At 47.9% G+C, this 136,214-nt stretch overlaps 4 protein-coding genes across 4 annotated transcripts; 1 reads left to right on the top strand and 3 right to left on the bottom strand.

Annotated features, from left to right (window-relative positions):
- Positions 1-2,074: 2,074 nt before the first annotated feature.
- LOC144149795 (uncharacterized) lies at positions 2,075-15,277 on the top strand. The gene is made up of 4 exons (XM_077681438.1): positions 2,075-2,171; positions 10,206-10,271; positions 14,149-14,199; positions 15,080-15,277. The coding sequence occupies exons 1-4, from the start codon at positions 2,105-2,107 to the stop codon at positions 15,211-15,213; spliced, it is 318 nt and encodes a 105-aa protein (XP_077537564.1). The 5' UTR covers positions 2,075-2,104; the 3' UTR covers positions 15,214-15,277.
- Positions 15,278-47,554: 32,277 nt separating this feature from the next.
- Positions 47,555-55,085, bottom strand: LOC144149369 (uncharacterized). The gene is made up of 4 exons (XM_077680936.1): positions 55,011-55,085; positions 53,816-53,888; positions 52,325-52,378; positions 47,555-47,745 (listed from the first exon to the last, which is right to left on the bottom strand). Exons 2-4 carry the CDS (start codon positions 53,856-53,858, stop codon positions 47,597-47,599), a joined length of 246 nt encoding a protein of 81 aa, XP_077537062.1. The 5' UTR covers positions 53,859-53,888; positions 55,011-55,085; the 3' UTR covers positions 47,555-47,596.
- Positions 55,086-69,561: 14,476 nt separating this feature from the next.
- LOC144148976 (retinol dehydrogenase 12-like) lies at positions 69,562-94,727 on the bottom strand. The gene is made up of 7 exons (XM_077680497.1): positions 94,533-94,727; positions 83,082-83,305; positions 79,400-79,639; positions 77,145-77,237; positions 74,461-74,664; positions 71,802-71,911; positions 69,562-70,095 (listed from the first exon to the last, which is right to left on the bottom strand). The coding sequence occupies exons 1-7, from the start codon at positions 94,556-94,558 to the stop codon at positions 69,889-69,891; spliced, it is 1,104 nt and encodes a 367-aa protein (XP_077536623.1). The 5' UTR covers positions 94,559-94,727; the 3' UTR covers positions 69,562-69,888.
- Positions 94,728-97,923: 3,196 nt separating this feature from the next.
- On the bottom strand, positions 97,924-132,491 carry LOC144148938 (retinol dehydrogenase 11-like). Its single transcript, XM_077680465.1, has 7 exons — positions 131,007-132,491; positions 118,140-118,353; positions 115,627-115,863; positions 108,860-108,952; positions 107,471-107,656; positions 106,929-107,038; positions 97,924-105,336 (listed from the first exon to the last, which is right to left on the bottom strand). Exons 1-7 carry the CDS (start codon positions 131,079-131,081, stop codon positions 105,157-105,159), a joined length of 1,095 nt encoding a protein of 364 aa, XP_077536591.1. The 5' UTR covers positions 131,082-132,491; the 3' UTR covers positions 97,924-105,156.
- Between the last annotated feature and the right edge of the window lie 3,723 nt (positions 132,492-136,214).

Here is a 136,214-nt window from a genome sequence, read left to right as displayed (position 1 = left end):
CTTGATGTACTGCCAGACTCTCAGCGACAAGAACTAAAGATGCTCTCTTTAATTAAAAATATGAAACCCTCACACGACGAGGGCCACCGACAAGCACAGGCTCAAGTGCTCAACACCACCCTCTGTGGGGATCATGCATTTATCTACACAGACGCCTCTCAACATGCAGGGCAGCAGTACGCCATCATCGTGGCTACCTCCAAAACCAACCTTCTTGCTTGTGCCTCCCTCAAGACCCACGAAATGACGGCAGCAGAAGAGGCAGCCATCGCCTTGGCTCTCACTCAACCAGGGGTTCGGAAGGTAGTCACCGGTTACCACCAAGACTACCGGCATTACCAGCCGTGTTGGGTGTCCCGACCGGCATTGCGCGTGCTAAAAAACCAGTACCAAAACGTTTCCCTTCAACTCATCTGGACACCCGCTCACGCTTCCATGGAGGGCAACGAATACGGCCACCACCAAGCCTGCGCTCTTACACCCCGTGCTATGGAGCTGCACGAGGACAGTCACTCTCTTGTCACGTTCAGGGAGATAACCCAGCATTATCGCCTTCAGAGACGGACCCTACCTTCGCCTTACCCTGACCTTTCAAGAGAACAACAAAACTACCCTACGGCTCATATAATCCGGCCCCTCCCCCCCCCCCCCCGCCCGTCTTCAACTGCCTAATGCAGCCGAATCGCTACGACGCTGCATGTAAATTTTGCTCAGAAGTAGGAACACTCTGCCACATAATCGGGGTGTGCGACTTTAGCCCAGAGCAACCTGCTCTCTTTCAGTCAACTACCGATCAAGAGCGATGGGAGATGCTGCTTCCCAGCCCCACTCTGCCAACCCAGCTTCAGCTGGTGGACAGAGCACAGGTGGCGCGGAGTGAATACGGGCCACAGTGATTAAGGAACCACTCCGCTGGGCCGCGCTCTGTGCCGTTCGGAAATCTGAGTAGAAGTATTTTCTCCTTTGCGCCTCCTCCTCCTACTCCTGCTGCTCCACCGTCTCTGCAGCCGAACTCGTCGCCTCCGTCCGCGACGGCAGAGACGGAGAAGTGAGATCGTCTTACACCGGATTTGAGGTTTTATTTTCTAAAAAAAAGTTTCCACTCATGTGCTACACCAATAAAACTCAACCAACCACCATTCATGCATCAGGCATTAATTCAACCTTACCAAGAATATCTGTTTAGAGTAATAGAGGGTGTGGTTAAGTGCATTTCACTCCTCTCTGGTTTCACTATAGGTAGAGTGACGTGAGTGAATTATGTGACGTCGCATTGGCAATCGTTGTGGGTGCCGTTTATAGCTTTGCTTTCAGAACACATTCACAAAGTGAATTAGCGCTAATTTTTTTTTTTTGGCATGTGACTCTAGAATACTTACAGGATAGCAAATATCATGTTTGGCATGTTTATGTTTATATCCCATCTCAGGTCCAGGTTGAAACTTTTGTTCCTTGCTCAGCTCAGAAACATGCGTACTACATTGAATTATTGGAATTACACAACCACTAAAGGGGACGGTACACATTACCATAACTAGTTTTCTTTCAAGTAATGGGTGACTTGGTAATTATTCTAAATTAGTTTTTGAACTCTTGAGTTATCTCAGATTGAAAGTGTTCTTTATTCTCGATAATGCCTGCCAATCTCCTTACCGAGTGGTTCAGATAGGAACTTTGGTAGCATGCAATTTTTAGTGCTTTCATTTTTGTCCGTGCAAGTCTCGCATAGAATTTTAAAGCCGCCCCAACAGTACTTTTTGATTTTGCTTTAAAGAGGAAAGCATCGATTTTGTCTTTCGAATACTGATGTACCTGATTCTGCAACAGAACGTATTTCCCCGCAAAGAGATAAATCATCCCTTCTTATAAAAAAACAAATATGCTTGCTTCTTGTTTACGTAGACGGTACTTACAAACATGAGTGTGTTGCAAGCTCGTACCTTGCCTTTGCGAGTACGTGCGATTAAGGTATGAGGCGAAAACCGCTGCGCAGTAACCTCGTCGCCTAAATGCCTTTTTCTGCCGACTTTGCGTCGCCTTCACGTTCCAAACGGGATGTTTTTTCGGTGGCGTCAGCCGGTAATCCTGCTATAAATGAAGGCCCATGGGGCTTACGCTGATAAAGCCTGCAAGTTGTTCAAAACTCTACTACATCTTCGGCTGCAAGTGGCGTAAGTGAAAAGCAGATATTTTTTGGACGACCCTCGGGCACAACCAAACTGCGCATGTTGAATAGGTGGAGTAAAAGATAAAGATTATTTTAGAAAATATGGGGGAAATTGAGGGTAGTAGAAAGAATAGAAGATTAGAAGAAGAATAGAAGAAGTCAAGTGCTCCTGATTCAGCAGCACCCTGCGTTGCCTTTCGCAGCAAATCTAACTGGTCCTCTAAAACTGAATTGGCCAGAGCCACCTTCCTCGCTTCTAAAAGAGTAATATGATTTGGGTTGTTCCCCTGTGGCCATGTGGTCGTGCGCTGTCTGGTTGTGTGCAAAAGCGTGCAGGTTCATCCCCATAGCTCGGAGACAGCGTTGGGGGATACTTGAGGGAATTTAGCCGGTTAGATAGGAGCCGGTGTCCCACACACTCTCGACTACTGTGGAATTGGTTAAGTTGCCTGCTTCCTTTCGGAACACCCTGCTTGACTGCTACAAGAACGCACAGCGCTGGAATGAGCACGTGGCTAAGGGCTGAAACTTGCAGCGGTTATGGGGAGAGGGGAAGTGATTTTCTGGAAATCGACCTTTTGTGGATGAGAGGGACAGTGGAGGGGTTAGGGCGGGGGAAGCTAAGCAGGATGGCCTTAAAATACTTTCGAACCTACAAAAAGTTAAGTTAAAGGAAAAAAAAATTACCTTAACTTCGCACTAGAGCACCGAATACTGTGCAAACAGCGAAGCTTATTCTTGGCTCGGTTAAATTTCTGCCTGGTTACGCTTGGAGACACGGAGGAGTTTTGTGCGTCTTTATGACTTGATACACTGCGAGTTTTCTGCATGGCGATGTCGTAAGCCCCGGAAAGAGCAATAGACACTCGGTCATCAGAGTATGTACAATCTGCCCGTTCCAACCGGCTTTGCGGTGAAGCTCCAAGAGTGGCGGACGGCGCAGCAAGGCGAGCGTTTGCTCAAGAATTTGGAATTTGTTCGGGAGGCATCGGTCGGGTTGCGAGAGGTGGCGTGTGGGGTGATAAATAAGAAGTTGGTCAACGTTGTCGCTATAATTTTTTTTTTCTTTTTGAACCGTCAAAACTGCACCACTTGTCGAAACAAGCTGTAGAGCGAGTCACCTCACGGCGAGTTTCCAAACTTAGGCTTGATTGATTGATTGATTGATTGATTGATTGATTGATTGATTGATTGATTGATTGATTGATTGATTGATTGATTGATTGATTGATTGATTGATTGATTGATTGATTGATTGATTGATTGATTGCTAGTGGTATCCCCTTTGAGAGGGTGTGATGACGTATCATCTTACCAAGAAAAATAAATATATCTATATTTATGTTTTATACTTTTCGTGTATTACTAGCGCTGCTCTGAGGGCAGGCAAATTTTTTTTTTTCTGTTTCAGGTGGTAGCGGTCCTAGGCGGTATTACCCTGTCTGCTTTTCGTTCACCAGCATTGTAATCTTCTTTTAATTGCCTCGGCAGCCTTGAAGTAAACTCCCTTTGTACTACCTTTAAATCCAAGAGCTTCTGGAAGCCGTATATTTCCCTCTTGAAAATTTCGATGGATATAGTCAAAGTCTGACACTATAGTGTCTGACACTTCTACATAAAGTCTGACACTTCTACATAGTTTCACTTTCTTTTGCGCAGACCACGCATGCCCCGTCATTTCATTCATACTTCTCCAAGAAGCCCTTCCCTCTCAGACAACCTGCTCTAGCCTCAAAAAGAAAACCACTTTCCTGGGATATATTGTAGAAATTTTCAATTCTGATGTCCAATTTCTCTGCCTGTACATCTCTGACGACGTTTCAGCTTCCATTTTTTGCCTTCATTTATTCGTTTCTATCTGATTTGAATCTTTCTTGGTTGCCTTGGCTGTCTGTTATTCTAAACTGCTCTGTCCGTATTTCATCGCTAGAATTCTCGTTTCCCTAACCACTGATTACCCAAGCTATTCATGTATAGAAACCTAAAATATTAAGCTGCCATCCTACGTTGATTCATTGCTCTCAAGCTGCCTCTGAGTATATTTTATTCCAAGCCTCTCGAACATCAAACGACGCCCACCCCATATCTTTTCCTGCACTGATTCGTTAGCTGTTTTAACATGTGTTCCTAGGGCCAAATGGCCTACCGTTCTACTGTTCACTTCAAGGCATGAAAGAGCGTTTGATTTTAAGCAAAGTACTTCATTCGCAAATGTGAGGCCCAGAACCATTACTCCTTTGCACATTCCTCACACTACTTCATATTTGTTATACCCCCACAGATCTTTATCCTTCATTATAGCTGCGTTGAACTTTCCTTTATAGTTAAGTTGCTCCTCGTGAGTTCTTAAGTAGTTGTCCCCTTCGCTTATTCACTCCCCCAAATATTTATATTCCTTGACTCTGCGTAATTCGCCATGCTGAATAGCCACTGAGTAAGGGCTGGTGTCATTGAAAGCCATTATCCCCGATTTTTCAGGGCTAAAACTTAACCCGAGGTCTGTGGCTTCCTCCCATTAATATTTATAAGGCGCTGCCCATCGTCCTGGTTATCAGCTAAATGAAAAATGTCGTCTACGTATAACAGTAACGGAGTACGCTGTAGTACCACTTCGCCTTGCCACATATGCTCTAAGTTGAACCCTAATTTACTTTCTTCCAGTTTCTTTTCTAACACTACCATGTAAACCATAAGCAGTACTGGGCTCAAAACGCATCCCTGTTTCAGTCCTCGATGGGTGTTGACCTGCTGGGCGCATTTCTGCACTTCCCATGTCAGGTTCACTCTATTAGCTTGATATATTGTTATAAGAAAATTTATTAACTCTTCATCTAAGCCCTGGAGTTTGAGTACCTCCACAGCAGTACTCTGTTTACGTTGTCATAGGTCCCCTTAATGTTTTACAACGTAATCTATAATGGTCTATTCTGTGCTTTCTCAGTATCAAGGCACTGTGTGATAACAAATTGTCATCCAAGCGTCTGTCTCGACTAAATTCGTTCTGCATTCCCCAATGATTTCATTTTCTTCCACTCATACTCGAGCTTCTGATTTTATCGCCTGCAATACGAATCTATACACCACTGCTGTTACTGTGAGTGGTGTATATGAATACTGGCGTTATTCCCTCTGCCTTTATATATTAAAATTCATCCTGCTTTCTGGCCAATCCTCCGGCATTTTCTTGAGCTATAACACCTTATCTATTTCCCTCTTAAACGATGCCTTACTTGTCGGTCCAAGCAGGTTTATCAGATGCATTGGTATTCCGTCCGGGCCCACTGATGTTTAGGGGAAACTTTTGGGATGCTTTTTTCCAATCAAAGTTGCTCAAACTTATTTCCTTTTCCATAGCCTTCTGTGGCGCTGATGTTTCCGAAGCAGGCCTCCCTAGCTCTATTTTCCTAAACTTCTTACTAATCACTCCATAAATAAGAGCCAACGCCTACTCCCCTTCTAAATGTTTCCCCTCCCCATCAATCAAAAATTTTGGATGAATGTCGTACCTCATGCTTAGCAAGTTTACATGGTTCCAAAACTTCTTGGATGCGATTTCGTCCTTCTTCCGTATTTCGGCCATCTATAATTCGCTTTTTTTTTATCTTTTCTTAACTGCACTTCTAATTTTTTTCTCTCAGTAACTATACCATTTTTCCTTCACTACCTCCGGTTCCATACCAGTTCTCTTTGCCTCTACGTAATCTAGACGCCTTTTTCGCTGGTCAATAGCCTCTTTTATTTCCTTATTTATTCAGCTTCTCGGCTTTCTCTTCCCTTTCCATCGGTTTCGTTGCTTGTCGTCATCTATGTTCTGCTTTATCAACCCGATAATTTCGTCGTAGTCCCAGTTTTTCCAAGGTACCTGTAGATTTCGTCTACCATCATATCGGCGGTAATATTTAACTGTTCAATGCTCAGGTTAGTTCATTCGGCTGTACCGATTTCTAAATTTGTCCGGGTTGCTCCTCCAAAGTTCAAGGGTAAGCCGATTGTGGTCGCTTCCTAAGCTGTCTGATCCATTTTCATCTATCCTCATTTCCCTCCATCTTTCGTATACTGTTTCCGAGACTAGATTGTAGTCAAGCTGAGCACGAGGTTGCGAGTTCGATTCCTGGCCGCGGCCGCCGCTTTTCTGATGGAGGCGAAAAGCAAAAACTCGCGTTTGCGCGAGATTACGGCGCATGTTAAAGATCCCCTGGTGGTCAAAATTAATCCGGAGCCCTCCACTAGGGCGCGCCACGTCGCCGGCGTTGCGTCGGCGGGTTAAACCGTACAATCAATCAATTACACTGTAGTCAATGCTGGACTGTCACTCACCGCATTCCCCTGTTTTAGTGGCAAAGATCCCGAGGGGCTGGGGGTGTTGGCGTCTTCTGTTGCCGTCGTCCTCGTAATTGTCGTCGTAATCGTCGTATCTTGTAGTCCCGGTACTAAAACACCGGGACACACTTCTACGCCTCGCGATAAAGAGCTTCGTGCTTCAAAGCGCAGAAACTTTTACAGCAAAGCTGTATACGTCTATCCTACCAGTTTATTCTCCATTGGGCAAAACGCCGAGGCGCCAAGAATACCCATATGCAATGGTTGCTTCGCCCCTCCCCATGTTTCACATTTGTGGAGATGGAGCACGATTATTTCGTTTTGTCTTTATAATATGGGAGCGCAGTGGTCTGGAGCATTATGCACACAAAATTAACGTGGAAGTTTGAATCGCCGCCTGTGTCTTGTTTTTTGCGTATCAGTTCTTTAACTTTCCTTTTTGCGCGATTTCACAGGCGGCCACCATTGCAGCAAAAAACTTCGTCAAGCCGTTACTTTTGCCGCGAAGAACCAGATCAATCCAAATACTTTCTACGTTTACTAATACTAGCCGGTTTACCTGACGTAGGTCCAGCATTAGAGAACCATTATGATCTATGTATTCATCCAAATCGTCCATGTGGGCATTGATATCTCAAACTAATCTTATTTCACCCTAATCTTTGAAGTTGTTTTTTTGTCTTGTAAGGCAGTTTACTATTTCCTCATTTTCCTCCCTAGCTCTGGTGCCCAGCCACAGATACACAACTTCTAACCATGTATTTTCCCCCGCTATGGCGCCTTTAACCTATACGTGCTCTTCACATCTTCCGTGCACTCTCTGCCAGTCGGTCCCTCGTTTAATAAGTATGCAAACGCCTACCCCTATCCTCATTTCTGCGATGATGTTGCATCCGTCACAGACGTAATTATCTATGACAGGTGGGGCTTCTAGGTCTCGGAAGTGAGTCTCGGCTAAGGCGTGCACGTTGATTTCTTCCCGTTCAAGTTGGTTATGAATTTTCGCCCACTTACCAGGTTTCCTACCTCCCTGCTTACTTATGAAGCTGATTAGATAGATAGATAAATGTAACTTTATTTGTAAATGGGCTGGGTCAGAGGCCTATAAGGATGGCAGCGAGGAAAAGATGGGTAAAATTAGTTATGATGTAGCTGATTAAATATAAATTGCAATTGTTTCTCCGTTTAGCTTTCCACTTAAGGGGTTTTGTGTCTTTTATTTAATTGTTCCCTCTTTTGTTTCCACGTATATCGCCTTCGTCTAACTTCTCAGCTATGAATACAGGTTCTCCGGTCAGCTGTACCCTGTCTGCTACTCAGCGTTGAGCGTGTATACGTCCCTCAATTCCAATTTGTCGCCTAGTTTGCCTTCATTAGCTTTGCGGGCCCCATTAAAAAGCCACCGCCCTGCCACCTCGTTTTGTATCCCGGGGCTGAAGTGAAACCTGCCCAACTCAAAAGCTTGCCTATGTCCAATGCTGGCCACTACCCTGTTTACGTCTATTACTTCAAACCTAAGTCCCCAGCCGCGCCTCTAGATCTCGCTGTTAGCAGCGAGCACTGCCCGTTCGGTGTGCACGCCCTGCTTTGTCACCTCCGGCATGGTGCAGACTGCAATCAGCACATTTGAGGTCGTTGCCCGCAGGTCGTTTGGCCCTTTCGCTATCTGCTGGCCAACGCTACGGAAACCAGCGAAAGAGGACGCAAAACACGAGGAGCGACGAGACAACCCAACGCTGCACTAGCACCTCTATTTGCTCTGGACTAGTCGCTAGTCCAGCGTTGTGTTGTCTCGACTCTCCTCGTGTCTTCCGTCATTTTTCGCTGGTTTCCGTTCCATCGATATGTACCAACAAGCCCAGCAAGCTGCACTCCTTGCCACGTGTTCCCTCCTCACCCTTGAGATCATCGTTAAGCCCCCCGTAATCACCACAAGATTTCTTGCTTTACTGGAGAAGGCTGGCTGCCCTTACGCTTTTGTCATCACATTCTGCATCATTTGACCTGGGAAACACTGGACATTCACCCCTATCCCCCTCTACTCTTCCCATCATGGCAACGCTGCTTTTCTTGATATTCGAATTTCCCGCAATGATTTCAACGCTATCTTCTGCCAAGTGCTGTTCTTTATTGTCACACCGCTTTCGGACTTAATTGGCTTGCCTATCTTTCAGCACGTGTGAGTAGCTGTCGCCTTTCTTATCTTCCGTCCCATGTGTCACCTCGGTGCATGCCTGTGCTCCGCAGCATGGGCCGAGGTGTTCTTCATTTGTTAGCGAAATGCCGCTCCTTTCTAGATTCCTCTCACCTGCTTCTAACTTTCCCTCAACGGCCCTTTGTTCGTCGCGTTCGTTACTTAGCTCTGCCTCCAGTCCTGCAACCCGCTTAGCAAAAGGCGAGTGATTCACTTCCACGCGTTTTACGCACGACATCACTAAGCATAGACGACACTTATCGGCCCCTTCGTCTGCCTGGGCTCCATTCCGCCGAAACTCCTCCGCGTCTACATGCCACAGACAGCTACCACACTGTGCCAGCTTTCTACCAGCGTTCATTTCCTCGTCTTAAAACCCGAGACAGCGAGAAAGAATCGTGCAGGTAAATACTTAGCCTCGGGTGTCCTCCGCTTCGCGGTCGTTCCGCTTTCCTTCACTGCAGTACATGCCGTTTGTCAGAGCATAAAAAAGCACGACCGCACAGGTGGGCTGCAGTGACTGACTTGTACCAGTTGCATCGCGCCCCCGACAGGTAGCGACACGAGTTCCACCCGAGCGCGGTGAGGTAAATCTGCTGTGAAGCTTTGGTGCCGGTGCAGACGATGACGTAATCGCTAAGCGAGGTTTTCCTGAGCACGTTTGCTAGACCAACCACCAGCTAAAACCTCATCGCTGTTAATAAAATCGACAGTTTTGAGCTCCGGATCTCCGCCCAGGTAATGGAGCGCTTCGGTTGAATAGACTTTGGATTTATTTAGGCCATGCTGATTAAAGTAACGCGTACTTGGTGTAGTGTACAAAGCCGTATATGAAAGTCCCCTCAGTCAGAAAGCCGGCGGGACAACGGTATTACGAAACACAAAGCTGCCTGTGGAACAGCATGCAAACTGACATAGGTATTATTCAATTGCGCATCGTCACTTTATGGGTGACGGCAGCAGTACGATTGAAGGTGACTGGTCCCAGAGAACAACATAGTTTAGAAACAAATGAAAGGGTAATTTTTTGATGAATGCAGTGAAATGAAGGAGAGCGTGGCGCCCTAGTACGTCCGCACGCTGACTAATTGAAGTGGTGTGAGCTATGGCAGGGGTGGAAACATGTCTGCATTAGGAAAGTAAGGTCATCCTAAATAGAATATATATGCGACAGCGAATGACCATTTGCTTTGAAGAGCACTTTCAGTTTAGAAAATCACTGAGAAATACTTCGCAGTGTGGCGTGGAGGCCTACAAAAGTACAAAACAGAAAGAAAAGTTGACGTCAGAGTTGTGCTTCTGTTTGTCGGATCGTATGGGTAAGCACGCTAAGTTCCGCTTTCGGCATGTAAAATTCCGAGGATAAGAAACGGCCCCATAGATTGCTTTAGCGGTTGCTGCTTAGGTTACGCATACTTCACAAAGATTCAGATGATCCGCATGCACCGTACGGAAGCTCATGACCCACAATGAATATTAGCGATTGCTGCATTGCCGTTTTTTCCTCCTGTTCGCCTTTTTCAGAAGCAAGTTCCCAATTCGTCAAGATGAGGCTTCTTCTGGTGTCCGTTGTCCTCGCTGTTCTTGCAGGTAATAACTCTTTTTTTATCGTACAGATAATCCTTTGAACTTCCCGTATTTTGAGCCACCGCGATCGCTATAGAGTCCAAAGCTAATACAAGCAAGGTAAAGCGCTAGTGTTTTTTTTGAGTACTGTTTAGTAATATTGCGCTTTCGCGCTGAAATTGCTAATCCTAGAATCCCACAAAAAACTTGACATCCAGCAGTCATCTCCATAAAATACCTCTCCCTACTCCGCTAAAGTATGCCGCGACGACATAAGACTACCAAGTATTCTGTGATAGCTGACTGAATTTCGCGATGTCAGCCATAGCTTTCATTCAGGTTCTCTCTCTCCATGCCCATGCTATTTATAAATGAAAATATACAGTCGGCGACCGTTTACTCGGACGCCGAAAATTCTGACGCGCTTGTTTATTCGGACAGTTTCGTGGCGCGGCCACTTGTCCCATTGAAGTACATGGTATATCCACGACCGATAGTCCGGACGCTGCAAAGCACTCTATTCGATTTTTCGGACTCCGCCTTCGGTGCTCTTAGAATTTTTGCGGCCGAATACCAACAGTGAACCAAGGAGTCATCAAGAACGTGAAGCTACACTACCAATCGCGCCTTCGGAATCGTGTGCTGTTGTGTGTGGACAGGGACAAAACCTGCGTTGTGGATGTACTGTCGGCTATCGGCATCCTGTCTGATGCTTCGAGGGCAATGACGCAGGACGCGATCCGCAGCTGAGATGCCGCCTGCCGCAGCATCCGACATTTTTTATGACCTCCGGGCAGTCGATGTCGATGTTGGAGCGGCTACATTTGAAGATTTCACCAATATCGACAGGGTCATCCTGCCGTGCGCCGAGTAGGATGACGACGAAATCCTATGCCGGGTTCTCGAACCGGCGCAGTTTGAGAGCGACTCCGATGGTGACGTGCCACCAACGCGAGATGCATCAAATACTGATCTTGCGGGAGCCCTTACATTGCTATTGTCTGGCTACGGTGACGGAGCAGTTAGTTGCGCGTAAGCGTGATTGTGTGCAAACGCGCTTACGTACGTTTTTCCAGGCGTTGGGCCAATGAAAGATTTTTTTTTTTCAGTGAATCCTTTGTTTCGGAGTCCCGGGTATTCAGACTTATCGGCGGTTCCCGTCGAGTCCGAAAAAGCGGTCAGCCACATTAGTTTTAAGAATTTGACTGTTCTGTTTCAAAATAACCTACACCATAATTTCAGCGACTTTGAAGTGCACAATTAAATGCGCGAATTGACTAGCTACACACCACGTTTAACCGAAAGAGCGGAGAGGTGTAGTGTTCTGTTTTTGTTTCTTCATATCTTCTTTCCTCTGCATTGAACTGGACACGGCAAATTATCTTTCTTACCAATGCGCTGCCGCCCTGACTTATAAGAAGGTGGGAGAGAGGGGAATTCAACACTGAGGTACGCTGGAATATTGGCAACCTGCCTGGTCATGTTAATCGGAAGTCTCGTAAATCTATGGGCCTATTTCGCAGTTTACAAGTGTAAAGATTCTTTACTGTCCTTCACATGATTTCTGCACCGAGTACCAGAAGAGGTTTGCTTCTTTTACAATAAACAGCCACAAACCTAATGAGGGCAATAAGCCGTTTACTATGAGACCTGCCGACCGAGTGTGTGAAGTCGAGGTGCAAAAGCAGCAACCCGACCGAAATGATGAGTAAAGTGGGAATGAGGGGCATTATCTGTGATGGCATCTCGGAGGGGCAGGGGCGGGCACGCCCTGTAAGCGTAGGAGGGCTGGTTCCAAAGTACCAGTTTTTGGAGGCATGACTTTGATTTTAGGATTGAGAATCACTGCCCAAACATCATTCATATTGGAATTCCGTACAAAGAAAATGCGGTTTTCTCTCTCAGAAGTTCGAAGACCATTAAGGATATACAAAAACTCGCTGTACCGGAATTTCCAGCTCAATGAAAAAAACTGGGCTCAGAGAGATAGCATTGATTTCTTATGCAGTGATTTCTGTTTTCCCGCTGATCACTCGACCTCTACAGGTCAAAAATGGCCCCTTAAATAAAACATTACTACATTACTAACACGCGTTGTTAGTAAACTGATTGATTGATTGTGGTGCTTAACGCTCCGACGCAACACAGGCGATGACGCGCGCCGTAGTGGAGGGCTCCGGAATAATTTTTACCACCTGAGGATCTTTTTTTTTTTGGTAACAATAACTTTATTTACAAATATATACAGAGCCGTATGCAGTGATTACAGTGGTTTCCGAGCACATCAGAACATGGCTTTACTTAAACATAAAAAGAAGGCGATCGGCTATCATGCGAGGAGAGGGTCAGAATGCTTGGCCAAGTAACTGTAAGCCAACCGAGGAGTATTGCCCGCGAAGTCACAGATCGTTTGTGAAACTTAAGCAAGAGAGATTGCCCACAGGGCTACTGTGTCATTGCACAAAGTTTGAAGTGAACGGGATAGAGGGAAGGGAGAAAATAGAGCTCTTGGGTAAAGCCATTTCTTGGTATAACTGGGCACCAGCGTTACCCGGGGCTAGCCCTCAAATTGCGTCCCATTTTCTCTGCTGTTGTGACTTGAAATCCATGAGAGCTCGCGTTCTCCAATCCAGTGCGTCGCGTAGCTTGAAGTCTGCCTCATCCCCGTCGAGGGCGGCAATTGCCCATTGTGCCTTTTGGACAAAGTGCCGCCACGCCGGTCGGGGGCGTTTAGTACATTCGACGGCGTCGACTCTCGCCCTCCATAGCGAGTGGAGCCCTATTACGTGGACACAGTCGCGAAGGAGCGGGCGTTCCGAGGCCGCGTCTAGGAACTTCAGATTTGTCCAAGTGATTTTCTAGCGCGTGTTGAAGGAGCACTGCAGCTCATCCCAGAAGTAGAACGCCATGTTACAGTCCATGAATACGTGCTCGGACGTTTCCCTTCCTCCGCACAGCAGACAGTTGGCCCCTCCCGGCAGAAAAAAAAACCGCGTTTTTTTCTTTAACGTGCTCCGAAATCTCGTACACACGGGCGTTTTTGCTTTTCGCCTACACCAGAAAAGCGGCTGCCGCGGCCGGGAATCGAACCCGCGACCTTTTGCTCAGCAGCGTAACGCCTTAGGCACGGAGTCACCGCTGCGGGTGTTAGCAAAATGCATGTACAGGGCCGTCAACTTTAAGTGCGAACACGGCGCAGCGTGGCCGCGTTCCGCGGAGCGCCAGCGCACAGGCCGCGGCCACGCATCGAAACTAAGTGGCGCAGGCGCACGCAGAAACTACACAACGGGTCGCAAAGAGGAAAGTGCCCTTTCCCTCAACTCAGTCGCGGCGTTCCAAGACGCTACAAGCATGCCGAGAGTTAGTCATGCTTCACTGCAAAGAAAGCTGGCCGCGCTCCCGCGCTAGCAGACGACACGAAGCCCCGCCTCGAAGCCCCTATGCGCCTGCGCCACTTAGCTTCGATGCGCGGCCGCGGCCTGTGCGCCGGCTCCCCGCGGAACGCAGCCACTTTGCGCGGTGTTCGCACCTAAAGTGGGTGGCCCTGTATGCCTACATCTATGCCTACATCTCATATGCCTACATCTCAAATATTTTTACTAGCGAAGAGCACTGATGTCTAAACTAAAGGTACGACTCAAATCCCACACGTTGCTATGTCGGTGGCGTGCACCTGAACGATGAAATGAATGCAGTGCAGTATGAGAACACGTTGCTATTTTGTTACTATGTTGAACCGTAATCAAACTTGTAGAATTCCGTTCTGTGTTGTGTTCTTGGTCAGCAAGTGCAATTGCGTATACTTTGTAAGAACTCCTTGCTTATGTAATACCCTATTAGGGATATTAAGGCTGAATAAATCAAGATCATGATCACGATGATGATACCGTTGTGCATGCAGCGCAACTCCAAGGATCGAGCGGTCAGAATAATCCAGGTGACAATTCTGAGCGTAAGTACACCATTTATACGTTTCTGGGACAGTACGGGTAGATTGAACGGTGGCCACTAATAAAAATGCAATAGCAATTTGTTGAAATTCGGACATGACAAATTTTAGCTTGAATATACCTGTGGTCTAAAAACTTGTGCATTCGTTCTGATGCTTGCGAGCAGAATATTTAACTACCTCGGAAATAGTAGCGCCTAACAGCACCACAAGTGTTGCGGTAGCTTTTTGCTGTGTAATAATGACTGCAGAACTAACCAACAAAAAAAAACTGCAGCACAATTGCACTCTCATGCTAATAGCAATGATAAAACGACATCTGTTGAAAATATTTGACAATATTTACCAGAACAAGTACACGCCTTCTTTCCACATCCACTACTGAAATACTGCATGGGAACCAAAAATCACTGCGCGTGAAGGAAGAATACGAATTCACCGTCCTTATATTCTTTCACACGCCTCACCACAGTGTCGCTGCCATGGCCTTAGCACAGTAGTGTTTTTTTCTGAAATGTTTGCGTGTGTTATTCGCTGAAGCTACACCTGGGCTACGGAGCACATCCCACTGGGGTGGGGGGGGGGGGGGGGGTGCCTGGATCACTTTTTACCGCTGCGGATATTTAACATGTTGCTACATTTCAACAAGAGCGTTTTTTTGTAATTTTTGGGAAGTTTTCGTGTCGGTAAGCTCCGCAGTTGTGGCATCAAAGCGTGAAGGAAAATAACACCAAGCTCGGGCATTTGCGTTGTGTACACACGTCGGAATATTTGCCTGGGAAAGAGGACGCTGAAAATACGCTCGTGATTTCATTCCGATATCACTTGTAGCCGACCGTCCTCCTAGATACGTATCATGCATTCTTATGTCTTCTATCTGCAGCTCTGGGCCACGGCTGTCCTTCGAACCCAGACATGTGCAGGCAGTACTGCTTCAGCAAGGGAGCACTGTCGGGCGTCTGCACTGATCCTTATAGGGAAACCTGCTGGTGCCAATATTTAATCCCTCACTTTTGAAGTGGATACCTTGTAGAATGAGGCGTTACTGAAAGAATAAACGTGACGAGATGTACTTGTGAAATACTCCTCATCCGTCTCACGTGCACATTAGAAACATAGCTGCAGCACTGACTACGGCTTAATTATACGAGCTAGGCTCGAATTTTTAAACCTTCAGCGGTTTTTCAGCATTTTTTTGGGAAACTGAGCTACAGAGTACAGCTATCCTACTCGCAACGAACGCAGGAACCAAAAAGTAGAATTCTCAAAACAGCGTACAATGCTGTATGTTTAGTGGGTGAAAGACGTCATGTACGACGTAACATTATAATGCGAAACGTCGTGTATAGGGAAGACTGACCGCGGCCATTATGACCAGTTGAAGTAGCCCCCATAAAATTTAAAATATGTTGATGAGGACCCTTCTTCCTTCCTCTGCTAAAAATGCACTCATGAGCAGATGTTCTGCCAATCCAAAATTCTAGGCAGAAGACTGGACTAAACAGAAGCTGGATAACTTTGGAAGGTCTACCAGATGAAGCAAAAAGGAACGGATTGTGCCAGAGAGAGGTCCATCTTTCTTAACGAGTGTGAAATGAGATGGTTTGATACCGGCCGTCTATATCCTCAGAAGTGGTCTGGTTACGTTATACGCAGATCCAGTGTGCGCATTACTGTCGTATATATGTCGTGTCCCCACATCGTAATCAATTGTTTGATAATAGAACTGAAGCGGTTTCCTTTCAACCGCCTGCCTTTTTGGCACCTAAACCACGTCGTGAAGTACAATCAACAGGTTGAGAACGCTGTCCAGTGATGCACATCCACCCAGAGGAGATACCCTGTTAAATATTACACTATGGAGATGTTTCTACAGCCACATCTGCTTGTGAAAATGTGCTTGCGGTGAGCGTACCATGCAGGCGGTGTTATCAATAATATCGCAGGCAAGACTTTCCGCCAATGGCACAAGTGGAAGAAGCTCGATACCCACGTCTGGCACATTATTTTAAACATAGTAGGGCAAAAACTTTCCCGCCTCCTCAGCGGTATTACTCGAGATACCAAGAAGTGTACACAAAAGAAAGCTGCTAAAGACCTCCTCTGCTCCGACCTACGTGGAACCACATTTATAAAACCGCCCTATTCGGGCACTGTTCGACAGCGAGGTCGAACAAGTAAAAGCAGTGAAACAGTGCAGAAAGTGGCAAAGCTGTAAATTGGAACAAACTCAAAGACCACAGTCCCACCTATTTATACAAAAGAGGAAATGTGAATGAATTTAACTGTGGAACAGCCTCAGATAAGCCAATTATAGATGCGGCTAATCTTACAAAGATCAGCCCGGCGACACGGCTCGCTCTCTGTGATGGTGAGGGTTGAGATAAGGGCATGTCAGCTATTCAAAGGGTCCTGACAGATACCTTGAACGTAGCAAATAAACGTGGGCAATCACTGCGCCATGAATCTCTTGAGACCTGTTCAAACTGTAACTATAAGCAGCGGAGCTCTTTAACTTTGTGTTCCATCCGTGTCTGGGCATCACTTCAAACTGGGCGCCGCAAAGTGGAGAGGGTAATATGCTATGCTAATGAGCGAGAGGTGAATTTGAATGGAGGCAAGGAGCCGATGAGCAGGTGTGGTGAGTCCGCACCTCAGGAAAAAGCGATTCCCGTGTCGGAATCGGACCTTGATTCCCTTGCGTTATCAAACCGGAATCTATCAGATAGCAGGATCATTGCATTCGGAGCACTCAGAAGTGTGTGTGTGTGGGGGGGGGGGGGGGTTATTTAGCGGGAGCTAGCTTTGCATTTGGCTGAGTTGAAGTGGACCGGTTCGGAATTTGGCAGTTTGGATTTTGGATTTGAGATAAGCGGATTGTGCACTTTGATTTGACTAAATTTGCGTAGAGGATGCTTCGAATTTGCGAGCGGAGCTTTTTAAGCTTGAGCTCCAACAGACCCTGGCGTCGTTAAAAACTGGACGCAGCAAACTTAAGAGGAGGAAAATGCTACACCAAGAATAGAGTAGAATATAATTTTATTTCATGTTCTTTATAAGACATGACGGGGCGAGAAAAAAAGCTGCTGTGGACAGCTTGACGAGCTCTCGCCCCGTACCGGTGTATGGGCAGTAGGTGGCGCCTGACGGTATACATACTAGAGGGCTTGCGTGTAATTGATACAATGCAATTTCAACAAGACACTGTTTTTTTGTAAAATTCAGTAAACTACTACTAAAGAAAATGTTGTTACAACAAATGTCGTTAAATAAACAGAAATTAGAAAAGAAACAAGTTTATACAATGTCTAGCGGAAGATAGCTTGCATACGTAGCCAGAACTGGCACTCTTCGTGAGAAAAAAGAGAAAAAAAAGAGAAATTATTTTTGCAGGTACATACGTAAAAGCTCAGAAATCCTTAAAGAATGAAAGTTAACGCCACGTTTAATGAATTGATTTAGAAGTTTGGGGGCAGTGTGGTACAACATTTGATTACCATAGTTAGTTCTGCAACAGCGGACCGTGCAATGTTCAGTATGTCGGGTGTTGTACACAGGTACATTGAGAATTAATTGCGCAAAACTAGTAAGGAATTTCTCACTACGCTTTGCCTTGCTTGTTAAAGTAGTGCTTAGGTGGAAGTCATAAAAATTGTCTGCACTAATCAGGTTGAGTTTTTTAAGGGGAGGACCAGTTGAAGTGTCGAAGGGGGAATTTGAAATTATGCGAACTGTTTTAGTTTGAAGACGTGCGAGTTTGGTGATGTTTGAAGAGGTTGTGGTGCCCCATACGACAAAGCAATAACGTATGTAAGACAAGAACAGCGAATTATATAATAGATGTCTGGTTTTCGTAGAAAGCAAGTCCCGAGTTCGATAGAAAATTCCAGCGGTACGGGCTAGCTTTGTCATTACATTCTCAATCTGAAAATCCCAAAGCATGTGTTCAGAGAAAATTATACCCAGCGTTTTGATCCTGTCTACTACTTCGATTCTAGTCCCGTTCATAAAGAGCGCGTCGGGTGTTATGCCCTTGCCTTTCGCTCTAAAAATTACCGCTTTTGTTTTTTCTGTATTTATACTTAGGCTATTTCCTAAGGACCACGCAGCTAATTTTACCAAAATTTCGTTTCCGCGCTCAAAACGTTTTTTGCAGTCACTATCACTGAGAAATAAGCTGGTGTTGTCTGCGTACATAACAAATTTTACTGACTGATCGATTCGCACTATATCATTATATATACGTTAAATAGATGAGGGGCAAGTATGCTTCCCATAGGGACCCCATAAAGTACCGGTTTAGTTATAGATGCATGGTTATTGATTGATACATATTGGTTACGTTGAGCAAAATATTTTGTCATGATTTGAAGTGCTGTTCCACGGATTCCGTCATATTGTAATTTTTATAAGAGCAACGTTCTGTTAAGTAAATAAAACGCCTTTGAGTAGTCGATGAAGATTCCCAGCACAAACGTTTTTGATTTCAATGTTCTCCAGTATAAATTCTTTTTCGTCTATAAGAGCGATTTCGGTGGAACGACTTTTTGGGAATCCATATTGACATTCTGTTAATAAATTGTGTTTGTCGGTACAAGCTGTAAAACGCGTGTGAATGAGCTTTTCAAGAGATTTAGAAAAAATGCGCAATATTGAAATGGGCCTATATTTGGATAGGCATTGCGGTCCCCCTTTTTGTATATGACACTCACTTTAGCTGTTTGTAACTCAGTTGGGAAGCTTCCATTGACAATACAGAGATTAAATACGTGGGTTAGTGGCGGTGTTATAACATCAGCAACAAATTTCACGGGATGAACCTTAAAATGGAAAACGTCAAAGCAATGACTATTTTTCAAGAGCATAAGGATCGAGAACACTTCATACTCCGAAACAAGACCTAAATAGATGGTGACAGCGGAAGTTGTTTCCAAGTATTTTTGATAGTCCCCCGTGAGAGAGGGAGGGTGCAAATTTACGAGGAACTCATTAAAGGCATTAGACAATTCAGTGCCCCCAACTTTATTGCCATTAATTGTGAGCCCTTTAATTGTACTAGTAGTCTTTTGGGTGCCAATAACAGAGATAATCTTTTTCCAAATGACGGCTGTGTTGGACGATTCTGTGAAGACGCTATGAAAATATCTTGTTTTGGCTTGGTATATTTCCTTATTTAGACGATTACGAAAGATTTTAAATTCTCTCAGTAAGTTGGGGTCAGGCTGGGAAAGAATTTTCTGGTACATAGTGTTTTTTGTTTGAATTTTGTTTAGTACGTATTGCGTAATCCATGGCTTTGTGATTTTTAGAGGCTGTTTGAGTAGTTTGAACGGGAAGCTGTTGTTGTAAATTGACTTAAACTGGCTAATAAAAGCATTAACTGCTCCATTTGCATCATTGTTATCGAATACTTCTGTCCAAGGGTGATGCCAAAAGCTCGTCACGAAAACGCTGCAAGTTATTAGTACTAATATTGCGAACTAAGATACTAGGCTTAGGTTGTTTTTGATGGTGCCGGAGGGCAACATATGTGGAAAGATGGTCGCTTAAGTCATCGGGTATTACTCCTGTCTTTACGTTCTTAATATTGGTGCTGACGAGAAAAAAATCAATAAGCGTTGAAGAGCTAGTAGTTATTCTTGTTGGCAGATCGATAACGTTGCTTGGACCGAAACTTTCATACAACCAGACGAGCTCATTCCGAGCAGATGTTTTAGTGAGAAGATCTATATTGTAATCCCCACCGCAGACTACGTGAAGTTTGTTTTTATTGCAGTAGAGGAAAAACTTTTCAAGGTAATCAAGGAAGGTATGACAGTTTCCGTTCGGAGGGCGGTATACTAGCGAAATGGCATTGTTGAAAAGTTTCAAGGTTAGTATTTCAAAATCAGTGTTTACAGAACAATAATCATGTAGCAATTAACACTGGTACGTATTTTTTACTAAGATAGACACTCGACCTCCGCGGCGATATAGGCGATTTTGTTGCGGGACATTTTGAAAACATTTTCATCTGTGAACGAGGTTTCTGATAGCATTATCAGATCAAATTCGAACGCAAAGTTACTAAAGAACACGTCCAAAGTTGCATGTTTGTTTTTCGCGGATTGGGCATTTAGGTGACAGATTTTTAATCCGGACAGATACTCGTTTCCTAGGTGCAGTCGCAAATCATTCGATGTGCTGTACATAGCTTGTAAGCATGCAAGGTCTTAGTAAGCAGCAACAGTTAGGCAAGCGCTGCGATGTCAACTTTGAACTTGATGACGATAGCATCCTCGCCTTCTTGTCGTCTGACTAGAACCTTTCCTTTCCTGAGCCAAACAAAGCGGAAGTGGAAGAAACGTGAGGGAACGGGGTGAGGAGGCAAGGAGCCGACGATCACGTGTTGGGAGTGCGCGTCGGGACGCAGATGTCCGGATGCGTCGGGCACTGGCTGCATCTAGTGATGACGGGAGCTCTTACGTGCAGGCGTTCTCCTATTTGGGAGAGACGGCGTGTGTTCGGTGATATCGCTGTGCGACGTACCGATAAATTAGGCAGATCTAAGGTGACAAAGTTATAGCTAGTTAAAACCACCAGCTCCCCCGTATCCTAAGCCTTCGCATCTGGATGGCGAAGGTGGCTGAATTTTTTTTACGTACAACGAAAGGTCCCAGTCGCATTCGCTTATATACCGTATACACCAAGCATCAATCTGTCATGCTATCGTGTCACACAATGTAGACTCCTGGTTTTAAAGGCATTTTGTGCAGTTTTAGGGGGGGGGGGCAAAAGCGTCACCCTACCTGTCACGTGCTCACCATAAACAGACTCCTTCGACGCCGGAAGTGCTGGATGTGTAGAAGCTTGTTGGTGCGTTCTTTTAATAATTTTGACTGTTTTAGCATTGCTGTTTCAGGCGAAGATGTCATCCTAATTATGACACCCAGCATAACTAGAACCGAGGCTATAGCGATGGCCTTAGTCCTACGTAATTAGGAAGGAGGGTATGGTCGAATGGACACAGAAATAAAGCCCATTCATGCATGTATACTCGGAGTCAACAGTTGCATATATTTTACGAGGACGTCACACAACAACGCGGCCTGCTGCGCATGGGCACAAAATTCAGGTTTTCCCTGTACCTTACATTGAATTAAAAATACTGGGCTCATGAATTCGCACCGTGGGTAACTACAATTATTCTAAAGGAAAACATTTAACTTGGGGATAGTTCTGAAATTCGCATTATGCTCATTTTATGTCGTTTGTCCCTTACGTGGTTGCTTCGTCGCCTGAAAGAACCAGCTGCCGGAAAAGCACTGTCATCGCTACTCAGCTTCCTCGGTGTCACACGCGCTGTCTTCTGAGAGGGCGTCTTTGACGATGTCGTACCACACGATAGAAGCTCTTCGCCCTCATTTTCAGCCACGTGTTGCAAACATGCAACACGCGGTTGTCACTACCGATATCAGCCGAAACGCATTGAAAGCCGAACATATAGTTTTAAAGGGAGCTCGCAACACTTTTATCTTTTTAAAAATCTAAAATAATTTCAGAAGGTTGTCCAAAAAGGCATCAAGGGCTTGATATATGGGTACACCCTGAATTTCTGCCAAATATCACTGGTGTACGCACTTCAGATTATATAGTAACTTTCTTAAAATAGTTCTGGCTTTTATGTAGGCTTAGCCTTGCTTCCAAGTTCTAATGACGCCATGCCATGTACAAAAATCGAAACAGAAGCAAAGAAGAAACTGTGAGGCGTATCTGTTGCGGGGAGCAAATCCCAAACAGCCGCTCTGAGCTCGAGACAACTGCAGCTATCGCAGTTATTTCCAAGTACGACGGAAAAAGGGACAGCGTTCAGCGGCAGTGTTGCACGGTCCCTTTAACATTCCCACCCGCTCCTAGCAGGTATACGACACGGGAATAGCTCATTCAACGGTATTGTAGGGCTGTGAGCACTCTAGTTTTTTTAATAAAAGGACCGGCGTGTGCAGTGTCAGCCGGGAAGCCACAATAGGTACCTTTCACGCAGGTTGGAGTTCAAAGTTTGTCGCTGGAGGAGCCTAAACTGTTGAGTATGAAGGCAGACGGGCTTTTTCTCTTATGTTTTGTTGTCTGAAAAAGCGTGGAACACAAAAACAGAATCAAAGACCCTTATTTGAGAAGCAGGTCTAGGTTTGCTTATGAAAATAAGCTTTGTGCCACCATTAACACACCGTATGCTACTAGGTTTCGTTATGCATAAAACACTGTGTTGACAATTGAAGGGAGCCCTACAGTACTCTGTTACTTGCTTGTTTAAAGCATAGGTAATGCAAGCTGGGATGAACACTATTTTGTAAGTGACCACGTTTGAAACCCATAAGAGCGGCGCGATTGAAGTGCCAACCTTACCAACTTTAAATAAATCATTTTGCTTGTGTCTCAAATGCTAAGTGCATAGAATGCCTGTATTTTAAAATTTTCAACTTCAGTTTATTCAGAATTTTTACAACACTCTGAATGCTAGGACTGCAATAAAAAATAGCTCGAAGGATTTCGAGGCCCACAATTGGCGATGGATATAGAAATGAAGCAATGGTAGATAAAAAGAAAAGGTATACTTAAAGAAGTTTGACACGAAATTGGAATGCTAAGATTACTTTATAAATAACTCCTTCTGCGTCTGGAGGAATATTTTCGGAGTTCCAACCATCACGATTAAGCCTGAAGTTCCCTAGCGTTTGCACAACCACCGTCGTTGTTGTGCGGTACACACAAAAGGTCGCCCCTTCAAGGCGTAAATGAAAAAAAAAACTGCAACAGCTTGCACTAGTGTTGCAAGGATGGAGAAGCAGCAAAGCGGGCATCCCTAAACGCGCGTCAGTGACCTGGTCGTTGCACATTCCATGAATTCCTAATTTGCCGCTGAACGTTCTCCGTGACTGGCCGGCCCGGATGATGTTGCCCGCACCCTTTCACATCTCCCCCAGCGCGGACCGCTTTAGCCCGCACTAGAACCGGCGGAAACCGGCTTTTATAACACGGAGTCTGTAGAGCGAATTCGGGGTGTGCGTTCCCCTCTTCTGTCGCGAACGCACGTTAATTGGCGAGGAGAACAGAACGTGAGAGATCACACGACAAACGCTGGGCAGAAGTTTCCTCGGAAATCGTGCGCTGGCCGACGCCGGCCGCTCCTCACGAGGCGCACGCTTACGTGCACTCGGTACTTTTAGGTGCGGAGTACCTGAGGACCGCACAATGTCCGTCCGCGTCCGTGCGCATAGCATTTACACTCGCAAAAAATCACACAGGCTCTGGCGGGATTCGAGCCTGTGTCAGGTACACGAGACAGAGTTAGTGTCAGTTGGCTTACCCATTTAGCTACGACCATGAGTTAGTACCCGAGATTCAAACGGCTTAATCCCTCCCCTGTAACAGTCCGGAGTACCTTAAGACGTCCAAATGTCAGTCCGCGTCCATCCGTGCGCACACTATCATAAAGCGAAAATCTAGCGAAATTCGATTTGAGCCGTGAGTTGCAGTTTCATTTAGGGAATAACCAAGGTGCAACGCACTTCTAAAATCGAATGACGGTCGGGGCGCAAATAGAATGTCACTCGGGGAGCAACTTGGATGTCGTTTCGAGTCCCCGTACCCCGCATCCTCGGCAGCGTCCACGGAGTGCAGATGGTGCCATTTTTTTTGTATTTTTTTTTTCTGGCAGGTATCTGCGGCGGAACTGAAAGCCCAAAAATCTCTGCTGGTTAAAACATGCTTGGGTTCCTATGTAATTGAACCTGGGTCTCCCAGCTCTGACACGAATAGGCAGTTATGGCTGGCCGACAGGGCGAGGACGGCGGGTAAAACTACAGTATTCTAGTGCACTGTACGTTGAACCAACGTAGTCCTGTACTAAGGACCCCGCCAAACTGCCAGCTATAGTCCGTCGAATAAAGTTTTAAGTGCAGAGCACTTTATTAGCTGGCCCTGTTGTCGTAGCTCGCTCACTGGACCCATGTCACGCGGCGTTCCGTCGTAGCGGCTGTCATCGCGATGTTACCCAGAGGCTTCGAAAGCGAAGCCGTTTATATAGTTATAAGCGTTCGAAACTCGTGAACCGCTGGCGCTTGCCATACATCTCCCCATTGTTTAGTGCAAATAAAACTGTAGGTGCATTTGAGGCAAATATACGTAATTAACCGGCAGCGCCCGCGTTCATTTAGTTAGAAACGCTCGTTGGGTTGGTTTTTATGATAGTAAGAAAAAAAAGGTGGCAGTGCAACGCCGGTACGTGCGGGAGGAAAAGCAAGCACAAAAGAACAGAACTCCCGCTGGCGCTGTTACACGGAGGGGTCGCGCGAGCTCTGCGGAGATGGGAAACTTGAATTGCTTTTGGGGGGTAGCAGTCAGAGGATAACGGCGCTACAGCACATTATGGTGAACCACTTTCTCTGCACTTTCATCAGTTTTCGCGTTGAGGGTAACGGCATTCATTTTTTGCTAAAAGATTGAGCTATTACGTTTTCGTTGAGCTGCCGAGTCCACCGTGTTGCCGTGCTGGTACCGTCTAGTGCTTTCATTCAATGTTCGAATTACTTTTGATGTTGTCAGGACACGTCGAAATTAATCCAGGCCATGTTCCTCAGGATGTTGTTGTTATTAGGAGGTGACGTGGAAACCAAGCCAGATCCTGGTCTCACCAAAATTTTAGATCTAAATAAGGAAATCGCTGACGACATCAAAGCAACCGAAGAAGATCTTTTGGCGGATATTGAAAATAAGTTGGATGCTCTATGAAAGCTTCAAACTGACCTCCTCTCACGTTGTCAAAAGGAGGTTCCTATCACGCATCACGTAATAGAAATACTGGAAAAGAAAGTCAATGAACTTGAAAACGAAACCAGAAGATAAAACCTAATTGTTTATGGGCTACCAGAGGTTAGAGATTAAACAACCGAAACACTTGTGAAAATTGTGAACAAAAAGAGTTGAAAAGAGACGCTTCAGTTAGACCGAGTCAAGTTGGAATGAATCCATCATCTAGGCAGAACAACTTTCGACAAAACGCGGCCGGTCATCTCCACACTTCAGAATTCGCGACAAGAAGCTGCAATTTTAAAGCAATGTAATAAGCCCAAAGGCACCAGGCACTACATCGGAGAATATTGCTCGCGCAAAGTTTGGGTAGTAAGAGAAAAGCTTCTGTACATCACAAAAGCAAACAGAGATAAAAAAGCAACAGTGTGAAATGAAAGTTACGTCATTAAAGCGGTGCAGCGGCTATTGACAGGCTTTCCTTCAGTTGCATGAAAGAACGCATTTGCTGACCACTATGAAAAGAAAGCAAGAAAAGCAAAGCACAAACGGTATTCGTATCCGCTGCGACCAGCTAATCACGCTGTACCGCTCCGTGCTGGCAGCAGAGCTTTCGCAGTGTTCCAGACGCGAAGGAAAGAGTGAAAGCGTTTAACGAAAGTGTTGAAGAGCCTCTTTAAAGGGACACTGAACGGAATTTGTCAAGCTCCCGTTTTTGCTTGCACTGCGTAGACTGGCTCAAATTAGCACACTTTTCATCGTTTATCCGGTTGACAAATCGGTAATTATTTTAGAAAGCGCGAAAGAAGAAAAACTACCATGCGTGGTTTGCGGCGGCCGCACCAACTAAGGCTGTGACGTTGAGAGGAGGGGGCACCGTGATTGGACGATGCCCAAGGATAGCAATCAAACAAGTTTCGGTTTCGGTTCTGTAAAACACAACCAATGGCGTTGTTGGATGGGCATTCTCAATATCTCAGTAATCATCGTACCGCGCTTCTGCCATGTTGTAGGCTTTAAAATGCATAAGATAAGCCTCCCAGGACGGCTTGGAATCGTAGCATTCACTAGCCGAGGCCTACGCAGTGCATGAACGCCATCCGCGTCCCCGAGACGCTCAAATGCCATGCGCTTTTCCCCTATATTTGGAGCTTCCCTCACTCATGCCTGTATCGAAAAAAGCGTGTTCGCACCAGGCCAAGGGTCTGTTGATTCTGGCCTCTGCCCACTGCCCGCAAGCAGTCGGTGCTTATGGCAACAGCACGCCAACGAGAACTCGCTAGCGCGCCAGTGCCAGCCCGCGCGCGTTCTGTGAACTAGTTCGTGGAGCAATGAAGGTTGCGGCCCAAAAAAAAGGTGAACCCAGTATAGAAAACATCGGCGGTAAACGAAAAAAGAAAAAAAAAATCACGTACCCGCGGGGACTCGAACTTGTGACTTGCAAAACACTTGCGCTGACACACCTCGCGCTCCAAACTACTCGGCCACGGACGCACGCTGCCGACCTTGGAAATATAAGGTATATGATGTATAACCAGTTTATACTTTTATTTAGTTTTAGCATTCCAAGCAGCTTATGTGACTATTTGTTGTTTTGCGCTCGTGCAGTAAGCATCCCCCAAGTTTCCACAATATCTCACGTCTAGCAATTGCATTTCTTAGACGGACAAGCGTTCGCAGATGCGTAGTCGGGCTGCTGGCCGCTGTGCTTGTTCGCCCAGCGCAAAAAAATGCTTCCCGCACCCTAGTTTTACGCTGTACGGTAAAAATATCAGTTGATTTTATTTCCTTAGTACCTATATTGACTTCGCTCACTCTTCTCCCGCCTTCAAGAGGCCTTATATTTTCCTACTGGCGCAGCGCTTGTGTGAAGCGACCTTGACTTGGAGCTAGATACAGTGTACAAACAACCAAGTAAAGAAAGGCACATTCTTCCATTCACAAACGTGTCCTGGCTTCGTTTCAACTGAGCAAACGAATTGTGACGACCCGTCGGCGGCCGGCGGACGAAACGCTGGGCCGACTGACTCTGTCTGAAGGCCGGGGAGCCGTGCAGTAGCGCAGCCAATTGCGAGCTCGGCTCCTCCCGACATCACACGAAAACGCCACAGAAAATGGGCGAGCGTAAAGAGAGGATGACAGCATTTTCGAATTCATTTTTCTACTAAATAAAATCGCGTAAACGCGCCCAGAGTGGTCCAAACATGGCCTGGGGACTCCGGACTACAGTTTGCTCTAGTAATCCGGCAATGTTTACATATCACTTCAGTGTCCCTTTAACTGCACAATCCACCGACAAGTGTTCTCTATGGGAGGTCAACGATTACAACACGAAGTGAAGCGAAATAAAACGTTTGTAGGGACACTGCGTACGTGCGTGAATGTGAAAGCATTGCTGTTTATGGTCGCAACTTTACTTATATTAATTTAGCTTAGTTAATTTTTATATTTCAATTTGATTTCATTGTTCGCTAAAATACCCGCAGTTTCACAGCCCGCGGTTGTTTTCTAGAAGAAACAACATAAAAATGGCTGATGATTACGGTATTCGCTAATGCGAAATTTTAGTGCAGCGCGAACTGCAGTTTTCTAGGAGGCGGCGCATAGGTACTGCGTATCAGGTAGTGATCGTGTCATCAGTGAACACACGACGGCCCGCTCTATATTCTGGCGTAAACCGTAGCGCGTCGCCACCGAGGCCTCGGCATACCACCCTCCCCGTCACACTTTGGCCATACTTTCATCCTGCGCTTTCCTGCTCCCGCTATCTTCGGTGGTGTTTTCGTTCTCTAGGTTACAACGAGGCCGATGCTGAGGGACTACGCGAAATACAGGAGCGGGCACTAAAGAGCTGCGCTCTAAAGAATGGCTCTACTTAGCCGCCGACGTGCCGCCTTGGGATCCACTCCCCTCTCCGACCAGTGACGGGTCGCATCGCATCTCCAAATAAGGCATCGTCACCGCAGTCTTCCGGAAGGCAAGCATGTAGCATCCTAGCCTCATGGCCGATGGGCAGCGCCAGGGTGCCTCCAACGCCACCCCACGCCTTCCCTTCGTTACAGCCTCGCCGGAAGTTTCTGGTGATGGGCAGCCCCCCTGCAGGTTGCCCAATGCCTCGTCTCTGACGACCGGCAAGTGAACCATAGTTTTTGGTACCGTCGCATGTCGCCGTGGTGCGGGTTGCGACCTTCACTGGCCGCCTCGTAACGGGACGCCCCTCGGTTCCAAATCACGAATCATGGCAGCACTCTTCTGGCTGGTAGGCAGGTAGCCAGTTATAATTTACTGACAAGTGAGCAGCCTCTTTGGCGGGCAGGCCACTTCTCTAGGAAGCAGATAGCTTGCGCGCTGGCCCTCCATTTTGGTACGGCCAAATGGCTACGCGCGCACGTACGCGCGCACGCACGCGCGCACGCACACGTATTTCCAGAGAATAAGGCAAAAATTGCGCATTGAAAACAAATTGGTTGGTCTGCAACGCTTTTAATGTGGCTCTAGGTACAATGGCGGTTCAACTTTAACACGAGATCATTAGCAGTGCTAGAAACCGAAAACTGTCCAGCGTCGGCGGCAGCCTCCTGAGCCAGGTGGCGTTTGGAGCCATTTCATTCTGTACACCTTCGGTCGGCTAACAGACAGGCTCGAAGGAAGGAACGGCTATAATCGCTAATTGAATATAGGGAAACAACGGGCACAGCAACTTGGTAATCACACTTTAGCGACAGGCTGTCAGCGATTAGATTATAGGCTAGATAATTGCTTAGTGAAGTCACAGGCAGCGGTAATGGCCGCGGGGGTAGATGGAGAGAGAGAGAGAGAGAGAGAGAGAGAGAGAGAGAGAGAGAGAGAGAGATGAGAGAGAGAGAATAAACTTTAACTAAATCAAGGAAAAGCGTCAGAGAGGTGTCCTCTCCTCATTCCAGGAAGCCTTGAGCTCGGGACGAGTCGATGTCCTTTCGAATTAGGCCGCAGCTGTCCACTATCTGTGTGACGGTCTTAGGTTCTCCACAGAAGCAGAAAAGTGGAGATAATTGTGCCCAATCAAAGGGGCTAAGTATTGTGGGGTTTGGAAGGGGATAACTTGCAGTGCGCAGAATTATCTCCGCTGGGTAATCAGTAGCGATTTGTGCTGGGAGGAATACGTTCTATGGGAGAGCCTATAGTTCCGCGTAATTTGGTGCTATGTGGCTACAGGAAGCATTCGCTCGGCTGGGCTTCACCAGCGCTAGCTCGGCGGGTCAAATCTCAAGCCACGAGGTTGGCGATCTCGTTGTCGGAGAGGCCACGATGAGCTGGCGCCCTTACATTCCTGACTGGTCTCGGTGGCGGCCTCTGATTGTATAGTTGAATTGTTGTAACATGCAATCGACCATGGGCAAAGTTGTGGGACGCCAGCTTAGAGTTTTGTATGGTAATTTTAGTGTTGCTTCCGCTAAGCGCGTAGCCGCAATTGGATAAGTTCTATCGCGGCCTCCTTCGCTTGGAGGGGCTGTGTCTGGGGATTGAGAGTTGCACCTGTCGAAGGCTGCGGAACGGTAGCACAAATGGAGAGAAGGTATTGAAGAATGCTCTGTGATGCCTTTCGTATCAAAACAGGTGATTGCTCCTGATTATTTTTTAAAATTTCAGCTTCATTGCTTCATACAGTGTTTATCTCATATAGAGGGTGTCACAACTATCACACACTAACATTTCAAAACAGAACAATGGCGTTACTCGAAGAAAACCTAGGGCATAATATTTCAAGTACAGTGGAGTAGCGGCCACTAGTTTTTTTTTTTTTTTTTTTGGTAATAAGGTTTATTGAATTACTTGTACTTGTGTTCTAACTCTAGATGCACTGCCGTTATCATGAACGTGTCAATGTGCCCTTGTAGGCACCTACGGAAGGCATCTAACTGCGCTATTTTAAGCGATTCGCTAATTGCGTACCCGTTTATTCTGACTCATAAAGAAACCTCGCGAAATAGGAAAAATACCACGTGAGGGCGCTCCCACCCACATGAAAAACGAGCGCCCTGAAATAAGCTGATTGATAGCAACTGCTTTGCCTGTCACACGCCCGATAATGGCATGGAAGGAGCAGGAACAGCAAATTTCGCAGGGCGCGCGTTCTAGATCATAGAGTGTCTTAGTAAGTAAACTATAAAGAAAACTGCGCCTGGGAATCTCCAAAACCAAAACTGGCGGACGTTTTGCGACCAACTGAGCGGATCCCTCACAACAAAGAAAGCATGGAATATATTTCGGCACTTGTTGGGCAATACGCCATCCAAAACCGCCACTACTGACCACATCACCCGCCTCATTCACAATCACTCTCAACCCCTGGACCAGCTGCTTTCCTCTCTTCAAAAGAAGCTTTTTGGCTCCTTGCTAACTCTGTCGTCTGCTTCCCACCCTAATTACCGAGGGTCTCCCAACCCCAACCTTGACGAGCCATACACACGCGAGGAACTCTTACAAGCACTCGAAAGGTTAACACGCAATTCGGCGCCGGGGCACGACCAAATTACATAAAAGCTGCTTCGGAACCTGAACGACGAGCATTTGAATTCCCTCCTTGACGGCTACAACCGGCACTGGAAAGAAGGAACACTACCCTCGCAGTGGCGACACGCTGATGTTACCTTACTGCCAAAACCAAACAAGTCCATGGGGTTCGACAACCTACGACCCATTTCCTTAACCTCATGTGTGGGTAAACTATACGAACATTTGGTCGCTCGACGCCTTACAGAACTCCTAGAAGATACTGGCCGCTTTCCCCACACCATGTTCGGCTTCCGGGCACATCTGTCTGCTCAAGACGTACACCTACAATTGAAAGAAACAATCATTGACCACCTCAGCAAAACGAACCCAAGCTGCATCGTAGCCCTGGACATACAAGGGGCTTTCGACAACGTAACCCACACCGCCATCCTACAACAACTCCAAACCACGGGATGTGGAAAGGCAACTTACAACTTTGTCCGCGCCTTTCTCACAAACCGGACGGCTACCTTACACCTCGGACCATACAAGACAGAGAAATTCCACATCCCCGGCCGGGGAACGCCCCAAGGATCAGTAATCTCCCATTTGCTATTTAACATCTCCCAATTAGGCCTTCCGGAATAACTTGCACAGATACCTGACCTACATCACGCTCTATATGCTGATGATCTCACGCTCTGGACCAACACAGGCTCCGCAGGTTACCAGCAAGACAATTTACAGCAAGCAGTCGACGTCATCTCTAATTACCTCCGTACGTGCGGTCTCTCATGTGCCCCATCTAAATCTGCCCTCCTCGTTCTCCGAAACAGGACCCGAGGACGACCACCATACCCGACACCCGACCACACAATGTACATCGGCAGCCAACTGATCCCCACTGTCAAGACCCTGCGCATTCTGGGGGTTCACTACCACCACGACGGCTCCGGAGCTGCATATCTCCCCAGACTACAAACTACTGTGTCACAACTAACGCACCTGATTCGACGAACCTGTTCGAGAAGACACGATCTCAGAGAAGCCGACACCTGCCGCATTCTCCAAGCAATGCTAACCAGTCGGATCACATACGGAGCTCCATACCTTCTCCTCAAACCGCGAGAACAGGCCAAAATTGACATTCTAATTCGGAAATCCTACAAGACGGCGCTTGGCTTGCCCGTGTACACATCGACCGAACGGCTACTGCAACTCGGTCTCCATAATACTCTCACCGAATTGATGGAAGCCCACATAAACAACCAATTGCAACGACTGCAGCTCACCCCAACGGGCCGACACCTGCTGCATAAGCTCGGTCGACATGTAGAGCAGACTCCCGATACCCCCCAGTGAATATCCACTGCTCAACGCGCGAACATACGGGTGCTTCCCATCCCACGCCATATGCACCCCACGTACAACATCGGACGACGACAGCATCGGACCCGCCTCCTTCTTCGAAAGTACGGCAGTGATTCAACTGCCCTTTACGCCGACGCCACTCCCTACCCCGGACAACGAGCACACGTAGCTGCCGTAGTGCGCTCCGACGCCACCACCCTCGTTGCTTCCAGCCTGCAGACAGCATCAACGAGCACGGCAGAAGAAGCCCCTATAGCCTTCGCCATCGCTCACGCTACCAGCTGTCACGGTGCTCACGGACTCTCAAGCTGTCCGCCGCCGCTACGCTCAAGGCAGAGTTTCCACCCTGGCACTCCACATCCTGTCCCAACGCCACACTCTACCGTTAACCCGCATCGTGTGGACACCGAGCCACACATCCCTCCCTGGGAACGAAGTGGCTCACGCCACGGCCCGCGATCTTCTTACCCGGGCCCTTCCAGACGAGGCCTGCCACCCCAACCTAGACCATGGTCCCCCTGCTCTGACCCCTCTCCAATAAACCTACACCGACATCCTGTACCACTACAGGGCCTCTCGATGCACTTATCCCCCTCCTCACCCTTCGCTCTCCGTTCCCGACGCCCGCATCTGGCGAAGACTTCAAACTCACACATACCACAACCACGTGGCCCTCCACCTCATCTCCCCCCCCTGCTATGCACCCAACTGTTCACGCTGCGACACTCCCAACACGACCCTGCACCTTGTCTGGATGTGCCCACTGAACCCCCAACCACCCGATCCCCCTTCTGTAGAGCGATGGGAGAGCGCGTTGCGCAGTTGCCAGAAGCCCTGATCTCTCGGGCGAAGGCGGCGGCGACCCTGCGCAGCCTACCGGAATAGGATGGCCACCCACCGCTCCTAGCTCTTTCTCTCCCTCTCCCCTCTCCCTTTTTCTGAATAAACGTTTTCCTCCTCCTCCTGGGAATCCCTGTCGGCGGGGGTGGGGAGGGGGGGGTTAATAGCGTTATGGGAAGACCACAGCTGGTGGCTTGAAATATCTATCGGATTTTTAAGCGTCCTCTTAGGGTTGCATTATTTAATATGCATTGTCACCTCTACGAGGTAGCTGCTCCGGCTCCGGTAGAAATGGCCGAAACTGGCCTCGCTCGGAAACTCAAAATTCGCTCCATTAGTTCATGCTAAGACAGCTGTGCTTTATTATAAGCAAGTGGGAGTAGTGCCGTCGAGCGACCATCAGTACATATTTACTTAAGTACAATTCCAGAATGTAGACATTTCAGTTCGTGGTAACGAGAGTGCGCTTCCCGGTTCTCTTTTGTTGTAGCAGTGCACATGTTAATAGCACTCGGACATGTTGACTGAGCGGGTAATTGGCCGCTGCGAAACTTATAGCAGACGGTTTGTTGATAAAACACGAACGAAAGCACCGCGAAGGCGATGTGCTCGTTTTCACAGGTACGCGCATAAAACCTTTCTCAGCTTTTCAAACAATTTGTTATTTGCACTGCTTGCAAAATAACAGTCTCTAATGAGTTTCTCCGCAAAACATATATATATATATATATATTTATATATATATATATATATATATATATATATATATATATATATATATATATATATATATATATATATATATATGTGTGTGTGTGTGTGTGTGTGTGTGTGTGTGTGTGTGTGTGTGTGTGTGTGTGTGTGTGTGTGCGTGTGTGTGCGTGCGTGCGTGCGTGTGTGTGTGTGTGTGTGTGTGCGTGTGTGTGTGTGTGTGTGTGTGTGTGTGTGTGTGTGTGTGTGTGTGTGTGTGTGTGTGTCCATCAGGTCCATCAGAAACTATATGTTTATCAGATAGGACCAGTTTTTCGCCTAGGTACTTTGTGTGTTTGACTACGCTCTGAAACCATTTACGTTTATAAAGAAGTTGAAAAAAATGTTTCAGAGTCCTTTTTGGTTGGCCAAGACAAAACATTTGCCAAAGAAACCTACACTATGAATTTGTTTTTATAGGGATGTGACCAAGAAACTATAACCGAGCGCAAAACATTAAACACAAAAACGCTCCTGCTTTTTTTTTTCGCCGAACCCATTGTCACCGTTTTGAACTGGTTCCAACCGGAAGGGAATGTTGCTCCGGAACCAATCATGGAACCGAACCAGAAAGGCTTCAATCCGAACTCGAAAACATGTCGTTTCAAAGCGTTGCTTGCGACTGCACCCCGCACTTACTCGAAAGCTGTGCCAGACTCCTATCACAAATTGGCCAGCCGTTGGGCTCACCTAACAATAACAGCCACCCCCTACCGATGATGCTGAGTTCAGGATTGGTTTAATCACCCACTCGATAATAAAAAGGCCCACGATTTGCCCCTAGACCGCCACATTCATTCGTAAACTGTTGACACTCGCCTTTATAACGTTTGGGCGGAATACCAGGGCCTGCAGAGACGATAGCGTCGACAAAGGTACAATCGTCGTCTTTGACTACAGCTGGATGACTTCCGCACTACCATTTAGAACTATGCGGCTGAGCTGGCTAGTGCGCTGTAGGGTCAGTTCTGCGACAGCATGCGTGGCAGCCCTATGCAGCGCTCCTGGGCCATTCTTCACCACATGATTCATCCTTCTCATTCAAAATCAACCAGCCGAAATTGTCTTACCACCCTCTTACATAAATTTGCCGGTACTAACGATAATCTTCTCAGTCGTATCAGGGAGCTTTGCCTTTCCCAAGGCCCGCAGGAACCCCTTTTACCATACACTGGTCAGTCCAGTGAAACAATGGACATACATAACCACGGCTGAGGTCAGCGCAGCCCTTCTCAAAATCCCCTTAACTCAGCGCCGGCAGAAGATGGCGCGACCAACAAGCTCCTTCGAACGTTCGACGTCCTAACAAACTATTATAACACACAGTAGGAGTCTGGGGAGCTCCTCCACGGGTGGAAGCATGCTAAAATTTCTTTCATCCCCAATCCGGGTAGACCGCTCGCTCTCGAACCTCTTAGGCCCATTCTCCTCACCTGGTGTGCAGTTAAGGTGCTCGAACAAATCGCACATGGCCGTCTGACCCAATATCAAAAGCGTAAGTAGCATTACCCGCACACGATGTTTGGATTTCAAGCCGGCCTTTCCACCCAGGTTGTCTTACTACAGCTCAAGCATAACCTAGTTCTTGCTCATCCTGGTGGCGACTTGCCAACTGTCCTTATACCAGATATCCAAAATGCCTTTGACCCGGTCTACCCCATGCCATCCTGCGCCACTTGGCCGCTAAGCCTCCTGGACCCCGGGCCTACCACTACATACAGGCTTTTCTGGCTGATCGCATGGCCGTCGTTCAGTTTAATGATCTGCTCCCCGACGTAATTCTGCTCTCCTCCATAGGTACCCCACAAGGAGCAGTTCCCTCCCGACTACTCTCCAATATCGCTATTAATAATATACCTCCCCCGTGTTCTTGCTGGTATCCCTTCGCTTCGCCACAGTTTGCTAGCTGACGACGCCACACTATGGCTTTCAGGCGGCAATTACGCGCACATTAAAACCATCCTCCAGCAGGGGGAAGATTGTGTGGGTGCCTATGCTCATAATGTTGGTGTTACTTACTCCCGTGAGAAGGCAGAGCTTTTTCTTTTTTTGCCCAACAGCCACAAATGCTCCTATTACCATCCGACTGGACGACTACTCTGTTCCCCGAGTGCCATTCATTAAAGTCCTAGGCCTCAATATCCAACAGAACCCTGCCAATACCACTTTCCTCCCGCACCTCACTTCCCCAGTTAACCAGGCCATCAACCTCCTCCGCCGCATCACCACGCGCCACGAAGGGCTCAAAGAGGCAGAGCGATTGCGGCTGATACAAGCTTTCCTCATAAGTCCCATGCTTACTCCCTTCCTTATCCAGTACCCTCCTATAAGCAACGCAGTATGATGAATTGTTTAATTCTTAAGGTGTACAAGACGGCGCTGAGGCCCCCGCAGAGCACTGCCGCCGCTCGTGTAGAATCGCTTGGCGCCTACAACACCGCATCTGAGTTCGTCGAAGATCATCTCGTTACTTCATACGCCCGCCTGGCAACCACCACAGCAGGTAAATCTCTCCTCTGGCAACTTCCAGTCAACTTCCGTTTCGCTACAGAACCCTCTGCTCCCATCCCTAGCAATCTCCATGACCTACTCATCATCCACCCCATCACCTGCAACGAGCAGACGACTCACTATCGATCCCGCCGGGAGGAGCGTGCGCGGGCCCTCGCGAAGCGATACCCGGAAAACCGGCAACTGTTAATGTTGACGCGGACAGCTAGGGGCACCACAACACCTACTCGGTTACAATAATTAACGGTATGAACCGCTCCCCTCTTAGTCCGTTCACCCATCGCACTTCTCCCCCGCGACTGTGGACGAGGCAGCTATTGCTCTTGCTTAACACTCCGGCCTTTCCCTGCGATCACAATCTCCGTTACGAAGACAGCCATTGGAAATTTCGCCCGGGGTCGCATTTCGCACCCAAAACTCGAAATCCTTCTTCAAATGCCTCTGCCGCCCCCCCCCCCCCCCCTTGAGCTGGTGCGGACCCCAGCCCACACGGGTGTAAAAGGAAAACAAGGCAGCACTCAGTCGCTCAGGAGTTTAGCTTCCGAGCGGGTCTTAGCTTTGATCCCTTCCACGGAGCCCTGTCAGCTCGAGATCGCCACCGTTCCTTTCATGACATTACATTGCATTACCGCCTCTCCCTCAGTCTGCTCCCATGCACACTCGGCGCTCTCATGCTGACGACCGCCGATGGCGCTTGGTGCAGACGTACACTCTTCATGTCTCCCCCGCCTGCCCCGCATGTACCCCGCTCTGTACTCCTCACCCTAATGCCTCGTTTGTGGGGCGGTCCAAACCATTGACCACAACCTCTGGCAATAATCACACACCCACGTTTACTCTTCCATCACTACCGATACGGTGAGCACGCCGCGAGGGACTTGGCAGCTCGGATTCGGTGGTGCTAGAAGCCATCGTCGCTCGAGCAGCCAAAGTCACAGGCAACCTTCCCCTCTCGATCCCCACCCCTCCCCTGAATTACCCTTCGCGCAATAAAAGTTTTGTTCCTCTCTCTCAATGTACCTGCCACAATGTCTGTCATTGGAGATTCCTTCTTTTCTAAATACCGGAAGTAATGGATATTAGAAACGAGTACGTCAGAACAAATTGTTCACTTTTGTTTTACGTGAACATGTCACGGCCACCCTAGTTGTAACAGTGTCGGCGTGGCGGCGGTAACACCACCGCTATGTGCGCACAGTGCTCTTGTGACCAGAATCCAACGTACGCTGTGCTTCGTACACGGCTGCTGCAGCAATACGGTAATTCCTCCCCAACAGCTCGATAAACATAACGTAGATTATCAAAAGATCAGAAAGAAAGGCCATGACAAGTAAAAATGACAGCGGAATTTCCCGATACCTATGGTGTTTTTTTTCCCTGGAAGTCAACTAGTCAATAGATTATGACCCTACTAGCTTATTAGTGCACCCTGTCCGCACTATCCGGTTCCGTACGTGGGGCGGGAGATGACAACATCAGCTTTTAACCCCTACTCTCTTGCCTCTATGCAAATTTACAACGGTTGAAAAACACGTCGTCCTGTATATGGTTTAATGACACGTTGCAGCTATATGCCAGAGTTCGTGAATTTGTGTCTGTGTATTTGCGTTGCGGCGGAAGTAACCTTTGTTCACGGAACCTTGCACCATGCCAAAAGAAAGGAACCCTTAAAAAGTGACGACCAAGGGATGACCGCGAGACAAACCAGGATGGACAGGAATTTGCGCAGATGAAACACGATATTTTCCCAAGCGTACCTGGCAACTGATTTAGTCGCCGCCAACCACCGGTTCCAATGCTGGTGGACCAAAAAAAACCGCCAGCGAATGCAATGAGAAGCCAATCGTCTCCCGCTGGTTCCGGCAATGTGATTTTTATGGTAGAAAATACGCATATTTTCTAGACTGTTGTGAACATTTTCATCAATATTGTGAAGCGCCTCCAAGTTGTCCACAGTCATGCCCGAGAGATCGCCCTCCGGGAGGGGGCGATGACGAGCAGTCGCATCTCACAACGCCTCCGCGTCTAATTAACTCCCAGCGGCATTTACCTACCTGTATCACGCCAAAACCACTCGATCGTCTTCCGCAAGTCTTCCGCTACCCGGCCAGGTGATTTTTATTACGGTGAGCAGCCTTAGTTGAGCGTACTCAGCAGTGTGACCGCCGGCGAGGCGGCCGTCCTGGCCGCCGCGGCTACGTGAAACCGCTCGCAGAACTCCATCGTCTGAAGCAGCCGCCGTCATGCCGACGGTCGAGGTCGAGGGTGAGTCGATCTAACCTGAAGATTGTAATAACTCTGCGGGTTGGATCGAAACCTACCGCCGCCGAAGCCACTGTGAGCTGGCCCAGCTAACCCTAACGTCACCGAACAAAGGCCAACATGGCGCCGGCTACCTCGTCGATGCTGGAAGAGGCAGGCAAGATGGCCTCCCTCGTTCCCAGTCTCGCGGCCACCGTAAAGAGCGTCGAGCTCCGGAACATCCGACCGACGTGAAAATCATTCTCCGCCGGAAGAGTAATCTCGACTTCCAACGATGCAGCCCCGCCGCGCTCCACGACAGCATCCGCCATGCAGCGGGTGTAAATCTGGAAGACGCGCTGGCTGACACCTTACGCATTAACAACCTCCGCAACGTCATCGTCGTCAGCACACCTAGCTTGACCAGAGCAACTCTATACAGACGCATCGACTCGCTTCGTCTCGAGGATTGTACTCATGCAGTGAGCGCCTACACGGTCCCGCCCGAAGGTACGGCGAAGGGCGTCATACACAATATTCCGGTATTCCGGATACTGATGACGCCGACGCCATCACCCGCAGTCTCATCAACAACCGCAACCCTACCATCCTGCAAGCCGGACGCCTCGGCACGTCCCGCTCAGAGATTATTGCTTTAGAGGGTGGCACCGATCCCTACTACGCCTATTACCGTGGGACTGAATACAAATGCCATCTACATAAGAAAAGCACGAAGTTTGTGAGCGATGCGCAGCGTATGGACATCGTATCGACGTCTGCCCCAAACCCGACAACCTTACCCTCGAAGTCTGCCCGGTCTGTGGTCTTCGCAATCCAACTCCTGTCCACCCTGGCACCTCATGGTGTGCCATCTGTGGGCTGGACCACAATACGGGCGACAGAACTTGCAAACAGTGGTATCGCATCCCCTACCTATTGCAACGACGCCGCTGGTATCAAGAACGACACCGAAGGCACACTCCCGGACGGTCATTTCACAGTAAGGACCGGGATACCCCAGGCACCCACGGGACCGTTCGACCTCCTTCCCGCTTCTCACGCTCACGGGCTCCGGCGCATCCCAAGCGGCTCAGCACCCCTCCCGCTTCAAGGGAAGATCTGCAAACAAGGGGGCCTCGTCTCGCTCGGACGCTCTCCGACGCCAAATTCTAGTGGACGCCAACGCAGCCCCACTCCAAAACAGCGACAGAGTCTGTCTACCACTCGCCATCCCAGCTCTTCTTCAGCTCTCCAGCGGAGCCACTCCGGACGAGCCAGTTCCGGTCTCCGGCATCAGGCGCTACAAGCTCCGGTGCGCCCTCCAAGGTGAGCTGTGCAGAATTGGCCTCCCAGTCCACACAGCACGCACATAACGCAGACCCGGTACAGCAAGAATTAGCTAAGCTCAGGCAAATGAAAGAACTCGTAGCGGAAGAGAACACTCAGTTACGTACACAACTCGCCCGACAGGCGGCAGGACAGCTCTCGTCCCAGGAGAACATGGACACCACCACTACACTTCCTTCCGAGTCAGACCGGCCCACCCCATCTGAAATTGCACGCAGTGAGCTCCCCAGAGACATATTCACACCAGCAAACTCGGAGCCCGACGTCGCCTCTATACAGTCTTCCAAACGTCATAAGGGAGGTGATTCTAAACCCAAGGATGCTCAGTTTATAACTGAGCAAGTTGTGGTCGCGAAGCTGCAGCAATTCGAACAGAAAACCGAACGCGCAATGAACGACCGTCTGGAGGAGCTCAAAGGCATGATCACAAAACTCACTGATAGCATCGCGAAAGAATTGTCAGCTATGAAGGTCCGAATCTCAGTTCTCTAAAACACGCAGAGCCAGACGGTCTCCGGGGGCGGCGGCCCAATTAAGCACAAGCCGTACACGCGTCCCACCCCTGAGCCCAACACAAGCACATTCCTAGAGAACATTGCATTACCTAAGAATAATCTCGGGGACTAACATGGGACAAGATAACCAGCGACCCTATAGCAGCACAATTATCTGGCAATGGAACTGTAGATGCTACCGAAAGAAGCGCGACGTCCTTCAACAGCACCTAAATACTGTGGGGAACGACGCTGTACCAGATATTATTGCATTACAAGAGACATATGGCCCCTCCAAACTCGCAGGCTACCGTGGCTTTGCACCGTCGGATACTGTCCCTGCCAGCCGCTCCCACCACCTGGTCACCGCGCTGGTCCGTCCAATATCCCGGTAATACAACATGCCACGGGAGTCGAGGGGGCCGATCATGTGCTGGTGGAACTGGTTTTCACCACGGGCCAGCGCAAGAGCTGCGTCTTCATACTTAACGGCAGCGCCCGGCAGGCTCATCGTTTTTCCAAACTTTTCCGACGTGCGGCCGATCTGGCAGGCCATCTATCCCCGCTCCTTATCGTGGGGGACTTCAACGCCCCGCACGCAGCATGGGGCTACGGACGGAACACAGCGAACGGCCCCCGCTTATGGCTTGGTGCACAACAAGAGCGCCTTACGCTCTTGACCGATCCTATGCAACCCACAAGGCGGGGTACGAGTACCACACAGGACAACATGGACCCCCGACCTCACCTTTATTCGAAATCATCACCGTTCCGGTACTTGGACCAACACAAGGGTCGACCTGGGTAGTGATCACTACATTGTAAGCATTCACTTAGAGACGCCTCTGTACAGACCTCGTGCTAGCGTTACTCAGCAACTCGTTGACTGGCCGGAGTTCTGCAAGGCGCGACTGCAGGGCACCAAACTCACTCAGCTGATAGAGAATATCTCGGAATGGGTGGCCCAACTACGGCAGGACGTTCAACAACGCACCCGCACAATACCGCAGGAAGCTCAGATCCAACAGGTGGGCTAAAAGTCAAATTGGGCTAAAATTGGGTTAACAGTCAAAGTGATGCCGCTAGGGCTTCAGGTATCAAATTAAAGGTCTCGATGAGGGTAGTCACGTGGGACAAATTAAATATTGCTTCCTGGTTATAGGCATGAGATAGTCTCGTGAGTCATAGATTAGGTTAAAAGTCAAAGTGATGCCCTAGAGCTTTTTATCGCCCGTCCTAATGTAAAAGAAAGTTACACATGCGAGAAAGAGGCTGATTACGTGTTGAGAAATTGTTAAATTGATTTCTTATGATGTCGCGTGACTCCTACGGATGATTAATCAGTCACGAGACTTACCATGACGATTTTTTTTCGCGAGTAATAGCATCATGGGTATCAAATGATCGCCATTGATTTGCTTGTTTGCGGTAAGGGCAAAAAAATTGTCATGGCAAACATTATTCCCAAAGATGTCGCATGATTTCCATGCATCATGATTTAGTCACGTGACACCATGAGGTTAATTACATCACGAGTATTGGCATCATGGGTATGAAAAGAACCCTGTTGAATCGCTTGTTTACGTGTTGCGCAAGAACATCTTGTCATAGTGAACATGTTTCCTTTTGATGTCGCATGACTCCAATGAATCATGAATTGTTCACGTGACATACTCTGAGGTTTATGACACGAGTATTGGCCTCATGGGTGTCAAATAAACGCTGTTGAATTCCTTGTATTTGAGATGTGTACGAGAATCTTGTCATGGTGAATATGATTCTTTATGATGACGCATGACTCCAATGGATCATGAATTAGTCACGTGACTTTCTATGCGGTGTATTACATCAGGAGTATTGAAGTTTGAAGTTTGTTTATTTGAGCCTTCCTAATACACAGAAATGCAGGGAAACAGGGACAAAAAGCTTGTCATGCGACAGCTTGACGAGGTCCCAGTACCCATGGCATACAGCAATGGCAAAAATTTTGTGTGCACATGAAAAACAACTCAACTAACATAGATAATATTTTTTGCCGATTGACTAATCTAAACCAGAAAAAAAACACATAAAACGTACAACTGTTTTATCTCCTAGGTAACAAAAAAAGCCATTCATGTGATTTACAGAATGAATGAAAACGACGCGTATAAAACGATAGAGATGCTTATCTCCTCATCATTAAGAATTTATGACAGCAATGAATCAGTCAATACTAAAGTACATCAGTCAATACTAAAGGAATTCACAACGTGTCAGATTAAGTCAAAAACATGAAAAACGTCTCAATGATGCCACACTACCACAGTACACAGTATCAAGAATTTAATCTTACACAAACAATTCAACTCACAAGAAAGAACACTAATAAATATAATGCATGCACAGAGATATCATGAGGGGTCCCCGTGGTTTGAATACTGCATTTTAATACTTACATATTGCCTTCATAACTTCAAGTACCAGAATCCTATTGATGGCGTATCTGTAATTCTAATTGTAGGGCTGAATTACTAATGGTCAAGATAATTACTTTTTTAATGTATATTCATTCAGTAACATGCTCATACTGTTTTCAACACTGTTTAACCCTTGGTTTGTCCTGGATGGCATCATGGGTGTCAAATAAACGCTGTTGAATTGCTTGTTTTTGTGATGTGCGGAAAATTCCTGTTATTGTGAACATGTTACCTTAGAAGTCGCATCACACCTGTTGATCATGAATTATTTATGCGAGTTTTAAGGTTTATTAGACCACGAGTAATCACATCATAGATATGAAATAAATGCTGTTGAAGTGCTGCTTACGTGATGGCAAAAATTTTTTTCCTGTTCTGCACATGATTACGTATGATATGGCATGACTCCTAATTATCATAAATATGTAATGTGACATACCATGAGGCGTATGATGTCACGCGTAATGTCGGCTCCCATCTGCTACGGTTGTAGGAAGCCAAATCTAGCCTCCAACGACGGTACCGTGCCCGACCGGGTAGCAGGGCGCTCCGCTGTAGAATCGTACGACTTCAATTCTAGATAGAGAAACACGCTGCCTACGTAACGGCACAGCAATGCTGCTCATTCTGCCAACACCTGGGATCTAATATGAGTGCCTTACGCACTTGGCGTATACTCCGTCCCCTCATTGACGGCACCAAGACCAGAACATCCCAACGACAGGAACGTCTCAAACTCCTGCACCAATACCCAGACGACCCCCAGCAACTCCTTGCAGCGCTCCAAGCCCCCCCCATCGGTTGCACGCACATATCACGGCACAGCCAATCCGACGCTTGATGCACCGTACACAGAGTCTGACACCAGCAGGGCCATGGCTCAACTCCATACGCAATCGGCGCCTGTATCCGACGGGGTCACCAATAATACGCTGCGGAACTTGGCTGACGCCTCCGTCACGGCACTCACAGCCTACTTCAACAAATGCTGGACAGACGGGGTGGTCCCGGATTACTGGAAAAGTGTCATCATGGCATTCATTCTAAAACCAGGAAAGACGCTGAAAATCGAGAATCTTCGTTCCATCTTGTTAACTTCATGCTTAGATAAGTTCGAGAATATGGTTCTCCACCGTCTTACTGCATAGGGGGTAACACACCAATTACTCCCCGAAACCATGTACGGCTTCCGCCAGGGACGCTCCACGCATGCATATTGAGCATATTGATACAGCTACACCATGACATCATACTGGGCACAGGAGCCTCGCCACGGGGCGCCCGGGCCGTCCTTAGTTTGGATCTCAAAAGCGCCTTCGACAATGTAGCCCATGACGCTATCCTACGCGGCCTCACGTACATGAACGTCGGCCCAAAAGCCTATAACTACATACAGGATTTTCTATCTCACCGTACGGCACGCCTTGCAATCGGGGACCTCAAAACCGATACCATCCTGCTGGTCGATGTGGGGACTCCCCAAGGATCAGTGCTCTCGCCCCTCCTACTTAACGGGGAGATGCGGCATCTCCCGCCAGCCCTAGACCAGATACCTAATCTCCGACACAGTTTATACGCGGACGATATTACTCTATGGATAGTCGGGGGTAGAGACGGCGACATCCAGGACGCCCTTCAAGCCGGCATCTGAACAGGGGAATGCTACGCCAACAGCAAGGGGCTACAGTGCTCTCCACAGAAATCCCAGTTGTTAGTTATCTACCCAGGTCGTCACACCCCTCCACCCCACCAGAGCATTCAGTTATGCTCTATCAGGGGAACGCCCATACCTCAGGTTCCCGTTATTCGGATATTGGGGATGCACATTCAAGCAAACGGTCTCAACTCAGAAACCATCCGCCGCCTCGATGTTCATGCCACCCAGGGTGGGCGCACGCTCACTCGGGTAGCTAATGGGCGGCAGGGAATACCCGAACACACTCTACTTCACCTCGTACAAGCCTTCATACTCTCCAAGATAACTTGTGCCACCCCCTATCTTCTGCTGCTGACTCGACTCGAAACATTAAAACTCAATATAATTCTACGCCGTACCTACAATCAGGTGCTAGGCATTCCCGGAACGGCCCCTACCTACCGCCTCCTGGAGCTCGGCATCCATATTACAGCTGATGAGCTCATCGAGGCTCAACGCACTTCCCACATTCACCGCCTCGCACGCACGCACGCCCACAGGTAGAAAAATCCTACAATGGCTAGGCCGCACGGTCCCATTTGAACACCCTTCTGCACAACCCATGCCTGCATTTTTACAAGCCGTGATACAAGCGCCCCCTCTTCCCAAGAACATGCAGGCGGGCTCCCAGGATGGTCGGCGCCGGGCACGAACGAGGTATCTTGCCCGCCTCCTCAAACCCATTCATATGTTTGGTATATAGACGCCTTCCCATATAAAGGGCGCCCCGCCCTTTGCGCTGCCATATCTAACTTTCCCAATAACCAGGAAGTCGCATGCACTTTGCCCCAAGGTGACATAAAAGACGCAGAAGAGGCAGCCATCGCCTTTGCGGTTGTACAAATCGCTCGCAATGCCTCGCTTGGAATCATCGTAACTGACTCCCAGACCGCCCTGAGAAACATTACCAACGGCAAGTGCAGTCCCCCAGCTGCTCGCATTCTACGCACCATCCCCGAGACTCCGCACTTACCTCTATACGTCTCCTTTGGACCCCCGCCCATTCGGGCCTGGAGGGGAACGAGCTGGCCTGCGAGCTCACCAACCAGGCGTCAGATCATCCGGCCACTACTCTGGTCTCAGCACCTCTCCTTATTTTTCAAGATGTCCTAACTTGCTAAAAGGACGCCAGACGCATTTACCCACACCCGCAGGCCTCACTCACTCGATACCAAGCGACCACACTACGTCAAATCCAGATGAACACCCTCCCTTCCCCAGCGCTGTACAGCAGAATACACCTTAGCTTATACAGCCCGTTCTGTCCATCCTGCGGAGTCTGGGCCAACATGCAACACATGTTTTGGCATTGCCCCACTATGCAGACCGACAATTTTATTCAGAGCGAATCAGACTGGGAGGCCGCACTGCTTAGCCCCAATAAGGAGATCCAGAAGGCGCTTGTGGCTCTAGCTATCCGTGCAGGACCTCCAGTGCTTCAGCGAGATCCGCCACAGCAATCACCCCCATGAACGGCCCGGCCACAGGGGGCCGCCGTCGGGTCCAAGCTGGGCTCGACCGCTGACCATCTGAACAATATCGGGCCACTAAATAAAGCTTTATCTCTCTCTCTCTCTCTCTCTCTCTCTCTCTCTCTCTCTCTCTCTCTCTCTCTCTCTCTCGCCCACCGGGCAACCTAGACGTTGGACTGCCTGCGGCAGTTTTGCCCCTGTTGCCCATCGAAATATTCACTCAGCACCATTACAGTATATCACCCTCCATACAAAATCGTCAAGAAAGAACGATATCGTCCTCTTCGAGGCATCCAAACAAACATCTTTCCGGAGCCAATTGGATCCCATATTCTGGCTTCCGCTCTATAATCCTCTCCATTCCGACTCTGTAAGGGTCCGGACCTTTCTATCATGTCATGAGGTGTTGTGAGTAGAACCTCCAACTGAACCCTCCTTGTCTTTCCCCTCCCCTGAGCGCTAGGAGATTGCATTGTCCAGGTTGGACTCTCACGACCAGCTTTGCATGATAGAGGGAGCCCAAGCATCAGGACAGTCCCAAATGCCCTGCAATAAGCAATCGACCCCGGGACTGACTTCTTCATATAGGCGTTTATTCCTCCCCCCTCAAGACAAACGTGTTTGTTCTGGATGATCGGCATCTATTAACTAGTTGAGCAGCATCCCCCGGGCCTAGCGATGATGTACAGAGGATGCAAGGACTATGCTTCCCTTCCCTGAAACTGCATCCAATAGTACGAATCTCTTCTCCGTGACCCCTACACATGGGAAAATAAGGCCGCGGATTCACTGCTAAGCAAATGTAATAAGCCAAAACTTGTGCAGGCAAAACTGGGGTATTTTCGATGTATATAGAAGAGGTTACACTTGTCATAGAAGCCGCTGACAACACAGCCTAACCACCGGGTTGCATTATTTGCTGCGTGATATGTTTCGTGACCCATTGATAGCCGACTAGTTCTTATGTAATCTTTCACAATCAAACTAAAAGAACACTATCCCCTAGTAAAAACTTTTTGAGCTTACAAGCCTGCATGGTGGAGGGTACTTGGCAGTGAATCGCATGTTTGTTTCATCATCCTTTTCTTGGATACGTTTGGTTGTAGGCACAAGTTTGTTTATTCCCCCTCAGAGCTCCGTACCTGTTTCGCACTTTTTTCGTTTTACCAATGCGACCTTGCCTCACAAAATTGCGCTAAATTTTGGGACCCTTTAGTGTGTTCCAGGACCCTTTAATAGCTAACTCGCCATTATGAAAACCACCACAACCAAATCGAAGGAGCATTATACCATGTTCAAAACTTTGTAAGCTAGCAAGCTTGCATGAGATGCTGGAAGGTATTCTGCAGTGGGTTTATTCTCTCTATTTTGAATAAGTTTGGCAGTGGCCATTGGGCTTATTTATGCCACCTCAGAGCTCCGTATTTGTTTCGCACTCGTTTCTCGTTTTACCGCTTAGACCTCGGCTCCTAACCGCGCGCTAATTGCCTATGTAGATGTAGTTCGTCTTCAGTTGGGGGAAAGGTGCTCTTCTATAAGCTTGAGGTCGATCCATCAGTACCTCTGAGGGGGCTAGGATGGCTTTTTCCCCCCTATTTTTCGTAGCACTGGCTCGCTCTGCAATATGCTATACTCTCCACTTGTAGCACAGGCGGGACATTCCACCTGTGGCATTATTGCTGCGACCCCTGCAAACCCATTTTCAACGGACAGTCATCACTCAACAGCCATCTACATAGTTAATACCGAACTGGCTATGTCCCCTTAGGACGATGGCACCTATTGAACAGCCGAAATCGAGCCAGAAAATGTACGCTGCGAAATTGCTGGAAGCTTTTGTAGTTGGTTCGTAGATATTAGAATTGCTTGTGCTCTTGACCCCATGCATGACTCATTTGAAATTGCAAAGACATGTTCGCAGAAACACTCCGCCATGTTTATTAATCGAGGTGTGTCTCATGCTACTATGCGTACACGTTTAGTGGCCGACGGAATCTTCTCGTAGCAGGTGCATTTCTCATTCGTGCAGTATCCCCCCTGTGCTCCCTTGCTGACACATTGCTGAATGCAGTTGTCTGGATTATCAGGACAAACGAGGTCCACATCTGCAGAAAGAAATCAAACGACATATACAATACATATTGGCACAAAGAGTGAGCACAAAAGTGTTGGAAGCGGGCAGCTTGCAAGCATTATAAGGTTTATCGGCCCGCGTACGTACACTTACTCATGGAGACATGGCACATCTCTTGGGTTATTTTTATATTGCGGGAAAAATAAAAGAGGCAATTTACGCGATTTTTTTGCTATTTATTGCTGGATTGTCTTTCTTAAATGTGGACGCTCGAAGCCAGAACAGGTTAGGCATTACAGAAAGGGGTAGTTTTGGGGCACGCCTACGTGCCTCCAGGCATTGATGCTTTCTTCCGAAGGGAGGTGGGTCATCGGGCTCGCTTCTCAAGAGACCGCTTTTCAGCTTATAGATCCGCCAACACAGCTAAATATAGAAAAGGACAGGGCTTGTGGCTGTGGCGGCGCTGCCTTCGCGTGGTTGCCGCCTTCACTAGGAAGACGTCAAGTCGAAGCGCGGCTCACCGGCGGCCCCTGTTGAAGCGCCCGTCGAACGCGCCCCGACGGGTCCCTTGACTGCCATCACCGCTTGCACGCGTTATGAAATGCCTTGTGCAGATAGCGTAGGCCGGAAAAAAAGTAGGAATGGGTATGGTGGCGAAGAAATGACGATACTGGTGGAAAAATGGCCACAGGCACCTGATTCCGCTGCTGAAGCGAGCAGACGTGACCACTAAGACGATTAGGGGTAAGAGCATGGTCGGGGCGCTGTACGATCACAGTGCGGAGTACACCATGTCCGGTGCTTCTGAGGTCTCAGCAAGGGGCGCGCATCTGTCCGACCTCCAAGTTTCTTAAGAAGAGGGGCGAGATGCCCACGCATTTTTTTAAGATACCGCAATAAATCTTCCAATACGTTTTTGCTACAACTACAGAACTTACGCTAGAAATGGTATCCTTGGAGAAAACCTCTCACCATATAGTTGCAAGTAAACTGCTCTCGTTCTGGGTCGTATCATCTTTGGGCTCCCGCTGGGCACAGTTTCTAGACCCAGTAGGAGAGAACTTTCTTCTTCGAAAGCGTAATTTAAATTATGAAAACAAAGAGTGTAAGTACATTTTATTATGTGATGGTTTCTTAGAACGCCATCGGCTACTTGGTATTTAAACAGTGCATGACATTGCTGCAAGCAAATGTGGGTGTGAAGCGTCCACCTTCTCTTTATGCTTAAACTGAAAAAAAAAACACGTTTTTCATTTGAGACGATTATTTCTGAAGGATAAAATGCTGAAATCCTGGAGCTCATGACAGAGTACGTCAACTATGATGAAGCCTGGCACCTGTACGAGCGTGTCCGGCCGTGAATAACGCAGACGCTGTTGACCTGTTGAATGTATTGGTACACGGTTGGTGTACGCAGAAGCGTCAATTAAGGAGCATACAGTTCAGCGCCTAACATGCTGCAACCGAAAAATTTCTAGCAGTTCTACACGGAATGGTCGGCGCGATATTATCATAATCTTTGATGTGGTTGCGCTCCGAGGGTGGTTCAGGCGTCACGCATGCATTTCGCGTAGCTTTGGTGGCGCGACAGAAAGATACAGCCCATGGATTTAGTTTTATTTTATGCAGTCTTACGCAGTTTTTCGGGAATGCGGATTTTAAAGGGGTCCTGAAATGCCTTCCGCCGATGCATGGATGTACATGTAACCAAATAAAGCAATGTATTAGCAATCTCCTCCTGCAAGAATTTTGTTAAAGCGATGAGTATTAGCTGAGCAATCGTAATTCAAAAACCGCGAATTATCGTCGCGCCGTATTTCCTCCTCCTTTCAACTGTTTCTTCGCTGTTGGCCTCCCCTCCCATGATGCTCCGCTCCTCAGCGGTGACGTACTTCCGCTATTGCGCTCCCAGAGACTGCCGTCTGCTACGGGCCAGCTCTTTCGGCTTTTTCATCTCTGTAGACACCATGGACACAGGCTGGAAGAGCGAACGAATGACCTGGCCGCATGTGTGCGGCCTGGCCTTGCCCTTTCGCGGTGTACGTAGGTGCAGTTGGTATCGGCGGCGAACTCGCAGCCGCGTGGGGAGAATCGTGCGCTCGTTCCCTTTGGTGCACCGCGCACTGTTTATCCAAAAAGCGCGGTCTCAGATGTGGCCCCGCTGGTGCCGGGTGTTATTTTGCGGTGGTTGTAATTCCTACTACCGGCGGCATGTGAAAAAAGACATTTTCAACCGACACAGAACCCGTGCACAAAACGCGCCGGATCGGATCGCTTTATCAGCGGCGATGAACGTGAAGGCGAAGAGCAAACCAACGCTGCACTCGATCAGCGAGAACCCGTGTTCTGACAAGCTGCACCCGTGTGTATTGCATTCAACACTCACGGGAAAGCGTTTGTTTGCACTTGTTTGGATAGTCGTAAAATGTCCAAACACTCCGGCACTCCGCTAGCAGATCAGCCGGCGAGACATTTCGGAAAACATTTGACAGATGGCGCCGTATGCATTAGTGTGTCGCCACGCAAAACTGATGAGACGCGCTACTAAAACTCCCATCGCGGTGTCACGTAGCGGGACGCAAAAATTTAGCGTTTAGCGTATGCAAAGGCCACAAACGCTGTACTAAAACTCTATTAGCAGCAAAATAGCGTGCGTATGTGAAACCGCTTGCTTTTACAAAGCTGCACGCCGAGCGCGTACGTTTCAAACCTAGTGACATCGTTTAAATACACTGGCAAGCACAGTGTAACGTAGTTAGATATCAACCGTATGCTCAGGCGACAAGCAAGAGCTTGTTTTATGTGGGGCGGAGATTGCGCATAAAGGCCCCTTCGCACTTGCGACGAAAGCGAGTGAGAGCGGCAGGAATTCCGTCGCTTTGTCGCGCGACGATCGTTTTTGTCGAATGGTCGGGACAAATTTTGGTTGCGCGACAGAATTCCCGTCGCTTTCGTTTGCTTTCGTCGCAAGCGGGAATGGAAAGTTCTGCCGCTGCCGTCTGCTACGCAGCTCGGAGGTAACCGCACGATCTGCTCGGGCCGGATGAACGCGCACACTCCCGCACGGCAGCGCCCCAAGCGGCAGACGGCCGCGTACATCGCTCCCGGCGCCCGCCTGGAGCCCGCCCTCGGCACACTAGCCAGTAAATTTCAGGCACTATAATGGAGGAAAGATTTTTTGCTTCCGATGAACCTAGTTCTTTGCCCCTGTGTTTTTAAATACGTGAAGTGGTTAGCACGTCGTCCTCACGCCGCTCTGTATCGTCGTAGCATCGCTGATTGTCCGAACGAAGCTTGCAGCTAAGCCAATGCAGCGACCGAAGCTGTGTGTGTGTGTGTGCATCGCCTCCTGTGTGTTGTGGACGCGTTCGTTTCGCGATGAAATGCGACATTGTACTTCTGCGGGTAGATAGTGCTTCCCATGGTCTGGATTATCTTTCTCGAACGACGTACCACTCAACCTCGCATGGGGTATGTGCAGTGTGCCTGGCTAAAAGCCTTCTCGCTTGCGCGCCAGAGTTGTGACTTGCTGCTCGTCCCCGCAAACCGGGTTTGAGGTGAGTGCCGAATTGACGACGGGCAGGAGGAGGCAACTCATCGTCTGTCAATCGCGGTTCAGACTTGCAACGCATGTTGTGACGTTGCGTTCGTTCGAAACGCATCTCTGGATTGTTTTGAAGTTGAATAAAATGTACGCGTCAAACCCGGGCATTCGGCTCAGGGCGTTCTCTGCGATTGCACCAAAGAAGTGCCACGGGACTTTCTTTATGGTACGTACTCACGTAAGATAAAATCCACGTCGTGTTATGGCCGTGTTGCATTCAGTACAAACGGTTAAGCGTTTGTTTACACTTGTTTCGTTTGTCGTAAAATGTCAACGCACTCCGGCACTCCGCTGGCAGATCAGCCGGCGAGCCGACGCTGAGCAGACGACTCATCTCTTTGCCGGAAGTGCGTGAAAAAGCCGCCCAATAGCAGGATGTCTAGCTCATGACGAACATCTGGGAATCGATGATGTAGACATGTGAAGATGGCGGCGTCCAAAAACACGAAGGAAAGGGTGAGAAAAAAGCGACAAACTTTGCAACAAAAGTGTGAGCTTTCCGCTGCGCGTAAAAGAGTAATACTTGGCACAGGTGACGTTGGCGACCCAATCTAGCGATTGCGCTAGTTCATTTAGTGTGCTCAAAATGCCTTTCAGGGCCCCTTTAAATAGCGCAGTTAAAAAGAATGCCTTGAAGTTGTTCAGCCAAAATTTGCGAGCGTTTTCACGACACATCATATCTTACGATTGCATGGTGGTTGTGTTACCCCAATAGATCGAGTACGGGAAAATTTATTCTCCCCTTACTTTACGTTCGCCGTCATTTGAGTACAGTAAACAATCATTGCGGCATTTACGGCGTCGTTTATGCTTTGGTAACTTAGAGTTCATAGGCGTAAAAAGCAAAAACCAAAGCATAAAACACGTACACAAGTTGGGTAATGACCCGTTGTTTTCCAAACTTCAAAAATGTGTCCATACGAAAACATTTCTATTTGATCCCGGCTGGTCTACAATATATATCTATCTACGTCTAGCCCTAGAAATACATAAATGCTGTACTCACGGGCTGTACGGAAACCATGATCACTCTCGTCACCTGTCGCCCCCTGGAGAAGCGCTGCAAAAAAAGAAAATCCAAAATTAAGCTGTATAACTTTACGCAAGTGCACGCCACTGACATAGGTGCGTATGGACATGAGGGATAATATACTTTGGAATGAGGTTCGCATCGCTTGCAGCGGTACTCTAACAGCATACGTATTTTTGTAAATATTTCACACACATGCGTTTGTATACCTGCTCTTGTTAATATTTGTCGATTTATATGCGTAATGCAATGGCTGTAGAGGAGCCCTTAACATCGCAAACAACCGACCCCGAAAGTGAATCCAAACATCACAGTTCTCCTAATAAAAAACGTATTATTCAGGTTTACCTGTAGGTGCTACGGTTTTATACGTATCCTCTGTGCCGTGCCAAGTGCACTTTCAAATGAGAGCACAAGAGGACCGGTTGTTCATCGTAGGTTTCCTTGAAATTGTTGAGAGAGGCTCGCCAAAAGCGGATCCGAAAAGTGGTCTAAATCGCGCCCTCGAAAACTTTATTGGCTAACAACCACCTCCAAGCCCACAGTGTGCGCCTGCAGGCGAGGCCTCTACTTCACACAATGGGTCGCAACTACCCTCGATTCCCCTGTAGTACTCCGTCCATTGCCCGCATTTAATTTCACTGTCGGCGTTGCAAAACAAATATAAAACGCCGCTAGAACTCCGCGAGGACCCCATGGAAAATACAGCTAGAAAACGTTCATCACTTGAAAACGCCAACATGCGCCATTAAAATATTCCATTGTTTTTAAAGACTACAATGCAAGTTCCAGTGTTGCGGCCTTCTCTTATATGGAATTCCCCTGCAATCCACCTTGAATATTTTTATGCGAATTCTATCGACGTATAGAAACATACCATAAATGAATTCTTTGAAAGACAAGATTCAACGTACATCGTGTAGTTTGATTTGGTTATGACTTGTGGTTGCGAGAGTTGCTTTGACACAGGACAATGAATATCAAGACAAAGCGAGGGTACACCTCGCCCAGTTGCTTTCATCTTTCGGGTGATCAATTGGAACTCTTTATTTTGGGCTCGATATTTCCTTATCTAGGATCCTTAGTATTTCGCGGCAAAGTAGGCAAGCATTTAGTTTCTGAAACAACATGGACCCAGCGTGGGTGTTATTCAAACTGTAGTTACAGTCGCCAATTCCTGTTCACTACCGAATTAGCCATCTAATTTTTTTTTATCTTGTCACGACTTAAGCTCTGGGAAGCGGGAGTTGAGATATTGTAGATATGGCGGTGACATGTCAAGCTGTTGTTTCTGCGTTTCCGGCTTCATCAGCCTCAACGGGGAAAGCCAATAATTATCGGCCAGTGCTGACATAGTCTCGCACGCTTTACCTTAGTTGAATGTGAGGTGCAGAATATATTCTTTTCTATTGCTCACAATAAGGCACGTCCAAGTCAGTCACTCTCCAAGTAAAAAATTCCCATTACCTGCAAGCGCAGTAAAAGCAGCAAACACCATAAGAAGCTTCATCTCGGTGGATTCTGGACTTTCCTCGGAAAGCTGCGTACAGGAGAAAAAAGAACACCAATGTAGTACTGCCGTGTGCATCGCATCCAATACACGTTAGCGGCACCAAAGTGCTGGTACAGTAAAAGCTCGTTAATTCGAACTCGAAGGGGACCATAACATTGTTCGAATTAAGCGGAGTTCGAATTAGCGGGCGGCCGCTAGAATGAGTGGAAGTCGCGCAACAATGCGCGGGCAGAACACAACGAAGCAACCTCGGGACGCGTTTTCGCGAATTAGGCGCTAGTACACTTGTGTGGTAGGTGATTTCGTAAATAATGTTTTGTAAATAATAATGGCAAGCGCAGGAAAACTGGCGCCGGTGGCGTGGTGCCCTCTGTAGAAAAGAAATAATATGTTGCATGAGTGTAGCGCGCGTGCGCCATGCTGTTGTTTTTCTGTTTCCTTGTATTGAAACTTTGGTAGGATTGGTTTGATTTGGATTTCAACACATTGTAATCACTCTGGGCCCACTTCTCCTGCGAGGAGCGATGGAAAACAGGGGATCATAGTGCGAATTAACCGTTCTGCATACCGACGCGTTCGAATTTTCGCGAGTTCTCCCCCATTGAGGCATGAGTTCGAATTAACCGGAAGTTCGAATTAATCGAGTTCAAATTAACGAGCTTTTACTGTACAAGTTTATCCGCAGCCCTTTCCTGTGGGCAGAGCTTTGCAGCGTGTTATACGGAATTTAAGTTCATGTAATGGGGTAAGTATCTAAGCATACTTCTGGGGTCCCGTTCCCAACTTTCTCATGGATCTGTAAGTCTTCACATCCTAACGGTTCGCACTTCCCAAGCAAACAATATTCACGCTGACATCTCCAAAAAGCCTGCATATTTACGTGTTATGTCGAACTCTCCTTAAAGCTATACCGGCCGCCTGAAGCGCCTGCAAATTTTATTTCTATATCAGCAATAGTTGAGCAAAAGCGCAGTATGTTAGAAGGCCTCCGCACTGTTCGAAGAGCTATAAAAGCTTAGAGTAAGGGCTAAACTCTGCCTACAACCGGCTCACCTACATTTCCCGGAGACGCGTATACCCAGATAGTAATGCCCGGAGGCCCGCAGCAATGTTCTCCAAAATCATTTCCAGAATAGTGCATTTGCTTACCTCACGTGCAGCTGAGGACGCAAAGAAACACGAAGACCGTGCAGAGCGTGGCCGCTAAGCTCTGTGGGCCTTCATTTATAGCAGCGCGGTCTCCATGCGCTACCGCAAGAAATCACCTTTGGAACCGGAAGGCGATGCACGGTCGGCACAATAATTCATTTCCACAACGAATTGCTCGCGCAGCGGCTATCGCGAACAACTTAAGCCAACGCCTTCACAAAGGCTATTCACAAGCTTAAACATGCTTCCGTTAGCAACTGTCTGTTGCATCATCATTACGGATTTTTCGGTGCCGAGAACGATGGGTGATTACAGATATTGCTGCTGTTGAACTTCCTTACCGCAGCACTATCATGCAGATGTTCGACGGCTTCATGAAAGTCCATGAGAGTGGAAAGTAGAATGGTGAAAGCTCGTTTATAATTCCACTGTTTTGCTCTTTGTATGAGAAATTATGCTATCAAAAGCCAGTGCTTCTAAGGATAACCTTCTGTGATTACCCTTCCGTAACACGTAGAGGATTTTTTTTTATATTTCGCCTTGTTTCGGGTTTACGAAAATACCCCGGCCTGTTTAATTTAATTACACTGTTGTCATACAGGTAGTGTAGAAATACTTATAGGAAGAATTGCGACACATTTGTTTATATGCGCAAGCCTCATTTAGTTCATTAGCGTCAATGAGCGGTTCCAAATGGATCTGACTTGTTAACATTAAGCCCAGTCTCTGGACGCATAACCGTTTTAAAATATACTTCTGACTTTTTACTGAAACCGGAATTTAGAGTATTCTTCAAATCGACAAAGCCGCCTCCGTAATGTCGGTTCTATTCCCTACTTACTTTCTGTTTCTTTATACTGATTCCGGGTACGGTCGGTATGTCCGATAACAGTACCCATAGATAAACTGCTACATGTCTGTAACAGTCCCATTTACTTGATGCAATCTCCCACAGACTTTATTACCTTGCGGCTATGTAACACTGGGCTTGGATGGAGAGTACACACATGTGTTGATGTAGTCGGCCATACCAGAGCCTGGGAACTGATTGATTGATTGATTGATTGATTGATTGATTGATTGATTGATTGATTGATTGATTGATTGATTGATTGATTGATTGATTCATTCATTCATTCATTCATTCATTCATCCATTCATTCATTCATTCATTCGTTCAGTTACTCATTGAAATGAGTGAGTCGATTAAATCGTTAAATCTAGATACATACTTGTATACTCAGTTTATTTTATCCGAAGGTATCGCAAGGTTCTTCAGTTAAACACGTTACAATTGTACAATTGTGTGTTTTGTTTTTAAAGGAGTACTGACACGAAATTTCAAAGCTGAGATAACTATGTAAAACGCTTCCTTTTTATCAGGAGATATCTCCCAGCAAGTTTCAACAGCAACCGTTCAGCGAAAAATATTTAAAATCCATTTTAATCTTCGCCCGCACGAGAAAGCCCAGAGCGGGCCGACGTGACATCATCTGCTACGTGCCCCAAACTGCCGACGTCGGGGCTCCCGTGACGAAGCTGACGCGCTGGCTGTGGTTGGCGCGCGCTGCTCGGGCGTGTGTACACGTCATGGTTTTGGGACTGACGTCATGCTGCCCGGGCCTGTGGGGACGGCGAAAACCTCGGCCGGTCTGGGCGCGCGCGTGCGCTCGCTCGCGCGCGCTTCCAGAGAGGCAGCGATACGGCAAGAATGGTGACGTCATGTTATACATGCTGTCATGGCGGCCGCTCGGCGTTTTTCAGTCGAAACCGAAACTGCCACGAATAAACGACGCCGTAAATGAATGTTTACGCTGCGCTCGACCGTCTAATCTGTCATTCTATGATTAGTGGGCTGGTAGGCACGCATAGCAGCGAAAAAAACGTAACATAAAAATTTCGTGTCAGTACTCCTTTAAGCTGGTGAGTGGGGGACATTAGCGTTTTTTAGCGATCCTCGCCGAAATTTGGCGTTCGTTCAGAATGAATCAGTAATGATAACACTAAGAGCATTGACTACGTCCAAGAAATTATACATTTTATTCACCAAAAGCTGGCCATTAATTTTTACATATTCTTGATCACGTAAATTATCGTCTGCATACGCAACATGCCGGCCTCCATTCGAGACCTGTCCCATCATTGAACGTATCTCAGCCGGGAGAATGGTCTCTCGACATCAAGGCTTACGTTGGCTATAGTACAACAATGTCAGTGCCGCATTTCCCAGCCCGCAGTAGCTCGCAGTCGAGTCATGCCAATGCTCAATGATTTCGAAAACTGTGTTTGTGGGGCTTGATGCCAGCTAGTACTGGTTAAGAATGGCGGACCGTGAGCGCGCCATTGCGCAGGCCGCTATGTTTAAAAGGTTCATTCGGGAAGAAATGCGGTTTAACCCGATTGTCACGAAATATGTTAGGGGCGTAAAAACGGGTAAATTTAGTTTTACCCGAAAACGAACAACCTTAACTAATATTGTAATAACCTTTTGGTGAGTGTTCGTTCCTTCAGTAACGATAATAGGTAGAATTGATGCCCCCACCTCTTACAGTTGAGGAGTAAGTCTGTAGAGTCATTAATTTAACGAAACCTTATATTTCACTCCAGTGTGTGTACAGCTTGTCTTTATTATAGTTGGACATTACAAAAAAGAAAACAGAGCACTTATTCTGCAGTACATTAGCGCATTGTTCACTTTTAGGATTTATTGTCGCAAGGCTCAAGCAAAAATCCTAAAATAGGGATAAGATCTAAACTTCTACAACTAACACCCGTCGACAATATTATGAACCTTCATCATGTTATATATTCTTGCGCCGTTAGTCTTTGCACAAGGGCTTAGTAGACCAGTTTCAATTCCTAAGTATCTTATCCATAATGCCCACTGGGTGAAGTAGATTTCACGCAAGATCTAGTGAGAACCTTTCCCCGAGCTTCTGTACTTCCAAGGGCATGGTCGGAAAACATTCGGTAGACCTCCGCTTTTAGTGCTGCAGGTTTTAAGAGCCAGCGTTACCACTTTTCTGTTTGGTGGCTGTGGTCACAAACAAGGTCGGCGAGATGTTCGAGTGCGGCATTTTTAAAGAAAACTGCAACCATACCTCTTATAGATGGTTCTCTAGTCGGCTACAAGGTAAAAAGCGGGAATTCGGTGTTGCGAAGAAGTCACACTATGACGAGTCAAAGGACAGCCTTCCAGCAAGGAGTGGTCATAGTGCACAGACTCGATAGAGTATGTAGGGCAGACATACAAAGCACATCCATGAGTGAAACTTAAGCGCAAAAAGACACAGGGACAAGAAAGGGAAACGACACCAGCGCTGGTGTCGTTTTCCTTTCTCGTACCTGTGTCTGTTTGCGCTTAAGTTTCACTCATGGATGTTCACCAACTGGCTCGTCTCTCCATTTTGCTTCAGATACAAGGCACTTCTACAGACCACTACGCTTCCCTTAAGAATAGGTACAGTCTTTGTCAAAATTTTGCGGGCCAAGCCGGAAACGCGCAGGCTGCAAAAAATTCAGTGTAAAAGCTTACGTCCCGAGCGAGGCTGAAACTTTTTATGTAAAAAAGTCAGAGAAAACACGTTCCTCTCTTGCTCCCTTAAAATATTTCTGTCGCATTCAAAGGTAAAGCCGAATCTTTGAATCCTTTCTGGTCGAGAAGGCTTAAGATTGGCCCACAAAAGTTTCACAAAGGGTGTACATATTTCCTCTTGGCATTCTCCACTCGAGTGTTTACGGTTTTGTAGCGAAGTTTACCGTGGTAAAATTGTTTACCATTTTGCAGCGGCAGTTGCCCCCGAGACGCTGCGAAACAGTGAAGTCTCCTCAGAAGCATGTTAACAGCCTTCATCAAAGTGGTGCCCTTTCCGATGGTGATTTACGTACCGTACAGCGATGTCTGCACTTTTTCGTACCCGCCACAAGGTACCTCACGGCGAATGTCTGCTGTTTTAATTACCGAAATAAACAGTTATCACGGACAAGAACGCGAGAACACATCGTTGGCTTTTAAATGCGAATGCATTTCTTAGTCGGGGGTTGTCGTGCGTTGGCCGGCGTGCGCCTAGCAACAGCTGTGGCGCGCCTAGCAACTGGAGCAGGTGGTAGCTCGGGCGGGAGTAGCGGAGGGCAAGGGGAGAGGAGGAGCGCGCTCGGCGTGTGAGCGCGCTCGCATCGCGGAGCTTGGGCGGAGTAGCGGAGAGTGAGTGGAGAGGAGGAGCGCGCTCGGGCTTGTGAGGGCGCTCGCATCGCGGAGCTCGGCGGAGAGAGCTCGCGCGCGGGGCGGGCGTGTTGCGCGGGTCGCTCGGTGCACCCAATGCATTCGCATTTCCGCACGATCCTCTTCGGGGAGGTGGGGGGAGTTTTTTTGTTCTACGGTGCCACGGCTATCATAACTTTAACGGTGTCGACGTAGCTATAAGCGCACAGTGGCCTTGTCACCAATACATAGTGTATGCTGTACATCCTGCGCTGCTACAACCATGGTACCGGAATACTCCCCCATACAGCTGAAAAAGCAATCTTTAAAAGACAGGCGAAAATGACTTTCGCTTAGGGAAGTTATTTTTGCCCGAAACGCAGGGTCATTTCTGTTAGCTCTTCCCCTCGCAAGTAAAAAATGTATATAGTTTATGGCCCCTACTTACTAACTAGTGCACGCGGTCTGCACTACCCAGCTCCATACGAGTGGCTTGAGATGACAAAATCATGCCTTTAACAATTACCTTCTTGCCCCTACGGAAATCGAACGCCTGTTTGAAAACACTTCATTCGTTATGCATGCATATTAATTAAACGTTACCAAACTTTGTGAATTTGTCAGAGCATTTGCCTTGCAGCGGAAGTAACAGCTAATCACGTAGCCGTACTATCAACAAAAAATTCTTCCGACATTTAGAAAATTATCTACTAATGTGTAGCATTCTTACGTCGCTTGTCTTGAGTGTGAGTTTTTTCTAGTCAAATTTTTTGGGTTTTCTACATCCTGTCAGACCAAGTATCTCCATTTACGCTAATAAAATGATCAGAAGTGGACCTTTCACGAAATCTGTAATATTGTGGAAATGCAGGGCGTTACACGGTAAGCGATTTTCCGTATTTTTTTATGTGTTGTTCCTATTTTTTCGTGTTTCATAATTTTTTTCGCATAATTATCTCATTCACACTAATGTAAGGATGATAGGTGGAAATTACGGAAAAATCTGCATTATTGTAGAAATGCAGGTCGTAATAGGATTTGCCATTTGCCATATATTTTAATATTTTTATTATTTGTATATTTTTTTCAAAATTTCGGTCGACCAATTATAGTCATTTGCGCTATTATAATGACTACATGTGGAACTTTCCCGAAATCTGCATTAGTTTGGAAAGTAAGGGCGTTATATGGTTAGCCATTTTTCAAATTTATTTTATATATTCCTTATTTTTTCTAGTTTTTCAAGATTTCGTTCAACCAGATATCTTCATTTACGCTATTATAACTATTCCAGGTGAAACTTTCGCGAAATCGGCATTATTGTTGATATGCCATGCGTTGTGCGTTTTGCCATTTTCCGTAATTTTTATATTTTTTTATTATTTACTTTTTCAAATTTTGTCGAACTAATCATCCACATTTACGTTATTATAACGATTACATTTGGAACTTTTACGAAATATTCATTATTGTAGAAATGGAGGGCGTTACACGGTTCACCATTATAAGTCATTACTTTTTTATGTTTTTTTTTATTTTTCGAAATTTTGTGCTACCAGTTATCTCCATTTACACCATTACAGAGATTACAGGGGGAAATTCCGCACTATCTGCATTTTTGCGGAAATATACGGCGTTACGCTGTCCCGGCTGTGGGGTACTCGGCAAAGAATGCTACGCATTGAAAAAACATTCGAAAAGTATCCACCCAGGCACCATCACGAGCTGACCCAAGATGGACAGGAGTTTGCCGAGGTGAAACACGATAGTTTCTCAAGTGTATCCCCGCAATTGCTTTGGCCACCGCCAACCCCTGTGTCCATCGTTGGTGGACCATGAAAAAAAAAACACCCCAGTGAATGGAAAGAGAAGCAAATCACATCCCGCTGGTTCTGCCTATGTGATTTTAGAAAATACGCTCATTTTCTAGACTGTTGGGAACAGTTGCATGCATAGTGTGAAGGGCCTCAAAGCTGCCCACAGGCATGCCCGAGAGTTCACCGACCGGGAAAGCTAGGTGTTGGGCGAGCTATGGCAAGTCTGTCCCCTGTTGTGCTTCCAGGTAATCACACAGCCCCATTGTCTAGAGCGAACAATGTTTCCCCCTCCATACAAAATTCTCAAGGCAGAACAAGACCGCCACCTTCGAGGCATCCAAAGACCTTTACGCCACCCCCCTCCCCTGCCCCCCCCCCCCCCCAATAAACGCCACGTTCTGGCCCCCGCACTACAATACTCGCAGTGCCGCTCCTGCGAGGCTCCGGGCCCCTCTATCATGTCTTGCGATGCTCAAATCAGAAACCCCACTACCGCCCCGTCCTTCACCTCCCTTGAGCGCTAGGAGAGAGCGCTGTCCAGCTCAGACTATGGTGACCAGCTCTGGGCGGTAAAGCAAGCCCAAGAATCCAGATGGTCTCAATATATCTTGTAATGAGCCCTCTGCACCTGGACTGACTGCTTCATAGAGACGTTTTGTACCTCTACCTCCAAGCTAACCGTATTGTCGCGGTCTTTGTTTTTTTTGGGGGTATTCGTTACGCAACGGCAGCGAGAAAGATGTCTGCTCACGTAAGCAGTTTCCAGCTCCCCTCGGCTTACGATAGCACGTGCGAACGTGTACATCCGCGTTGATAAATTATAGCTTCCTTTAAACAAAAAAAAAACGAGATCCACCGTAGTTCAGATCATACCAAGGGCCGAAGGTTTTCTCTTCCGTGTGAGTACTGTGCTGTGTCGGATATTTCGGTGCCGGATATTGCTCAGTGTCCCTAGTCGAGCGTAATTCACACTGAAATAAATCTCAGGCAAACAGGAAACGCTTTAGCTCCAGCCCAACGCCTGTTATTTGTAGCTGGATTACACGTCTTATGCTAGGTTGTTATAATTTCACGTCTAAAACATTTACAACAAGCGCAGCCAGGAGAAAAAAAAGCAACCGAGGACAGCCGTGGTTTTACATCATATGACCAAGCTTCCGTCCTTAACAAAACACTAAATCAATCTGGTCGAAAAAGCGACATCGATGATACGTGCCAGTTAGGTGGCGCGGGCACCGCAATAAACATGCTACTTACTCTATTTCTCGTACCTAGTGCATAAGAAGTGCAGTATCGCTCGCTGGAGCTTCCCTGTCAAGGTGTTTTAATAGCAGAGCTGTTTAGGCGGACGCATATTTGTCCATCACACAATAAAACCTCGAAGCCTCAAGAAATATTGTGGTTGGGAATGTCCCGGGAATCAAAATTTTATTACGTGCAACCGGCATCCTAACCACTGGGTCACCCCAAAAGCGCGGAAGGGGCAGACGGGGGGGTGGGGGGGGGGGGGGGTTAACGGGATTAAGAGCGGCGGGGAACAGTAACACGTGCAGCCAATTTGAAAGAAATCAACGCTTCCCGTGATCGGAATCAAACCGGGGTCCCAGATTTGTGAAAGCGGCGCCTCATGGCATTCCGGGCGCACAGCATTTCCCTTGGGTTCGTAGCGCGGGCGTTAGGTTTTGACTTGCCCGCGGGGGCATAGCACGGGATAACGCGGTCCACTTTAGGACAGATGTGAAAACCCGCGGACGAAGCGATCCGGGCCGGCCAATTATGGAGAACTTTCAGCGGCAAGTCAGGAAATCCATGTGAGGTGTCACAGCAGGGTCTCCGACGAAGTTAGAGGGGAGGCCCCCAGCTGCAGCCTTGCACCACAAGTGGAATCCGCCATGATTTTTGCTAGAAAAGTTACTAGTGGGAAGTCGTTCCGTTCTGTGGTTCAGTATTTACTTCATAACCCACCCCCAAGTGCAATCGCCCAGCATCGGAGCGCTTGTCAATCAAAACAGGATCCAGGCCAGGAGAACTGCATCCGGATTTTGAAACTTAGGACGACACCCCCGAGACAGAAATCTCTGGAGCAAGGTGCAATCCATGAGTGGGCACTCATTTCTTCTGCATAACCAGACCCTTTCTCAGGCCACCACAGTAGCAGCGAATTGTTTTTCACGTTGGTGATCTTTAAAATTCCTTCTTATCAGCACCACCTGAAGCAGCCATTGGTCAAAATTTTTCTATCTCTCTAAACTTCGTACTGAGAAAAAGTTTCGCTACGTCTCAGGTAAGAAGGTACATACCTTGCTGCATACACGAGCTTCTGTTTACGCAACATGTCCATGACTTTCTTACGCGCCAAGCGGTATTTGCGACTAGGCAACTGATTGGGTTCAATCGCCGCATATATTCCCAGTGCAGACGGCAGTCACGAAACAAGCGGTTTTTACAGACTATGTTCACGCGATACGTACTTGATACCTAAGGGTGTCATGACCCCGTCAGACGTTAATTCTTCCTTTACCCATCATGTTCAAGACAACTTGTGACGAAGAATTTCCTGAATACAGCTATACTTCACTGAATACGCTTCAAGACTGTTGGCATAAGCTCCATCCGCAGTACACGGATGTATTTTATTATAACAATAATGACATTAATGCTGAGCGCACAAAATATCAACAAAAAAGGACACGGCTTGTTCCCCAGTCACGGCGGCCGCTTTTCTGGTGGTGGCGAAAAGCGAAAACGTCCGTGGGTTCGAAACTTCGGCGCGCGTTAAAGATCCCCAGGCGGTCAAAATTAATCCTGGGCCCTTCACTATACGACGCGCCTTATCGCCTGTGAAGAGTCGGCGCCTGAAACCACATAATAAATTAAATCAATCAATGAATCACCAAAATATCAACATTGCTGACAACCATGCCCTCTAATTTATTTACCTATGTTTTGCTACCAGCTCCTGACGCCCCCGCGTATCTTATCTTGCGTCAAGCGAAGCACGCGTTTCATGCTTGTTTCTGCGGCCGTCCGGCAATCTTGTTTAATAGCGCAATGGCGTATACCTATACTTGAACGTTCTTGTTTGATAGACAATGTTCTGTATCTAATTTGATAATAATGCGTGGAGACCGTACCCCGCCGCACTTGATGTGACGCGCCGACGCAACGCAGGCGATGAGGCGCGCCGTAGTGGAGGGCTGCGGATTAATTTTGACCACCTGGGGATCTTTAACATGCGCCGAAATCTCGTTCACATGGGCATTTTTTTATTTTTGCCTCCATCAGAAAAGCGGCCGCCCCGGCCGGGAATCCAACCCGCGACCTCGTGCTCAGCAGCACAACGCCTTAGCCACTGAGTCAGCGCGGCAGGTCGCACTGTGTTAAGAAATAGTTCGATATAAAGAATAATTCGATGTAAACGGATTCTTTATAGTCGGGTTTGACTGTATAAAATTTCTTTTTGTGTAAAATTACTCCATTCAAAGTTATTCCGATTTTAAAATTTCATTTTCTGACAGCTTTTGTGACAAAACTGCTGTAGTGATGCAGCTGAACGACATACCAGCATAGGTCGGTGCACTCACTCGTGAGTAGATTCATTTGAGCTCATTTGTACTCAAACTCACGACTGAGTACGCCCACTTGAGGATCAAATATCCGGAAATTACTGTGTTATACGCTGGGAAGAATTAATTCCCTTCATGCAATTTTGTGCTCGAGAAAGCCACCTAAGTTGCTAGCGCTACCATGCAAAACGCGGTGATATGTTTTCATCATTCAAAAAAGAGAAAGGCTGCTATTACACGTCACGCAGCGCGCTGCCAAAATTAAGAAAGGATGCAAATTGCTTGAATCTAAGTTAACCTCGAGCTATTCAAAATAGATTTTGCTGAAACCTGCATCTTCACCTGGCTTTCAAATATAACATAGCTACCCGCCGCGGTGGCTCAATGGCTATGGCGTTGTGATGCGGAGCTCCAGGGCGCGGGTTCGATTCGCGGCCGCGGCGAAACGCGAAATCTTCTGTATGGTCGAGATTTCGGGGCACGCAAGAGATTCCCAGGTGGTCAAAATTAAACCGGAGCCCTCCACTACGGCGCGTCTCATCGCCTGCGTATATAGCGTCGACGCGTTAAACCCCACAATCAAATACAACATAGCTACAAGACCCCAAGCGAGGCGAAAAGCTACGGTATGAAAGCATACCATTTCAGCAAAATTCATCTAGCACGGAGGGCTGCCTATGTCGTTCGAAGCCGAAAACCAAGTGGTTATGAAAGACTTCTTTACTGCTACCTTATGTTGGCGTATCTTTTTATTTTTCTTTGTTTAAAAACAATCAACTTCTTGCGTGAATTACTCCGAACGGCAGACTGGCCGCTCTTCACGCTGCAGCTTTTCCAATTTCAGAGCTCCCCACTTCGTGCACCCGTTCTACGCAAGTGCCACCACGTACAGTCGGTAAAACGCTTGTCTGCAACACGGCTTTTTGCACTACCGGCATTCTGTGGCATTGCCTATGAAAAATCCCGGCCCATCTCCACCAACGTGAAGCCTTGGGAGGGGCGAAGTATGCAGTGCATAAGTGTATTCTTGGCGCCTCGGCGTTTTTGCCTACGGAGATGAATCCATTGGGAGGTTTCCCTTGAAGCAGCTTCTCTTGACGCACGAAGCATTATAGCGCGAGGCGTTGGGAAACGAGCGTCCCGGTGTATTCTTTTAGTACGCCTTATGTTCCAGCGCGAGGCGTAAACGATTGTCCCGGTGTTTTAGTGCCTTGACTACATGAGACGACGACATGAGACACCGACAGCCTGAGCCCCTAAGCGGCTTCGCCCCTAATAATTCTCAGAAAATTAGCGCACCATTCGGAGGCCTACGCCCACCACTTCAGTCCCCGACACTTGTTTGAAGATTATCCGGAAGTACTTTTCACACATAGCCAGTTGAAATAGAAATCGAATTATATATTGTGGTACCGGGGTTCTTGCACCCGGCCGCGGTTCCCCAGAAAGACACCGAGCCCCCTCGATCACACCTTTACTGGGAGTCCCGCTCCGCCAAGGTACACTGCTCAGCCGATCCGGCTGCACACACGTCGCCCAGCCGAGTCCGCCATGTTCCGTCCTAGCTCGTCCCGCGCCACCTCTTCATCCTCAGCCGACACATGTCCATCCCGTGGGATTGTCCCCGGCCACTATTGCCGGATTACCACACTCTCCCCCCCTCCGAAGAAAAGGCCGACGCTGGCTGCCCTCGGCTGCAGTCGTCGGCACTCTCGAGGGACTCCCACGGCTCAGCCCGGATGGCAGTAGACCGGTGCCACAGGTGGCCTCCTAAGACCCGGGGGTCCTTGCAGAAGGTCCAAACGTGGCAAGGTCCTGTCCGCGGGCCTTGCTCCGCGGGGGTGGTGTCCGGCGCAGTCGTCAGCAGCTGTCCGCCTCGAGCTCCTGCTTCATCTTGGCGAACTCCTCCTTGGTCATGGAGCCCTCGCCCTCGCCGAGCTTCTGGAGCTTCTCCCGCGAGGCGTCGAAGTCCGGCCGCGAAGGGGCCGGGGGAATGATCATCCCGGCGTAGTCCTCGCTCTCCTCCAGGGCGTCATGGAGCCAGATGAACTCCTCGTGCTGCCGAAGCACAGAGAACTCCGGCTTCTGGAAGTCCGACAGCGTCGTCTTGGTGTGGACAGTGAACTTGACCTTGTCCCTCTCGCTGAGGGCATCTAGATGTCCACCACCAGAGACTGGTCCGCCAGGTCGATCGTGTCTGACCGCATCCTCAGCGAGCTGTCGGTCACGTTTGCCGTGTCATCGCTGCCGTCCTGAAGAGTCATCATCACTGGGCGCTGGCCGGCACAGCGACGACGCAGTCCACCGAAATCACGCACGACCCAAAGCAGCGACCGCTCCGAGCCGGCCTCGCTGCTTCCTCCGTTCGAAAACGCCCACTCACCATGTCCTGTGCCACTGCATTCTGGGCGGGAAGAAGACCACAGTGCCCTTCCCAGGAGCCACGGCCGGCCCCACGTTCAGGGCGCCACATGTGGTACCGGGGTTCTTGCACCCGGCCGCGGTTCCCCAGAAAGACACCGAGCCCCCTCGATCACACCTTTACTGGGAGTCCCGCTCCGCCAAGGTACACTGCTCAGCCGATCCGGCTGCACACACGTCGCCCAGCCGAGTCCGCCATGTTCCGCCCTAGCTCGTCCCGCGCTACCTCTTCATCCTCAGCCGACACATGTCCATCCCGTGGGATTGTCCCCCGCCACTATTGCCGGATTACCACACTATATATATATATAAGTATATATATATATATATATAGATATATATATAGATATATATATATATATATATATATATATATATGTACACCTGTTACGAAGCACGAGTCAGGATAATTCTTGTTCCATACTGGCAGGGATGGTGCTGGTCATGTCTCGCTCAATGCTGGTGGTGTGCTCGGATAGCGTTGTTCCTACATCCCTTGGACTCTAGTCTGACGGCCCCAGTTCAAATCCTCCTCGACCCCAATTATTTTTTCTTATTTACAGCGGCAGCCATTTTGGAACCATTCGTGTAGTCGCCGATGACGGCGACTACGGCCATTTTTGTTGTTTGATGGGACCCCACAGGTTATCGCCGTAAAGCAATAGCAACACACTTTATTCGTTTTGTATAATTATAAAACGTTGAAAGTGAACATTTCGACAGACTTCTGTCTGGTTGGGAAGTTACTGAACTGAGATTTAATTAGGCTCCAACCAATACAATGCAAAAAGGCAAAAAACCCGACGTTTCGAAGCCGGCTCGGCTTCTTCTTCAGGGGTAACAGTGGCCACGCTGCAGCTGCGTCTTATAGTCACATTTGCTGGCCTCGCACAAAGCCCCTCGCTGCGGCACGTAATCCGTGTGTGTACACCGAGGGGAGAGTGCCAAGCGAGCGATTAACATTCCCAGGTGTGCGTTGAATATGCCACGATTCGAGGAAAAGCCGCTTCCTCCAGTTCGTTTCCCTTTCGAGGATGGCCGTTCCGGAGAAGTCAATTTTGTGGTCGGCCACTTCGCAGTGTTCGGCGACTGCGCTGCCGACTCTATTTTGTTTCCGGACGTCGTTCTTGTGTTGTCTAATCCTCTCCGGCAGGTTTTTGGTCTCACCGATGTACGAGGCGTTGCACCCCGCGCACGGGATGCGGTAGACGACCCCGGGTGCCTTCTCTTTTGTCAGCCGGTCTTTGGGGCGGGGGATTAAGCGGCCTATAGTTGTCGAAGGTTTGTGGGCTATTTGTACTCCTACCCCTTTGAAAATGCGGGCCAAGGCCTCGCTTGTTCCTGGGATATACGGCACCGGCACGCGTTTCAGGGGTCCGGCGGTTGAAGTTCTTGGAGAGTTTGTCACCCTCTTCTGCTCTTTGCGGCGGGTCACGGAGTGAAGGAACTTTTTCGGGTAGCCGTTTTTCTTGAGGTCCGCAAATACAAGGCTTACTTCTTTCTTACGTTCTGATTCGGACGAGCAAATTGCATCAGCTCTGTTAATTAAAGACGACACAACTGAGGCTTTGTGGTTAGCGGGGTGGGCCGAATTAAAATGAAGGTAGCGGCCGGTGTGCGTAGGCCTCCTGTGAACGGAGAACACCAGGCCCCTGCCTCCTCTTGTCACTTGGGCGTCAAGAAAGGGAATGGAGCCGTCTCGTTCACATTCAACCGTGAACTGGATGGCGGGATGAACTGAATTTAGGCGTTTTTTCAGGCTGTCAACTGCGGATGTCTTCACTATGCAGAAGCAGTCGTCTACATACCGAAGAAAAAGTTTTGGTTTCGGCCGGAAGGAGCTCAAAGCCTTCCCTTCCACGTGTTCCATCGTCAAGTTCGCCATTGTTACAGAGATGGCGGCCCCCATTGCGGTTCCAGTTTGTTGTTTGAAAATTTGCCCATTATGCGAAAAATATGTGCTGGCCAAGCAGAACTCGAGTAGGCGGCATATCTCGTCGGCAGTGAGCGGCGTCCTTTCTTTTAGGGTTGCGTCATTGTCGAGGGCAGTTCGGGCCGCGGATACAGCCAGCGGTACAGGAACACTAGTGAACAATGACACGACGTCGAACGAGACCAGGCTCTCGTCTTCGTCAATGCACACCTGTGACGCAAGTTGCACGAAGTGTCTGGAGTTGCGCACATGAGTCGCGGTCTTCCCGGCGAGCGGGGCGAGGATGCGGTGCAGGAAATTTGAAAGGGCTCGGCACGGGGATGATGTGAAGTCTACGATCGGGCGAAGGGGGGCGCCAGGTTTGTGGATCTTCGGTAATCCGTAGAAACTAGGTGCGGAGCCGTTTCGACAGATCAAGCGAAGGTATAGAATTTTTTGTTCCGGGTGGTTCTTGAAAATCGCCGCGAGTAACTTGTTCAGCTGCGTCTGCGTTTGGTTTGTAGGATCCCTCTTTTGCTTTTTGCATTGTATTGGTTGGAGCCTAATTAAATCTCAGTTCAATTATAAAACGGTCTGTGCGTAATTCGATGACCATATTTCTTCCAGCCCATGAGTAGCACACGACCTTTTGGGGAATGTATAGTGCCTATGCCTTTGGGAAACTACATAGGGAATGCCACTTAAGAAAAAAAAGCAGCCTGAAAATAAGTAAACATAAACAGTAAACTCAAGAAAGTAAACAAAAAACGTCAGCCGAGCTGGCAATGAGGCCTGTCAGTTTGAACCTCAATTTTCAGAGAACGGCGACAGTACACTTTCTTCAATATCTCATACCTATATACCTTCACAAGAAAACTGGAGTTAACGGCCGAATATGTGGCGATGGTCTTATTCAGCAGAACGCAGTTTCCGCTGACTTAATCAAAGTTTGTAAAAGCAGTTACTCCGGCGGCGGTACACAGGGCGCCATAGAAACTGTCCGCACAAGTTCTTCGCTACAAAACCACGCTTTTGATGCCAGTTCCTCGTCTTCAACCTTGGATGACCATGACGACAAGCTTCGGGCCACGAAGTACTTTCCAGTAACGTCACGCAGATGTGGGGATGACGCAAGATGGATTGATCCCTTGGCGCCTTTTCGAGGACTCTGCAAAAGTACGAACCATAAGAAGCACTTAGAATGGAAATGAACGAATTGTGCGTGCGTTTTACTTGACGCTCGGAAGTTACGTTAGTTCCACTTACGGTCTAAATGAAACTGTTTTTTTTTCTGTGGAATGTTTACAACAGAGGAATATGCAGCTCAAACACAGAGCAGTTTCAACTTCTTGCCAATGCGGGCCAGGAAAAGTTGGACTTTCAAATCAGCTATTCACCCGTATTTGTTGTTTATATTCTGTAGACTACATCCTTGTGACTGTGATGAACTCGTTACTAAAACGAGGTGATGATTAAGCAGCCTAAAAGCATAAGGTAACTTTTTATTTGGTTCCGACGGATCAGAATATTGGTTCAACAAGTTTAAGTGGCAGAAACCTTTACAGGCCGCTTTGCTTTGCCCTCGAATATGTGTTTTGCCCATTTCGTAGGAGCTGTATGCAGAATCAACAAAACAAAATAGTGAAACAGCATCGAAAACTACAGCTCTCCGCCAAAGTGGGTGGGTGGGTTCACATGCGCGTGCGTGCGTGCGTGCGTGCGTGCGTGCGTGAGTGAGTGAGTGAGTGAGTGAGTGAGTGAGTGAGTGAGTGAGTGAGTGAGTGAGTGAGTGAGTGAGTGAGAGAGTGAGTGAGTGAGTGAGTGAGTGAGTGAGTGAGTGAGTGAGTGAGTGAGTGAGTGAGTGAGTGAGTGAGTGAGCGAGCGAGCGAGCGAGTGAGTGAGTGAGTGAGTGAGTGAGTGAGTGAGTGAGTGAGTGAGTGAGTGAGTGAGTGAGTGAGTGAGTGAGTGAGTGAGTGAGTGAGTGAGTGAGTGAGTGAGTGAGTGAGTGGAAGAGCGCCGTTGCTTCGGTAACACGGAATGGCTCAGCTGAAATATCGGCATGGGACTACGATGTTTGGGAAACGTTGTTGTTATGCTATTGCGGAGCGCCATCTGTAGATTCTGTTGCGGAAGCTTCGTGAAAGAGGTTTACTGACGATGGTTTAGGAGAGCAAAGATGTGCACGGCAAAGGAGGCAAGAAGACTCCCGCTGAAATAGCAGAAATCGCAGAAGTCAATTTTCCAAACACTTCCGCAACGCGCTTGGGCGTTTTAGAAGCCGTTGCTCTGCAATTGGTTTGTGGTTTTGTGTTCATTTAAACAATTTTTTGCTTACGGCACGATATTATTCGTTGCTAACGTCCTACGAGCCTGATTAAGAAACAAATTTTCATAAGAGAACCTTAAAACATACCATTGGTCCGGTGCATGATTGAAAACTACGGAAGGATAAATTCGCATTGCATTCGAAATCTAGCAGATAAATTCTTGAGGAAAAGACGTGTGTAGCAACCCCTGAACCTGGACGAATTGTCGTCGGATGATCGCACAGCTTGCTGAGTGTCGCCATTATCGGGACAAATTGCCGTCATGCAACGATCACCGTATGGCACTAGGAACCATGAGGTGCCGCCTGTTAACATGCTTTGGTTTTGGGTTTGCTTCATCCTTGAAGGTTGACCACCCAGGCATTAAAACTGTTTCTCAGTATATAGCCTTGAAGGTGTTCTCTAGTGCATAAACCGTCCACACTATTGTAACAACTACACAAAAAGCTTCGGCTACGCTCATGTTATCGCGCAGTTACAAATACCCCGCATGAAATTATGGTATTCTAAGCACGCCGTCATTAACTCAGAGTTCATACACGCTCACCGTGCCAAACGTCCGCAGAAACGAGTTCCAGAGGAAATGCCGCAGTCCCGGCTCCTTTTCGTTGATGCTCGTCGACACCACCCCGGGGTGGACGGCGTTGCACGTCACACCTGCCGAGAAAACCAATACAGTGGAGGAGCAATCTTGTTTTACATTTTTGAATATTTTTCCTAAAAAATTCAGCAATATTCAACAAGTGGGTACGAAGTCATCTGGTTCCCTGCCAACATGGCTAGTGGCGGCTTCATAATGTCATTACTGGAAAAAAATTAAGACACAACACCGGAAGTAAAAAACAGAGGACAATAGTAAAAAAATAAACGCCATATTTACTTAAAAATAGCGCAGGCAATAGTGCAGCACCCCCTTGTCACAAGAGCCTCGTCATTTCAATTGCATTGCACTTTGCATAAAACGGCAGGTATCGTTAAAGGTGATGTTAAAGAACAAGGTCAAAAACTGGCCAGAACGCACGTCTGGTGACTGCCAAAAGCACCCACCTGATTGTGCGACAGATTTGTGTAGACCAGCTGAATTCATTCCCCTACCGCCCGCCACTCTCCTCTCCCCCCGCCCATTCGCTTGCTCCACAATTTGCGTTGACCGGATAATGCCGTAAGTGACTTTGGGACGTTAGCTTCACTCGACAGCTATCGCCTTAGCTGACCAAAGTGCGTGGACCATTCAAGGATAACAAAATAAACTCACTGTGTGCATCCCCTTCACACGCAGGTTACCTAAGCGCCGTTATCTTGCGTCAGCCATTTTTGTTTTATTTTTAGCAAACGGAACAATATAACCTGATTGATTGATTGATTGATTGATTGATTGATTGATTGATTGATTGATTGATTGATTGATTGATTGATTGATTGATTGATTGATTGATTGTAGGGTTTAACGCGCCGACGCAACGCAGGCGATAAAGCGCGCCGTATAGTGGAGTGCTCCTGGTTAATTTTGACCACCTGGAGATATTTAACTTGCCCCGAAATCTCGTACACATGGGCGTTTTGCTCTTCTCCTCCATCAGAAAAGCGGCCGCCGTGGCCGGACATCGAACCAGCGTCCTCGTGCTCTGCCGCATAACACCATAGCCACTGGGCCACTGCGGCGGGTATAACATGAATAAAAGTATAGCAGAGGTAACAGATGCATGCGGGCTCTGACTCATCCATGGAAAGGAATTCTTTGCAGGCTTTGTTGAGCAAGCATTTGGGAGGACAGAAATTTTATGGATCTGCCTTCTAGTTTCAAATATACAGCCGTTTTACAATGCCATGCCACTTAACAACCATGGTTAACTGTGATTTTTAATATTAAGCAAACTGCAGTCGTCCTGAATCGCCTCAATGAAGCTATTAAAAAAGCAACTGCCGCCATGAAACGGGAGCTTTAATGCTTGATTGATTAATTTATTGTAGAATTACGCACCGACGCAAATCAGGCGATGAGGCGCGCCGTAGTGGAGGGCTCCGGATTAATTTTGACCACCTGGGGATCTTTAACGTGCGCCGAAATCTCGTACCCACGGGCGTTCTTGCTTTTCGCCTACGTCAGAAAAGCGGCCGCCGCTGCCGGAAAACGAACCCGCGACCTCGTGCTCAGCAGCACAACACCTTAGCCACTGAGCCACCGCGGCGGGTGTGTTTTAATGCAATGAAGCGAATCACTACATGCAAGTGGTATACAAACGCAATCGGGGCAAATAAAACTCCATTAATTTTAATCAAACCCCAGAAAAGGCATCGCTTTCAAATGAAAGTTAAAAGATGACGAAGAATAAGAACACATTAAAGTGCACGAAATCAGAGGTGCGAGTCCTTTCCAAACCTCCAGCATGGAGTGCTGCGGGAGGCAATCGCCGTAATGACGTAAGTGAAAAAAATTGGCCGCGTATCTGTTTGCGCCACTGCGATTACAAATATACAATATTCTTTGGTCGCCCCGCCCCCGTAACACCTTCTCCTGTCTTCCTTACCACCTATCACGCTCTTCCTCCCTCATGTCTCCCATCACACAAGGAATGCAATGAAGGTTTTCTCAAATCAATTTCCTTGCGTTGGTAACATTCGGGCGTCATCAAGGACGTCGCGTGTCTTCTCCGTACTTTGATTTTCTTCTGGTTAGAACAGGAGGAGCCGCAATCTTCTTTTAGTTATTACTTTGGTGTCCTATCTCCTGGGCACGATTTTTAACGTGTTTTGTTTTTGTTGTTGATTGCGTAGAAATTATTACGTAGAAACCATTACGTAGAAACCATTCAAGCGTGTACTCTTAATTAAAGGAACACTGGTACAATCGGTCGTGCACTTGCATTCTGCCTCAAATATGCCTGAAGTTACAATTGCGCTGATTAGTGTCTGCGTGTATGAGCCATGCCATAGTTTAGAATGGTCCTGCCTATATATACTTCAGGATACTTCGCGGCAAAGCATACTTTCCTTTTCGGCCAGCGCGCTGAGACGTCGCACCGACAGACAGAGACAGACAGACAGACAGACAAACAGACAGACAGACAGACAGACAGACAGACAGACAGACAGACAGACAGACAGACAGACAGACAGACAGACAGACAACTGAGGTAACCAAAGAAAACACCGCCGCCTATGAAACACTTAAACGCTGGAATCGTGCGGGCGGGAGAAAACCTCACCTGTCCCCTGCAGTGTACGGGCGAGGTGTGCCGTGAACAAGTTGAGCAGTAGCTTGCTGTTCGCATAGGTCGACTCAACTCCGTAATGCTCCATGCGTGCACACTCCCTGCTCACTTCCAAGTCCTCCAAGCGAACTCGGCCGAGTCGATACAGCGCTGAAGTGACGTTCACGACTCGACTCGGAGCACTCCGCTTCAGGAGCTCTGCGTAGGTATAAAGGAAGTGGGGGAGACCGGTAGGCACTGGTGTTCGGTAAATGCAGATAAAAAGTCGGCCCTGCATTTGCTCCCTTCCCGCAATTGTCGTCGCAAAATATTAGCCTTCTGCAACTCCTCTCTTTTAACACTCTTTGCTCAAAATCCCTCCCACCTCTCACATTTCTCATCCACCGTCTCACTCCTCCCACGAAAAATGCAGTGAAGGTTTGCTCGATTAAATTTAATTTTCCCGCGTTAGCAGCGCTTGCACGCCATCTGAAGGACATTGTTTTCTACCGCACATAGAGCGCCTCCAGCCGGCACATTTTATTTTACGCCTTGCCTCCTCTCTCGTATACACGTTTATAGGTTCGTTTTTTAGCTTGACCCATCCAACGTGTATTCTTTGATTGATTGATTGATTGATTGATTGATTGATTGATTGATTGATTGATTGATTGATTGATTGATTGATTGATTGATTGATTCATTGATTGATTGATTGATTGATTGATTGATTGATTGATTGATTGATTGATTGATTGATTGATTGATTGATTGATTGATTGATTGATTGATTGATTGATTGATTGAGTGTGACGTTTAACGCGCCGACGCTACACAGGCGATTAGGCATGTTGTAGTGAACGTCTCCGGATCAATTTCGACCCCCTGGGGATCTTTAACGTGCGCCGAAATCTGGAACACACGGGCGCTTTCGCTTTTCGCCTTTATCAGAAAAGCGGCCGACGCGGAACGTGTACTACGGATTAAAATAATGCAGTGCCCTTGGTTGCGTATTCACCTTTTCCTCAAAAATCTCTGAGGTCTTTTCGCTCTAACTAACGTGGACATGTATGAGCCATCGCATCAGTTTCAGTACTTCAGAAAGATCTTGCTATATTTACTTAGTGTTCAAGCTCAACATTGTTCAATGTTTCTATGGTGTTCAATGTTCTTTGCCCGGCCAGTTGACTTGAGTTACAGACAAAAAGGCACAGAGACAGACCAATTTTTTGCATTTACGTAGGCGCCGAATTGCTACCGTCTCTAAATCAATTCCTCCAATGTGCGTCCTGCTCGGCGTAGAGATCAGCAGGGCAGCATCAAGGCGCCATCATGTGCATGCAAAAAAATGTCCCGGGCCCGTTTCTCCACATGCACACGTGTGGCACTGGTTAAAAATATTCCCAGGACACCTAAGCCCTTTTTAATTGCTGTTAATGCGGAAACATTATTGTGCAATTGAACGCCTAAGACGCCTTTTTGTTCCGCGTTCTGAAAGGTCTTCGTCCTGTTGCTGCCTGGGACGATTTGCTTCGCGACTCGCTCCCACCTAACGCTTTGAAATTGATTCGATCTACCCCCTACGCGCTGCACCGCTGCTCGTTCATTCTGCAATCTATTGGAAGAGACGCCCGGGGCGGATATTGCTGCTTGTCTGCTCGCTCGCATGTCTGAATTTTACATCTCCCCAACCCTCACCTGCAGTGTATTGACGTCGACGACCACCTGTCATGACTGCCGAATTCAAGCTCGCGTTAAGGAACGCCTCATGAGATGAAATGCCTCGGGACCACGTTGTATAGGAGCCGTTTCGCTGTTACAGACGTCTACGCCGGCCTATTTGCTCAATTGTGAACCTAATGTTTTCTGTTTAAAGGTCTTATGGGGTGATTAACAGCGCCTGCCGATGGTTTGGCAGCCCATCATCTTCAATGTGTCCGGGAGATCTCGCTCCAAGTGCAGACGTGTCGTACTTTAATATGTGTAAGGAACGTGCCGGTACACGTGGTGTGCCATTGGCTTGAAAGCTTTTAACTTGCGTGTGAGCCATGAATGCACCATGGAGGCATTTTGTTGCTGCCTTCGAATTGCCGCGAATCGTTAAATGATTTTTGCATCTGTTTGTTTCTATCGGAGTAGAGGACGATGAATATTTATATCGGAAGGAAGGGCTCTAGTCCAGTTTGGAGGGGGAGTGGAGCACTGTGGTGGCCAAAGACAACAAACTGGAAATGTGCCTCCGAGGATGTAGGCGTACGCATTTATGTTTCAATCTAAGTTTGACACTTTTCAGAATGACTGCTTCTCAGCACAGAGCATTCGTCGGCGTGGGGAGCAGACTCGCAGTAGAACAAACGTTAGAGTTATTGTACTATTTTGACCACAGTTATGGGGAACACGGGAGCGCGTGCCTTTCCGTGCTCGGGAGCCGCCCGGCGGCGTTCCGGGTAACTTCGCACATGTGCGCGGTTCGTCTGCAACGAGGCTATGTGATGCTCGTGCGCAGTTACCCGGAACGCCGACAGGAGGCTCCCCCTCACGGAATGAGGCGCTCTATACCGTGTTCACCCTACAGGCTAATTAGCTACAAGAGCGTTGAATCACACAACGGTAATAAGTGTCGCTAAAACCAGCGAATGAAGAATACTATCGGCTCTGCGCAGTCCAATGAAGCAGCATACATTCTGACAAAGGCTCACCCAGCAGCAGGTTTGTCAGCAAGAAAGGTCCCAAGTAGTTTGTGGCCAGGGTGACCTCGAGACCCTCTGACGTCACCCGCATCTTGCTCGGCGCTGTTAAGAAAGAACAGGGTTGGGAGCTCGTGCTGAACTGTGTAACGAGAAATCGTGTTAATTAGCTTGCGAGATCAACCTGATTAAGGTGCATATGTATTTCATTCTAACACGGGTGACACGTGCCGGTTTATGACAGTGTTAACTTTATGGAACGCACAGGCAGGTATTGGGTTTTCGACTTGGCTTACTTTTTGATCCTATTGTTGACTGTTGCCGGGAACCAGCCGCGGTAACTGCTGAGCCGAAGGAAGCGGGTGTGATCCCATCTGTGGTGGCGGCTCTTCTGATTGATGCGTAAAGCTAAAACGTCCATGGGCCGAGATTTTGGCGAACGTTAAAAATCCCCGAAATGATTGAAATTATTCGGCAGCCCTCCGCCACAATGGCGCGCCTCATAGATCATGCAGGTATAAAGCTCGGCCCTTTAAACCCCACAAACCGGAACTATTATCGGGAAACATATTGCCCGGCAGTTCAGGTGTGTGTGTGTGCATATTTCATTTCAACGCGGCTCACAATTCTGTCAGCTGCCGGTATTGCGTTTTCAGAAGCACCACTATACATTCGGCTGGATTATTAAGCCAAGAAGAAAACCAGGTGCTTGCGCGTGCCGTAGAGTTAAATATATTATGAAGACATTTCGCATAGGTGCTTCCTTCAAAAGATTTCCAGGTCGGTATAACAACCACACCTATTTTAACGCTAACGTAAGTTGGTTAAGCGAGGTAATAGGGAAACAAAGATTGAAGGACGGTGCCTCCACATCGAGTTTCTAATATCGCCCTTTATATGTAACAAGGCCCGTTTCGGTGAGTGGCTGGGGTTTCTGAGAGCAACCGTACCTGAAACGTCTAAGGGTGTACCACTCAGGGGTATTTGTAGTTGAAATGAAAGAAAAATTGGCCGCGTATCTGCTCCTTTCGTTGCAAATGCCGTCAAAAGACGATAGTCTTTATCGGCTTTTGCGAAGTAAATGCCTCCCTTCGCTTTCCCGCTCACCTCTTATGTTGTTCCTCTTACGTCACACTCCTCCCAAGGTAAAGACGCCAAAGGTTTGCTTAAATCATTTTAAATTTCCCGCGTTCCACTGCTCCAAACCGGGTGTCTCGATGCGAATGCTGCCGTACGGCGAAGACGCGCGTTAATCGAGGTGCCCTACTTTAACGTTTATACAACCGCGTTTCCCTACTCCACGTGCATTGCAAGCAGAACGTGGAACCTATCTAGTGGAACCCTGCGTAACTGTTGCCGGTTGATTTCTTAAAATGGCGCCAGAAGCTATAGTGGCGCGGGCGACAGCAGGCGACGGCGGAGTAAATTCTTTTTCTGCAATTGATGAAGTATTTAATTTCGGAAAAGTCAAGCATGTTTGATTTTTTATAAAGGAACACTGCAAATATCACTTTTGTATTTATTTGTTGTTTCATATTTGCGTAATGTCTTGTTCTTCTTCAACAATGTTGACAAGTATGAACATTACACCGGACTTAGACGGGTAGATTTAGCTGTGACTATATAAGACTATTGCGCAGGCACTGCTTTGCTTTGGCCGGGTGGCTGAATCGAGTCACAGACAGACAGACGGACAGACAGACAGACAGACAGACAGACCAAAATTTCTGGGTTTGAGTAGCCCAAGAAAGACTATCGTCTTTAGAAAAAGAACAGACTGCTTGCGGCGCCAACCACAGATTATCACGCAAGCCGCTTACGTTATGTTTCAAAAGCTGTCTTCAATACATTACTGTGAGCAGCACGTGCAACTCTGTGGGTGCGCGATCTTTTACTAGGCTTCATAGTGAGCACACAGAACTGAGACTTCAAGCAGTGCTCCAAATGAATCAACAATTGATTGATTGACTGATTGATTGACTGATTGATTGATTGATTGATTGATTGATTGATTGATTGATTGATTGATTGATTGATTGATTGATTGATTGATTGATTGATTGATTGATTGATTGATTTATCGATCGATTGATTGATCGATTGACAAAATGCTGCCCTTGCCCATAGATGGACACTCGGGTGTATTAAGGCAAGACCCTCAAAACGTAGCGTTCAGGGCATTATTGATTCTTGAGTATTGTCATAAACGCAACAATATCGTCAGAAACAGGGGAAGCAACAATAGTAGTGTGTTCAAGACACCCGACCTGTTATGCCAGCGTTATTGACGAGTACGTCCAGTCGTTCCTCGGACGCCAGCAGGGCCTTGGCAAAGTTCCGCACGGAGGCCAGCGAACCGACGTCGAGGAGCGCGAAGACCACGAGGTCGTTGCCCGTCAGGCGGCGAACAACCTCGGCAGCGGCGCGGCCCTTTGTGGGACACCGGCACGCCATGATGACCCGGGCGCCCAGCCGGGCAAGTTCAAGGGCAGTCTCAAAGCCAATGCCTGCAAAAGTGGCGGCGGCTTGCGATATGTCGACGGTACGAACCGGGCATGTTAGAACGGTAGCGGGTGGGAAAGGAATGTAACGCTCAGACGGAGCCTAGTTCCCACCAGTCGGTTGTAACATAAACGCAAAAGTTGTTTCTTCTAGGAACTGACTAATAAGTTTTGTTAATGTCATGTCCGTTTCGAATGGTCCATTCAGAGCGAAGCCTTGATTGACTGAATGTAGAGGACCTTGATCTGACGGAGAACACGCAAGGCATGCTTTGAATATTTCTATTTACACCTAGGAACATTTATGTTTCTGTGCATGTCGCACGTCCCGCAACAGGAACAACTTCACCACTGAAATGGAAACAAATGGACATTGTTGAAACGAACACAACGCAGAACTTCATCGTCAGGAAAATTTGTAGAAACAAAATGCCATTCATTTAAAAGAATGGCAAAGTTGGAAAGCGGGAGAATGGGAGCGAAGTTTTTGCTTGTGCAGCAATTTTTTACCAAAGGAAAAGGGAAGAAACCTTAAAACGTGAACGTTTAATCTTGAGCACCTAACAGCCAACTTAAATCGTTATTCAGGGCAGAAATTTGGGCTAGTTGGTGATGGGACTTCGACATGGTAAATAAGCGCAATAAAACGAGGACACAAGAAAAAGGCGGTGACACGGGACGAGCGCCCCGTGTCACCGCCTTTTTCTTGTGTCCTCGTTTTATTGCGCTTTTTTACCATGTTTAAATCGTTAAACGCGCGATGTTTAAATTAACTCAGATATTTCTAATACGGCATCTAAAGCTGAAGATCTTAGATTGTGATATCAAACATTTTGTGCATAAGGGGGCTGGCGGTACTGGTGAATTATTTTCCGAGGTCCCGCATACTAAACATCAAATCAATGTAAAATGTTCACAATTTATTTTAATTGCCTTTGGCACTTTTATGTATAGAAAAAGCTGTGAAGCAAAAGGCCTCGAGGCTAACGAGGTAAATGTCACATTTTTAATAAAACCTCCAAACTCATTCGTCGCCATGTAACTAAAAACTTGTTTAAGGCTCACGTGATCCCGAAAGATCCCAAAAACTCCCAGCGTTGAGTTGAGCCTTAACGTATGGGAGGCTCTATCTAATAGCTTCACAAAATGAGCCTTTGCTTGCTGCTTAGGCTGCACTGTTTCGGTAGCTCTCCTACGGTACTTGTTGTGAAGATTACATTGTTAATGTGCGTGTACAATGCAAGGGAATGTTCATCTTTTACACATAACACGTTGGAGGCGAAGTAGAGGCGTAACTTCGGGTATGTCCATTGAACAGTGCGCCTACATCCCTCACATGGTGGCGCGTTGGCATGGGTGCCGTCTCTTTAAGCGCAGTGTGCCTATTTATGCCACCTCACTTGCCGCTGTTGCCACCTGTGCTTTGCCCCGTTGGCCGCTGATGATCAGGAACTCGATGGGACAGGCGACGACCGGCAAGTCCTCCTCCCGTTTGTGATCTCTCTGCGTTGAACGCCATCGTTTGTACTCGTAATTTAGAAGAGCCATCTTTCAGGCCATCTTTGAAGCTATCTTAAAAGCCAACTCATGGCTTTTTGAATATCTTTATTTTGTAACCCCACCCGTTACGTAATGTTCATTCGGAGACATTCAAAGTAATAAAAAGCAGTGAAATGAAATGAGTTTGCGGTGAAGCAAGGAAGAAGGACGGTATTTCTTTTAAGCGCCAATGAGCGATTTTTACAACCTTGATGGGGTTTGGGGGGTTTGGTGGGGTTACACTTCATGTCTTGTCGTTTAGGGTGTTCGCGCTTCCTCAAAGCTTCCTGTGTGGTCGGTGTATATCGGTTAACCTTGCGTCATTGTATTGGTCTTTGCCTTGGGTACAGGCCCTTTTAAGATTAATAATGTGGCTATTACGTATGTTGTTAGATGTCTCCTTTGTAGGTGCGTAAGTGCCAGTACGCGGATATTTGTAAAGACAGTATTCTTTCTTGGGCTACTTAAACACAGAAATTTTGGTCTGTCTGTCTGTCTGTCTGTCTGTCTGTCTGTCTGTCTGTCTGTCTGTCGGTCTGTCTGTGGCTCAATCCACCCACCCCGTCAAAGTAAAACAGAAGCTGCGCAATAATCTTATATACCGACAGCCAAACCTAAACATCCAAGTCCGGTGTCAGCGTTCATACTTGTCAGCACTGTTGAACAAGAACAAGACATTACGCAAATATCAGGCGGACAATCAATACATAAGTGTTATTTGTAGTGTTGCTTTATTAAAAAATTCATGGATGCTTGGTTTTTGCGATAGCAAATGAAATACTACATCAACTGCAGAACTATGTGGCCTGCTGTTGCCCGCGCTACTATAGCTTCAGGCGGCATTTAAGGAATAAAACGGCAACACTAACGGAATGTTTCAATAGAAGGTTCCACGTTCCGCTTGGAACGCTCGTGCAGTAGGGCCACCTCGTTCTATAAACGCTGTAGTAGGGTGCCTCCATTCACGCACGTCTCCGCCGTAGGGCAGCGCTAGCATCGAGGCACCCGAATTGGAGCAGTGGAACGCGGTAAATTTAAATTGAATTGAGCAAACATCTAGCGTGTTTACCTTGGGAGGAACGAGACGGGAGAGGAACAGCATGGCACGTGAGCGGGAAAGAGAACGGAGGCATTTATTTGGCAGGGGTGCCAGTCGAATATTGTCTTTTGTCGATATTTGCAACGAAAGGAGCAGATACACGGCCATTTTTTGCATTCCTACCTATTCCTACCTACCCATTCCTACACCTATAAATTAAGTGTTGCACACGGCATGAACTACAACATCAAAGCCAAGATTAACGAAGTTTTTCACACGCCGAGTTGCTAATGAGAGTGGTTTGGGATATGCCGGCGCCTTGGCATCTCATCGATTGCTTTTAGCGGAATAAAAACCCCGCATGTGCGCCGTACAGTCACAAAACTGCTCTTACCATTACTTATGAGCGGCAATTTCTGTGAATAAGGCCTCATGTTTCTCTAATGCTTTCATAATTTCCAGGCTGCGGGCGTAGCGACAAGATACTTCCTATACAACTTTGTTCGTGCCAAACTTACCCCATTCTCACGTTGATGACATAACACCATAATCTTGGAATACGCACCTTTTTCCATTACTACCTTCAAAAAGCTTAGATGTCACGGTTAGATTTGTATTTGCCGCAAAATCAACCGCTGCAGAAGAAGGCGCATAACAGGAGTCCTATACCAAATGGATTATGCGACCGCTCGGTCAGTTCAAGGTATGCTGCACAACCAACAGCGTGTGAGCCCATGCCAAGTATGCCAAGTTTTAAAGGTCGGGTTTACCTATATACTTCGCACCTGACACTAATAGCCCCCCCCCCCCCCCCTCGAAAAAAAGAGAAAAGTAGAGCACCCGCATTTGCACAGAGCGCCATTCCCTCACCTGCATTGGCTCCAGTGACAACGACAGTCTTGCCATGCATGTCAACGTCTTCCAAAGGAGGGTCCATACAGCTCTCCCGTTCCGGCCTATGCCGGCTAAGCATCTTCACGACTACGGCAGCAACAATGGCGCATAGAATGGCTCCAAGCACGAAGAGCGTAGTGTAGAGCACCCTGGTTTCGGCGAAGAGCACCCTTTCTACCTCCAAGAGAGATCCATAGCCGCTGCAGAGAAAGAACAGCGCAAGCGAGGAGTGGTCAGTTGTTCTTGCGACTCCCACCCCCCCCCCCCCTTTCAGAAAAAAACACACACATTTTAAACAGACCACACAACACTTTTTAAATGCAGAGCATTTCAGTAACTCACGATATCACCCGCGTTGACGTCCGTAGTCCGCACCATCGTTGTCCCTACTATGTAAAAAAAAATACTATCCGGCGCCAGGTTTCGATCCCTCGACCCTGAGGGTGGAATGCAATGTACATGGTGCTCCACCCACTGCGCCACAAAGCCGACACAGAATGGGAAGCTACCAACGCGCCTTATATCGTTCACTCATTCAAATTACTGCTGACGAGCGCTCTCTCGTCAGCAGTTGCCACAAGTGCAACAACATTAACGTAACGCAAACTACTTAACGTCGTGCGCCCCCGGAAATGCTCTGCATTTGATCGTGCCCCTCGCGAGGGGGATGTTTATACAGGAACTCCTACTTCTAGCGGACTCCTGGCGCCCTCTTTCTGCCATTGTAGAGACTATGAGGCGGTCTTCGAAGGGCGCCAAATTTGAATTCTACAAAATCGATCAAGTTTTTTCAATTTTTTCTCTAAATATTAAATGTTTTCTAATTATAGAAGGAAGGTTCTATCGGTCAAATACTTTCAGTCCAATAGCACTGCGAATACTTGAAATACGAGGTCACAAAGTACCTCAGCCAAAAATTACTGCGCTCTGGCTATCACACAACTTGGAAACCTGCATGCTGAAAAGTTTTTTTTTTCTTTCCCGAGTATCGGCGTCCTTAGAGCGCTCCAATAACGTCATTACAGCGGTGTAGCGGCTCTTGGCCGCTTCCTTTCGGTTGCGGCAATAAACGCATTCGATAGCCACTTTCGAAAAGAAGCCACAAAGCAAAGCAGAAACGGAAGGCGGATAGTTCTGCTACGACAAGCATATCACGTAGTTCCGCTCCGGGCCGTTGATAACTATAGCTTTGGCAAAGCTTCCAGACATGAAGGAAAAAGTGAAAGCGCTTTTCGGAAGTGTTACAGAGTCGCTTTAACTGGTTGCTCGGTACTTTGTTGAGCAAAATTGTTGCAAGGGCATTGCTTCGTGTGTTTGGACTTCTTTCGTTTTGTCGGAAGTGTTACAGAGTCGCTTTAACTGGTTGCTCGGTACTTTATTGAACAGAATTTCTGCAAGGGCATTGCTTCGTGCGTTTGGACTTCTTTCGTTAAACGCGTTTCTCTTACGTGCCCAGAGAGAAAATAACTTTCTTAATAGATCGAGGTAACCCATTTGCGCTGCAATATAAGGTGTCACATTGAAATTTTAAGCTCCGGACAACATACAGGAACCATGGATAAGGAAATTTATTGAGCGAAAACCCTGAAAATGGTGTTTTTGTAAAGTGAATCAAGTGTTTGATGAAGCGTGGCAGTTGCAAATTTACCAACAAAAACATCCAGTATGGAGAGGTCGGTTACACTGAATAATAAAGTGACTACCATGACCAGTGCTACAGCCAAAAGAAAAAGTAAAGTACGTTACCAGCTCTCAACGAGAAAGTCAACGCCGTCCGTGTTTACTTTGTCTCTGTTCCACCTGACACTGCGGTAAAAACAACTCAGAATTCTCTTTATATAGCAGTCGCTTGACCATGGTTGGCAATTCACAATGAGCGATAAAGTAAGTCTGTCTTTCTTCTCCAGGCTTTCAGAAATGATCTTGGCCCTTGACGGAAACCGAACTCAGCATGTGAAACCATCCCCAACTCCTGGTACGAGCAGTGGGAGAAGGAGCTGACCATCTCTCGATCTCTCGCCTTAAAGATCAGCTATGGTCGGTTCATCGTGTGACCTTAACAGCAAGATCAGCCGGGGTCTTGGACTAAGGACACCACCCGCAACGCGCAGTGCTGCTACAATAAAAGCATATTCAGCCTGCTCCTCTTCTATCTCGCTTTAATAATGTTTTCCGAGCTCAGCTCTGGTGTGACTGATGAGTACACGCTCTTATAAAAACGTTCCGCTCAGCCACTGCGCAAAAACTCAATTCTCTGGGGTAAGAGGTTATTTAGCGTTAGGCTAAGAATAAAGGCCTTAGAAAGGCTAAGTTCAGCGGAAAGGCTTCACACATACCCCACGGCTACCAGCACGCTGTCGTCATCGCCCGCCCAATGAGACTGGCAGCTTAAAGGGACACTGAAGTGAATTTGTCAAGCTCCCGTTTTTGCTTGCACTGCGTAGACTGGCTCAAATTAGCACACTTTTCATCGTTTATCCGGCTGACAAATCGGTAATTATTTTACAAAGCGCGAAAGAAGAAAAACTACCATGCGCGGTTTGCGGCGGCCGCACCAACTAAGGCTGTGACGTTGAGAGGAGGGGCGCCGTGATTGGACGATGCCCAAGGTTAGCAGTCAAACAAGTTTCGGTTTCGGTTTCGGTTCTGTAAAACATAACCAATGGCGTTGTTGGATGGGCATTCTCAATATCTCAGTAATCATCGTACCGCGCTTCTGCCATGTTGGCGGCTGTAAAATGCACAAGATAAGCCTCCCAGGACGGCTTGTAGTCGTAGCATTCACTAGCCGAGGCCTACGCAGTGCATGAACGCCCTCCGCGTACCCACAGACGCCCAAATGTCATGCGCTTTTCCCCCATATTTGGAGCTTGCCTCCCTCGTGCCTGTATCGTAAAAAGCGTGTTCGCACCAGGCCAAGGGTCTGTTCATTCTGGCCTGTGCCCACTGCCTGCAAGCAGTCGGTGCTTATGGCAACAGCACGCCAACGAGAAGTCGCTAGCGCGCCAGTGCCAGCCTGCGCGTGTTTTGTGAACTAGTTCGTGTAGACATGAACGTTGCGGCCCAAAAAAAGGTGAACTCAATATAGAAAACATCGGCGGAAAACATAAAAGTTAACTTACAAAAAAAAACAAAAAAAAAGCACGTACCCGCGGGGATTCGAACTCGTGACTTGCAAAACATTCGCGGTGAACTACATAACGCCTCAGCCCACTCGGCCACGAAGCCGGATCCGCAGGCCCTCCTAATATAAGGTATATATTGCACAACCAGTTTACACTTTTATTTAGTTTTGGCATTTCACGCAGCTTAGGTGACTATTTGTTGTACTGCGCTCGTGCAGTAAGCGTCGCCCGAGTTTCCACAGTAGCTCACGTCTAGCAATTGCATTTCGTAGACGGAAAAGCGTTCGCGATGCGTAGTCGTGCTGCTGACCGCTGTTCTTGTTCGCCCAGCGCAAAAAAGTGCTTCCCGCAACCTAGTTTTACGCTGTACGGTAAAAATATCAGTTGATTTTATTTATTTAGTACCTATATTAACTTCGCTGACTCTTTTCCCGCCTTCAAGAGGCCTTATATTTTCCTACTGGCGTACCAGTCAGCGAAGCGTAGCATGTGCGCTTGTGCAGCGCCTGTGTGAAGCGACCTTGACTTGGAGCTAGATACAGTGTACAAACAAACCAAGTAAAGAAAGGCACATTCTTCCATTCAAAAACGTGTCCTGGCTTCGTTTCAACTAAGCGAACGAATTGCGACCAGGCAATTTTTTTTAACCTTCTTGATTGCGACGACCCGCCGGCGGCCGGCGGATGAAACGCTCGGCCGACTGACTCTGTCTGAAGGCCGGGGACCCGTGCAGTAGCGCAGCCAGCCAATTGCCACCTCATCCCCTCCTGACGTCACACGAAAACGCCACAGAAAATGGGCGAGCGTAAAGAGAGCAGGACAGCATTTTCGAATTACTTTTTCTACTAAATAAAATCGCGTAAACGCGCCTAGAGTGGTCGAAACATGGCCTGGGGACTCCGGACTACAATTTGCGCTAGTAATCCCGCAATGTTTACATATCACTTCAGTGTCCCTTTAAACTACAAAATCTAAGACCGAAAGTCGCCAACGCTGGTGGAATGTCCCTTCGGTGGGCATTCTCAGCCCGCTAGGAACGCTCACACGCTCGGGGAAATTCCCAGCTTATAAAATCTATGCGAACTCGCCTCTGGCCCCCGTGTTACGCATAAATGGACGAAACCCGCGCTAGTTCTGCCTCGCAACATCGCCCCTAGTGCAACACGCATTGCACGCCGAACTTCCATTTACTTAGGAAATGCGCTAACTTCAACGATTGCTGTGCGCGAATGCTAAGCAATGACGCCCCACCCGCGTTCAGCTGCACACCTGCAGCCATTAAGAACAGACCCTTCCTTTATGCAACAGATAGCGGTATACGCCCTAGCCAACGGCCTACAGAAACTGGTGTAACGATATGAACCGGCTTTCTCCTGACGGTTGCAGCACAGCTCCTCAACAAGAAGCCAGATGAAAACCCTCCAATGCTGAGTAAACTCGAACATTAACAATGACCTTTTATGTGAACTCGGAAATTTCCAAGGTTTTTTACCTTCCCCTGCACCCTTCATTCCCCCAAGGGCGCTTTGGATTAATAAAGTTGTTACTTCTACTAATACGTGCACTCACTTGGAAGGGACGCTTTGAAAGCTTCGTTTCTATACGCGAATGAGACTGAATAGCGAAATAAAAATCAGAGCGAGAGGGCGAGGAACGTTCAGCGCTAAGAAACAAGACAACAAAAACGCATCCGCATAAAAGCAACAAGAAACAAAAGAAACATTGCGAATAAGTGCGGAAGCGGGTACAGTTGATGGAATAGCGAGCGGCCCAGCGGGAAAGGGGCCGGCGGCCGCGCAGCCAACCGGTTCTGACACGGCCGCTTCCTAAATTTAGGCTGGCCGAACGGCTTCGTCGGCGGCTACTCTCGGTGGAAAGACACCTGGCTGTCTCACAATCGAAGAGAGTTGTTCGGAACAGAGGGCATTGCGCAGGAAGGTATCCGGCCACTTGGTCGAATACCGTAATAGTTTAAACCAAATCACCCCGAGGGATGTGTATGACGATTTGGGGCCGATCGGGATGGAATAAATGTTGTAGGCTTTTGTGCTGTGCTGATTTTGCTTGTGAATACAATACTTCAACTGTTTTTACGTTTAATGGCACGAGTGATTCACCACACACAAGTTGCAATTAGTTGTAGATGTTGGAGAGCAGTACTGTCGTCTGGGTTACGGATGGGGGAGTAAAAAACGCAATCATTAGCAACAAGTCTTAATTTGGTTGATATTTTAGCAGAAAAGCAACTTATTTAAATTAGAAACAGAAGCTGAGAGAGGCGGGCACCCTGGGGGACGCCCAACGTTACATCAGAGAGGGGAGTCCTACAGTTATTAGCGCTTGTGCACTGCTTCCGATTAAAAAGTTTTCTATTCAGGAAATTATGTTGAGAGGGATTTCAAGGTCATGCATCTTAGAGACTAATCGGTTATGAGGAATGCGGTCGAATGCTTTAGGAAAATCTAAAAATTTGGTGGCAGTGTAAATATTTTCGTCAATGAAGTTTGATATACTGAACGCGAAATCTGCCCGCTTGATTAGCACTAAAATATTTTCCTAAAACCATGTTGGTGATGATATAAAAAAATGATGGATTACAGACGGGTCATTAGGTTTGAAGCTATAATATGTTCGAGCAGTCTTCGAGCAATGGGGCAATATCGGGAGAAGGCGGTTCGTGATACAAGCTAAATTATAGCTGGGATAATGGACAGCCTGACTGTTCTACAAAGGTTTAATGAGAGCAGATGCCCTAGATGAGGACCCGTAATTCGTCGCGATTCTTAAAGGTACCCTGCAACACTTTTTTCAACATTTTTCGAAATCTCAAAATCTTAACTGCTTGCAGAACGTAGTCAACCAACATATCCAGTACCTATGTGAGGGGGCCGCGAAGTACCTCAGCCAAAAATTGCTGTGCTATGCCCATCCGGCAACTCATAAACTTGCCCAAAATATTTTTCTTGCTTTCCCGGTCTTGGCTTTCTTCCACCACTAGAATTACGTCATTACAGTGGTGTAGCGGCTATCGGCCAGCTTTCCTCCAGTTGCAGCAATGAACGCGTTGCATATCCACTTCAAAAATAAAGCCCAAATGCACAGCAGAAACGGAAGTCGTATCTGCTGCGACGAGCAAATCACGCAGTGAGCTCTGTGGTGTCGATAACTATAGCTTCCGCAGTGCTTCCTGATGCAAAGGAAAGAGTGAAAGCGTTTATCAGAAGTGTTGCAGAGTTCCTTTAAGATTACCTTCAACCTCAACCAAAAATTAAAAACGGCAGGGGCTGGACAAATAAATCTGGAGGCTATCTTGTGGCCTAGAAGCAACAAACTACCTTTTATACATATCCACTTGTGGAGCGTACCCATACAGAGCGTTTGCGAAGACCGTAGAAGGCAGTCGGTTGCTCACCAGATTTGCAGATTTGAAAGGGGATCCGGCATCGAGCAGTCAACGCTACGCCAGGGGGCCTTCGTAAAAACAGAACTCCTCTGTTTCAACCTACATGTTATTCAATTGCCCAGGAAACAGCTAGGTTATACGAATGAATAAAAGCTAAATGAACAAGCTTGATTTTTTCTTCCTTGTTTGATCGCTACCATATACTTGCTGGCTTCCTCAGCGTTTAGGGTTTTTTTGTATTTTAGGTAGACGACCCCTTTACCCAATAAAGGCCAACAGTAATTTTGCAGCATTTCTGCCCAGGCGATCCCCCTTATCAGGTTTTTCCGATTTCATGCGCAGCGTTGTTTTCACGTAGGTGCCCTCATTGCCTGCTGTCGCACGTGACAATTCCTATTTTCTTAAAGAAAATACTTATTCAGGCCCGCCATACAGGCCATTCGGCGGACATATATGAACTTGCATGGATGTGGAGTCATTTTACACTTCATTATTTTCGCTGTTAGTCGTTTTGTGGCTGGTACCGCGGTAACAAAAAGAGATCCCTTATAGGTATTGGGGTAACACTTTCGTTGGTATTTCTTTGAGGCGGCAACTTCTCCGTTCCGTGTGCGGGCGTCAGGGGCCGGCGTATACAGCGTCATTTTCTTGAACCATGACCTAACATCCAGGAAGCACCCTAAGGGGCAACAATTCGCTGAGTTTCTTATGGGACCCCAGACCGACGAAACTTCCTAATGCCTCAAAATTTACCATTCGAGTAACTTTCGAGATATACACATGGTAAGCGACGTCACATCCACGACGTATCTTTATTTGTATTTTTTGCTTGCTTTGTTGTTATTACCTATCGATATGCTTTTCCTGCTTGCTTTTCTTTTTCATCAAAACGTGACCACTTTGTACTGTCAGAAATAACAACGAATACGTCTACTAGGACCGCTGTACTTGATTTTCGTTAAAGAAAACGTTTCTTTCTCTCTGCGCAATAGACCACGGCACACATTACCGACGGTTGCCTTACGAACGCAGCCGTTGCATACATCCCTCCTTCCCCGTCACGTGCCCATGCTTAGAATATTGGCAGAAAAGTCAGCATGATTTTGAACAATATAAACAGGCTGGCAACCCGGTAATCTCACTTGAATGATGTGTGGAATTGAGCCATATTGTTATGCTGTAACCGCTGAATGCGAAGGCTTTACGTAATACTGGTTTATAACGCTGGAGGCGCTGCGGAGATGGCTCTATTCAGTTCCCAGCGACGAAAAGCAAACTACGAAAGGTGGACCAGAACGTTGGCAAAATAGCAAAAGTTAGTCTCCCCCCTACGCTGACACTCATTTCTTCCACCTTATTTCAAAATACTCACAAAGTACCCCACAAGATGTATGCAGAAAGCGAGTCGTCGTATCGATGTGTTTGTAATGTCATTTGCCCGTTTTTGAATCCTTCATTCAAAAAACAGCCGGTCACGCGTGTTCGTTCAATACTAAAGAAGGCCTCTGCTGCACAAGACCAATATCATGCCGCCTTGATGGACAAATTACAAATCCTCTCAAAAACCCGTGTTCGATATTCGCCTGCTTGGCCAGCGCACCCCCCGTGATAGATGTATTGTAACAAAAAAAGGAAGGAACGACTCCTAAGACAACGCTTGGTTTTGGCTTTGGTGGATTCAGAAATCAATCGTTTGACGACACCCCCTTCCCCATTGTTGTTCGCGTACACGCACGCCCGCACGCACACACACACACACACACGCACACACACACTCGCGCGCACACACGCGCGCACACACACACACATATACGCACGCACACACACACACACACACACACACACACACACACGTGCGCACACGTACACACACAGAGAGAGAGAGAGAGAGAGAGAGAGAGAGAGAGAGCCGCGCGCGCGTTCGGTTTCACCTGGCCGGTTTGTCACCCATGCGGCAAAAAACACACTGTGAATTACGTCACGGGGCTGAGGAGGCCCGTACTCTCGATTAAAATTTAAACGGGAGAAGCTAAATACAAAGTTTAATCGGGGTGCGTATGTTCTGTTTCTGCCAAAAAAATACTAGAAAGCCCGTGAACGGCAGAACGTGATGTATTTAAGAATGGTCAAATGAAAGCGTCCTTATGGGCGCTTCAAAACTCACCAAGAAGTTTCTTTCCTTTCTTCTGCTTGTACTTGGTGGCAGGCATCAAACCTCTCATTTTTGGCTGCATTTCATCGAAGACGACGCGAGGGCCTGGTCGTTTCATTTCTTGCCTCAGCTATGAATACTCTGATTATATCTGCTGTATACAAGGACGTCGCTAAAGAAACTAAGCAGGCTGTGGTGCTGTGCAAGCCAATCACATAAGAGGGATCTCTGTTGGCAAGGGTGCTACTTTAAGAGCCCTTGGAGGGTACAGGAAGTGGAAACGGGGAAAATTCTCAAATCCATCTCCATAAGGCCCGGTTTCAAGCCTTTTAAGTAGCAGAAAATGAATTTAAAAACGCGAGATGGCTGTAATCAACTCTTCACTTATTAAGAATAGCCAATGCAGAAGAAAAGAAGGCGCCTTTCGTGCATTGTTCGGCAATTTTCACTGCTCAATGGTATACAGTGGGACACCCTCAGAGTTGAAACGTACAATAGCCGACCAAACAGAAGGGCCTGCCCAGCACGCAAGCTAATTACGGGTTATTTCATTCGCAACAAACAATGGCCCCGCGGTACTTCGGGCGGCAACGTTCAGTCTAAACCTCGGTCATGATATTGATAATTCAGACACCTCACGCAGACGTCGCGTTTGCCTGCAGCCTCCGAGCTGTCATTTCTTCACGAGTACAGAAAATATCTTCCCTCTCAACTGCATGATAAACTCGCGTCGTCCCTAGTGGGCAGGCATTGCCGGACCACAAATTAACGATGTTGCTAGCTTCGTTCAATGACTAAAAAATAAAGGAGGCGCCGTTCAAAATGTCATGCTAAGTAAAACAAAGGCACGCGCTAACACGGCGCGAACATAGACATCTGTTTGTGTTTTCGTTTTTTTAGGGGGGGGGGTAAGCTTTGCTTGTGCAAATTGAGTTGAAAAAACAGTCTTCTCGTTAAAAATACAACGCAAGTCTCCACGAAAGTGTGTTTTAGAAAACGTTACACAAATATTTAAGGTTCATGGTTCAATTTACTGCTTCCTGCTATGTATACGGTAATAGTGCGTTCGGAGAGATGTTTTGAACACTGAAAGCCTACACAAGCATACGTTTATTTATTTATTTATTTATTTATTTATTTGTGTTTTTATACGGCGACCTTTTACAAGATCATAGCAGGGGTGGTACAAAACATCCATCAGTTGTAAATGAAAAAAAAAACAATAAAAAGCAAACATTGTACAAACGTATATAACTGTAATAGCTACGTTGATTCTTCAAAAGCAGAGAATCAACAAAAAGCAAACAGAGCACAAGCATATATAAGAATCACCACTGCAGTGAATCTTCAAAACTGGGGATGCACTTAGCATAACAACGTCGTCATGTAGGTTATTCCATACCACGATTGTCCTAGGGAAAAAGGTATGTATTAAACAATTTGTTCAACTAACACTGACAGCGAGGTATTTCCGGTCAGTTTCACTCCAACACGCGAACGCAGCACGCAACACAACGGAGTGGTACACAGATCACCGCGCACAAGAGTATCGGGCGACGGGCTCCGGCGGGACGGGCGGTGAATGCCATGGTGCATGGAGTGCAAGTGGTTTGGAGAGAAAAGAACAGAACACTACACCGCGCATACTGTTAAAGTATACGAATAAGTGAAGTCAACTTTATTTATCGATGAAAGCTACCCAAGCACGTCTTGAGCAGTACAGAATAGTTTTTGCGATAGGTGGTGAGGCGGTGGAAGTGGTAAGCGTATATCTACTTAGCAAAGTAGTGACCCCGGATGCCAATCATGAGGCAGAGATAAATAGAAAGATAAGAATGAGGTGGAGTGCATTCGTCGGGCATTCCCAGATAACGAATGACAGCCTACCATTGTCCCTGAAGAGAAAAGTGTGAAGCAGCTCTATCTTACCGGTACTCACCTGCGGGACAGAAAAGTGGAGGCTCACTGAGAGGGTTCAGCTTAAATTGAGGACGACTCAGCTTGAAATGGAGCGGACGATTATAGGGGTAAAGAAAGTTTGACATCCACCTGAATGCAGCCGTACGGCTACCAAGAAAAGCTATACAGCTTTCTCAGAAACTTCGCAGTTGAAGAAAAAAGTTGAAGAGGAAGTTTGACGCAGTTGAAAAACTTTCCTTTGCAGAAACTTACTCCAGCTTGGATATTTCCCCTAAATCTGTTCTCAATGATAGGGGTAACTATAAGGGACAAGAAGAGAGCGATGTGGGTCAGGGAACAAAGGATTGTCGAGGACATATTAGTAGAAATTAAAAGAAGGAACGAGTGTGGGCAGGGCATGCAATGCGAAGGCGAGATAACCGTTGGTCATTAAGGGTAACAGAGTGGATTCCTAGAGAAGGCAAGCGCGGCAGGGGGAGCAGAAAGCTAGCTTGGCAGATGAGGTCAAGAGGTGTGCGGGGATAAATTGGTCACTGTTAGCACAGGACAGGGATAATTGGAGATCTAAGGGATCATTTGCCCTGCTGTGAGAGTAGACAGGCCGCTGATGACGAGGTTGATGACGATGATGATGAAAGATTTACATGCAGAGTATCGTTTTTGAAACTACAAAACTACGTCTCCAACAATCGAACAGTTTTAATTTTAAGTCAGGGTATTATCAACAAAACTACTGAACTACGTTTCAAGCAGCCCGGAACAGGGCTGCACTATGAGCGAATAGACCTTCAGACACGAATCCCAGATTGTCGAACTTGGTGACTCACGTTATCCAGTGCTGCGACGCGGACATCGGTATATAGGTCGTCAAGCCAGGACGCAGTCGCTGTGAAAGAAGGCCCGGTTCGCAGTCCTAAGCCACCGTTCGTAAAGAACCACGTAGGCCGAAAAGGGGGACGCGTCTGCCGCCAACACCGCGGCAGCTCGGCCTTGTGGCGAAGAAAACCTCCGTTAGGCGCTTGTTTGAGCGGCACTAAACTTGGTGCGGCGGCAAACATGGGGAGGCGAGTGCGAATGGGCGAGCGTGAACTGACAGCTGACGGATTCGGCGTATACGCGCCTCGTATGCGGTCGCATCTTGCCAACGTACGCACGCACTCGCTTCTGTAAACCGGCTCTGTTTGGGATGGCCCTTAAAGCAAACCTAGCAGCGTTTACAGAGAGCGGACTGTATAGAGAGTAAAATCGCATTTTTAACCTTGTAGTTAATACACAAGTACTTCCATCCCTCTCTCCTGCTTCGCTTTCCTCACGCCGCAAGTTTTTTACGCTGAAATTTGGAGGGAAAAGCAGGAAATGGAGGTAAAAGGAGAAGGCGTACCTCACTTCGCCTTCACCGCCAGTGACTGATCATTGACAGCCATCAACAGCGCGGCACTATTTGAGGCGTGCCACCCAGTTATCCTTTCTAACCCCCCTTGGGCTACAAGCCTCGTCGTTAGTAAAGACAATCAATCGATTCTTTAATACATCACGTACTTTGCTAAAAGAGCCTATGTAGTCTATATTGCAACTCTTGGTTTCGCAGGTCAGATCAAACACTTCGATTAACACGTCTGGGATCTATTTTACTACCACTAAGCCTACACATGCGCTTGTCGACGTATAATCACGACTTCAGGTATTATTCTTTTTTTTCCTGCTAATTCTCCCTTTATCAAAGCACCCTGCCAAAAGATATTTGCAGAAAACCATCAGATGCCTCCCCCACAATGTAATTAACATATTGCAGGGTATTTCCTCCAGACGTCCATTCTAACTTCCCGGTCAAGCTGATGCTTGATAGCGCTTATAGTAAGCGAAAACATACAACGGAGGCATCAGCAAAACGACGATGACACAAAGTGCTTCGTTTGATTGTCTTGTGCTGTTCCCCTTGCCATAAGCTTGCGCTTTCCAGGAGGATCGTGCTATCGCTAAAAAACGGCGCAAAGGAAAACTTGGACGAAGTAGAAGATAACTACAAGTGGTATGGTTGCTTTACCATTGGTCATACCACCCCACCCAAACAACCACCTTGCAAGATAATTAAGAACCTCGGTGTTAGCTGGGGTACCGCATCTTTGTATTGCAACTCATTTTGCACTGGCAGAATACATTTTCTTTCCAGCAACATGCTCCTTACTGTATTATTTCAACGGAACAGCTGAAATCGCTACAATAACTCGTAATACACACATGCACAAGAAGCACGCGGGTACACGCATGCGTGGCATTGTGGGTCGTTAAAAGAGTCGAGTCCAGCCGTGAAAGAGGGAACATAACTCACCCTCTTCATCGTGACGACGGCGCGTTATTTTACCCTACTACCTACTCGTTGTGATGTGTATTGTTTTTCACCCAACTGTAACGGTGTTTCGAATGACGTAAGGACGTACTAGTAGCCCGGAGTATTAAATTGTTTATAATAACTTGAACTTAAAACTTCCCTTAATCTTTATTTAAGTTGTATGAACGATATCACGTCATCATTTCAGACTTCTGTTCGGTGAAACCCTGAGTTTGATGTTTTGGCAGTGAGCGTTCGCGTACACGCACAGTGCACAGTCCGCGTCAGGCTTGTCTAGGGCGAGCGAGCGCACGGCTTAGGGACCTTAGGCTCGGGAGCGTTCTGGCGACATGTGTTGGTGGCTGCTGGGTTGGAGATGGGGCAGCGTCGGGCCGGTCGCCGTTTTACATGGGGCATTGCAAGCGCCATTACCGAAGAGTAGCGCTTTTCCTCCCCAGTGCCCGCCGTAAGCGGTGACAGGCCAGATAGGCGCGTCGTTTGGCGCGGTGCAATATCATTGCAGGCAGTTACATAATCCCATGAAACGACCGGCGCTAATCTTAATACCGCGCTTAGAAAACGAAAAGAACGTAACATAAATGCCCTGCAGCACTTTCTATTGAACATTTTGTGCGATTGAGTAACTGCCTGCGCTGATAGAGCAACGCCTCAAACGATGCGTCTCCCGTGTCACAGCTTACGGCTCAACTGCAGAACAGAAGCGCCCCTCGCGGGTGGTGGCATCTGCAAATTAGAGTGGCCCATGCTAAACGATGGCCAGCCCGAGCCTGTGCGAGGTCTGAGCACACTCAATGGCAAGCCATGTTCAGCCCAGCACCTCTCAGAAGATGTCGCCAGCGTGCTCCGAACCCGCGCGCTCACTTGCTCTATAGACAAGCCTGACACGCACTGTACAATGCGTAAGCAAGCAATGTGCATGCAATAAATGACCGCATACGCACGAAATATATTTGCGTGTCCGTATGCGGCCACGGTGGCAGTCGATTCAAAGTGTCATGTCGATTTGTCACTTTTGCACTAAATTGGCGCGAAAAATTACAATTTAGCTTTCACGTCAGTAAGGTAAAATAAATGTTCACAATAAGAAATTAAAATCTCTTGCATTATTAGAAGGATTTAAGATTTACTATTACTGGAACTTCCAACAAACCTACCTTCGCTCGTTTCGTCACATGAATCCAATTCAACCAGTTTTCAACTGTGTTCCGGTTGGTTTCAATTTTCAGGCAGCATTGTCCCTAATTGTTGCTGCCGCTGCCGCTGTACATTGTACGGAGGCACACAGACCAGATGCGCACTCATGTCTTCTTCCCACAATGATTTCGGCGTTGTTTCATGGAAGCCAGAACCTTGTACAAAACGTCTGTTCTGTGACTTTGGACAGTCTTCCATTATCGGTCTATCTCAAGACGTTGTACTGGTCATGCAGTATTAATTCCATGCGTAACGGGCAAGTGAGCGGAAGGCATGCAAAAGACGCTCGTGCGAAGCGCAGCCAACACTGTGGAGGTGCTTACTGCTCATCAAATTCCGCATCCGTTTTTTTTTTTTTTTTTTTTGTCTAGGAGCCCAGGCTTTTGCATAATGTCTTACAAAACCGATTTCTGTCTGTACACATCTTTTCGCAGTTTAGAACAAGAATAAGAGTTGTGGACCATGAGAACACACTTCTCTTAAGCTTATCTGTCAGTTTGTGCAATCGTAGCGCTAACATTGTCTTACTCATGGACTTAAAGTACAAAGTCGTGTACTTTAAGGGGGCAGGCTGCGTTATAAACGGCATTGCTTTTCCGACGAAAACACGAAACGGCAGGCAGTGATACCAGCAAAGAATATATCACACACATTGACACAGTTGGCATGGGTAGAGTTTTATTACGCAAACAAAGACGCAAAGATGTTTTGTGCTGCGTAAATTTAAGAGGGATAATAGCTGAGTAGAAGCACTTCTGGAATACAGTTTGATGTGCTTCTAAGGTGTGGTCCCCTCCGGTATACTGTAAAAAATTTCCCCGCATTTCCCCGAGGGGAAGAATGTGAAAGTGCGAATGCACGAGTTGAATTTGCGCGGTTCGGTAATGTTCGCGAAAGAGAGATCACACACACACACACACACAACTACAAAGAAAGAAAGATGCATTTATTCACAGACACCTATTTGTGTTGTTGTTGTACTTGATTGCTAGAGCGGATCTCAGCTTTGAAATTTCGTGTCAGTACTCCTTTAAGCGGGTGCATTAGCCCTTCTCACGCCCGATTCTTGGCCAATCCCCCACGTGGGTATGTGCCATGCACAGACACCTATTTGTGTTGTCGTTGTACTTGATTGCTAGAGCGGATCTCAGCTTTGAAATTTCGTGTCAGTACTCTAGCCCTTCTCACGCCCGATTCCTGGCCAATCTCCCACGCGGGTATGTGCCATGTCAGCGGCCAGGCAGCGCGCGCCCATCTCCCCCCGTTGCCAAGGAAGACGAGGAGCGCGCGCACCCGCAGCTGTTGCTATGTGGACGGACGGCGGTCGCCGGAATTCAGGGTCGCTTATAAAGTGCATTCGCACTTAAAATGCAATGGTTTTAGTGAAAACAATGAGGTAAGGACGATGAACTCTTATACTACAGCCTCGTGGAACAAACTATAAAAATGAAAACTGTCATAAACCTGATGGCTAATATGCGCAAAGCTCTTCGAATAGCATATTGCGTCGTAGTAGTGCAGTATTAATGTCATAAAAAGAACTATTTTAATGCTTTACATGAAGTTCCCCCTTTAGTGACGCTTTCTGACAAGTCATCGGTTTCATATGTGTCGCACACGTGCAAGTTTTATAATCTCCGCAGCAATATGTGTCTCTGCTGGGAAACTTCATATAACTTCTTTCAATGGCCTTTTTCACCGCCCGTTTATTACCTGATGCGATGACTGAGTAGGGTTTCTCAAGGGATGCCCGACCTCTGACTCTTCATTGCGGTATTAGACACATAAATGCGCGTTTTTTCCTCTGACACCACCAGACAACGCGGCGATCGGGTGTGCTCCACTAAGAAAGCGGAAACTTTGTTTGTTGGACCGATAGCGTTCTGCCAAAAAAAACCTAATGCATTTTCCCGTAGGCCGGTTGGCCGACCGAAAAGCTCTAATAAGGTCTCTGGACACACGCCGTACACCGGGCTTCCATTTTGTCAAAACGGTTGATTGAAAATCGCGAGAGAGAACAGTTTCCTGATAAAACAAACCACGCATCGATCATTAAGAAAGAGTACAACATTATACCTTCATCTCATAAACCACGTATCGGTGTACATTTAGATCCTTCGTATAGATGCTTGTACGCAGTGCGCGAAAAATCATCGCATGGGTTCGTTTTTAGGTACGGAGCTCCTTAGGACCGCACAATGTCCGTCCGCGTCCGTGCGCATGGCATTTACAATCGCAAAAAATCACACAGGCTCCGGCAGGGTTTGTGCCTGTGTGTGGTACACCAGACAGAGTTAGTGTCAGTCGTCTTACCCATTGGGCTACGACCGTGAGTTAGTACCCGAGAGTCGAACGGCTTACTCCCTTGCCTGTAACGGTGAGGAGTACCTTAGGACCTCCCAATTTCCCTCTGCGTCCGTCCGTGCGCACACCACCATCAAGCGAAAATCAAGGTAAATTCCATTTGAGGAGTCAGTTGCAGTTTCATTTAGGGAATAATCAAGGTGCAACTAACGGCTCAAATCGAATGACGGTCGGGGCGCAAATCGAATGTCACTCGGGGCGCAACTTGGATGTCATTCCGAGTCCCCGTACTCCGCACCTTCGTCATCATCCACGGAGTGGAGATGCTGCCATTTATTTGTCTGTGGTTTCGGTCTTTGCAGGTTTTACGATCGATTGGATGGAATTTGAGAAAATGTTGGCCGCGCGTTTAGCTTTCGTGCTCCTCCAAAGGATGGTAAAGTTTTCTTAGTCGGGGATGACTTATATTCTCTGCGGACGTGAGGTGCACAGCCTTACAACAAGCAGGATGACTATCCTTCTTGTCGTAAGAGACAGAAGGTAGGTCATCTTACTACACATGTTATCGACCAGTGGATCAACGGGACCATGATACCTAACGACAAGGGTGGCGCGAGGGTGTGAAAAAGAATAGCATTGCATGCAACCCCTCCCCTTGAAGAGTTTGATCACCATCCCTTCTCCCCTTGGGGAACAGCGATAAGTTATTCAGCAAAATGAGGAGACCAGCTATCGCTCCTTTCCTCAGAGTTTACAACGGTGCTTCATACGCCATAGTTTATTTGGTGTCATGAGAACGTGTTGAGAGGCAATGCATGTGCGCTTGAGTGGGATAAAGAAACCCATCCCCGATCACAATGATTTATGTTGTTACCAATTCATACTAAAGAGAAAATTGCTCTAATTTTTTCCAGTTTAACTCATCATGGGAAAGAACAAGGGCCATAATCTCTGCAGAACAGCTACTGAAAGGAGCACATAGCTTGCGCCTGGCGTCACGTTCACGAGTTGCACAGTTGGGTTAACTAAATTTGAACGGAAGGAACAAAACCTGAATGCCAGACGCAACACTAGGACAGCAGGAGGGTTGGTATTTGCCAAAAATAAGCAACGTAGGACATGACGTCAGTCACAGGCAATGTCTCGGCAGTGAGTAGATAGGGACATCATGTCCGGTCTGGCCTGGGGCTATGGTTCTAAAAATACCTTGGTATTTTTATATAAATTTGCTTAAATCAGGGGCGAACCCCGAGTGTCACCCATTTTAAAAAGGTCTATTTCGCGTCCGCCTCAAGACGTATGACGTAGTTGCACTTGCGACGCCGTTGTCGCTGCTCCGCAGAAACTAACACCCACCTTCCTTGTCTTGCATCACAATCGTCTCGTTTGGTCTCAGAGGGTTATAGAGCTTGCTTGAAGTGGACACTTTGCTATGGGCTTCAAAGGACAAAACTCGGAATTCAACCCCAGCACTTATCGCAACATTCTTTTTCCAAGATTGCTGGTATATTGAAATCAGTGCTAAAGCAATGAGGTGCTTACACACTCCCACAAGCAATTAGAATAGTTACCCTGAGGGTAGCAGGACTGATCGCTTCGATAGTGGCCCATTCGGTAAAATGCTTAGGCAGACCACTCAGCGTCCACTACCGATACCTTACGGCAGACTAAAGAACTAATGGAATCGTCACATGTTGCCCTTCTAGGACAATGGACAGAATTCTGCGATGGATTCATCAGTTTTGCCCTTTCAAGCATAAAGCCGACGAGCCTTGTGAATGAAGGGCAAAGAACAATTCTCAGTATATTTCGTTTACCGAGTCCTTCTCGTGAAAGTCTGCGTTTCTTTTCCGTGTCCGTCTCAGTGGTCACAACAAGCGCAACTTACCTTCAAAAGCATGTTACACCAACTAGCCCGACATCAAGCTTTACTGAATTTCATAGCGCCTCCCACTCTGTTATCGAGTCGGCGGGAAGGTGAACTGTTTGAGGAATATATGTAACATATTAGCGCGTCCTATCACGTCCTTTATACGTTAGCTATATAGTGGGTTTACGTTCTGACTGCATGTCTACTTAATTCAAGGCGATTTGAAACGAGTAGAAACAGGCTTTGTTCTCAGCTGACCTAAACTACCATTTCCGCTGATATGTCAGAATTTCTTGGAGGTTATTTTTTTTCCTTGTTCAATATGCCAATATATGTCCTCACACCGTTACTCAGCATTGTTTTCCCATTTTTCGTTCCCTGTGTATGGTTACTTATATCAGGTTTTCTAAACACGGAGATGTTCTATCTATCCTAGCATCCAACGCATCTTTGCGCTTCTCAGCCAAATATATCGGTGCACGAGCATCAGCCCTGACCCCGATTACTGCTTCTGTATACCTTAATCCAAAACTATTGTAATGTCGCTGCAGAAAAGCCACATTCCCTTTTTAGAACCATTTTTATAATGTGGTTGCTGCGATGTCAGCCAATGTCATCACGCCTTGCAGCAACCAGTCATTGTCCCTAAGGTGCTGATTTTGCATATACAAAAATGTTATGTGCCAGAATGTAAGTATATCGAGCAATACAGCTTTGACATTCTCATAACAATGAATTACGCGACAAATCTCCCGTAATCTCGTCAATGCATGAATTGTTAGATATCCCTCAGTCTTCTCACTTAGTCCTCAAAGCGAAATTGGTGGCGTACATGGCAGGCTACAAAGGGAACACTCGTTATACCATTAGTATGGCAATGCATGCTAACATTATGGCTGTTTCTGACTAGCTGGTTGGAATATTAAAAACAGGGAGGCGACGGAGAAAGCGGTGGATTGACCTCTTGGAACAATACGCTGAAGGCAATTCTTAATTCCTGCCTTCCCTCTTGTTTGCTTATCAATGGCAAGCGCGATTAACATACCAGCAGACAAGAAGCAAGAAAGAACAATGTCGATATAGCAAACAGCTCTAAACTGAATAAAAGGAAGGAAAGGAAGGAAAAAAGACGTCCGAAACGAACTTCCAGTTCTCATCAAAAAGACATAGACTACGCAGCAACACACTTCCTTATGCTCTTCTACAATGTTCAGGTCTGCAAATGAATGTGTATTTACAACCTGACAGCACGTGCTTTTTTTTCCCTTTATCCATCAAGTCGCAATGAGTACCATTCACAAAGCGAGATTTGGGCATCGCCATGTCACACGGTCCGTTCTGCCGCGTGGGTGTGCTAGCGGTGTAACTGTATGGCCCAACGTGATGTCCGGTAGAAGGTAAGCGGGTAGACCTTGCTTCCTCAGCGCTAGGCATTTTAACTTGTGCCCCACACGTCAATGCCTAAGGTAAGGCTGTGGCAGCACTGTCACGTTCATAATATCAAGTGTAGAGCACAGCCTCGTACAGTTTTTTTTTTTTCAGTGAATAAACTCTCGCACAGAGTACCAGAAGCACAGTGATCGCTAGCCCTCGAACGTAAGGCGTAAAAAATACTACGTTGAGGATCACTTCAAGGCACTACGGCCAACGCGACATTCATGTTTCATAAGTCGATGTTCAAAACAGGAGTGCCCGAACACTGTCATGTTCATGCTATAAAGCATGAAGCACGACCTGACGCATTTTTCAATGCATAAAACCCGGAATAAAGTACCGGGAGCATTACCAAAGCTAGCCCTGCCCCAAAAGGCATCAAAAACTGCATGTGAACTCACCAAAAAAAAAAAGACCTACAACGTCTCCTACCGTGCAGCTGTGCGATTACAATGGTAATACAGGAACAAAATTTTATGCTCTAAGTTCTGTAGTTGTAGCTTGAAAACGAAACAAAATACTTCTAACGTGAGCGTGGGTCCCTACTTGAATGTTTCCATAGAACCATACTGGCCGCGGTCTTTGGTCAATCTCCGTGTCGATATGTGGCATGTACATGTCAATGCGCGGGCGTAAGTATTGAGCCCTAATGGAATGAATATTTATCGGTTCTTATTTACAATCGTGACGAAATCTACAAGGCAAGATGAATTTCCTAACTGCGTCGTAGGCATTTTGAAGCAAGCCACAGTATTTGAACACAAAATCTGAAATCATAACTTACTCTCAGCGTCCACTATTTCCTAACCTTATACGTCCCACGATACGCAATATTTCAACGGTGCAGCAGTGTCTTAATAGGCAAGGTGTGTTCTTGCACCTGGGTGTTCTTTTACCTAAACAGTGTTTTTGGGTTCTTGTACCTGGAGTGTTCTTGTGTTCTTGTACCTGGAGAGTGGGGCGTTTTACAGCCTCATGTTATATTGCAATTGCCGGCTCTCAATTCCACACAGTTACACTGACTGCAAATATGCTATGATTTCCTAGGATGCCCCTCCAAAGACATCATTTGGCTAGGCACCCCGACGACTGTGTTTTTCTTCTGTCACCCGGGGATGCTGTGCATTATGACCTGCTTTATAATAGCGCTGCCTGGTTTAGAGAAAACTAGCTGCCTCACAGGAGCGTTGAATCGCTGCTATCCTTAAAGCCCCACTTCGGTCGAATGACAATTCGTGTAGATTTTCTGCGACCAAAACAAAATTATGCCTCATTCGTATCCTATACTCCTTCAAAATTTATGTTTTGTTACAGGAGCCATGAAGACAAAATATAGCCTTCTTCAGTGTGAAAAAAAACTAGCCTTTGTTAACTTACCCAGTTCACTTCCAGGCACGAAAGACGCCTTTAACCGAAACGTGCAATATTATTGAAAAACTTTCTAATTTCCCCCTAACTACTCTAACAGTGACTAAATAGCAGCGGATGTGAAGCGATAGAGGCCAGCACTAAAACATCGTTATCGGTGTGTTAACTGAACGTCAACATTCAAGTCCTACGATCAAACAGAATCAGAGGCCAATTTCAGTCTCACAGTCATGTCTCTTGGCGGTGACCTTGGTCGGCGGCTGCCAAGATTCTGTGACGTCATAGAGACTTCACCAAAAAGTGGCTGTAAAGTCGCCACGGCTTCATCTGGTATCCTTATTATACCGAAGTCGTCGATAAAATTGTTGTCATTGCTATCGGCTCAAAGCGGTCTTTTTAGTTAACCAAACTTGTATCCTGTCTTCATGACCCCAAGTACGTATTATGCTGCCTTGATTTGTTCGCTACTCTTATTTGTTAGTTCTTGTATATCTCATTCCCAATACGTGTATTCAATACCATGAGACAGATAGAAGCAGCACCCGTGGTAAAGGGATTGTGATATCCGCTTCCAAGACAGAGGAGCCGGCAGGGTCAAGCTTGCGACTTCCGAAGTGTGCAAGGACATCGTTTTTTGTGTCTGTGCTGTGCAGCGTGCATCCGACGTGCTACCGATGATGAACCACGATGATGACCACACAGCGACGCACATACACGGCGGCGTACGCACGGTTACCGGCGGTGAACACATAGCGGTGAACACAAGGGGATCAGTGATGCACACGCTGCAGCGCACACACATCCCTGGACAACGTGGACACATGGTCTATCTCGCGCACATGCTGACACGCACTCACCTATCAAATTTACCTTCTATAGAAATATCCCTTATTACGATCATTCGCGAGATGCATCTGTAAATGTAGCGGCCTCATATGCTGATGCCGGTGAGCTTTTCGCTGACTTCCCACAGCTTCGTGGCAAGCACCGGGTCCTCCGAGCTTTTGCTGGGCAGCGCTCTTCGGCAATCCATGAAGTACTGGCCGGTGACGTTGGCCACATCATCCGATACGGCGAGGTAAATCGACGTCTGCGCGCCTTCCTTCGGAGTCTGCGAAGCGAAACATTAGGACGTGTAAATTTATTCCAAAGAACCGCCATTGAGGTTCCACGAAGAGCTATTACTGCGAGAGTATACGCTCTATATGTTGGTCGAAACTCCGGTGTCCATAGCCACACAACATGGTCGAAGGGTGGTTGTTGATGGTTTCGTATATTGCCGTTGTCACCAATGTACGAAAATCACTAAAGTGGCGAAATAACAAAATTTCAGCCTGACAAGAGAGTACTGGAGAGGTGCCCAGTTGAATGCAAGCTTTGCAATAGACAGCGACCCAGAATTCCACTCCCTTCCCAAGGCTGTAATTCTCGTATTGGGGAGCACAGAAATGCCAAAAAGTGTGCATATTCTGATTCTTTGCACGACCGTCACGAAGACAAATTACGTCCAATAAAAGCTGCGCGAGATATAGTATAAAAACCTTATGGTGGCATTGCAACGATTTTACCACTATTCTCCTAAAGCGCCACCATCCGCTGTGACTTCAGAAGTGATTAAGGAGAGAGAAAAAGGGAAGGAGGGGCAGGCCCCTGTTGCAGACGAGGGCATATCAGTCACGGCGTCTGTAACGGGGAGGACCGCGAATCTTGCAATGTCTTTTAGCTACGACACGAACCGCAACCGCCATGAACGGCGTAGAAACTGCCTGCAAGATCATTTGCCTGCGCCGCACTTAAAAGGACACTTACGTGAGTAGATAATTTATGCAGTTGCCGCACAAGAATAAAGAGCCCAAAATTAAAAGCCACGTTTTAACAGGGGATTGACGCGTTTCTGTTAATAAAAAGGTGCGTTCTAAATTGCTGCTTCCATCATACCATCCTCTTCGCCGTTTCGCTGACGTCATCAAAGGTGATGCACATTGAAATAACTGCAGGACAAATGCACCCTATTGTTAGCATAGCAAGCTTTACGTTATGTTCGGGAAAAAACTAAGGGTAATAATAACAAATAATGCGGAAAAATTAAATTTCAGAGGGTGTAGTAAAAGCACGAAAACAAATTACAAACCAGTGTGACGTCTTTACGGTAGTTCCCATGGAGGCCGCGAATGGTGTACCATGTTTTCTTTTCCGCCGCCCGTTGTAGATACACCGTAGATAGGTTTATTTTTTTTTTCGTTTTGTTGGTTTAGAGTTGTGTGCTTCATCGGCACCATTTGTTCTACTTTTTATTCAACTTTCTATTTTGGGTTTCGCTTCTTGCAGTTTATTGTCTTTCTTTTTATTTTGTTTTTGCTTTCTCTCCCATGGTTGTCTTCCTAATCTCCCGCATCCACCTCACTGCATTGAAATCATCCCCATCTGGCATAGCAAGCACTGCCACTAGAATAGCTGAGCTCTCCAGTCGACAATAAAAAGTTTTCCGTCTGTCTCTCCCTAAGGCTTTAGAGTACCGCTAGATAGTCAAATAATAGATTACATAGGTTAACATTCAGAATACAGCAACGACTTCACACGCATGGACTTGGGTGTCACTGTAAAGCAAAAATTACACTACGGGGAAGTCATGGGCCTCGAACTTAGGCTACAAAAATTGCCGAAAAAAGAGGCACATCGGAAAAGAACAGAATCTTAGCCAACCTTGCCGAAAAAGTAGAAGAGTGCGTTCATGACGATATTCATGAATCCCACGTAGGTGCTGTTGATATCCGTCTGCACGGCTCCGGGATGAACCACGTTGGCCGTTACACCTGAGAATAGAATTCATAAGATGAGAATAGAGTTCATGCTAGCCACAGCGCTGTTTACACGCCAACTACAAGCGCAAAGCACGTGATGCACACGCGAACAACGAAACGCTTCTTCGGCTCCGCCAACCGCGATGCGCTGAGGCAAGCGACATCCGTTGTTGTAAGAAACACAGTGGCGGCTGAACACAGCAGCTACGCCCGAAAAGTCGAAAGCAGACGCAAAGAAAGCTTCGCTATAAACTTTTCCTTCAATTGGGGTAACTATGGGTACGCGTAAGTTTACTGACCTCGATGTATCGTGTATTAGTTGGCGCAACCGTTTCGTTAAAAATGCCCCTTATTCAACTACACTGGAAGCGCACCCTCCACGAGGAGCAACGGGTCCATTTATCCAAATTCACCACCAGACCGCTTCAGCTCAATCGTACTGACCAGTTCCCAGCAGCCTTCGGGCCAGCTCCTTGGTGAAGAGGACGTTGGCCAGCTTGGTGTCGCTGTAGAGCTGCATGGGAACCTTGTAGTCAGCGTAGGCTAACCTTGACGGATCGATGCGGCCAAAGTGGTGAAGTAACGACGACAAGGTGATCACGCGGCTAGGAGCGCTCGCCTTCAGCTTGCCTGCAACGCATACGAAAAGAACATCTTTATTTGTAAACATAGCAGAACGGAAATGTTTACTCTTTGACTAACACGGGCAGTTCCGTATTCGGCAGTCAGAAACCAAGGTCACATCCTTCCTTGAGCTCACCTGCCCAATTCGACAGATGTGCCTAAAGTATCTGGGAATAATAACGTGAATTCTGACACCTAGGGTAGAAAACATTCGCGGGCGGTATTATTCCTTCCACAGAGAGAACTCTGGACGTACAGCTATTCCTTTACTATTATTCTAGAAGGACAGTATTTCTTGCCACAAGTTCTGTGGCTGTAGCTTTAAAGCTACAATGATGATCCTAGCTCAGACATGTGTCCTGGTTACGCATGTGGTTATTGTCCTGGTGAACATGACACTCCAGATATGCTTTTAAAGGCTGGCCACTGAGTCACCGCGGAGCGTAACACTAATGTGTCACCAGGATGCTCTGGCCTATTATAAAACAGCGCCAGGATAATAATCATACCATCCTATGACCAGAACTGGTGATTCTATACTTATCTGCGCTAGTTTTATGCCATAATGTCGTAGAGGAAAGCTTGATCGCACCCGCTCGGTTTACCATGCGATGTGCTAGGCTCCTGGAAACAATACGTGCGTCACACGCATAACGCTACTGTGGATAACAGGACACGCACATGTGGCGCCCGGATGCACTAGTAGCGGTAGGGTTGAAACATTTTCTCCGGAGATCTGCTGTCCGTAGGGCTTTATCAAGTCTACTTCACAACGAAGCCCACGCAAATCTATGGGAAATAGAAAAGGATGCCTCCTGTCCACACATATAGTTCATATTAATTTCATCGTGCCGAAATGGGGACATCCTTGTCGAAGTTTACGCCTCGGATTACCTTCACAGGCTAATCTATATTGCTGTCGCTCTCTGCAATCGGGAAATGAATATGAATTCAGATTTTAATATCTTCAAGATGGAGCATAGGAGGGTGCATTTATGGCGTCACATGTGCAGTACAAGTCACGACGCATAAACAAAGACACGAAGCAGGACTGTCACGAAATATGCTATGTAAAGGACGGTAATTGAGACGGACGATTATTAGTAAAATGAGAAAACCGGCCATAACATTGGAACCAATTTCATTCTATGGTTCTGTTGTTGTCCCAATATACTATACTTGGAAGTCTAAGTAAGTACGTGTCCTTACCCAGCAAGAGATTGGTGAGCAGAAATGGGCCCAGGTGATTCGTTTGGAGGGTTTGCTCGAATCCATCCGCAGTTTCCACGCGATCTGGAAAGGCTAAGGCAGGACCACAAGTGATTCACTGGTTTGATCTGTTTTCAGTTTTCATTGCCAGCATTCGGGCGTTCGCCACAATTTGATTCTTCCCATATCTCTCGTAAAAAAGTGTATGTAGGAAACAGGCTAAGATTCTTTATTTGTTATTTTTCTTCCCTCTTGCAGTATTTGCTTACTGGATTTGAGTGGTTTTTGAAACAAGGTTTGAGAAGCACTTCCGGCGTTTAGAACCACAAGGAGTACCCCAGAAGTGGGAAGAGGAACATTTCCTGACTCCTATCGATCTGTTTATAGGGGTCATGGATGGCCGTGCTTACTTGTTTTAAGGCTAGGAGAAGCGTCAGAGATGGTTCTGCGCTATGTAGTTAAGAGGGTCTGTTTAAGAGTATGTTATGAAAATTTGGCAGTCTTAAACCCCTCTTCCCTCCCGCAGTGGCTCTTCGGAGCATGGCCTTCAGCCACCCTTCCGTCAAATTCCAGCCCCGCCACTTTCAAATTCTGTCCCCAACCTTGCACACTCTGCCACATGACCTAAGAATGCCCCCACACTCCTTCCCTCACTCGCATTCCCTCCCCCAGTCATTAGCATGGGTGTAAGGAATGCTAGCCAGCCCGGACCATGGCAATCAGATTCCTCGGGTCTGCCACCAAGCGACTTCTGGACTATGACCTCCCATCGCCATGGGTCCATAAATAAAGTAATTGTTGGTGCAAATAAAGTCTATTTCTGCTTCTCCTCCACGTTTGTATAAAAAAACGGTAAGTTAGCAACTAGTTTAGCATTCCTGACGAAATGCTGGGGGGACTTTGGAAAGATGCCATCTACCATCGATGGCACACTGTCCTTCCAACCGTGTCTTTCTGGGTGCTGTGGCTGAGTCCAGCTGTGTCGGAGACCTCCATGCAAATGGTGTAGGGGTGTGGAGCTGAAACTTTAGAGGGACCATGAACACAAAATACAACTTTGTTTTACTTGAAAGGACTAGATTTTGGTAGCTCCCTCAGCTTCATTTTATCCCCGAAATACTTTTTTAAACGGAAAAACGCCAGAAATGTTGAACAAATTTAAATATCGCACTGCGGTGACGTGATATGAGAAGTGACGTAATATGTGCCACCACTAAAACTTACCTATTATCATTGTTAGTCTGTTAACTGTACGTCCGCATTCAAGTGATACGATCGAACGAAACTAGAGACCCCCCTACAATCGGCAGTCATGTTTCCAGTTCGGAGGTTAGGTAGGCGGCCGCCAATCACACAAACAAGATTATGTGACGTCATAGAGATGTTGCGGGAAAATGGCTGCGGAGTCGACACTGTTGAACGTTTTCTTCAATATCTCGAATATTTGTTTGAAGTTGGCGATAAAATTGATCCTGTTGTTATCCGGACAAGGGGGCCTCTTTAAGGAACCGAACTTGTATTTTGTCTTCATGGCCCCTTTAACTGGAGAGAAGAATGACCTTACGCGGGCATGTTACAAGTCGACCAAAGCTTTGGGGCGGGAAAATGCGTGGAGTGCGGTATTGCATCAGAACGATCATGTTCGTGAACAAGCTTATGTGCAAACATCGAAACAAAATTATTTGGGATAATTATGCGGCCCATATATTTTTACGCGTTTCAAAAGCAGTTGCTTCTAGTTGTAGCCGCGAGAAAACGTACATTGCGCCTCTTCCTGCAAGACCTTGGTCGTTACGTTAACAAAATAATGTTGGGTGATGAGTCATGACTGCATAAAACTGTTGCATACCTATACAGGGAAAATATCTACATATGTCGTTGCAACTTTTTTTGTTCTATGTGTGCGTTTAACAAAAAAATAAAGCCGTTCCACTAAATGTGAAAGCTATCGGAAGTGCAGAGCAGTGATTCGCCATGATGGGCTGCAGCGCCGTTTTCCACTCACTGCTGCCACCCAATGCCGTTATCCGCCGTTATCCGCACACTGCTGCCACCCAATGCATTTCAAATTTCCCGCCTTCAGAGTGCTCGCGCGCCCCCTGCCTGAAACTGCACCGGCGAAAGTTCTGTTCTTTTTTGCGCTTGCTTTAATTTCGTATGCTCGAGCTGTTTCGCGTCATTTCGAACGCGCCATTTTTTTCTTGCGCGGCTGGAGCCTTCCTGCATCATTTTGAACGCGCCATTTTTTTTTTCTTGCTCGCGGAGCCTTTCAGCGGCATTTCGAAAGCGCCATTTTTTTCTTGCGGCTGGAGCCTTTTTGTGGCATTTCGAACGCGCCATTTGTTGTCTTGTGCGGCTGGAGGCCGGGAGGCATGCGCGTGCCCTCCGCTCTTTGCTGACGCGCGCTGCTTTCGCGTTCTCCCTTCTCGCCAGGAGGCACCGCATGCGCCTTTTTATTTTTTTTCATACGCCACGGGACCTAGCTCTAGCTTATACAGCTTCGCTGTTAAAACTTTATTCGTGCCTGATGTTTTCTGTCAAACGTACACAGCCGCGCAGTCAGAGGCAGTGGTATACGCGGGGCGTATCCTTTACTTGCGGCGAGCGGAGGCACGAAAAAAGATAAAAAGCACCAGTTTCCTCTGACTGGTGAGTGCAATCAAGTCAGGGAGTTCTGTCCGTAGTCAGGTAGTTGTGCCCGTATTCAGGTAGTTGTGTCCGTTCCTGAAATGTCCCTTTCGCGTGCATTTCAGTCATGACGTATTTGCACTTGCACCTCCTCTGACCATTGACATGCACAAAACATACGCCGGCCTTGCTAGTACTGTTGCGTCACACTTGATTGTTTCCTTTGAGCCATTGGGCTGACTCGAAATGAACACTTTGAAAAATACAACACTGAGAATTTCGCCCATAACGAAGAGCGCTTCCCCCAATATTTATTGGTTACCCCAATGAGCACAGTAGGGGACGCTTTCGGCTGCCTCAGGACGGCCAGTCCCTACTGAGTCACGGAAAGTTTCAATACTTAGAGATAATTAGTCCCCTGTTGCTATTCTATAGTTAACCTAATAACGATAATGGGACCCCGTAAGGGCCAGCACTGCTCTAATAGCCCACGTAAAGTTTCTAGCTTGCGTACATGTTCTACCGATTACCTGCGGACTGGCCGATGTTGCGAATTGGCAAACCGTATGCTTCTCATGGACGTACGCGTGGCCTATGCTTTTTCTTTCATTTTCGTAACAAAAGAGGATATTTCTGTCACTCGAAGTGGCCACAATTATCCATGTGCAGCGCAATATTGCAGTAGAGATTTCTGCCTTCCCCTTGTAGACGTTAATCATGACAAAAAGAATGTAGATTTGATTGCTTTGCAGAAGCTACCTCTCAGCCAATGTACCTACACCAGAAATATGTTCGGCTAATAACGCTCGTTGTTTCCTTTAACTGCTACATGCTTACAGTACGCTTAAATATGCCATAATGTAGCAATAATTCTTCTGGCAACAGTTGGCCATGCACACGTGCGGGATACGTTTATTTGTCGATGATCGGGATGCTCGTCGGTCCAGCGTGTTCATGAGCGGTTTCAAGAACAGGTAGCCCGAGAACCTGCGCCCCATCTCGCTCACGTCGTGCGTGGGCAAGGTGTTGGAGCACGTCCTGAACACCCGGTGGCAGAGGTACCTGGAGCAAGAGGAGTTGTACCAGGACGCGATGCTGGGCTTCCGCGCGAAGCTTGGCACCCAGGACGCCATGTTACTGCTACAGCGGGAGGTCCTGGAGCCTCCCGGGGGACTCCCGAAGAAGGACAATCGTGCGATTCTGGGCCTGGACCTGCAGAGCGCCTTCGACAAGGTGCGGCACTCTGTGATCCTGGCTCAGGCGTCGCGCCTCGGTCTGGGGCGCCGTTCCTACGAGTACATCCGTTCGTTCCTGTCCCGGCGCACGGCGCGGCTGGAGGTCGGCGGAGCGAAGCTGGAGGAGCGCGAGCTGGGCAGCGTGGGGACCCCGCAAGGCTCGGTGATCTCGCCGCTCCTCTTCAATCTAGTCATGATCGAGGTGGCGCGGCGACTGGAGGAGCTCGGGCCGGCCATCAAGTACTGCATCTACGCGGACGACGTGACTATCTGGGCAACGGGCGGCAGCGACGGCGACGTCGAGGCCGGGCTGCAGTCGGCGGTGGACGCCGTGGAGGACGCGCTCTCGGGCACGGGCCTTCGGTGTTCGCCGCAGAAGTCGCAGCTCCTGATCCTGCCCCCGCCCGGTCGGTGGAGGAGGCGGGCCGCCGAGGAGGCGGAACGCACCATCGTGGTTCGTGCCGGCGACGGGGCGCCAATCCCGCACGTCTCGGGCCTTCGGGTCCTGGGCATGTTCGTGGACGCGCACCGGACCAACGGCACGGCGGTCAAGCACATCGTGACGAAGATGGGCATCGCGACGCGCCTGGTGAAGCGGGTGTCTTCCCGCTCGCGAGGCATGCGGGAGGCGAGTCTCCTGCGGCTGCTGCAGGCCTTCGTGGTCAGCCACGCGGCGTACGCGGGGGCCTTTCACCGCTGGACCAAGGGGCAGCGGCAGCGCATCGACGCGGCCATCCGCAAGGCCTACACGGGGGCCTTGGGGCTCCTGAACGGCACGAAGACGTCGGCCTTGCTGTCTCTGGGGGTGCACAACACCCTGTCGGAGATTAGCGAGGCGCAACGAGCATCGCAACTGGCGCGCCTGGGCAGCACTGCCGTGGGACGGCGTATCCTGGCGCGAGCGGGCCTACAGCCTCCTGACACGGGTGGCTGCGGAGGGCCCACGGCATCATCGGCTGCCGGCGGCGTTTCGGAGGCGGACGAGCTGGTCCCCCTTCGGGACGAGATCGCCAGAAGTTTGATTGTGTACCCGCTCCCGAGGAACGTGGACCCGGAGAGGGACGCCGGCAGACGGGCCGCGCGCGCGCGCGCGCTGGCTCACCAGTGCAGCGAGGACGATGGTGCGGTGTTTGTGGACGCGGCCAAGTGCCGTGGGCGACCGTGCACGTTCGTGGCGGTGGCCGCGCGGGCCTCCACCGGTGAACTACTGACGGCGGGCAGCGTGTGCGCCCGGTCGGCGAGCCAGGCAGAGGAGGCGGCGATCGCCTTGGCCCTGGGCCTGCCCGGTGTGCGCACGGTGCTCAGTGACTCAAAAACAGCCATCCGCAACTTTGCTCGCGGCGTGGTGTGTGGTGGCACTGCGCGGCTCCTGGAGTCCTGGCGGACGACGGGGGCTGCAGCGCAGGGGGTCACGAAGACTACGATTATCAAGTGGTTCCCGGCCCACGCGGGCCGGGAGCTGGCACCCGGACTATGCAACCGCAACGAGGAGGCGGACGCTGCGGCCCGCGGTCTCGCCACGTGCCGGGTCGCGACATCCCGTCCGCTGTCGTCATCCCTCGAGGACTGCGGTGAAACAGCTGACACCGACGACGACGAAGAAGCGGAGCCCCTCACCGACTACGGCGGGGTGCTTCGTTGGCATCGGGACCAGAGGCGTGCTTTTCCGCTCCCGCACCGGGACCTGTCTCGGGCGGAGGTGGTGAAGCTCAGGCAATTACAGACGGAGACTGCTCTGACGCCGGCGCTCGCGCGGCACGTGTGTCCGGACCTCTACGAGAGTGCTCGGTGCAGTGTGTGTGAACGCGAAACTGCGACCCTGACCCATATCATGTGGGGCTGTGACTGAGCAGTGCGCGACGGTGGGGGGGATAGACAGGACCCACAGGACCCGTACCCACCGGACGTGCGCGAATGCGTGGGCTCTGCGAAGCCCCAACAACAGAGGAGGGCCATCCAGCGGCTCGAGGCGGCTCTGGCTCTGCAAAGGCGAAAGGGGGCCCCGCGCCCGCCCGTCCCTCCCGGCACTCCGCCCTCCCATGCGGGAGGTGGGGGTCGGGGGCCGACGGTGGCGGCCGGGAGCGCTCCGAGTAGCTCGAGCGGACGCCGAGACCAACCGCCTCGGGGTCTAAGCCCGACGCCCTAGGACTTTTGCGACTTAGGGTGATTAGATAGAGGGGACGCGACCGAGCCCTGCGTGGCCGGGAATCGTGTCCTTTGCACGCCGGATGCCTGAATAAAGTTCCATCTCTCTATCTCTCTTGTCAGGAATGGGGCATTGTTGCGCTTATCATGTTATGAGTACTGTACGCGGTGCAGCCATTGCCACAGCATGCGTGTACATGTCCAAACACAGAGGCTAGCTAACCATGTATTTAACTCCGTCTGAATTCCCAATTAGCAAAGATAAGTGAGGAATACTCCAGGTTTATTTTTGCCTAATACAATGCTTTGTTGGGCGAGTTGGCTTAAGGCTTCAAAAAATAAGAAGAGCGCTAAGGACGTTGACAAAGAAACACAAATACAACAGACAAAACGGCAAAAGACCAAGAAACACAAAACACGAGTTCTTGTCCAGTCGACTTGTGTTTCTTTGCCTACGTCCTTCGCGCGTTTTTGTTTTTTGTTTCTCCTTGCTTCTTTGGAAGTTTTCTTTCTAATTTATTTATATTTTCGTTCAAGCGTTTTCTTTCTTGTGAAACGCTTCGCGGCCTTCTGCATTGTTTTCCTTATTTTTTCCTTTTCCGCTTTAATCCAGTCACCCTGACCTCCCATTATCAGCCCATGTCAGTATATCCGTCCCCGCCTGGTGTACCAACCCTTGCCTTTTGCAAAGCTGACCTCCCTCATTTTACCACACACTCCCTCACCCTTTTGCAAAGAAAGCAACACAGCCCCACTCACGGACGATTCCGGCGTTGTTGATGAGGACGTCCAGTCGCCCCTCGTTGGCAGCAATGTCGTCCGCGAGCTCGCGCACAGACTTGAAGGAGCACAGGTCTAGCCTGCGCACTTCCACCCGGCGGCCGGTCTCTTCAAGGATCTCTTTGGCGGCAGCGGCAGCCTTCTCCGGGTTCCGACACGCCAGGATGACGCGCGCGTTGCGCCGTGCGAGCTCCTTGGCCGTCTCTTTACCAATGCCTGCGCCAATGCCGAGCACGCCATTAGCTTAAAAGGAGCCTCGGTCCACTCTTTATTGGATTCAAGAGCGTCAGCTTTCAAGGAACAGCCAACCGATTTTTGTGGGGTATATTGGCACGTAGCCAAAGACGACGAAGATGTCATGAAGAAAAAAAGCAAGTTTATTGGAGAGAACTTGTGCTCCCCTAACAACTCAAAGAATGCACCGACGGCGAAGCAGCAGTAAGCAAAGTGACGTGCGCAGGTGACTGTTGGCAAATCGAATGCCGCGACGTCTGCTGGGCGGGCATTTATCTTTCAGCCTGATTGTTTCTCGTACCGTCGTATTATATCGGGACCACTAGATATCACACAAGTATATTCTGGTCTGGTGACGTCAGGGCAAAACACTCTACCTATCAAATAATGCCATCCGTACGGCATAAACAAGAAAAAAAATGGAATAGCGCTTCGCTTGGCGCACACATAACACAGCCGGGCGCGGCTGGGCTGTAACAACAAAACACGCAAGTAAACAAACCCAATTCGTGGTTCGCAGCATTATGCTCTCTATTGTCAGTTCGCCTCACTACATGGCCAGCCCAAGTCCACTTTTTAATTTGAACTACGATACCTTCTAATTGCGTTTGCTTCCTGATCCGGAATGCTCGTTTCCTGACCCTGAGTGTATACTCCTATCATTATTCGTTGCACGGCTCGTTGCGCCGACACTGAGTTTCCTTTCCAGTTGTTTACTAAGGCGCCAAGTTCCTGCTCCTTATGTCATGACCGGTAGAACGTATTGGTTTAATGCTTTTCTTTTAGTGATAGAGGTAGCTTACTTCTCATCATTAGTGAGTACTTGCCGAGTGCACCCCAACGCATTCCTATTCTGTGCCGGATTCCTTTCTCGTGGTTGGGGTCAGCAGTGACAACCTGTTTAAGGTAGTCGTAGTCTTGTACTTGTTTCAGTATTTCACTACCTATGCTGAAGAGGACGCTTTCCGCGTGCTTATTTATGGGTACTTAAGATTTACCCACATTTATTTTTAACCCCACTGCGAAACTTTCTGATTGTAGATCTACAAAAATTTATTGCAGCTGTTCTGCCGATACACTGAGTCGTCTGCAAACCATCAGCTGACTCAAGTATCCTCCGTTTATCCGTAAACCCAAGTTTTCCCAGTCAAACTTTCTCAATACACCCTCCAGGATGCTGTGAATTATTTTGTGAGATGACATGTCCCTGTCGCACTCTCTTTTGGATCGGACATTTTCCGCTTTGCTTGTTAAGGATTGTCCTGCCCGTACATTCGTCATATATGTCGTCTGAAAGTCTTATATTCGTCTCTTCTATTCCTCGGTTTTTTAACGCTGCCAACACTGATCCGGCGTCTATTAAGTCAAGCACTTTTTCATAGTCTATGAATGTCATGTTACCTTACCTTACATGTCATGCTAGAGAGCGGACTGGGTCAGAGAACGAACTTGCGTTAAGTTATGTCACCACCTCTTCCAAAACATTTTGAAATTTCGACCGGAAAATTTTTATTTCACATGGACCTTGCAAAGCACCGTCTTTTATGATATTCAAAGATAAAAATAGTACAAATAATATTTTTGATGCTCGTTATGCACAAAAAAAGTACCAAACTTGGTCGTTACGGGAACAATCAAAACTATCCAACGGATTGCAGGATTTGCAAATTTTTTGTCATGGAGGTAGCCAACTAACCGTTCTATCCAATGAACTAGGATCTTTGCCACCCGCCATGGTGGCTCAGTGGCTAAGGCGTTGTGCTGCTGAGCACGAGGTCGCGGGTTTGATTCCCGGCCGCGGCGCCCGCTTTTCTGATCGAGGCGAGAAGCTAACACGCCCGTGTGTACGAGATTTCGGCGCACGTTAAAGATCCCCAGGTGGTCGAAAACCATCCGGAGCCCTCCAGTACGGCGCGCCTTATCGCCTGCGTTGCGTCGGCGTGTTAAACCCAGCAATCAATCAAGGATCTTTGCCATTAGATATTCGGGAATCAAGTTATAGTGAAAATACCATAGAAAACATAAAAACGTGTCATTTTTCTCTGCATTCATTGACGTAAACTCACGCAAAACACACACAACACGCAGTGCAAGTGCGTATTCTCTAAGCATTTGTCAACTTTCTCGCTCTGTTATGTCTTGTTTAGTCGCGTAGCAACTTGCCCAGTAACATATTCCTTATAATAAGTACATCTGATTCTTTCAGGCCGCCGAACGTAAGCATAGTTCCACCGGGACGGGCGAAGGTGTTGCCTCACCCGCATTGGCGCCGGTGATTAGCACGGTGCGCCCGGTCATGTCCTTGTTGGAGGTGCAGGTGCCCAGACTGAGTCGGCTGTACACCTTGCAGACGAGGCAGACAAGCGCCAGGGCCACGATCGCCAGTGCGGCGGCCCAGCTGAGCAGCAGCGACAGCGAGCCGCCATACTCGTGCAGGCGGCCTGCCGCCACGTCCGCCGTCCGAGGCTCCAGCTGTCAGAAGATAAAAGAATATCTTATTCCCACTTACCCTGATTTCCGGTCATCTGCAAACATGACCTCGGTGCTCGAGAGCTTCTAGCCGTTGGCATCTGCCGGAAAATGAGGGGAGGCTAAGGGTACCCAGTCGAAAATGACTACAGGAAAAAAATGTTCTTCCGTTTTTGCAGCCGCCCCTTTTCATAGGGGCGATTTGCCGCGCAAGCCGGCTGAACTTCCCAAGCATTGTAGTCCCACACAAGGGCCGAGCGCCAGGCCGGGGAGTCGCTTGTACCTATTTTACCGGTAGGTGCCCGGCGCCACCAAGGCACACGAATGCACATGGTGCCTTCCACAGCCACGGTGGACGCTGAACTCGCTACTGCCTGTGGCAGGACATGACGCCACACTCTTTCACCCCCGGCAATGGCGCAACGCGGCATGATGGCCGGGGGCCCCGCCAGATGTACAAGGGTAAGGGGCCCCTCGCAAGGGTAAAGCCAGCTTTCCAGGCGTGGATTCCCCTTTTATGGGTCCGCACTCGACCAGAGACACCTGTACCCATTAAAGAAACAGGTGGGCGCCCGGCGGTACCAGATTTCGAACCCGGCACCTCCCGCTTACGAGGCGAGTGCTGTACCTCTAAGCCATCACTGCGGACAAACTACAGAAAAATCTCTGTAGTTTGTGGTATTTTTGCGGGGTACTGTCGTCTTTTGGTATTGTTCTGTCTGCGTGATTCTGGTAGCTGGCTTTGTAACGACCGCATGATGGCTGTGGTAGCGACAGGAAGTTCTATTGAGACTACAGGAATGTTTGTCGTTGAGAAAATTGACTTTGTCGTGACTACGCAAATGTGTGTCGTAACGACAGGACGTCGGTCGTCACAACAAAGTTTTTTTGTCGCACGACAAGAATTCTTGTTAGGTTTCTGCGGTATTCCTCTTGTCATTTTGGACTGGGTAGTTTCTCTGCCATTAAACCTGCACTGCAGATTGAAATATGGACACTTCACCTGTTCCACTGGATGTATTAGTTGAATATAAACCGCGGATACGCAGCGCTAAAGAGGTCTTATTGTGACATCCACAGCGTCCAGGACTATGTCGGCGGCCAACAGCGATTACCAGATTGACTACGATGTCGGTGGGTTTTCATTCAATTCGGCGAAATACCAAAGCATGATGTCTGTCACCGCAAACATCGAAACAAAATACCACGGGAGAGCGAACGATTCTTGGCGGCTCATTTTACACCACAAAAAGCGACCAATGAAGCCATTTGTTTGCAGTGATGTGAGACGGTAGCTGCGCTGCTGGAGATTTGTCATGCAGGGCCACTTCAAAAACTAGACAGCAAAAGTCTTATTTATGCGGGTAGGGGAGGGGTACCTTCTAAAGATATAACGCAAAACAACCTACAGAGTACGTTAAACACCATTTCTGTTCACTGAAGATGGCATATTGCATCCGCTGTGTCCTACAGGAAAGGAAGTACAGTTAAACCTGGATGTAACAAATCTGACGAAAATTCTGACAATTTTTTTGTTACATGGAGGTTTTCGTTATATGCAGGTCTCGAGTTAAGGCTCACGAGAACGAGCAGAAACGAAACCAAAATGCCAGACATGAGTGACGGGGAACTCACGCTTCAAGGATTCAATTTAGAATAAAAAAACTGCGTGATTTACGCCTGCTGCTTTCCCACGAGCTTATTCATTACTCGGAACTCTAAGAAGCAAAGTCACTTACCCCGATTTTCAAAAATGCAACTTAAGTATCACTTTTGCGTTTTGATACTTTTCGGTGCCTTAATGCGTTTCAAGAACTTAACTTATGCTGAAAGGGTGCCTTTTTGCGAACTTTGTTCTTTTCCGCTCTCAGAATTGGTGAGATGTTGATACCTGGAAAACTGTACCGGATGGTGACGTTCTTCTTTCATGCCGGCACAGACGGCATTCAAAATTGCGAGAGTGCCTTAGTAAGTCAAAACTTTGCGTTTTCTGGCAGCAAAACTCATCATCGACGAACCAGTATTACAGATGCCAGTTGGCGCAACTACACACCGACAAGAAGGCCTAGCAACCGAACCGACACCGCACTCACACGTGGAACGTACCATAGTTTGCGGTGCGGGCGAATTTGCTAAATTACTACATTTCTCCAGCCACTTTTTTAGAAAAATTCAAAAACTAATGGCTTATCAGCGCAGCGAAATCGTGACATCAAGGATAACCGTCGCAACGCCTTCGTTACACTAGGGAACACATGGGTAACAAGGGGGCTGGTAATGGGGAACGAGAAAACTTCGTTAAATGCAGAAATTTTTTACAAAGAGATTCGTTACATCCATGTTTAACTGTATGCACATTTCTTGTAGCAGCACTGCGCGTGGTGGACGCGGAGTTCTTATGTACATAGCCCTGGTTATTCTCGCTGCTGTCGTCGGCCAATTCACCAGTCGAAGCAGGGCCTCAAGGCTGTAGCTGGTCAGGTCTCCCTCCCACTTCTTCTAACTGAGGTTCTAGATAGTATGAATTGAATTGTTTCATTGACAGGCCAACATCACATGTAGTAAAGTGTGACAGGCTCTCCATAGTGTAGGCGTGTACATTTGTAAACACTAACGAATATGGCGTGGAAGAGGGTAGGTTGGGGAAAAATGCTATTTTGGATATCTCTTAGCAGTGTCTCCTACTGTTAGGTCGATCGATCAATCGATTGTAGTGTTTTACGCGCCGACGAAATGCAGGTGATGAGGCACGCCGTAGTGGAGAGCTCCGGATTAATTTTGACCACCTGGGGATCTTTAACGTGCGCCGAAACCTCGAACACACGGGCGTGTTTGCTTTTTTCCTCCATCAGAAAAGCGGCCGCCACGGCCGTGAATCTAACCCGCGACCTCGTGCTCAGCAGCGCAACGCCTTAGCCACTGAGCCACCGCGGCGTGTCCTACTGTTAGGTGAATGAGTTGTGGCCTGATGGGTACGCCTTGCGGGAGACTCCATAATGGTAACAATCGAGTATGGTAGGAGCGGTTGGTCCTTCCTCTGGTGATCGTGCAGCAGGGTCGGCTGACTAGTTCTCAGACATTGGTGTGGGCGACGACGACCCAGCTGGAGTGAGGAGGTGTCCTTACGATAAGGGTATTTCGCTTGGGTGGCCGTTGTACGAGAATTTTTCATGCGGTAGCGGAATGTCTTCTGCTAATGAGGGATCTTGAGAATTTGTGATGAAGGTAGTTGCATCGGTGTGGGCAATAGTCAGTGCTACGGCTGTTTCATCGGCTTGCAGCATGGTCATATGTCGGATGGTGATTTCTTTGGGGAGAAGAGAGAGAGAAAATTTATTTTAGTGGTAGAAGCGAGGTTAGCCGAGCCATTTAGCTTAGCTTGCTACGCCGTATGAAGAAACAAAAACATTGGGGTCCGTGAATTAAAATTAATAAACAAATCATCAAAACAGTGAGGTGGTGCACACGAATTTCCCAGCACATACAGACAGTTTGGTAGTGAAGTCACTGGCTTGGACGCTTGGTCCAAGCCAGTGATACGCAAAAACACGAACAGAGCTTTGGTAGCTCGTACTGCCTAGCATGGGGCCGACCAAGGGCCGAAAGCTGCCCTCAGTTCGAGGCCAGCGTGGTGCGGCATACACAAAGATGTTAATAGGGTCTGCCTTGGCACTGTGAACTTTGGACAGATTCAGATGACGTGTTCGATGTCGTCTGTTACATCGCATGTTGAACCGAGGGGTGAAGAGTACTGGTGAATTTTGCAGAGGAAATGCCGCGTGTATACCACTTTCAGACGTAGGCGATGCAGTACAGTTTCCTCACGCTTGCTAAGCCCATGAGGTATCTTAAAGCTGCATTTAGGTTCAATTAGATGCAGAGGCGTATACTGAAGCCTTTTGTCGCACCAGGTGCACCGCTGTGTTCTCCAGACAGTCGAAGATGTTATGGTTACAGCATCCTCTCTTGTAAAAGAAATGGCCAGCGGTGGAACAGAGAGGCGGTCGGTCAATGAGGCTCCATTGTCAGCTGCAACATTTCCGGTGTCTCCGAAGTGAGCAGAGAGACAATGCAGTTCTACGCAGTGCCGCTTTTGTGGTGCTTGGAGGCGCAAGAAATGTATCTCCCATATCATCGGATCTTTCGGTAGTGATGGCTTCCGAGGGACCAGGAAAGAGTTCCTGTTTACTTTCTCTTGCATCATTATCATCATCATGTCCCTGTGATGGTGCAAGTTGGCTTTCGTCTAGTGCGTTTTGGATACGACATCGCCATCAGTGAGACCAAGAAAGCTTCGCTTTAAAAACTTCATCGAGTAGGAGCTTGGCTGCGCACACAGCAGAGCAATCCCACCAGCCGTCAATTCCTCTGCTGGTGGCGAGTTCGATTCCCAGCCAACGCGGCCGCTTCTCTGGTGGAGGCGAAAAGCGAATATGCCCGTGTGTCCGAGATTTCGGCGCATGTTAAAGATCCCCAAGTGGTCCAAATTAATCCTGAGCCCTCTACTACAGAGTGCCTCATCGCCTGTGTAGCGTCGGCGCGTTAAACATGATGAGTAAAAATCATCAATCTCTCTGCTACCAGACCGAGCTGCGAACACAAGTTGGCGGCGCTTTCTATCTAATGAAGTACACGCCACTTGACATAAATAACGACATAAAAGCGCTATGGGAAGCCACGTGCTTAACGAACAAGCCCGAATACGCGCACGAAGGGGCAGGGAACGGATGAGACGAAGACAGAGAGATAGTCACAGACGGCTCAAACTCGTTTTCCTTCTCTTCACGTCCACTCCCTGTCGAACCCCGTGAAGCGTGCGACGCATTGGGGGCGCCCGTCGTGGGGTGACGAACCGGACTCGTCATCCACGCCGTCGCCGTTGTGACGACCTCCGCATTCCCGCTGCGCGTCCGCTCTGTACGGCCATTCACTCGCACGACAGGCGTTTCTTGTAGGCTGAGCTTATCGCCGCGTGGCGCACGTGTGACGGGGATGTCGTCCCGTTGTTCTCGGCGGGCGGTGGGCTGCTGCGGCTGACAGCCAAACGAGCCTGGGGTGAAGTTATATCTGGATATATCCGGAAGAGCGTTCGCAGACACTTTGGGCGTGGCCGGTTACCCAAACCGTGGGAGGTCCGCTGAGGATGTGCCGTGAAGGGTTTGTTCAGCTCAATGGATCATCATAAAATTAGTTTTATAATGTACAGAGGGCTATATACTTGTCCATAACACAACTTTTCGTACTTCCAGCGTTCTGATGCTTTAGCCTGAAGTAATTTAACTACTAATTTAAGGAGAGCAGTAAAATACCTATAAGGCAGGGCGTAAAACAAGGAGACACAATCTCTCCAATGCTATTCACATCATGTTCACGGGAGGTATTCAGAACATTGGATTGCGAACTGGTGGGAGTAAGGGTTAATGGAGAATACCTCAGTAACCTCAGATTTGCTGATGACGTTGCCTTGCTAAGTAACTCGGGGGACGAATGACGAAGTATGATTACCGCGCTAAACAAGGAAAGTAGAATCGTGGGCCTGAAAATTAATATGCAGAAAATTAAAGTAATGCTCAATAGCCTCGGGAAAGCACAGCGATTTGAGATAGGCGGCGAGGCTGTGGAAGAGGCAAGCGCATATATCTACTTAAGCATAGTAGTGACCCCGGATCGCAAGCATGAGGCGGAGATAATTAGAAGGATACGAATGGGGTGGAGCGCATTCGTCAGGCATTCTCAGAATATGAATGACAGTCTACCACTGTCCATGAAGAGGGAAGTGTATAACAGCTGCATCTTACCGGTACTCACTTACGGGGCCGAAACTTGGAGGCTCACTAAAAGGCTTCAACTTAAATTGAGCACGACTCAGCGCGCAATGGTACGGAAGTTGATAGGTGTTAAAGTTAAGGGACAAGAAGAGAGCGCAGTGGGTCAGGGAACAAACGCGTGTTAAGGACATATAGGTAGAAATTTAAAAAAAAGAAATTGGCGTGGGCCGGGCATGTAATGCGAAGGCAAGATAACGGTTGGTCATTAAGGGTAACAGAGTAGATCACTGCAGAAGGCAAGAGTGGCAGAAAGTTAGGTTGGCCGATGAGATCACGAAGTTTGCGTGGATAAACTGGTCGCAGTTAGCACAGGACCGCGATAATTTGAGATCGATAGGAAAGGCCTTTGCCCTGCAGTGGGCGTATACAGGACGATGATGATGTTGATGATAATGATGCTGGTTAATTCAACTGCTGCACCATTCTGAAGCCTAAGCCGGCTGTTTCAGTCCCATTGATTGATTGATTGATTGATTGATTGATTGATTGATTGATTGATTGATTGATTGATTGATTGATTGATTGATTGATTGATTGATTGATTGATTGATTGATTGATTGATTGTGACTATTAACGGGCCGAAGCTGCACCCGGGCAATGAAGCGCGCCGTGGAGGAGGCCTACGTGATAATTTTGAACACCTGGGTATGTTTAAGGTACACCAAAATTTCGACACATGGGCGTTTTCGCCTGTCGCCTTCATCTGAAAAGCTACCACCACGGCTGGCATCGAACCCGCGTCCTTGGGCTCAGCAGCCCAACGCTGCTATTGCCAGTGAGCCCCCGCAGCGAGTCCCCAATATTTGTGCGTCAGCATTTTGCGGACATAATCGGAAATCGTTGTTGGAAGCCAGCGCTAGAATCATAAGGCAAATTTGGAATTACGGGCTGAGTGCAGGCTTGCATTAGCTTTTCAGATGGAATGGCTTAGAACGTTTTAGTGGCCGGGAAAATATGTAAACAGCGCACGAAACGCTGCATAGGGTTTGTTTGTATCCGTAGGAAATAGAAGCGGACTGGAAAAAAGGCCACTTGTCTTTGTTTTCTTTTATTTTTTAAGAGGACTGCGAGCACAGCCTCCATGAGCAATTACGCTGGAACCAATCCTGTCATTACTAAGAGCTTTAACCTTCCTTGAAACGAAAATACACTTATTTTTAATGGTTCCAGAGCTATTGCAAAGCACAAACTATCGTATTAATTAGTAAAACACGTTTTTATGTACTTCCGAGGAAGCATCCCCATTCGCGGACAATAATAGTCAACCGACGGGTGGTTTTGTTAGCTGCAGTTGTGCAGCGGGTACCATTCCTGAACAATATATCTACTTGAAATACCATAGAAACCATAATAAGCCGACCGTGTATCTGCTTGCTTCTATGCAAATGTTGAGAGGCCTTATATTCGTCTGCCGCCACCACCACCTAAATCCTCAGCTCCCTGCTCCCACACTGGCCCCACAACTTTCTTTTCGTGATGAATGCCATGGAGGTTTGTTCAGTGCAGTTACATTTTCCAGCCATCGCGCAGCTCGCCCGCATTCTGTTGGGACAGCGCGTACCTTTTTTTTATCTTTTGTTTTTTGTTCTGCCTGGAACGGCACTAGCGGGAACTCCATTCTTTCTTACCTTGTTTCTGCCTAGCCCGGGCTGGAGCCTGTATGCGCCATTTTTATCGCGTTATCTTAGATGCGACTGCATCTCATTCACTCGCCTTGTCCCTCCATACGGCGTTGTTGTTGTCCGTCCACACCCCTCCCCCGTTCTCCTCGCCGCGCGAGCTGCGCTCTCCGCCGCTCACCCCCTCTCCTCTCCGATAGCGAACACTCTCTCGCGAGGGGCATTGGATTGGATTCGATTGGATTGGCTTGGCTTGGCTTGGCTTGGCTTGGCTTGGCTTGGCTTGGATTGGATTGGATTGGATTGGATTCTATTCGATTGGATTGGATTTGGATTGGATTGTATTAAAGTGAATTGTGTTGGATTATGTTGCGTCATAGCCGCGCCACGTTGCATCATAGCCGCGGCAGGGGGTTCACGGCACGTTTCACGCGATGGGAGAATCAACCTAACGGAAACAACAACGGAACCCCCTATGCGTCGCATCTACACAGGGGTTCCCGCGAGGGAGGTGGGAGTAATTTTTTTTTCACTTGCTATCGTACAAACCGACCCGATGTGTATCATTTAATACAGTACCGCGGGTACTCCCAGCTGCGCACTCATATTTCGTCTCAAATGTGCCTGAGGTATTTCTTTTTACTCTAAATAATGGGGACATGTATACATACCCCGGCAGTATTAGTAGTTTGGAACGGTTCTTTCTTTATCTATACTTCTTTTTGGCGCATCGTTTCAGCTTTCGGCCGGAAAGCTGGACCGAGGGACAGAGAGACGGACCAAAATTTCTGCGTTTAAGTATTTAAAGAAAGGCTATCGTCTTTAAAAGCACGCCTTGACTTCAGACAGAACGCGTCGCCGCTTCGGTAAACATAGTCCACTCGGTGTGCCGTTTATCAGAGCGAAGCGAGCTCCGCGTTCGAAACGGGAAGATTTGTAGGAAGGAAAGATGAACGTCTGTATTGCGTCATGCACATTAACGCTTCCTCGTTCTTTCGGTGGCGCCTTCTTCCTTGCATGGAAAAACGAAAAACCATGTTTTGGCAGCTGCGATAAATGCAGCAACGCACGACCTGGGATTGGAAACGGAACAAATTAAAGCGAGCGGCCCAGCGCATCGCCATCCGAGAAGTGTTATGAAGTGTTTGTGAGGTAAATTGGTGGCGTTATCCCTTACGGACTTTGCTTGACCGTCGCCGATACACGGTTCGTAATGAAGAAGCTACTTGTCCCGTACCAACGCGTCAGTGGTGGCGGTGGTGGTGGTGGTGGTGAAACATTTATTCCAGTGAAAGAGGTCCGCGCCTGACAGCGGGAGAAGCCATCAGTCGAGGGGCCCATGCGGCGGCTGCGGTCCTGCGTGCCCGGTCCACCAACTGTCGCTGGTCAGTGTTTACTACGTTAATTGCGTCTGCACATTTTGGTCCGTAGATTGTTCGAAGCGAGTTAGAGTGTTCCTTCCAAACAACGTAGCCTTATTGTTTCCTTCCAGAACGCTATTTTTTCTTCTATCGAAGTTTTAACAAATGTGTGAGGCTACGTTGGTAAAAACACAAGTAGGAAAAAGCATAACAGACAGCACCCCGGAGGCCGATAATTGAACAAATCACACATGACGAGCGGTAAATAAAAGTAAAAAAGAAGTGGCGAGTCTTCTTCTCCTTTCTTTTCCCCGATTTTACTCCGTAACGCATCTTCACCCGTCGCCTGCTGCACATTAGATGCCCACCGCTTGGTAGCTGTGTCGTAAGAGATTTTTTTTTTTACATTGGCAGTGGCAGAACAGCCAGCATAAAAATAAAACTATATCTCTGGTGTAGTCTTGTTTCGCTTGTCAGGGTGGTAAGGAGTTATACTAGGAGAATGACGTGACACTGACGTTATGAAGTGGGACACTATTCGTTCGGACTAGCGTCGTGGTCAACCCGGTCCCTGTCACACACCTCGTTAACGTTAGCGAGGCGCGGCCACAAACGCACAGGCGCTAGCCTGCGCGTTTACTTTTCAGGCGATAGTGCAGCACGCGGGCAGCCGCTTTTCACGTTCTGGAACATAACTCAGCATTTTCGCCATCAGACACAGACCTACCCTCTCCCTACCCTGACCTATCCAGGGAGCAACAAATTACCCTACGCCTCATGCAATCCGGCTCCCTCCCACACCCGTCGCGTCTTCACTTATTGCAACCGAATCGCTACGACGCTGAACGCAAATTTCGCACAGAAGTAGGCACACTCCGCCACATAATCGGAGTGTAAGACATTAGCTCTGAAGACCCTTCCCTCTTCCCGTCAATTACCCAGCAAGAGCAATGGGAGATGTTGCTGTCCATCCCCTGCCTGCCTATCCAGCTTCAGCTGGTGGCCAAAGTACAGGCCACGCGGACCCTGGGCCCTCTGGGCCATTTTTTAGAATGCTCATTGAATGTACTCTCTCTCTCTCTCTCTCTCTCTCTCTCTCTCTCTCTCTCTCTCTCTCTCTCTCTCTCTCTCTCTCTCTCTAACTTAAATCGCGGTTCCTCGCGCTGAGATACGTCTTTAAGTAACGTGTAATGCTCGCAGCACAAACAAAGCTGCCGTTTGCACGAAATGAAGCGAAGACCCACCGCTCTTGGTTTCTACATTTCTTTTCTGTCGAGAACTTTAAATTTCGGCGAGCCCTGCGAACATGGGTTCGAGAAAATATAGGGTGTCGCTTTTTTCGGTCAAATGTTATACGGCGCACATCACCATTGGCGCATATCGCTCTCTCTCATATCTGAGTGAGTGAGGAAAGAGGGGGGAGTGTGTGAGTGAGTTTGTCATCGTCATGATCATCATCAGCAGCAGCAGCAGCAGCCTTCTGACATCCACTGCACGGCGAAGGCCTCTTCTTGGCCTTCCTACTGTGTCAGCCGAACCCATTTTTGTCTCCAAAATGTCGCATCTCCTCCCTCCATCAATTTTCTGTCGTCTTTGTCCTCACGTTGGCCGTCACTTCATTGCCTGGGCGCTTACCTCGCCCTCCATTCTTGTTTTCTCTTAATTTCCTTTTGACGTCTTTGGCTCCACTCGTCTTGTTCTCTCTAATTTATAGTGTTCCCGCCATGGCGGCAACTCAGCGTCTAATGGTGGGGCACTGCTTAGCACGACGACTGCTCGAGTAGGGGAGAGGGGGAAATGTGCCATGTGTGGATATTTTGCAGCCCTTTGAAGATCCCCAGATGGTCTGAATCAATCATTTTTTATGCCTTTCAATCCGGCACGCCTCATAGTCAAATTGTTTGGATAACAGTTTTCTGAAACTTAATTGCGAACATTCCTTGGTAGTCCCTTTCGTCAGCTGATCGGCCAGCTCCGCCGACGCGATTCCTTTCGTACAGCCTGTTCGGCTAGCTTGCACCACACAGTTAGCAGACCCACGGGGAAATTTCCTTTACAGCTCCTCACCAACTGAAAGGTCGAACGAAAACCAAACCTTCGTTGTAACAAAGTCCCGGAAAAAAGAAACAGACTTGCTTATAAGCGGCACTTCGTTCAAAGGAAGGGGATGACTTGATTTTCCTGCACTGCTGTTGGGTCCATAAGTGCCTTCGAACAAACTGAGTATTCAAACAAAGCTATTTCGTTATAACGAGAATTCACTTATACTTGGCACTCGTCGCTGGCGACGGCGGTTGCGAGCCGAAAATTTTCAGCCCACCGTGTGACCTACTTCGATGGGCTGGCTGGTCCGGGTATATCGAAAGCACGCATTCACCACTGCTTCCTCCTGCTTAACGTCGACCGTCTTCTTTCCCCGTCTGCTCGAAAGTAATTCCGGGCCTGGCGGGGCTCCCTCGCAGTCTGCGCTCCATTTCGGGTGGGCGGCACCTTTTCATTGCCGCGCCGAGGATAAAGAACTGCGTTTTATGCGCCGTACGTGTCGCTCGTGTATTACGTTAAGAGGAAAGAGCACGTGTCGGGTCCTCGAGGACGAACGAAACTGCGAGTGACCAGGGTTTGGCCAATGAAGGGGAAGTTCACAAGGAGGAACGGCCGCTGGCGCCGCGATAACTCGGACGTTTATGTTTGGCGAAAGCGAGGAGAGATAGCGAACGCTGGTTACGAAATGCGGAGATTTATTTAGAGGCGTTGGATAATTCTTGCGCCATTCGCAGGCAAGGAACAGAATGAGTAGTGTGGGGGAAAAAAAACGAAAAGGATGCCGCCGATAACACGGTGTTCGAGACGTGTAGGGAAGTATTTGTACGTGTTAAACAGACATTGAAGTGGCACTGGTTTTCGTGTGTTCAAAAGCTGGGCGACGTTTTGTTCACCTCGAAAGCTGATTGAAGCTGCTGGAGCACGCGACACACGTGAAGTTCGCGCGAGATGTTCGCCTTAATCCGTGATTTGCGGCTGATGCTTGCTGGACAATGGGGACTCAGCAAGTTGCTGCACGTCTCAGAAGCAACAGGTTTACAAAACTCATGTCCTACCTTCCATTCTTAACGCAGCCTCTATGCGATTTTGAAGCAAGCTTGGTTTGAGAAACATCTCTTTTCGTCACTAAACTCAATACGCTTGACGTATAAACAACGCAGATAGGGCTTCAAATTCTGCCAAATCTGGACCACCGGCCCTTTGACGTGTTCCGGCCTGAAAACAGGAAAGCTTTACCACCCCTTCCTAAAGCAAGTTTAGAGAAGCGCGAAAGCTTTCTGACATTGGAACTCCGTCAAAAGTGTGTAAATCCTTCGTTAAAACTGCGCCCAATTTTCGCTGAAGGTGCGTTCAATCGATAGCCAAACCTTTAGACCAAATCGCGAACGATGAACGAACCCATGCGACAATTTTTCGCGCACTAAGTCGACGCATCTGCGAACGATTTAAATGTATACCCATACTGGGTTTACAAGATAACGGTGTACTATTGCTCTCCGTCTTCACGATCGATGCATGTATACGGCCTTATCTAGAAGCGCTCCTTTTTCGCGATTTTCGAGTAACCGTTTTGACACAGTGGAAACCCGGTTCGCGCACGCGCCGTGTGTGTCAAGAGATCATCTTATTAGAGCTTTTCGGTCGGACAACGAGTCTTTGGGGATATGCATTAGGTTGTTGACAGGACGCCATCGGTTCGAGTACCTGAAAACGTGGCCGTTTTGGTGACCATGCACAAGACAGACATATACTTGTGCGAATTCGATGCGAGTGCCGAGATTAGTAGTCGGCAAAGGACACTTACCCGGCTGGCGAAGTCTTCAACGGGGCAGTAGTCCAGCTGCGATGGGTCGCGAATCCTCTGAGCAAAGAGATCCATCGTCGCGAGTGTCCCCTCACGGCGTCACAAGAAGCGATGGGGCAGACTCAGTGACACCTCACCTAGTGACAATTCTCGGGGAGATTCAACTACGTTGGATTATTCGAGAGGAACCCGATATTAGAAGTAAAAATGAAAATTAGCAAAATATGGCATGCGGAGTCGGAGATCTGGTGAAGTCCCTCTCTCTACTTCAGCAATGCTTGTGCAAGGGGACGTTATAAATGTCGAGTAGATTTGACCATATACGTAATGAGCGAGTGGTTCTCAGTGTCACGCCCAGCTAAGTTGACTAGTAAAAATGGACTACGGGAAAGCCCGGGGCAAAGTTCTCTAACCACACGACAATGTTGAATCTTTGAAAGCCCCCAAAATAGCTCCAATTTCCGTCGGAATATGTTGTAAAGAAATAAGTTGCGGGAATCCGATATTGCTAGTCCAAGAAACGTTCGAACAGATAACGACTCAGCCACGTGGAAGCAACTTCGAAATCACCAAGGAATCTTCGCACACTGAAAAACCCTGAAGCTCTGAGGAATCGATTAAGCCAGGCACCTAAATGTTGCCTTCAAAGTCTCCTCTAGAAGACGTATCTCTGAGTGTATATTTCTCGTTTGTCTATTGTGACTCAAATTGTAAGAATAATATTCCGCGAAATACGTGGTGACGCGTGCACATATGCCCGAAGTTGGGAAAATGCCTATGGAGATACTGTTTTAAAGCACTGCCTCCAATCCAACTCCGCCATCGAGTAAGACAACGCTTCGAAGTCCAGCCGCGTATCCTATCTTACGAATCCGAGAAACTTCACTGGTCCTAGTTTAGTAAGCACAGTGAATATGACACAACAACCACCACCGTAATGCGCAACGTCTTCCAATCCGAACTGTTGGCGCTGCCCGGTCACACGTGAGGTCTACCAGGACCCTTAGGATGCGACGAACTCGCTACCGCTCTAAGCAAACACAAATCCAACAACCGTTTCCGAGTGCCGCGATGGAAGCAGGTCCGTGGAGAAGATGGAGAGTATCCCGTTGTCTTCACTTCCTGACCGGACGCCGCCAAGTGGTCGCCGGTTCCGACATGATCTCAACGAAACACTCCGAACAGCACCAGGCTCCAACCAACTCTTTGATCCGTGCCTGCAGTGTGGCGGTGCAGTGTGACGGCTCCGGAGACGACGACGTGCTTCACGAAAAGCAGGAACCACGAGGAAAACCTCGGCGCAGAAACTGAAAGTGGTGTAGTACGCGCGTAGGCGAGGAGGTGAGAGAGCGGGATGGAGGAAGTGAAAGGGCGAGGGCGGACATGGTCCCGGAACGGCGGGAGGAAGCAGGAAAGTTCTTTTTCGGAGCCGGGGTCGCTTCCATGGGGTATAGCGACCCACCTCCGAGCGTCGTTACTCCCCTCTCCTTTCCTCTGTCTTACGTCGGCTTCGACTCAGCGCTGCCGAACACCATGCAGTCACAGAAGAAGTCCACAGTGCTGAGATATCTTGAGATTGAACGCGCTCCCAATAGCTGTTTCGATCGTCATACATCCAGAAGCTTAAGATCCAAAAGGCCTTGATGACTGAGGGTAAAGAGAGGAAATTGCGGGGGGAGATGGACACTCCCAGGCCTGCTTTTGTGTGGATGGTGATGGCCCAGCCGGCACGGCGCAGGGCGGCTTATACATGAGAGAGCGGGCTCGCCAGCAGGGAACTTGTATTTATAAATACAAGCTCTGCGGCCGCCGCCCTCTCCGTGATCTATCACGCACACGCTTCGCTGGCGATGGTTCCGCGTTTGCGGCGTAACTACACGTCTTATTATGCGCGCGCACTTAGGACGGCTTTATAGCAGCCCGCGTGGAAAAAGAAAGGAAAATGGTTGTGGCTGGCGTTGCTCTTCGAAGCGTACTATAAAGATCGGCGCGAGGTTTATCCTCATGGGATAGATCGCTGGACGCGATTGAGTATTACGGTATCAACAGCCGGTGAAAACACACTTCGGCTGACGTAACGCTCGTAGCAACGAGAAGTCGGTCTCCTTTTTGCGGCATAGATAACAAATGGCAGTCACTGTATTTTAGGTCTTAGGTTGTTTTCAAGTTGCGGAGCAACTTAATAGGACCGTAATAAATGTATTAAGCTGTTTTTCAGAAATTGAAGCAGTCCAATTCCCCAGGATATTCAGCTGACTGGCATGTTTGCATTTCCCAGCCATAAAATCGTAGTTCCTTCCTTCCTTCCGACGCAGTGCAATCTATACTTAACCCCAAGTTGAAGCTAGTAGTAGTAGTTTTTCAAATATTAATATATCCGCCAGCAATTGCTTTGCATTCGTTTCACCACGAAATTATGCCCGCGGGCTGCGTTCAGCACCCTTTTAAACAAACAGAAGGCATCCGCATGGCGTCCTCAAGATTGAACGGACGGAAGGCGGCCGCAACACCTCAGGTTAAATTTCTGCAGCGGTGGGATGAAACTCCATAGCAGCTGTGATCGCGATTCAATAAGTCTTTAAAGACACGCAGAAATAGTGTGAATACGCTGGGCTGACACTTTCGGTGAAAAAAAACAGCCGTTCAGCCATGTGGCCGGTGCTTGGGGCCGTCGCAAACTGGCTATTTTTCCCCTCATACTGCGTTAGGGTTCAAAATTTCTGCGTCTGGGTCAGCTGCCATGTGGCTTCGATCTTCCCCACAAAAAGCCGGCCAGATGCTTCATCTGATTTGAGCATCTCGGAGAAGTCTTGGGACTCCTGCTTCCAGATGGCCCGCCCCCTGGTGAGATCAGTACAATTGAGCCTCTACTGATTTATCAAACTGAAAGGGCTCGACTCAAACTGAAAGGGCTCGACTTGAGGCTATTAACAGAGCCGCAATGCGCATGGACGTGGACAGGGCATGTAATGCGAAGGCAAAATAACCGTTGGTCATTGAAGGTAACAGAGTGGATCCCTAGAAAAAGCAAGCGTTGCAGGGGGCGGCAGAAAGTTAGATGGGCAGATGAAATCAAGAAGTTTGCGGGGATAAATTGGTCGCAGTTAGCCCACGAAGGGGTAATCGGAGAATAATGGGAGAGGCCTTTGCCCTGCAGTGGGCGTAGATAGGCTGGTGATAATGATGAATGTGCATCATCACCTGCCTCCTTAGCATGACCCCGATATCATCTCTCCAGGCTGAGGCTCAGCTGAACCGGCTTGACGAACTGGTTGAACAACGTCGCTCAGCGCGTATAGGCTTCCCATCCCCGACGCGTCCCATCTCTTCCGGCGATCAACTTGGCATTGAGGAAAAAAGCTTTGCAGCGCTAAATACGTTTACAGCGTTGACGAAAGTGCCGGGACGGTGACGGCGCTCTGCCACTCGCAGACTCACCTATCGATGGTCGTATGAAGTGAAATGTGAACTAAAACTTCTAGTTTAAATTGACACTCTAGGTGACAAGGACTGTTCAACAACAGCCAAACAAAAAAAGAAGAGTGGCGCAATCGGCGATGATCGCGCTTTAAAAAATTACACCATCTTCCCGTGGGGAACCCTGATGAGGATGCAAAGCACCATGGGGGTTCAGTGTGGTTCCATTGTGTTGCCGTTATGTTGAGTGATCTGGTGTTTAGTAGCGCCAGAGGGAATTCCGCGCCCGGGTCCACACCGGTGGCAAAGGCACGCAAGTACTGTTGTGTGACGGTGAGTAGGCGGTTGTTCTCGAGGTGCCGAAACTCGTCCATCATGTTCTTGTCGATGTTGTCGTCTCTGTGGTAGAATCGGTAGTCTCCGTCAGCGTTTGTGAGGTAAAGGTTGTTGACGTTGGTGCACCGGCTGAGAGCAACGTACACGCCCTCCTCTTCGCAGCTTTGTCTTTTTCTCCTTCTTCTTCAGCGGTTCCCCTATGGGAAGATGACGACGGTGGTTGAACGAGAAGCTACCTCGTGATGGATTCTTTGGTTGGCCAATCCCTAGGGGCATCCTGCCGCAGTCATCACCAGAGGCGCTGCGGACGGGGCGAGAGCAACGTACACGCCCTCCTCTTCGCAGCTTTGTCTTCTCCTTCTTCTTCTTGAGCGGTTCCCCTACGGGAAGATGACGACGGTGGTTGAAAGCGAAGCTATATCATGATGGATTCTTTGGTTGGCCAATCCCTAGGAGCATCCTGCCGCAATCATCATCAGAGGCGCTGCGGACGGGGCACGGACGCGGGACATCCCCCAAGCAAGAGATGCTTCGCATCTAAAAGCCAGCGAGTCCGGCGGACCGCAGGCTCGTCAGCTGCGGTGCGCCGCTCTTTTGTGTACCTGCGCACTATGCGTGCACTTTCATTAAACAGTGCTTGTTTGTGTCGCCGTTGTGAATACATGGTACAGGGTTAGCGTGCCGTTTTGGTGCGTGTCTCAGTGACAAAATGCAGCAGTGTCAGAAGCGTGAAATCTGTGATTCCGTTATTAGTGGCCGTAAAACAAAGTGGTCGGGCTTTCCTTGTTTGCTCTCACTTTACTTAATTACGCTCTTACATCATATATTCCCAGTTCGCACTTAATAGGCTAGAATAAGGGTCAGCAACGTTTTGAAGTGTCGGGCCGAGTTGCATGCAGCCGACACGGCGGAGGGCTGGACGGCAAATGGGGTGGGAGGGAGAGCAGGGCTTTGAATGCAAAGAGAGAAAAATCAGCGAATTGACAATTATATTTGACAATAATCTGGCGAAGTGTGAAGATGGGGTACAATTCAACTGGAAGCGATCAATAGACCCTATGCAAAATGCGCACCGCCATCTCACGTCGACTCCGGTAACTAGGTCCGCCATTTTGGTACGGTCGTTTGAAACCGAAACCAATTAGCGAAACATAGAAGGCGCCGGGCATTGACCGCTCTTGGTGATGGACTACAATGCCGGAGCATTGCTTCGTGCCGCAGAGCACGCAATGCAGAATTACCGGTTCAAATGGAGAAAAGGTACGTGAAGTTCCACGCTTTTGAACGAACTTCGTGACGCGAACTGTGCCGGCGCGAGCAACCTTTGTGACACGCTGGGCGCGGTGCGCTTGGAGCGAATATTTGTCGTTCGTTCGCTAAGCGCGGGGTTCCGTAGTCGCTGTCCGTATGAAAAATACAGCTGCGTTGGAGTTCTCTTGTCCAGCCTTTGTATTC

The sequence above is a fragment of the Haemaphysalis longicornis genome, unplaced genomic scaffold (genome assembly GCF_048455015.1).
Source record: "Haemaphysalis longicornis isolate Haplotype H1 unplaced genomic scaffold, Haemaphysalis longicornis Haplotype H1 scaffold_8, whole genome shotgun sequence".
Lineage (NCBI taxonomy): Eukaryota > Metazoa > Arthropoda > Arachnida > Ixodida > Ixodidae > Haemaphysalis > Haemaphysalis longicornis.
Note: the sequence above shows the minus strand (reverse complement) of the source record. Positions and strands in the feature narration are given on the sequence as shown.

Excerpts from the sequence above, each read along its gene's own strand:
- LOC144149795 (XM_077681438.1), top strand. The coding sequence starts at position 2,105 with ATGGGGCTTACGCTGATAAAGCCTGCAAGTTGTTCAAAACTCTACTAC. Across the intron at positions 2,172-10,205 it reads CATCTTCGGCTGCAAGTGGC|AAGCAAGTTCCCAATTCGTC; the intron begins GTAAGTGAAAAG and ends CGCCTTTTTCAG. Across the intron at positions 10,272-14,148 it reads TGTCCTCGCTGTTCTTGCAG|CGCAACTCCAAGGATCGAGC; the intron begins GTAATAACTCTT and ends TTGTGCATGCAG.
- LOC144149369 (XM_077680936.1), bottom strand. The coding sequence starts at position 53,858 with ATGAAGCTTCTTATGGTGTTTGCTGCTTTTACTGCGCTTGCAG. Across the intron at positions 52,379-53,815 it reads TGCTTTTACTGCGCTTGCAG|CGCTTCTCCAGGGGGCGACA; the intron begins GTAATGGGAATT and ends CTTTTTTTGCAG. Across the intron at positions 47,746-52,324 it reads TCATGGTTTCCGTACAGCCC|ATGTGGACCTCGTTTGTCCT; the intron begins GTGAGTACAGCA and ends TTCTTTCTGCAG.
- LOC144148976 (XM_077680497.1), bottom strand. The coding sequence starts at position 94,558 with ATGTCCGCGTCGCAGCACTGGATAAC. Across the intron at positions 74,665-77,144 it reads GCTGACAAACCTGCTGCTGG|AGCTCCTGAAGCGGAGTGCT; the intron begins GTGAGCCTTTGT and ends ATACCTACGCAG. Across the intron at positions 71,912-74,460 it reads CCGTACACTGCAGGGGACAG|GTGTGACGTGCAACGCCGTC; the intron begins GTGAGGTTTTCT and ends TTTTCTCGGCAG.
- LOC144148938 (XM_077680465.1), bottom strand. The coding sequence starts at position 131,081 with ATGGATCTCTTTGCTCAGAGGATTCGCGACCCATCGCAGCTGGACTAC. Across the intron at positions 115,864-118,139 it reads AATCACCGGCGCCAATGCGG|GCATTGGTAAAGAGACGGCC; the intron begins GTGAGGCAACAC and ends GCATTGGCGCAG. Across the intron at positions 107,039-107,470 it reads CCGAAGGCTGCTGGGAACTG|GTGTAACGGCCAACGTGGTT; the intron begins GTCAGTACGATT and ends TTCTATTCTCAG.